We start from the raw sequence: 143,495 nt of genomic DNA, 5'->3' as shown, positions 1-143,495 counted from the left end.
TTGGGAAGGAATTCTTGTCTGTGATGGTGATGAGGCCCAGAGAAGCTGTGGCTGACCCATTTCTGGAAGTGTCCAAGGCCAGCTTGGATGAGGCTTGGAGCAGCCTGGGATAGTGGAAGGTGTCCCTGCCCATGGCAGGGGGATGGAAAGAGATGATCTTTAAGATCCCTTCCAATCCAAACCATTCTGTGACTCCATAATTCCCTGATCCCTGAAGTCAGGAGCATTTGCTTCTGACCGGCACCTGGGATTTTGGGAACGAAGCAGCTGCCCCTGTCCATGGTGCTGCTTCCTGCCCGAGAGCTGCCCGGCTCCACTCGGCACCTCGGGCTCCTCCTGTCAGAGTTCTGACAAAAAAGTCTCCAGCAGATTTCTGATTCTTCTGATTAACATCAGTGCCAAACCAAGTGATTATTGGTTGTGTTTTTCTTTGGCAAGTGCTCGGCTCTAAAGAGCTTTTAGACATCAACATCCCGGCCATCCCCAGTGTCTGAGAGAGTGAGAGTCATGGAAACCACCCCAGGGAGGAGCTTTTCTGACCTGGCCTGAAGGTCTGGCAAGTGATGGCTTTGCAGCCAGTAGAACGTCAGTCGGTAGAACACAGAACAGAATTAATTTGTTGCTAAACTGGATGTCTGAATAGGTCAGACAAATACTGTCTTCAACATAAATCTTTATTTTATTTATAGAATAAGCTGACTTGCAGCGGCCCAGATGTTTTAATAAAGTTATATGAAGGTAATAGCACTCCATTCAAAACCATCCCACACTGAAACAATCCAAATTACAATAATGTCTGTCCATCCAAATGGGATCCATCTTCTGCAATACTGAGAGCAGATACCTGCATTGTTCCAGCTCCTTCTGAGCTCAAGGCACAGAGATGAACTTCTTCAGAGGGTGATCCTAAAAGAGCTGCCTTAAACAGGTGAAGAGATCCATCTCCCACACTTACACCAAGGATGAGCTGAGCAATAAGGGCAGCAGCCTCTGGGAGTCTGGCAATTCCTGTCCAAATCTGCCTTCTCTGGATGACTCTGGATGATTTTGCCCGTGCAGGATATTTATGTGCCAGGCCTGGTCTTGCTTGTGTTTTCTTTTTAAATCTTTATTTGCTTAACTGTTTTTATCTTTGCAGGAGTGCCTCTTGTTGCTCTCTAACAACCCTGAAGCAATTTCCCAGATATTGTGTTGTCATATGCAAATCCCAAAATCATATTGCAACCAGGACTATTTTTAATTTTGTTGTTTTCCTCCTCTGACTCTTGCCAAAATAGACATTTTCCACTCTTACTCTTTCTTGTCCCACTAACACATACCTGACTGTGACAAATTCTAGCAAATTCCCCTTAAAAATAAACAGTTTAATTAAAGGCCTGCTGCATATGCCTCCCCTAAGCCTGTAGGCTGTTAATAAAGAGAGGAAAATCTTATTTCAATAAGCTCTCCTCTAATTAACATTCTTCTCTGCTTTTCCCTGGACGTCTTAGACAAGTAATGCCACACTGGCACTCAGCTGAATCTTCCTACAGACAGTGAGCAGCCCTCCACAATGATATGAAAAGCTGGATAAATAGTAATGTGCAATTTATTACAAAAATTCGCCTGGAAAGCTGATGTCAAAAATTCCTCACTCCCTTCCTTTCCTTTCCCTTTGACTCTGGTTGTATTTATGGTCCAGTTGTTTGATCTGATTATTCAGGTGCCTCAGTTCAGGTGCCATTGGTTGTACCAGAGCAGATCATTAGGACCAAATGAGCACAAAATGAGGTAAAATAGCCTCATCATTTCCCCTGCTATTTAATAAATGCAACACTGAGCTTATTCAAAACCAGTATTAAACACAACTCAAAGAAGTCTGTGCAAATGCTACATACTTCACAGATCTCACCGGCTGTAATGATGAAATTCCACTTTTTTCACAGACTTATGATGAAAGCAGTCCCAGGTTTCTGAAACTTCAGTAGGAAATAAATTTCTGCATGGTTATTTTAGCTTGTGCCTCTCTGAAAGCACCAAATAGCAGTTCCAGGAAAGGATCCACCTCAGTTCTTGCTGGGGGAGCTCATGTGGTCATCTCAGTCCTGGTGGGGATCTTTTGGTCCAAAATAATTAATTCTTATGGAAGAATTTATCCTGCTAAGTCTGGCAGGTGAGAGTCAGCTCCAAAATAACCAAGTGCATAAAGGATGAGGTGGGTTTGTGACAAATCTTGTAAAGATTGAGAGGTAAAACAGAAATCAAATTTCCCTCATTACAACATAATGATATTTTAGGGGAATCTGTTGATTTGCTTAACTTTTGTTAAGATATTTTGATTTGTACCTAAAAAGTGCTGTGCTAGCAATGGAATTACTACAATTCAAGATGACCACAGATGGTTTTTTATTTTATTTCATAGCCAACATCTCTCCTCACACACAAAAGGAAAAGCACAAGGGAAGAAAAATTAAGGAATATTTAAATAAATCCAATAGTGAGGGGAGCAATACTCTTTCTTCCACATGGTTCTTGGTCACTCCAAATTGTTTAGATCAAACCACAGTGAAACATTCTGTTTCATCTCACATTTATCTTTTATTGGGTGAAATTTAAGCTTCTTTTTTAAAATAAAAACCGCAGCTACTACTTAAATCAGCCACTGAAAAACCATTTTCAGACACTTCTCCCAGTTTAACTTCCTGGTTTTCCCTGCTGTTTCAAGCACTAGAATTTAATATGGTCAAAAAGTTCAAGCTGGAACATTGCCTGAGAGTGACAAGGCGTTGCCCCTGGTTATGGGATAGATGTGGATTTGTTAAAAGATTAAGGATTCTGAATTTTTTCCCCCTTTGATTTGATCTCTAGAAAAAAGAAACACAATTTCATGTCAAAATCATTGAAAGCTCCTCAGTAATAAATTTACTGGGCTTGTGTGTTACAGCACGTCAGTGCTCAACCCTTGAGGAAATAACCCCAATTATTAGGCTATTTTAGGACATCCCATTAAATTTGAGGGTACAAATGAAACTTCATTAGTCAAATTAATTCAGCTGGCTATGGAAAGATAATATTTTCAAGAGGAGTTCTGAGAAAAGGATTTGGTTTTGTTCCTTTGGAGATTTACAGCCATTTGTGTCGTGGTTTTCTGTGATCTCACGTTTCACCCCTGATGAACCTGGCTTTGGCTGGAATTATGCTTTATTTTTCTCCAAACTATTTTTATGCAACTGTTTATGCACAGTGTTTATTTATTGGACTAGAAGTTGAAACTGTATCCCAGAGATTGTCTTGTATCTCAAAATGCTATTTCAAACCTCATCAATCCTGATTTTTGCCCTGGACCTGGTGATGTTCTTACAATTCCTTTTTTTGTTTCCCCTGCCAAATTTCTGTTCATTTCTCATTAACCCTATGAGCCTCCACTCTGCAAATCACTCTGATAGTTTTAGAGTGGGAATGTTTTGTTTTCTATCTTTTGGAGTTCAATTAATTGCATTCTCCTCGTTATAGATCTGCTGTAATTCCTGAAAATGTTTCCATGTTATTTGTGGGTTTCCCAGCTTCAGTTGAGCACGGGCTCATACTCATGGCTCAATTTCCTTGTAGGTTTTTACATTCGCAAGGCTTCCAAAATCAGTAATCAACAGCAATGCTCATTCAGAATTTTAGGAATTATCATGGTTTCCTGAATGCACAATCTTTCTGAGAGAAAGCCTTGCAGTTTTTGGACGTCACAAATTCTTCCCTGTTCTGCTCCACCTTAGCAGTTGATAGATCCTGCTCAGATATTTCATATCTTCTGTCAATGGTGACAGCACTGCCTTTTCTTCTGTTAAAAAACCCCAAAACTATGCAGTAGATTTGCTCTCAATCCCATCATTTTTTCCTTATTTTTTATCCTTGAGTTATGTGTCAATAATACAGGTTATTTAATTTTTTACAGTTGATTTACACTCAAATGTTGTATATCTATCTGTTGTAAACTGTCATTAGCTTACCATATGAAAAAAAATTAAATTATAGAAATCAACTTCAAACAAAACAACAGAATGATGGTTGTTTTAAACCTCTTCTTCCTGTCATGCTAAGAAAAAATTCACCAAATTTACTCTCACAGCAATGAAAACCCTGAAAATCCCTTTTTCTTACTTGATACAGTCTTTACAAAGATTTATGGGTTCCAGAATAATGTAGCTGGGGCACTGTGGATATTCAGTAACCCTCAAAGCAGGGCTGACACTTTAACCTTGGCCTGAAAGATCATATGAGACCTGTGAATATAAGGTCTGGATAACCCCTCTTAAAGTCATCCCCAGTAAAATTCTCCAGATTGATAATGCTGATTTTTCTTCTCCATTTTTCTCTTCTTGTCAGTATGTCCTGGCATGGCAGAAGCTTTCACAGAGATTTTGATGCCACTGAAGGTTGGTGCCACTTCCCTCCAGTCACTGCCTCAGCCATGCAATGACCAGAGGGCTCCACTTGTTCCAGTGGTAGATTTGTGAGTTTTTACCTGTGAGAGTCACTGATTAGTCTGGAAACAGCTTAAGATAAATGACCCTGGCTTCACCAAATTTTTCCCCATGATTTTCTATGTTCACCCTTTCTGTGAATGTGTTTCCAGGTGAATTAGAGGTTTCCTGACAGAGCTGGACTTGCAGGTGAAGTGGGATTGTCTAAGTGGAGGTACTGAGGATGTCAAAAGAATCTAAATGATGCCTTAGGTTTTAACTTTTGTATTTTTCAAATCCTGCACTGCCTGGTGTGTAGCTCTGAAGTTTCTTGTAGCCTGGTAACTTCTGTTCTCATGCTGGTTAGACATAACAAACCTCTCTAGGCTTGCTCTTCAAGGAGACCAGACCCCAAAATGTGTAAACTAAAGCCTAGAGAGGGGGAAAACTTGGGATAATTACATCATTAACTGAGGTTATAGCTGGAGAATTAACCCTGATATGCAAATGGACCCAACTTATAAAAGGATGAAGAACCCCTGACCCAGGGTCCATCTTGGGTGCAGCCTTTTCACTGCCCAGGGTGTACCTTTGAAGGCCCTTCAAATAAATGCCTACCTTTATTCTCTTATTTTTGTCTAGCCTCTGTTTTTAGGTGGCCACCTCAAGGCATCATAAACACCTCCAGTGCTGTGCTCTGACACAGATTCCCCAAAACAGGAAGTTTGTTGTGAAATGAGAAACTGGAGGCAGGTTCCCCTCGTTGCAATCCCAGATTTGAGAAGCCAATCTTTTCCACTGGCCAGTTCCATTCATTTTCTGCAAAGTACCTGAAAAAACGTTGTTTTTCTCCCAGTCAGGCTGATGCCTCCTCAGAGAACATATTTGGGTGGGACTCAGTTCACAGAGGGATATCAACACTTTGGAGTGTATCTGTACATATTAAATCCCACTAATAATCCCCTGCAGCTTAATTTTCCATTAATCAGGAGCCATGAAGGGAGGGAACCTGCAACACTTGGCTGTGGATATTATCAGTGTGGTACAATTAACCCCCACAACAAAAATGTGATTATTAAATCTTCTTACTCCAGCTAATCCACCTGATTTAAGCTACAGTGGGTAATGTTTCTGACTTCCTTGAAACCTCAACACATATTTTTTTCCCTCTCTCATCTCTGAAGCTGGCAGACAAGTATTGCTGCTCAAAACTATTGATCTTGCTTCTCAAATCTCATTTATTCTATCTCAGACTCAACACTACAGCCACCAGTGGTGGAGAGATAAAGAGGGGTTATGGATACATTGGTAATGTCCTCACACTAAACTTATCAGATTAAAGGATGGATTTAATAACTGCAGTGTAATCTCAGATTTGATGGCATTGCTGGGATAAAGAAAGACTGTTGCTAACATCCTTGACATTGGATGAAATTGATCCTGGCATCATGAAAATCAATGCTTTGCCTCTTCTTCACCTGCCCTATTGACTGAGCCTTTGAAATCTCAGTCCTGCAATGTCTGTTCTGCCCTGGTTCCTGAACGAGACAGTGATTTCCCTGGAATTGTGAACTTCTGTCCCTCTTTTGCTCCATCACCAGGTGCCTGGCAGCTCTGCCAGTGTTCAGCCACCCTTAGCTAATCATTTTCCTCTCTTGTGTGAGCTGAAGTCTTTAGCACCGATTCCCTTTGACCTGATTAATGAATGAGGGAGGTGAAATCACCACTGCCCTGCAGGAGTCAAAGGCTGCACCACAGTGAGAGTCTCCATCACCATGGTCTGGGCTTCAGGTCATATTCCCTGTGACCTGCTGGAGGCTTTGAAGCCTGTCCATGAGGGCAACCTCCTAAAGCCCACAGATCACGGGACTATCCATCTGTTTAATAAAAACAAATGGACCTGGAAGGAAAAGTACCGAGACCAGGCCACGACTGGAAGTAATCAGCATTCCCCCATTGCCTTCGGTGATGATTTAAGGATATTAATGGACCATCAGCTCAGCAGTGCATTAAATCTCTGTTCCACAGGAGGAAAATAACTCCCCCTCCAACATTCCCACTGACCAGGCCCGTGGAGCACAGCGTGTGTGGTGCTCAGTTTGTACTGCAGCCCCAATTCTGGTTTAGGTTTGGGTTTTTCCACCCCACGAGCCTGTGTGTCCAACATTCCAGCCTCTTGCCAACATGCCCATGATTTGTTTTTGGCCTGGTGTTTACCACTGGGCCATGGATTATGGGATTTAGGGATGTAAACAACACTGATTGCGTCAGCAGAAATGTAACAACCGCATTGCACAAGGCACAGGATTGTATTTTTAGCATGTGCCAGGATTTTTTGGGTTCAGTTTGGTTTTGCAATTAGGATACGTGTTTAGTTTATGAAATTAAAAACATTGACTTTCCAGAATTTGGGATGAAACACACGACTCCTGGAGTTAAAATCTGAGCATTTACTGATGGGTTTCATAGTTTCAACCCTTCCATCTGCGTTGCTGCTCCACAGCTGTTTTTTGCAAATATGACTGAGCTAACCAGAAACTGGGACACTTCTGAGTCCTCATCCATCCCAGGAACTTGGTAAAAACTCTGGCACCCGGGACCATCAGTCCTCAGCCACCACCCTCAATATCTCCACACAGCTGTCCCTGATGAGATTGTCCCTCATGCCAAATCTGAGGTATCAGCAGGGAGGAAAAGGGGAAAAGGGGAAAAGGGGAAAAAAGGGAAAAGGGGAAAAGGGGAAAAGCAGGGAAAAGGGGAAGGGGAAGGGGAAAGAGAAGAGAGAAGAGAAGAGAAGAGAAGAGAAGAGAAGAGAAGAGAAGAGAAGAGAAGAGAAGAGAAGAGAAGAGAAGAGAAGAGAAGAGAAGAGAAGAGAAGAGAAGAGAAGAGAAGAGAAGAGAAGAGAAGAGAAGAGAAGAGAAGAGAAGAGAAGAGAAGAGAAGAGAAGAGAAGAGAAGAGAAGAAAAAGAAAGAAAGAAAAAGAAAGAAAAAGAAAGAAAAAGAAAGAAAAAGAAAGAAAAAGGAAAGAAAAGGAGATTTCCACTGAATGTGGAATACTTTTCCTCTCTCATTGCAAGAATTGAAATCCCAGGAAATCAGGGTATTTTATCAAAAGATATCCTCATTTTAATGAGCAAATCTATTTGAAATGCTAATGTTCTTCAGCCAACAGTGGATCAAACATAAGAAAAATTAACTTTTATTGACTCTACTGACTACTAGTTTTGTATTTTTTAAGGTGAGTGGGTGAGATGTATAATTTTTATGCTGAAGGTCTATGTATTTTTCTGTTAATTTAAATGATTATTTTTCCTTTTAAAACCCATGCCAGCCTTTTTCCACCCTCGCCTGATGTAAATTTGGGGGCTCCTGGGACCTGCATTCAAACAAATCCATTCACAGCATCCAGCTCTCCTATGAATATGAGGGTTTATTCATCCTGGAGAAGAGAAGGCTCCAAGGAGACCTGAGAGCCCCTTCCAGTGCCTAAAGGGGGTTCAAGAGAGCTGGAGAGGGATTGAACGATGACAGACTCTGGCACAGCTGCTATCATTGAAAAATGAGTTCTTGGGCCAGCAATTCTCTTGAGGAAATGTCAATTCAGCAGCAGTATCAGTCAAAAATGCAAATGAAATTTGAGATATTCTAGGGAAATAAAGGGGGAATTGGAAGGCATTTTTATGTCTCTATGGGTCATGTCCTCACTTCTTGAAAATTGTGTGTGGTTCTGGTCACGTTCTAATAATTCTGTAAAATCTTCGTGGAAGATCCATCACTGAAGGGATGATCCATCACTGAAGGGATGATCCATCACGGACTGATGGCGTTGGAATGAGGAGCAAATGAATAGGTTGCAATCCAGCCTGGCAGTGGGATGATTAAGGAAGGGATGATGGACACCTGTAGAATCCAGAGTGATGTGAGCAGTGGCTGAGATGAAGAAAAGGCAGCAAACGCTGTTCTTGTGTAATAATTGCTCCACAACACATCAAATTAGTGCGTGTCCAGCTCAAAACAAACAAAGGAGATGCCAGAAAAAGGGATGTGGAACTGCAGAACTCCCCAAAGCAGCTTGGAGAGAAAAATTGTACAAATTCAAAAAACAGTTGGAGATACGGAGAAAAGGAAAATCCATAAACCACACAAACACATCTCAGGGTGTTCTCCAAGCCTCCATTCACATCCAAGTCTCATCCTGGGAGAATCTGAGAGACGAAGGAAACCTCTCATATTCCTACATCTGTCCCTGGGAAGGTGCTCTAGATACATTGAGGACAGGATAACAATCTGGGGACAGATCCATAATGATGTTTTCATAGGTTTTACCCCCTCACTTAATATATTTTTAATTTATTGGGGAGGTTTTCTGCACAGGGCAGCACCAGAGAAGGAAGTGAATACATGAATATGTCTGGTAGGTGAAAGAAATGAGATGAAGTGTGGGGACAAACAACTTATCAATATTCCTTGGCTGAGGGTGTGCTGGCAGATCAGAAACAGTTTTTGAGGGCAGCACCTAAGAACTGTGTCGTTCCAAATAAATAATGACGAGGGAAAAAAACCCTAATAAATAGATTAATTGTATTAATTGAAAGATATCTGTTTTTCAAGCCACAGATTTAATTATTAGAGAGTGCAAGAGGTCTTAAGGAGAGAGGACAAGCCAGTGGATGGAACACAGGGCTGGAAACCAGTGGAATTCTGTCTTCTCCCTCAAGCTACTGGGAGTTTTCCTCTCAGGTCCCTTGCTGGTTCAATCTCTGTTGTTCACAACCTAATAACTAAATTTTGGTTTCTTTGTAGTGCCTTAAGAATCCCACCAGAAATATGGAGAAGAAATTATTTAGGTCACCCCGAAAACTTTAATTTCTTAATGAACTAAAAAAGGGAAAATGATTTTATGGTAACCAATTAATCCATCCTAATTAACCCTTTTATTTTAGCTTTTATGGAGAATAATGTTTTAACAACATCATGTTCAAAATTAATAGTGAAACATTTTAAGAGCAGACTATCCTAAAATATCAGCTTTTTATTTGTTTAAATCATGAACTGGACAGGAACATGCTCAGTCCTTTAATTGACATATTTTAAAAAATATTCTTTGTGAAACAGGGTTTGTGAAAAAGAAAAATTTTAGCTCTCTTGCAAACAACACAGGCCAGAATTATATCCCATAATGAGTTTGTGCTACACCAAGCATAATTATGTACTTGTAACCGGTGCTGATTTCAGAATAATAATAACCAAAATTTTACGTGTATTTCTGAATTTTACCTAAACCTTCTAATTACGTTGAGATTATCCACAGAATTGAGCTGCTAAATGAGAATCTGATTGAGCAGCTGTGGGGATAAAAATAACTCAAACCTGCCCATGTTGTCTGCTTGTCCCAACAGCTGGTGCCACCCTCAGAAAACACAGAAAATGTAAAAAATGAAGGTGGGTTGGACTAACACCAGCAGAGTATTTTGACCTCCTCCATGGGCTGGATTCTGACACGGGTTAAGGCTTTTGCAGCTGAGAGGAGCCAGTCTGAATAAGCTGAGATTGCACAGCTCACTTTCCAAACTCATTTATTTATATCAGACTTGAGAGCAATCCAAAAACCTGGATCTCGCACCGCAGATGTCGTTAAAAACACGATAAAACCTCCAGCATCTTAACCTCACCCTGCGATCTCTTCACAGAAGATAACCATTAACCAATGCTCCATTTTCCAGGTTTTCTGCCCTCAGAGCACTAAGCCATGTTTTTCCTGCTATCCCAGATTTGTGTTTACATGATTTCTCCATGCCCTGTATATTTTGGGATTGCAAACGTTCTTAAACAAGTAAAATGTGATGGGAAAAGCAGCTGGACTGCAGCAAAGCTTTCACAATGTTCCAATTTTCCCCTCATGGGGCTGATGCCCTCCTCAGATTTCTTTGCAGCAAATGCAGACTTTTCCTAGCTGGGCACGATAATCCAAAAATATCACTTCATAATTAAGGAGCATGTGTGTATTGCATGTTAATGACCATAGTTATGCTTGCTGGATGAAGATCACCAGTGTGAGCTGGAGACAGTTGACAAATCTTCTCCCACAGTGTCCAAATGCCCTTTGAGCTTCCTTGTCTTCTCAGCAGATGATTTCTTTCATCCAAGCAGTTTCAGGAGGCAAAAAAAAATTCCCTCTGCCTCTAAATTTGATTCCAGCCTTCTACAGACTGGCATTAAGGCCTGCTGTGGGTTATGACCAGTGTTCAGTAAAAAAATACATCATTGGCTCACGTCCAACATCACTATATTTGAAAATACTAACATTGAAGTGGTTAAAAAAATGTATAGCTTGAAGGACCATCTCAGCCAAAAAAGCTACAGCTCTAAAAAGAGACGACTGAGAGTGTAAACATGAAACTTCTTACTCCACGTACTCAACATCCTATTAGAGTTTCACAGAATTTAAGTGGGCCTTCTCTGGCTTCCTAAAACCCAAGAATCTCATCCCAGAAGTTAAACATTAATATTTTCAGCATTAAGTGATTCATTTTGATGGGAATGGTGTTTTTTACAGCCCTTTAGGACCGGCCTACACATCATCTTTAGATTTTATGAGTCAACCCAGTTGAATTCTTAAAGACCCCAAAAACATTCTCAAGAAAGATGCAGGGTTAGGTGGGATATTGGGAAGGAATTCCTCCCTATGAGCGTTCTGGGGCCCTGGCACAGGGTGCCCAGAGAAGCTGTGGCTGCCCCTGGATCTCTGGAAGTGTCCAAGGCCAGGCTGGACAGGGCTTGGAGCAGCCTGGGCTAGTGGAAGGTGTCCCTGCCCATGGCAGGGGGTGGAAATAGACTCTTTTCAACCCAAACCATTGTAGGATTCTATCCTATGGTTGAATGATGATGAATGATCTACCAGGGTGAACCTCAGGGGGTTTAGGTTTTACAGCAAATAGGAAAACAGTTCTCTCCTGTCATGCAGAACCTCTAACCCAGCAGTTCTCAGGCTTTTCTCACCTCTTCTCTGTTCCATTAACATAATATCCCTTCCATTTACGCCTCCAGGCTGGCCACTCTTCTTGGGCCTCTGGTTAGGTTAGAGCAGAATGAAATATTTGCTATTTTGGATAAGGATTACAATAATCCTGCCCATCTGCTAAATATCTTCAGCTCAGCCCTGTGCTTCCTCCTCCAGGGCAGCCCTTTCCATGACCAGCTTCCTTATTAAAGCCCATTAATGTTGTGTCCCTGCAATTATGTTGCCTGGGTTTTTTTGGAGGTGGTTCAATTCCCATTCCAGATGAGAAAACCCTGGAGCTAATAAAAAGCTCCCTGCTGGGTATCCTGGTTCTGTTTGCTGCTGTATTATCTACATTTCTCCAAATGTTTATTGTTTTCTCTTTCAACTGGTTGAGAATATGATTTTTTTCTGCTGGTAGTGCCTCCTTCCACCTGCTTTGGAGTCTTTTCTCTCTAAAGATGACACTGATGTGCGTTGTCCTCCTTCCCAAGAGGGCAGCTGGCACAGACTTCAAGCAGCATCTCTGACTGACATCAATGTGTGTCTGCAAAACACTCACCAGGTCATCAGCACCAGTAACTCCCACCTTGAGCTTTCCTCTGGAGGAGAGCACAGCATTCTTTTCAGATAAGAGGATTACCAGCACCATCCTGCAGATGGGAAAAGCTGAGTTGCCCGTTTGGCCAAGCTCTACCCCGAGGCTCAAGCAGTTGCCAGCCAGACTCCCAGCTCTGTCCCTCCTCTGGGGACTATCCTCCCAGCAGAGCTGGGGGAAATGAGTGTATGAGCTCTCATAAATCACTCCAGGGTGAAGTTCAGGAGCTGAGCTCTCATAAATCACTTCAGGGTGAAGTTCGGCAGCTGAGCCCTCATAAATCATTTTGGGGTGAAGGTCAGGAGCTGATCTTCAGCCTTTTCCTGAAAACCTTGGGCATGTGCACACAGACCCTTCTGTGCAGTCCGTAAGTGCCATCAAGGCATCAGGGACAGAGCTGGCTCTGGATGTGGAGTGGATGGGACAGATGGAAGGGCTGCTGCTGGTTCTTTTCACACCTGGAAAACCATAGGGACCCTACAAGGCAACATCCTGCAATTATTGCATCTACCCTGCAACTCTTGCATCGATTTTATCCTGGATCTGTCCTGCAGCTCCCAGTTCTCTACACCAGGAGCTCTCTGTGCAGACACAGCCCTGCACTGCCCACCTTCCAAAACAGCTCAAAACCCCACAGCTCCTTCCAAGGGAAACCCCTCACTCCTGAACTGTTTAACTACATCTCCCATTCGCTCCTCCCCTGAAAACACCACGGGGATAAATCCCTCCTGCCAGATGAGGGGTGATGCTACCAGAGTGTGACTCAGCTGGCATTTTTCAGGATTAATCCAACCACAGCCTAATGTGTCCTAAGGGAGGCCAAGTCAGACGTTGGTGTCTGGAGCTACGAATGAATCTCATCCTCATGCTGGCTGTTCCCAAATTTACCTTCACTGCTGGCACCACTGCTGCTGCACCACCCCTCCCATGAGAATTCCTGTTCACATCCAGTGAGTTCATGCATCCACGCACCAGTTCTGCAGGGGAGTCCCCTCCTGATGGTCTGGGAGTGTAACTCCCATATGCTTTGTGCTCCCAACACCTTTAATCCCATCTGGACATTTTTCCAAAACCATTAAAACCTCAGCTGTGGGGAGAGCGTGCCTAGAGCACATTCCAGGGAGATCATGGAACAGGGAAGAGAGAGATTCAGCTATGGGCATGGGAATTACCAGCTTCATACAAACACTGTCCAGGAAAAGTAGTAAAAAGGGGCATCTCAATAAAGATTTCACTTCTCTCCATAAATCTTTTAGCAATTCCCTTTGGGTAAATTCAGTCCAAAGTTTCTCACTGGAGCCATTGACGTTGGCTGCCAATTAAAACCATCTAAATGGGTACATTTAATTTACCTTTTTGTAGTTCTCAGTGCTAAAAGAGATCTAAGGCAGACAACATCAGAGAGGATTACTCATGTATCCCGAAGAAAATACACTCCTTAAAAAGGAATAAAAAAGTCTCTTTGTGACTACCTTTTGGAAAATTCATGGGGAGTTATTCAAGGGATCATAAGAGACCAAAACACTGTTACAAATAATCAGAATATGTTCTTTCTTATCTGAGTCAGAGCATGTGAGGAATGACACAAGGACATCTGCTGTACTTCTAGGGAAGGGACTGAAGAAGCCCTGTACCTTTTAACCCCTTTCCTCAGTGTCTGAGCCATCAATCCTTCTACTTTAGCGCTTCACTACACTTATTGAATTCACCTGGGTCAAACTGGCATCCCAGAATGATGAGGCAAGCGCTGAATTCCCAAGGAATCAGACAGCAGTGCCAGGGATCAATTTTCTGCTCATGTTGTTTCTTTTGTTGTCACTCCACAGGTGAATCCATGAATGAGAACAAGACACTAATGATGTTGTAGAGCATCATTTTGAAAACATATCGAGTCCAGAGGCGTAAATGGTCTCTCCTAATGAATCTTCATGTTTCAGTTGTAGTCACTTTAGCGTAATAAATCAATAGTGCATGCTGTGACAGCGGGAGCATCGCTGCTACACACCCAGGCTAAATCAAAATGCCAAGACAAGTGCTCAGGATGCAGCATCACACAAACAAGCCTGGAAGGAACCTCAAAAAGTGATTTAATCTATTCCTTCTCCATGCCCACCAAGTGCAGGCCTGAGAAATGTTCCTTCAACCTGGGCAGAGGTCATCATTCCACACTCTCGGGGTGCTGGATATGACTCAAGTAACTCAGCATAACCACACAACCACCAATTACTGATTTGGAATACAACGCCAACCTCTTGCTTTTTTGCTTTTTTTTTTTTATTCCCTGAGGGTGTGTCACTATGACAAAGTCCAAAGCTGTGCAGATGGCTGTGGGAAAATCCCATGGATCAGTACAAACTGGGAATTTCCTGGCTGGCAGCTGCCCTGCTGAGCAGGGCCAGGGTGCTGTGTCCCTCAGTTTATTTGCATGAGACACGTGCTCTATAGCCCTGATAATTTTGGTCACCCTTTTCCCAATGACTTTTATTTTCTTCTCTTAGAAGAAGAAGGATGGGGAGAGCAGGAATGTCTCCAGGGTGTCAGGAGTGACCCCAGCAGTGCTGAACAGGGGCAGGATATCAGCCTGGCTTATCTGCAGGCCACACTGACCCTCATGAATGCTGATTAGCTCTCATTCCATATCCAAAAATCAGTTTGGACTGGTGATTAGGCTGAGGGACCAGGATTTAACTACATGATCCTTTACAAACTACTTGGATTATTTCGGACGAATCCTTAAAGCATCTAAGCAGACCACCTTTTACAGGTAATCAACATCCAAGTTACAAATCCCATGGACTTTTTGATCAAGAGAAGCCCACGACTCAGAGTTTAGGGTTTCTCTTTCCATTTAACTGTGTAGTCAATGAAGAGGGTTAGAGGTGGTGTCTGAATTAATGTATATCAGGATATGCAGGTATATTCCTTACCTTTTCCATGGCTATTCCCCATTCATGTAATTATTTTCTAGCCCAAAAAAATGTCATAAAGACATCTTCATTGGCACTGTAATGTGGCAGAGAAGAACAGCAGTTTCACAGCAAGCCTGTCTCAAGCCCTGACCAACACTGCATTTTTTATAAGGTGCCAGTGAAAGTACAGATCCTTCTACCTTTTTGTTGGTTTGTACCCTGTCATTGTCGTTTGTTTTACTCTGAACAGGAGTTATTTGTTCTGTTAAACACTGCTGCAGATGTATCCTATTATCCACTGCTTTTCAGGGGAACATGGCCATCCCCAAATGCCACCTGCAGATAAGCACTATCCCTCCAAACCATACGTTTGGCTTTGAGTTTATCTCGTCAGAATTAATTATTCAGGTTATTTATTGGGTCTGTAATTAAACAAGCTTGCTTTCACTGATTTTAAATTAGTCGTCATTCACTTTTATCCGTCTTTCTGGTTTAGTACCAGAGTGTTTCTGTGTGTTGGGTTTGGGTGGCCCGGTTTTGGTAACAGGGGACTTCAGGGGTGGCTTCTGTGAGAAGCTTCCCCCATGTCCACAGGAGGCAATTCAAGCCAGCTCCAGAGAATTCAGGAGTGAGCTTGATCCCAGGAAGAAGGGAAGGTGTTTCATGATTTGGTTTTCATTTCTCATTATCCTGCTCTGATTTTATTGGTAATACATTAAATTATTCTTTTTTCCTAAGTCAAGCCTGCTTTGCCCGTGACAGCAACTGCTGAGTGATCTCTCCCTGTCCTTACATCAAGCCAAAAGCCTTCCCTTATATTTTCTCTCTCCTGTCCAGCTGCGGAGGGGAATGATGGAGTGGCTTTGGAGGGAACCTGGTGTCCAGCTGAGGTCAGCCCACCACAGCCTGATTTCTCTGAACAAACCTTTTCTGAACACTCATTTTCTCTTCATCTATCACATCCCTCCACGTCCATCTCCTCCCTCCCTCTGCCCCTTGCAGAAACCGTTCCCTGTCAGCAGTCATTGCTCTCACCTAATACTGGAGATCTTTGCTGTTTACTCAGTCTTTTGGGATGTGAGGCAGGCAGTAACAGGGAATGGAGATGGATTCATCACAGTGCAAGCTGTGCATCTTCCCTTGAGCTACTTACACAAGGTTCCCTTATAACCAATATCAACCCGTCCAGTCACACCTTTGGAGTTCGGTTTCTGATAACAAGGGTGATAAATCAGTAGCACATGAAAAAAAAGAAGTGGATTCTCTGGTTCTTGACACTTTCAGGCCCAAAATGCTGACATTCCAGGGAGCTGTGCCTCAGCCAAAGATTGGGTAATGAGCTCACTGTGAGAAGGCCACAGCCCCAGTAATTTATACATCCTAGACTCCAATCTGTCACAGGGGAGAATGAATTAGCCTGTGAAAGAAATTATCCTTCTCCATTGACTACAAAAGGAGCAGAGGGAAAACAGCTCATTTTAGCCTAGGTATTCTATCTCTAACTTCATTCCTTGAATTACTGTGAGGAGAATCCCATCCCACACGCTGTGTAAAAGAACAAGGTGAGTGAGCTAATGATCCCGTCTAGCCCTTAAATCCATGAAAATCACTGAAATACGAGCTGATTCCAGGAACTCCTTTCCCGCACAGCCTAGGTAACCAATCTCTGCAAAAAATTGAAGCCGGCCAAGATTTGAAAAGCACATGCAGAGTTAAATATTATGGTTTAAAAATACTGGAGGGTTTGGGGGGAAGGATTTACATTCTCTGGTCTAAAGATAAAACAACCAAGAAATGGGGATTGGGAAGAAAACACCCATGTGATTAAATTATCCCAGGACTGACAGCTTCAAGACTCCTGCTGACAACCAAACCAGACCTATCCCATTTTATGCTGGAATCATAGGACATAGTTTTAAAATTTCCTGTGACGTTGAAAATCTGACCTGAGACCACATCCATCACATGGCTCATGACATGAAGAACTGTCCCTGTCCATGGGACAGCCCAGTGTGCATCTTCCATCAGTCTTTCCCAACTGGAAAGGTCTGTCACAAGCTTGTCACTATCCCAGGCAGCCCAAGGGACCAGATAGACCATGATTTCATCCAGTACAGTAACATATTATTTCAGTTTTACTCAGACAGCTCTAATTGAAATGGAGTCTCTTCACAAGGCAAATTCCCATGTTGGATGTATTTTTCAAGTCCACCATCAGAGGAGAATGTTCAACATGATGACTACTAAATTACTCTGAAAAATGAATCCAGGGACGTAGTCTTACATTCCTCCTCTCAAATGAGCATGTGATTACAGATTCTTTTTGCATTTTAGTAATTTCAGTCAGCTTCGAGCCTTAGGGCTATATTCTGAAGTGGAAGATTGATTTTATAGGGGTTTTGATGAAAAAGTGGCTATGTTTTTGAAATTCATTCCATTTCTGGACTACGTCTGAGCAAGATCCATCCCCCTTATGATTCCAGTGGTTTCACTGGGGATTGATGTGAATTAAACATGATTAGTGGTGCCTCATAAATTTCCAGTTACCCGTGTAGTAAGTGGTTCTGCACAGTCACAGAACCCATGGCTTTGGAAATATCTGCATCCAGAGAGATTGCAGGCTGACGGTTCACTGTTAGAGGACACACCATGGCAGTGGGGGCTTGCAGATGGTAACACAACCCCAACCACAAGGCATTTATCAGAATGTATCGAGAGCAGCCCTGAAGAAATGCAACTGTGAGTGTTGATGGACATGGCTCAGATATCTGTGCTCACAGACTGAATTCTGGGCTGCAGCAAAAGAAGAGTGACCAGCAAGCTGATGGAGGACGTTGTCCCCTCTTCTCTACTGCATCCAGCACTGGGCATTAGGAAGAAATTCTTCCCTGTGAGGGTGGTTGAGGCCCTGGCACAAATTACCCCATCCCTGGAAGCGTCCAAGGCCAGGTTGGACAGGGCATGGAGCAGCCTGGGATAGTGGAAGGTGTCCCTGCCCATGGCAGGTTGGAATGAGATGATCTTTAAGGTCTCTTCCATCCCAAACCATTCCAGGATTCTACGCTCACAGCTGGTTTGAAATGGCAAAAAATACACCTCAAACCCAAAGAGAGATACCTAAATCACTGGCAGACAAGATATGGTGTAAGAAGAAAACGAATCACATCATCGTGGCAATGTGCCCAAGTTAATCTGGCAATTAGTTTATTAATTAATTAACTGCCAGCAGCTACATGTTTCCTTCATGTTTTCATGCCATTCCGGAGGCCTGTTCTACTCACAACCTCCCAAATTCTGGAGACTCTACACAACATTGCCCTTCCAAGGAGAGACACAACTTTGGGGGTGTTTGTCAGCCAAGGAGGACCATGGACTCACGTGCTCAAACCAAAACAGGCTCATTGTGTTAAAACACCTCCACTTCTGAGGATGCAAATCTGTGTTCCCTAAAGTCAGTCGATTTGGAGAAGATTTGGAGGCTGGGCTCTGCTTTGGATTCCTTTCTCGTGCTGCTGGTGTGAGGTTTCCCTGGTACCTCTACTGCAATCAACCCTTTTGTCTGCTGATGCAGCTCCTGATGTGACACCCTCGTGAATAATCGCCTGGGGATATAAATAGTGAGCTGATTAGAGCCAGCATTGGAATGCTGGCAGTGCCTTCACTATAGCTTAGCTTTCCCTTCAGCTCCAGACAGTGCCTTCCTCAAACCACCTTCTGTGCAAATCCAAAGGATTTGAAGCTTTCCTGCAGTGCTGGAGGCCAGCCTGGCAGGATTCCCTGGCCAGCACACTCCTGGTTTTCCCAGATGTGCCGTATGAACAATTTTTTTAGCCAGAAATCCAGCCCTGAGCAGATACTCCTTGTGACTATGTTGAACAAGAGACCTGGAAGTCACTCAGGGATATTCAAAATATTTTGCCACATAGAAGTCAGTAAAATACACACAGAGGACATGACTGAAAAGCTGCCTCAAGTTCTCCATAGCATATCCATGCAAATGTTATCACTGATATGAGATACATGTGAAAGGGGATCATGGGTAGAGAGCACGTAAAGCTTTTATGGCTTAGCCTCTATAAATATTCTTCAGTTTATCTCCATAATGTGATTGTTAATAGAACCTTGGCTAGGTAGGAAAATGATTTTTTTAATCCTTTTAATGAAACTTATGGTTTTTTCCCAAAGCTATCTGGCTTTGTTTTGCCCACTTTTTTAACAGTAGATGAATATACAAGTCTTGATAAGCTTTAGAGATGAATGGAGTGTAAAGGGTTAAACATTTAGGATAGTTTATCATTTTTAATTCTGTACCAAAATCAAAGCAGCATTGGATCTCACACTGATAACCATCCTTTGTCGGAGCCCACAGCTCACTCCTCCCCTTTCCAACTCAAAACAGAATTCAGTCCAAGCAAATAATTTCAGCTCAGGTTGTTATTGTTTGTATAACCATTGCACTTACAGGTTCTACAGATTGAACAAATAACCCAAAATCCAACCAAACAGAAGGGAAAACAGAAGTGTCAGCTGCTGAAAGAGCTGAAGAACTGCACCAGGTTTGAGTTCAGGGTCCTGGTTCTCAGGTTGTCTCTGAAATTCTCAACAGCACAATGTCTGGGAGCATTCCAGCATCAACATTTCCATTCATTCCATGATTTTAAAGCCTGGAGTGACCTGGAACCTGACCAAACCCAGAGCACAGGGCATGTCTGGGGAGACATCACCAGCCCTGACCGAGCACTCCCAGATCAGAGCATTTCCCAGGAGAAAGGGGCCAGGACAAGTGGGTCCCACATGCATTTTCTGCTGACCCATCACAGCTGGATACAAGAAACCCCTGAACCCCAGTGAAATCTGTCACCCAGATATTTACAGTCTCGTCTTCCACACCTGAACTTGTCAGCCCTGAGTTGTGTTGCTGCTGAAGGACAAAAATAAGTTGTTTCAGAAACATGTTTGTCTGACTTCTTTCCGATCTTTTCATCAGGATTATCTCCATCTTTAAAAGGCTGGAAGTGATTCAGCTCCCAATGACTGTAAAAAGTCTTAGGACACAAATTAACACCTGTAACATGAGGCTCCACAGCTCAAAACTACAACCACAGTTTGAAAGAACACTTTTGACACAGTACCCCCATCTTGCCCAGCCTCATCTTGCCACCCTGTAAAGCACAGATGTGTTGCAGATCTTGCAGATCCTGCCCTGTGTTTGCCACGCTCACAGGGCTGTGAGGGAGAATCTCAAACAACACTGTCTTTTGCCTGTGTTTAAGCAAACAACTCCCACCCAGAAAGCCCAACAAAAAGGTTGTATAAGGGAGCAGTGCTCTCGTTTTATGTGCAGAAGACACGACGGCTCCCGTGAAGTCAGAAGATTATCTGAAGATGCAAACTGGGTGCACTGTGATAACACTTCACTATTTACAGACTGGCTCCTGAGAGGGAGTGTGTTTGCTTTTGGGGCCACAGCTACAGAAACACATGTAAATACTGGATTTTATTACAGGGCTCTTTTGCTGTCCAGGAATAGAGCAAGCCTTGAACAGCACGAGAGGCATAGGTGGCGCATTGGGCAGTGCTGAGTTTTGTTATCTTCACCGCCCCAAAAGATCTCCACTGTGATTAATTTCCCTGGAAATCAATGTGGTGGGTGGCACTGAGATTGTCTTGCAGTGAAACTCATCCTGTTTATTCTTAGTGTGGTGGTTGACTCTGGGCCCAGCTGGTTGCTCTGATACACAATCCTAATTATCTGCTCTGGAACACTTCTGACCCAGCTCAGGAAAGCCCTGAATTAGTCCCCAGAGAGGAAATAGTTTCGAACTATAACCTCCCCAACTTCAACAGGATTTGACTAAAGTGAAATTTAGACACTTTAATGTCCCCAACTTCAACAGGATTTGAGTAAACTGAAATCTAGACCAAGTCTGTGATGATTTTCCCCTTGATTGTGGATAATTTCTTAAAGTGAAGCCTTAGCTGATTATAACTCCCAATTCAGAGACTACTTGTTAGCTTGGCACCATTTAAAATTATTGTTATTGTTTTCTCACTTGTAAGCAAACTGCAAGACTGAATTTCATCTTGGACTTGATTACGGTCTCATATTTTATAGTCATCCTTGATATTCCCAGTAACAGAGAGCCTTGGTTCAGCCTGGGCATGGATAAATGGTAAAACCACAACATCTCTAGTTTTGCAAATTGCATCTGTACATCTGATGCTGTGTCCTGCTGTCTCCATCCTTTCTTCTGGAAAACTTTGATGGGAAGTGTGGAGCCTTGCTGCAGTGAGACTCCAGAGCCACATCATCGATCAGATATGCCTGGGACACACAAATAAACAAATGAAAATTGGGGAAGCTGCAGTTAAAAAAGATGGGGATGACTCACTGCAGAGTCCAACCCACTCACCTCCCCAAACACAGGGACACGTGGCACAGCTGCCTTAAATTCCCCCTCAGAGAACTCTTCCCATTAAAGAGGGGGAAGACCCTCTCAGTTTTCTAGCCCAGCTGCTCTTGGCAATGTTTTACCATGAGAGCACCTCCATCACCCCCAGTTTCTCCTGGGAATCCTGCTGTGAGTGCCTGAAGGTGGCAGGACCTGGGGTCAGCAGAGGTGTTTGCTTTAAAATGTCTCACCTGCCACCAAAAAAAATTGGTTGCCTGAGAGCAAAAATCCCCATAAGGACATCCACAAGTGCTCGATGCTGTCCTCAGCGTTGGCACTGGAATATTTTTCCCTTTGCCAGATGCACACAGCCCAGTTTTCAGGTTATCTCTAACTGGAGATAAACCAGTCCACAGATGCCAGTCCCACCCTGCATGGAGCTGTGGAGCAGGAGTGGCTGCTCTTTGCCATCCCCAGCCAAAGTTCTTGTTTGCTGACCCAAAAGTGCATGAGGGCAGCAACACAAACAAGAGAAACTGCCCTGTTCTGAAGGGATTGTGAGCCAAGGGGTGAGCACAGGGGAGAAGACACTGTAAAAACACAGAGGGCCGAGTGTAAACAGAGAGATAAGGTAGCGTTCAGGGAGAAGATTAATGTTATAAATGCCAAGGGTCATATTTTCTGTTAAAACAAATAAAGCTTCACTGAGCCCTGGTGAACTTCATTGGGGCCGTGCCAAGCCTTTGATAGGCGAGAATCGAGTTCAAGGCAGCACCTTGGAGGCAAAATCCAGTCCCAAACTCTTGTGCCCTTCAGAAAGGTCACTCACCTCTCTGTGAAATCCCTTTCAGAGGCACCAGGTAACACAGGAGGCACCAGCACAGAGCCTGACAGGAAAGCTTCATAAATTCAATTATCTTCACTCAAAAGCACTGGAGCCTGATGCTTCACTTCCCTCAATTATTCCCTGTATTATGTCATGTCCTTGGATAACGTTTAGCTCTCCATGGGAAGCATATCTTTATATGCCTGTTTTTTTCAGGTGACTACAGCAGCACTCAAGGTTTAAAAATCCCTTTTTTCCCTTGAAAAATCCAGCACCAGACTTCCCAGAGAGGGTCACAATTCACAGGTATCAAAGGAATGCCACACACTTCAACTCCTTCACTCATTCACCTCTTGACACAGAAAAAGAGAATGGGGCTTTTTGGGATATCATTATGCCATTGCCATTTGCACTGTCACAAATAGATGGGAACCATGGAAAATGAGTTGTTGTCAATCCGGTTAAATCTAACGCGATTTAGTGTGGATTAGGAGAGGGTTTCCCTGTTCCATACAGTCAGTCTGGCAGATCGTGGGCATGAAACTGTCTTTTGCCTACAAAGGAAGAAGAGTTGTCAGGGGAAAAAAGAAAAAAAAAAACCCACACCAAAATTATCTGGAAAATTACATTTATGTGAGACAAATTCTCCCCAGCCAGCATTAATTCAGGAGAATGTACTGTCATTTCTTATTCCCCCCAAGAAATGGAGTTTTATTTTTCACGTGTGTTGAAAGGACTTAGAACATAACACTTCCCTCCATTAGTGGATGTAATGTTTTGCTGACATATAGTGAGGATGCTTAATTTGCTTGCACAAATATGTCCTGGAGGCAGCAGATATGGAAGGAATGCATCAGGCAAGGGAATCAAATGAGCAGCATAAACCCTGGGATATTCATCAGCTCAACCAGGAGAAATGAACTGCAGCAGCCAAAAAGGCTTCCTTTAAATCTGATTCACAGTAAGAAGGGCTGGAGGAAGAACTCCCAACCCTAATACCTGGTTGGCTTCTTTCCCTCCAAGAGATTAGAGCTGAGTGAAAAGTGAAAAGCAGGGCTGCTCTCATTTTCTTTGTGCAAGGAGGATTTTGAAGAGCAGGTTTGAGCTGGAAACAAAGGATATCCCGGCTAAACAAACAGGAGGAAAATCAATAATCTTACAAGGAGTGTTCACTGCCTGCCAAAAGCAAAAGCAGGCAGTGGCAGAAATTAATTCTTTCCAATGACACTGGTTTGTTTGGGGTGTGAGAGACTGAGCTCGCAGGGGAGCCCTCAGACAGGCAGATGCCTTCACACTAACCACACACAGAGTCTCTGAGTTAATTTTTTTCCTGTGGAAACAACCGGATTTCAGAGATGTGTGATAGAAAACCAGCAAGCTTCAGGCTCGGGTGGTTTCCTACCGAGCTCCAAAAAACCACCTCAATTTGGGGGGGGAAGAGGGCATTTTATTCCTTTCTCCCTGATCTCCATCACCGTGTCTGAGCCCTGGCCATGTGATTTTTGTGTTGTTTTCCTGACTGAAGCCTGCAGGAACCTCAGCACTGCTGGGATAATCTGGCATGGTCCAGGCATGGGGCTGGGCTGCCCAGCCCTATGTGAGAGCAACTGGCTTGGACAGAGCTGAACAGACCGAGGCTGTTGATGAAAGATCTCCTTCTTTCCCAGAGAGGAAAGGAGGCAGCCTGAGCTTGCTGTTCATTTGGGAAGAAGAGTGGAAAATAAAAGGGAAAAACTCACAGGAGCTCTTGTGACTGGTAAATCCCAAAGAGTGTCCTGGTGTACATCCAGTGCTTTGGATCTCAGCTGGACCTTTCATTGGGCTTCAAAAAGAGAAAGTAGTAAAAACGGGAAAAAAAAGTAGTGAAAAACGGGATCATGCTCCACAGTGTGGCCAACAATGCCCTGCTGGGCATTGTCTCCAGTACTCCACCCTCTTCCCAGTGTCTGAGTCTCCATAGATCAGAGCCCACTGTCCCCAAGGCTCTTCCCATCCCTCAGGACTCCAGTGTTGCTGTGACCCAGCCCACTGCGGGGCTGGGGCAGCGAGATGCCGATCAACCCCGAACCATCCCGTGGAAGACACAGACTCGGAGGGTGGGTCAAGGGGTGGCTCAGAAGCCTAAGCCACATCCCCCCTGGGCAGTGCCCGGGTCCAAGCCTCCCCCTGGTTGGGAAATTTCTCAGTTACTCGGTTGTTCATTGGTTCTCTGTTATAACTCCTGCCTCCCAGTTTCTCCCATTGGTTCCTGTTGAATTGTATCCTTCCCCTGGCGTGTAACCCATTGGTTGTTTTCCCCTTTCCCCGTGGCTTTCAAACCCCCTATAAAACTTGAGGGAAAGCCTCTTGGGGGATCCCAGATTAAGATCATTCCCATGTTCTGGTTGCAAAACTTCTGAACATAAACCTGTTGGAAGCCAGACCAGAACCCCCTCTCTGTTCCTGTTGGAAGCCAGACCAGAACCCCCTCTCTGTTCCTTTATCTCTGAACTAACGTGAGCCGATACCATCAGCTACCATTTCCTCTGCAAAGAAGCCAGCGAGCTCAGCCAGCAGCACTTTTCCTGATGCCAAAGTCACTTCTGCGACGCACAGGAGTAACACAGCTGGACTTTCTCTGACCGAGGGCACGCCAGAGCTCGTGCAACGAGCACTGAACTGCTCCAGCACTCACATAAACCAGCTGGATGGATCAGGCAGATCCTCGTTAGCAACATGAAGGCAATGGACATGCTGCCTTCTGAAATGCTGGCTTTCCTCTTCAGTCCTTCCTGAAGTGAATGTGGCAGTTCAGGCTTCTCAAAACTGGTTCCAGTAAACTCAGGCACAGGCAGTCTCAGGTTCTGGAGGTTTTGTCCATGGCTGGTGAAGCCAAAGGTGGGTAAAAGGATCTTGGAGACCATAGAATTATAGAATCATGGAATTTTTTAGCTTGGTAAAGACCTCTAAGATCGAGTCCAACCATTAACCCAGCACTACCAAGTCCACCAACAAGCCATGTCCCTGAGTGCCACCAGCAAGTCCAAGCAGACACCTTGGGAAGAGCCCTGAATTCCCTGTTCACTGATTCTTGCACTTGTCAGTTTATACCAAGCCTTACAACATTTATCACAAAAATTAGGGAGATTCTAGAAGTTCTTCTTTTCAGCTGGTGAAAACTGTCTTAAACACAGTTCATTATTTTAACACCAGAGATTCTCATCACCCAGCCGGAAGAAGCTGGGGCTTGTTCTGTGGGCACCAGCAGCAAACCCTCCCTGTGCAGAGCAGCTCTGGGCTGCATTTGGCCAGGCTGTGTAAAATGTTCCATTTCCTGTCTCCTCCACAAAAGCATCAGCTGTGTCACATCCTCTAATGATAAGGTGGAGGCTTTATCTCCCTCTCTAGAGCGTGTTTTAGCCCAAGCTTTTATTTAGCTTGTGTAATCTCTGGTGTCAATCACTGTGTTGGTTTCCCTGCTTCTTGTGCCTTCTGCTACCAAAGGACTCTCAGTGTGTGTTAGAGGAGATAAAAATCTCTCAGTAGGGAGGGTAAAGTGTTTTTTCGTGGTGGACACAACCTGGGACAGAACTTGCCACCCCTGGGCACTCTTATTTTAAGAAATGTGGCTGTAGCCATGCTGAGAACTGTGCTGAGCAGCTTTCTGCCCTCACAACACTGCCCTGACCGCCTCCTCTGTCCTCCTTGGCTCTGCAGAGCCCCAAGGAGAAGGGAGGGAGATGTCTCCTGTTTCCTCTGTGCCTTTGGCACGTCACGTTCCCTGGAGCAGTTTTACAGTGTTCCTAGTGTAAACAGCTCTGGTTTAATAATGCATGGTTTGCTCCTCACCTGAATTCATTCCATCCCTGCCGTCCTGAGTGTGGAGAAAGTTCTTGCTTGTTAGTTTGTTTGCATTGTTTTTTTAATTTGGTTTGTTCTTCCTGAGGACAAAGATTTTCTCTTTTTCTGCCCAAACACAAGCAAGATTATAATTTCTTTTAATTATTTCTAGTAATTAAATATTTCTAATATTTAATTATTTCGAATATTTCTAATTATTTTAATAATTTCTGCTTTCTATTATTTCTAAAAACTGGTTTATCCAAGCACTTTGTGAGTGGATAATCCCCTGTGGATATGTAATAGTAATTGCAAAGCTTATTTTTTCTGCTCCCAGTGGCTTTGATTGTGTGAAAATAAATGTTGAGTACTATGAAGTAATTAAACCTCAGCTCTCCTGGGAGCTGGATGGGTAATTATTGCTATCTTTAGCTTACAGAGTGAGGTGAGCATCAGGAACTGGATAATTTGCCCTTGCCCCAGAGATCAAGGGCAAGATTTTAGCCCGCTTGGATCAGGTAGATCCTTTTAATTGAAATATCCCACTCCTGCTCTTCAGATGTTTCCTGTTCTGCGCTGCCATATCCACCTCTGCTGCTCTCACAGCTTTAGTCATTAAGCAGGTGGAGATTTCCAGGAGAACTTCACTGGAAAACTTTTGGGAACAGCTGAGGACAGAAAGGGAAGAAAGTCTGAGCTTTCAGCCCTGCTGGGTTGTGGTCAGCTTGCTTTAGATTTTCCCTAGGTTTGCACACAAGGCCACCCCACGCTGAATAAGGGGCCTTAAACCACAGGAAAGCACCAATTGTTTATGCTTCGTTTTGCAAATGATGAAGTCCTGTAGGTGGATGGAATTGTCCTGTTTGCCAAACACCGCAGCCAGTGTTTGCCTGCCTCTAATCCCCAATGCAAATAATGCACAGAAATTTATTTCCCAGCTTGTTTATGGGATGTGATGCTATTACTGTATTCAAATAAAGTCTCCGAGTGGAAAGCAGAACAGATGCATTGTGTTGGCTTTGGAGAGGAAGCTAAATGGGGAACATAACCCCAAGAGCACAGAACAGCAAATCCAGCCTTCAGCAAACTGCTGCATGAATCAGCCCTCAAATATTGTCCTTCCAGACACCACTGCTGACAGTCTTTGTATTTCTGATTGCCAGGGGCACAGAGGAAAAAAAAACACGGGCAGGAAGCAACAGGGTTGCTTTTATTTACCTCTGCCATTAGCGTCCACCAAAGTTTCTTACGTTTTTATGACATTTCCCCAAGCAGCTCTCAGAGAGAGAAGGCATTTTGTGAAGGATGCCACGGCACAAGTGTTAATTACCTTTGAGGAAGAGGGTTAAACAATGGTAATGAGGAAAGGCAGGCACAGAGGTGGTGCTCCAGCCCAAGACGGTGATCACTGAGGTAACTGTGCTGCTAGTGTTGTGAGCAGGAATTAGATCAAGGCTTTCTCGAACTGTTCATGACTGAGATTAGGGAAAAATCGCCTTCTAGCCTGCAATATCAATTTATTAGCTGAGAGCCTGTTCAACACCAAGCAGCTGCCACCTTCCCGGCCTCCCATCACAGTCCTGAAGCTTAGAAAAGACTTTTGCTGGGAGGTGTTGGATGGAATCACAGTGGGGCAAGCACTGAGCTCTCACCAGCACTGCGAAATGGAAGCTGAACTGCAGCACAGGTTAGTGGAAAGTGAAACAAATTCACAAAATCTCCCACAGCACATCTCAGTGATTTGCACAGGGACAGGCTCAAAACAGAACCACACTTTGGGGGAAATACATCTTGGAATGGTAATACATGAGTAATTCAGCTTAATACCTGGGAATGCTCCTGTTCCCACCCACCCAAGGCCAAAATTAAGGTTTAAACCATGACCAGCACTAGGCCATGCCATAAAACCACAGTGCACCAACATTTTCAATTCCTCAGGCACCCATTTTTGTTTTAAAGAGGATACACAGGGATAAGAAGAGGGCAAAAAAAAGATGCCAAAGGCATGGCAGAGGCTCCAAGCACGGGGCTCCAGAGAATCTGGGGTTTTTCAGTCTGCTCTGACACAAAGCCTTTAGCCACATGGAAAAGGGAATGTTATTTCACTGATACTGGCAGTGTAAGATTCAGGGACATGGGAGGAAATGAGCAGGAGGTGGGTTCAAATCAAACAAGGTTTCTCCCAATGCTGTGGAGTTCACTTTCTGCCTTGTAAAAAATGATCAGATTTTTTAGAGAGTTGTCTGAATTTGGTGAAGAATTGATGAGGCTGGTTGGGAAAAACATGAGCTGGGCCCTCTCTTATCTTGCACCTGGGCTGAGCAAGGACTAACAACAGGATGGTGTCTGGAGGGAGGCAGAGGTCTCACCGCCTGATGTTGTTTCAGTGAGGCACAGAAGGGTGGAGGAGAACCCAAGTGGTCATTTTACCTGTTGTATCCACGATAAATTCTAACTGAAAGCAGCCAAGCCCCTCATTAATGCTCATTTGCATATTAACTTCCACACCCCTAAGGATGCAAATGAAGACAGAACATGCCTCACATGTAGACTGCAGACAAAGAAACCCCACCTGTAACACGTGGCTGTTCCACCTCTTTGACAAGGCCAAAAATCATTGTATAAAAGGAGTTTGGATAAAATAAAAGATGAAGAAAGATAAACAGAGAAGGGGAAAACAGCTCTGTTTGCTCAGGATCAGTCAGTGGGTTGTGTCTCTCCCCGTTCATTGAATGCAACCAGATTTACGGTGTTGAAAACAAACTGTTTCTGGATCTGTGGAAGTTCTCGGTGAACAGGACCAGGCTTGAGAGCTGAATTGGTTTTAATCAAGAATTAAGCCCAGCTGCACCCAGCCCCTCTGATCTCTGAGGACCAGCGGGATCACAAGGGACTTTATTTTCTGCCAAATTTCCGTACCCTCAACACAATGAATCCACGGGACACTCGATGAGCTGGACCTTGATCCAGCACAGTCCACAGGGTAAAATGTGGTTCAGACTTTTCCTGTAAAATCACCATTACCAGACACAAATCCTTCAGATTTGCTCTCTGTGAAGAACCCAAAAAAGCAGCAGCTGCCAGTACCTTGCTGCCCTTCTCCTTCCCCCCCCCAAAATCTGTCCTTAACAGGCTACTTGAAAGCATTAATAAATGAAATAGGGAAACCCAGAGTGGCTATAATCAGCAGGGAGATGCAGTGACCAGCTAATCAGCCCTGCCCCTCTCATTTTAGGATCCAAACTGAGCTTTATACAGCTTTGCTGGGTGTTCAAACCCTTGTACAACTAACTGAGATAATTAACATCTTGTCCTGTGGTGGTGCAATGTTTTATTGTATTTTTGTATGTTCTTTGTACCCCAGTGGTTCATCCCTATCTCCTCCACTTTGATTCCCAGCTGGTTTGCCCCAGATCCAAGCCACTCCCCCAGTTCTCCCAATATGGTTATCCCCTCCCTTTGTTCTGGCTCCTTCCCTGCCAATCACCCAAACCCCTCCCGGAGTTCTGGATTGTTCTGTGCCTGTCACCCAAGCCCTCCCTAATTACCCTTATGTGGTCCCCATCAATCCCCCAAGACCCTGCCCCCTCGGATACCTCCCCTCTTGGAAATCCCCTAAACCTCGAGGCCCCACATTGGGGCATGTGACCCCTCTCCCTCCTCCCACCAACACTATTGGACCAGGTGTAGGTCCTCCCCTCTGGTGCTCCTCCCTCCCTGACCCCTTCGATTGTCTTTCTACCCTTCCCCTCCTCCTTCCTGATTCTCCTGGACTCCATTCCTATCTCCCTATCCCTCCCCTAACCCTTTGATCTGCTCCCTCTCTGATCCACAAAATTGCCCCCAGAGGACACAAGATGGAGGAGACCCCATAGCTGGACCCCCTCCTTGTATTTCTCTTTCCCGAAATTCCCTTCATCCTGACTCCTCCCCTACCTCCACTTCCCCAGAACTTCCTCCATGCCCTTCACCACACCCCTTTTCCCAAGACCCTAAGCCCCTCCCTCCTCCCTCGTGGGAGGTCCTCCAGGACAGGTCTGCCTTTTCCGGAGCAGAAGCCAGCCCTGCCCCCATTCCCTCCCCCTTCTCTGTTGACCCCGCCTCTCTGCTTCCAACTTCCTGTTGCCACGCTCTGACATCCGGTTCCCACGCTCCTAGGACTAGATACGGTAGGCCTGGGGCCCGGAACCCGGAACCGGGAGTAGTCTGTCACGCTGCACCAGTTTCATTTGGTGGGGTAGGGGGAGACCTTTGAGAATGGAGGCCCTTCTCCTACCAAAAAATAAAGAGCTCTACAAGGCCCAGAAGGAGTTTGGGAGGAAAAATGAAAATTTTAAGGGCCTCCTTAAGGCCACCTTTTCCTCCAATGACCTAGTCCCTTGGGACATCAAGTACCTGTTTACATGCCTGCTCACCCCAACAGATTTCATGCTATGGGAGCAGGCATGGAAACGGTCCTTGCAGTCACTCCTCCTGGACCTTTGGAGAGCCCAAAATACAGTCGTTGACACTGACAAATTGGCACTTTCAATGGATCACCTGTGCGGCGAAGAGGACTACAAAGAACCTAGGGAACAGGCCTGAGTTCTACCCAAGGCTGCCCTAGAAAAAATTATGGCAGCAGCAGAGAAGGCTTTCCTTTCCCTTCCTGCACCTACCCCAGAAGCCCCCAAAAGTTATCTAAGTATTCAGCAAGCCCCCACCGAGTCATTTATAGAGTTTGTGGACAAGATCCAAGTGCAGGTGGAGAGACAAGTAGAAGACCAAGCCACGCACCCGATGATCATCCTCGAGGTGGCCAAAGAAAATGCCAACAAGTCATGCAAGAGAGTGATCGCCGGGCTACCAGTCTACCCTGAGCCAACACTCCCTGCGCTTGTGGAAGCCTGTATGAAGAAGGCCGCCACAATGGACGCCAGATGACCACCTTGACGGCCCATTCCACAAACAGCCATGGCGGTCCATCCACAAGCTCCCTCACAAACAACGACATCGCGAAAGTCAAGAGGGGAAATTATCTGTTTTTATTGTCAGGGACTGGGGCACATTGCCAAGTTCTGCCCCGTAAGGGCGACGGATGCAGCAAGGGAAAGGGGGGGAAGAGTGCCAATGCCATCGGTGCCTGGGGCTGCGCCAAAAAAAACGTAGGCACACAGCGTGGTCCTGCCTCACATGAAGATAAAAATGAGGCAGGACCTGCGGGGAATGGGGGGGAATCAAACAAAGTGACACTCACCGGATGTGACTCTTATACCAAATATGACTCTTGTACGGGGCTTCCTTCTACAGCAAAGGAGACCTGGCGCCCTCAACCACCACTGTCACTGAAGACCATGACAGACCACATTCTGCAATCGGATCAATGGACGGTAGCTGCAGTGGAACCACTGGAAGGAGGATTGGTGCCTTCAGGGGAAAGCTGTAAGTACATGGCCATCGGAGACACAAAGCACACACCTCAAGAGCTAGAAGTGTGCCCGGCCATTCTCACAAATGACTTGGCAAGACTTCTGCTGGTGGCACAATGTATCAACGCACCCTTCTACCTGGCCAAGGGACAAGTTATCGCCCAGGAGTCCCTGTAGACAGCAAGACACCAGATGTCTACTGGGCAGAAGTAGTGGGAGAAAGTAAGCCGATTATATATTGTAATGTCCAGCAAGGCAACGACACTATCTGTTTGGAAGGCCTGTGTCACGATCATTCCCCGTGGGGAATGGCTGTCGCATTGGGAATTGCAACCCGTGGCAGGAAGAATCCAGGGTATCGGAGGGACAAAATTGGCTCAAATTTCCAAGAGCATTGTACAAATTGAGGGTCCAGATGGGAAATTGGCCACTTTATGCCCATTCGTGACTGATTACCAGGCGCCCCTGCGGGGATGGGATGGCATGTCCCAATGGGGGGTAACACTTGAGATCCCGAAAACCCCTCGGGATTTTTAGTTGCAGCCACTGTGGAGCGCCCCACTCAAAAACTAGATTGGACAACTGATTCGCCTGTTTGGGTGGATCAGTGGCTGCTAGAAAAAAAGAAATTGAAGGCTCTCAGCGAACTCATTGAGGAGCTGTTAGCTCTAGGAAACATCGAGCCAACTTTCAGCCTTTGGAATTCTCCAGTTTTTGTCATCAAAAAGCCGGGGAAAGACAAGTGGCGACTCCTTCACAACCTTCGGGAAATCAATAACGTCATTGTGGACATGGGACCCTTCAACCAGGGATGCCTTCCCCAGCAATGCTCCCCCAAAATTGGAATCTGGTGGTTATTGACATCAAAGACTGTTTTTTCAAAATTCCTCTGGACCCTGCCGATGCTCCACGGTTTACCTTCTCGGTTCCCACCACCAACCAAGAAGCCCCAATGAAGCGCTACCACTGGTGAGTTCTTCCCCAGGGCATGAAGAACTCCCCTACCATCTGCCAGTGGTACATCGCCTCATTGCTGTCCCCGATCCGTGCCACCATGAGGGAAGCCATCATCCTACACTATATGGATGATGTGCTAGTGTGCGCACCCAATGACCATATACTTGACCAAGTCGTCAACATTTTGACATCCACTGGATTCACGCTCCAGGAGGACAAAGTTCAAAAGATGCCCCCTTGGAGATATCTGGTGTTGGAGATCACTAACAGGACCATTGTTCCTCAAAAATTGGCCATTAAAAGTGATCCCCAAACATTGGCGGACCTCTATTCACTGTGTGGCACTTTAAAATGGATTAGACCTTGGCTAGGGATTACCACTGAAGACCTAGCCCCCCTTTTCAATTTGTTGAAAGGGAAGGAGGAGCTGAGTTCTCCTAGGACCTTGACCCCAGAGGCAAGGGCTGCCTTGGAAAAGGTAGAGGTTAAGATGCATGAGAGGCAGGCGCATCGTTGCAAATTGGAACTGCCCTTCAAATTCATTGTGATGGGAAAATTGCCCCACCTCAATGGGCTCATATTCCAATGGGACCGGGGCCAGAAAGACCCTCTCCTAATCATCAAGTGGGTGTTTCTGAGCAACACGAGGTCCAAAACCATCTCTAAGGCCCAGGAACTCATGGCCCAGTTAATTCGGAAAGCTCAGGCGAGTCTTCGAGAACTGGCTGGGTGTGACTTTTCATGCATTCACTTGCCGGTCCATTTGGAGCAGGTCCAAACTGACCAGAGATGTTCGAGCGGCTATTAGCTGAGAATGAAACTCTTCAGATAGCTTTAGATAGCTACCCAGGACAGATTTCTGTCCACGCTCCTGCTCACAAATTATTCCAAGAACAGTTTGTTCTGTTCCCAAAAGACATCAGAAGCAGGCAACCTCTAGAAGCTGTGACAATTTTTACAGATGCGCCCATAGCTCAGTGATGACCTGGAAGGATCCTCAAACTCAGCAGTGGGAGACAGACATTGAGTACATTGAGGGTTCCCCTCAAATTGCTGAGTTGGCAGCTGTCGTCAGAGCCTTTGAGAGGTTCCCTGAGCCATTCAATCTGGTAACAGATTTGGCTTATGTTGCAGGAGTGGTAGCGAGAGCAGAGAAGGCTATTCTGAAAGAGGCTTCAAACGAACATCTCTTCCGGTTGCTCTCGAAGTTAGTATATCTCATCTCCCACCGAGAGCACCCATTTTTTGTAATGCATATGAGGTCACACATGGACCTGCCAGGCCCGATAACCAAGGGCAATGAGAGAGCGGATGCCCTCGCCACCCCCGCAGAGATGGCCAAGACGCCGAAAGTTTTCAAGCAGGTGAAACTGAGCCATCAAATGTTCCACCAGAACGTACCTGGGTGGGTCCGTTAGTTCCACCTGACGTGGAGTCAGGCGAAGGCCATCATGGATATGTGCCCACATTGCCAGCAGTCAGCCCTCCCCTCATTAGGCGCTGGGGTGGACCCCAGAGGGTTGGCTAGCTCTGAGCTGTGGCAGACAGATGTCACGCACTTTCCCAAATTTGGCCAACTAAAGTATGTCCATGTAATTTTAGATACCTTTTCCGGAGCAGTCTATGCCTCTGCCCATGCAGGAGAAAAGGCTGAACACACCAGAAAAACACCTTCTGCAGGCATTTGCAGTCTTGGGGGTCCCCAAGGAAATTGAAACTGATAATGGCCCCGCATATAGATCCGAGGCTTTCAAGGAGTTCCTGGGCGAGTGGGGAGTAAGACATAAGAAGGGCATCCCTTACTCCCCAACTGGTCAAGCGGTGATTGAGCAGGTCCACCAAATGCTCAAAATCACCTTGAGGCACCAATGGGCGAGCAGTAGAGAGCTTTCCCCTCAAGACCAGTTAAGCAAGGCTCTTTTTGTGATCAATTTTTTAAACTGCTTTTTCAACAACATGAACCTGCCAGTGGCGCGACACTTCAGACCACGCAGCAGCTACCCTCTGCGTGAACAGCCAGTCCTCATAAGAATTCGGAAAGTGGTAAGGTTGAGGGGCCATACAAATTGGTCACATGGGGTCCTGGAGTAAGGTGGATCCCACAAAAGTGGGTGAAGCCATAAACCCCAAAACATCCAGTGAGACCCCCAGACCCCCAGGTAGATGTATGCACTGGGAGGAGGAAGCGGCACCACTATCATTTCCCCAGATCCCTGTTTGTTCCTGAGTTCTCACGCTTATCTCTTGATTTCTTTGCAAATGATTTTTGATCTTGTTTCAGTTAAAGAGTTGCTACCTGGAAAACATGCAAGATGTCCTCCACCTCTTTGTCCTGCTCGCCCTCACCTTCCCAGCATCACCCTGGATCATCCCGCAACCAAAGACCAAAGTCTGGGTGCTCTTAGCAAAGACCCTCGGGCAAGATCACATCTGCCTGAGTATGGCAGCCGCGGATCACCCTATGTTGACCTGCCTGGTGGGGATCCTCCTAAATGTTTCTGAGTACCCTCCCCGTTTGCTTTCTACCCAAGAGGAGTGGAACCAGCAGGCCCATCGGGTAGCCTGGTCCTTCACCATCAGGACCATGAAAACCCCAGTGAGGAACCCCCTGGTCCTCTGGCGGGACTGGGTTGGGGATCTTCCGAAGCTACCCGAGGAGCCTGCTGGGTTTGACATCGTTAGCTCTTCATCTGCCCCATTTTGTGTTCAATTTATGTTTAACCCCCAGACTCAGAAAGAGTCTTATATTTCAGTTGTCCAGCATGATAAGAAATATCAAGCCGCCCAGTGGTGTAGAGGCATTGCCCATGTCAAAATGGCCTCCACCCTGGATGGAACACCCCGGCAGTTACCAAAGGGGGTGCTCCTTATCTGCGGTGATTGTGCTTGGGCAGGCATCCCCTCTCACCTTCTTGGAGTGCCATGCATATTTGGGCGGCTGTCGCTGCTTACTCCCAATTCCAAATTAAGAATTGGCAAAACAAAACTGGATTGGCTCACGAAAAGAGAAGCTTTGAAAATGTGGACGAAAGTTGCGACTCCAAAATTTTTCATTGGGCGCCATGTCCCTCTTTTTACCTTGTGTAGCCGCGGAGAAGGCTCTAGGGGAATTGGGCACCCTAGAGTGTTGGGTGGCTAAACAAGCCAATTTAACCTCAGCCACCATCAGTGACCTCCTCGAAGACGAGGAAATCACCAGAAAGGCAACACTGCAAAATCAGGCTGCCATTGACTATCTGTTGCTTCTACACCATCATGAATGCACAGAATTTGAGTGTCTTTGCTGCATGAACTTGTCATTGCGAGCCCCAGACGTGTGCGTGACGCTGAGGAAGATGCAGGATATGGTCCGACAAATCAAGCAGGAGTCCAAGGGATGGCTCGAGGCCTGGCTGGACCAGTGGGGACTTTCTGGTTGGGCTTCCTCAATTATCAAAGACTTTCTTTGGATTATTTTCATTATCCTATTAGTTTTGTTTCTGTTCAGTTTGTTGAAAAAATTCTGCCTTTCTGTTACCACTGCTGCACTCCCCCAAGTCAACCACACAGAACTAACTAAAGAAGCTGAGATGTCTCCACCAGACTGGCTATGTGAACAAGAAAATAATTTTTAAAATTTAAAAAAAAAAAAAGAGGGAGATGTGGGGGTGCAATGTTTTATTGTATTTTTGTACGTTCTTTGTACCCCAATAGTTCATCCCTGCCTCCCCCACTTGATTCCCAGCTGGTTTGCCCCAGATCCAAGCCACTCCCCTGGTGCTCCCAATATGGTTATCCCCTCCCTTTGTTCTGACTCCTTCCCTGCCAATCACCCAAACCCCTCCCGGAGTTCTGGATTGTTCTGTGTCTGTCACCCAAGCCCTCCCTAATTACCCTTACGTGGTCCCCATCAATCCCCCAAGACCCTGCCCCCTCGGATACCTCCCCTCTTGGAAATCCCCTAAACCTCGAGGCCCCATTGGGGCGTGTGACCCCTCTCCCTCCTCCCACCAACACCATTGGACCAGGTGTAGGTCCTCCCCTCTGGTGCCACTCCCTCCTAATCCTCCGATTGGTCCCTGGTGGAGTTCCTCCCCCTGTTCAACCCCCCTTTATAAGGTATGGTCACCCTGCAGCTGTTGCTTGTTCACCGTGGGTCCCTTTCAATGAATTTTGGATTGTATCCAGTGGCAAGCCTCCCTGCTACTTTTTCTCTTTATCGGGGGCTGCTGGCTGCTCCAGTGGCTGGAGCCTGCGCTCTGCAGGGTAGAGCAGAGGCTTCAGAGGAGCAGCTTCAAAGCTCTGCACCTCTGGCTGCTCCCCACTCCCGCCGCACACCGCTGAAGCTAGCCTACACCATGGGCATAGCGGTCCCTGCAACATTGTCCCTCTTTCTATGCTGGCAGTTAGAGGCCACCATCAGGCCTAGGATGAGGAACAAGGGATAGGATTGGGATTTTTCGTATCAAGTGCAAAAAAAAAAAAAAATGGGGAAAAAAAGTAGTTTCAATACCAACAAAATCTCAAGTCTTTCCATAAAAATGGCAGAAAAAGACATTAAACTTTTTTTCTCACTTTTTGCAGGTTGTCTTCAAAAAGTGGATTGTTTAGTGATTTGGTAACAAGAGCTAAAGATTGGATATAACTTTAGATTTTTAACCATTAAGCCCTTTCCCTAAAAATGGCAGATTTCTTGCTTGTGTGAGTAAATTGACCAACCTGCAATTAGGGAGCTGTCTCCAGGGCCTCTCAAATACGAGGATTTTGTTTTCTTTCCTTGAGGATTTTGTTTTCTTTCTTTGGCAGGTGGTTTATAAGACAACAAATCTGTCCATCTGTTGGAGCTTGAAAATCTAACGGGACTGGGGAGAAAAGAACAGCAAAGAGGGTATTGTTTTTCTTATTTTTACCTTTATCTATAGGGCTTGTTTGTCTTTCTACACTAAAGCAAGCTTAGACGTGGGGTTTGTCTGGAGTTGAAAGGAACATTGCCCTTAATAGTGAATTAAATGTTGCACATTGTGCTGGAAAGGGGAAAGATTTTCACATTTTTATTAAAAATGAAGGTCAGCCTGATCTTGAGCTGCTCTTTCAAACTGGGAAATCCAGAAATTCCAGGTCAGTGACCTACAGCATGGAGTTGTTCTGCCTTTTTCTGTGGAAGAGGGTAGAGAGAGGACATAGAGGTCACTGAATTGGGTTGGGATTTTTGGTCCATTTAACCACTTCTTACCAAGCAGTTGTTGCAGAGGAAGCCAAATGCCTAAATCAATCATTCCTTTCCTTTCCCAGTAGTGCTGGGTCACATTTCCAAAAGTGGAAAGGGGAGAAATTAAAAAAGGAAAAGAGGAAAAAGGAAAGGAAAGGAGAAAAGGAAAAAGAAAGGAAAATATAAATAGCGGGAAAGGGGTAAGTAGGGAAAATAGAGAACAAGGGGGAAATGGGGGGGAAAGAAAGAAAAAAGGGGACAGAAGGGGGGAAAGAAAAAGATGAAAAGGGAAATGAAGTAAAAAGATGAAAAAAGGGGGAAATCGTGAAAATGAAATGTAGGAAATAGGAGAGAAAGGGGAAAGAGAGGGGAAAGAGGGGAAAAAGAAAAAATAGATAAAAAGAAAGGAGAGAATGGAAAAAGATAAAGGGGAGAATGAAAAGGAGGGGAAGGGGGAATGAGAAAGGAAATAAAGGAGAAAGGAAGGGTAAAGAAGAGAAAACAGGAGAAAAAAAGAGAAGAGGAAAAAAAGGGGGAAAGGAAAATTAATAAAGGTCAAAAGAAGCCGAGGAAAAAAGGAAGGGGGAGGAAGGAAATGGTGCAGTACGGGAGAAGGAGGGGGAAGGAGCCGGGGCTCCCGGGCAGCGCTGCTCCCCGCGGGCCCGGCCGTACCTGGGGCGGGCGGGGGCGGTGCCGGGGCCGCCCCGCGCAGGAGGCGGCGGGGGCGGTGCGGGCGCTCGGCGGAGCGGAGCGGGCTTGGAGCTGCTGCCTCCTCCTCCTGCTGCTGCTGCCGCTGCCGTGCCCGCAGCCGCTGGATGCGCCGGGAGCCGAGCGCTGCCCGCGGCTCGGCGCGGCCGGAGCGGCGCGGGGGACGCGCCCGGGGAGGATGCGGGGCTCGGGCAGGATGCGGGGCTCGGTCCTGCGCGTCGCGGTGCCGCTGCTCGGCTGCCTCCTGGCCGCGGTGAGTGACCGCCGGGGACCGCGGGACGCGCTCCGCCTCGGGCAAACTTTGGGCAACTTTGGGAGCGCTGGCGGGTGAAGGCAGGTGGATCTGCTCGTTTCCCTGTCCCGTGATAATCTGGGAAGCAGCGATCGCTTGGTTTGCGTTTTGATTCAGGTGTGCGTTCCCTTCGCGAGTGAGAGGATCCCTTTGAGCTGGAGGAATTCCCTTCGGGATTTTAGCCTTTTATTTCACAACCGGCTCCGGGTTTCGGTGTCATTCACGTTTGCTGGCTTTCGGTTTGCTTTGGTTTCTGTTCAGGAGCTTGATGGGTCCTTGCAATGCTCCCCCCAAACCTGGGTACAACGGGATGAGGTTTCACTCAGCGGCTGGGCAGGGGGCTCTGGGATGGGGTCTCCCTGCAGCTGCCCACGAGAAGTTGGACGAAGCGCTGCTTTCCAACACTGCAGAGCAGGAGCCGGGAGCAGGGGACGTGTCTGGGTGCCGTGTCCCTCCCGGGTGTGATTTCCCCGCGGTCGGGTCCGCGATCGGGGCAGTGCCGCGTCCCCCCCGCCGCGGGTGGCTCGGGGCAGGTTGAGCGAAGGGGGTTTGTGTCTCCTGGCGCTGTGTCAGCCTGTGCACACACACACAGAGTCACACGTGCGAGCAGAGCTGATCCTCTGCCCACAGCGCAGGCACCGGGCAGGGCTTCTGCACGCTTATCTGAGCTCCCTGCTCCAGGGGAAGGTGTCCCTGCCCATGGCAGGGGTTGGAACTGGATGATCTTTAAGGTCCCTTCCAACCCAGACCATTCTGGGAGTCTGCGGTTCTCCGGTTTTGCTGAAGCTTTGTTCTTGCAGCTCGTTTCCTCGCAGTGTTTGATTTATAACGAGACTGGGTTTAATTTAGCAGGCTGGGACTGAGGCTGAGTTTCCCTCTCACTTGTAACCTCCTCCCCCAGCTGTTTTCTCTCTGGAAGGTGAGGCTGCCTCCCCAGCATCCTGTAAGGCTGGGTGAGGTTGCCCACCTGAACTGGGTTGTGCCATCGGTTCTTGGTTGCAAGTCACTTGTGTTTCCTCTGCTGGGCTGGTGAGGGTGGCTGTGGTCACAGAATCATCACAGAATTGTAGAACGATCAGAAAGGACCTTAAATATCATCTGATTCCAAAGCCCTATGGACAGGACAGCTTTCACTAGACCAGTTGCTCAGAGCATCATCCAGCCTGGTCTTAAACCAAAGTCCGAGCAACCAAGCTGAGCCTCAGAGAGTGGAAGTTAACCCAGATGTGTCACTGCTGTATTCTTCTCCCCTTTCTTTTTTCCTTGTCCCTCAAGAAATGAGACAAATGGATTTAATTGCATTTTTTTTGGCTGTCACCATGAGCCACCCACCCACCTGCATTGCCAAAGACTTTCTGTGAGGATGAACAGGTTGGGAAAATGGATTAAAATATTTTTTTTAAATTGCCGAGGCAATCTGTTCTTGGAATTCTACAGAGTTTGCTTTAGGGAAGATCCAAAATAGCCCATGTGTCCAGGGCTGGAGCTGAGGAAAGGAGAGGGGGACAGCGTTTTCATCAGCTGCTGGAGCTGTTCCAACTCTTGCTTCCACTGAAGCCCGTGGCAAAATTCCCATTTCTTTAAAGATTGTTGGCATGAAGAGCTCCTCTGGGGCCAGATCCTGCAGAGGGTGAGGTCACACAGCTGCCACCCTGTGAAGGGGTGCCAGGATCGGGCCGTGGGTGATGCTCTTGGGTTGCCATCAATAAGCACCAACCCCTAAAATTTTGGGGCAGCACAAGGCACAGACTGGGTGCAATCCTGTGACCGCTTCCTTTCCAACCCTTTTATTATTCTGTTGTTGTTCATGTTCCTGGGATCTGGATCACGCTGCTGGGTTAAAAAGATTCACATGCTCCTTATCAGCCCTGATCTGCAAGGTGACTAATACTGAAGTGCCTCTGAGCTGGAGAAAATCCCTGGTTTGTTTCTCAGCTCAAACCTGGGATTTGGTGCTGATTTTTGAAGCAAAAGTAGCTCTGCAACCATAACCTGGCTCTGGGACCTGTGATGGCTCAGCAGAGTTTGGTTAGTTTGGGTTTCTTTCATATAATTTATTGTGATAGTTTTTACAGGTACGTCCTTGGGAAAAAAATTCTGAACAAGTGGCTGATCAACAAGTTCAGTGCCATAAAACAGTTGCAGCCATGTGGTTTCTAATTGCTGTTATAAACTTTCACCTCTCATCATCCACGCTCTGGAGAAAAGGGAATTGGGCAGATCTCATTTGCTGCAGTTCGTCAGGCCACGCTCACCAAAGTCCTGCCCTCCTGCCAGGGGCAGCTCTGAAAAGCTGGAAGAGAAGTGTCGAAGTCGGTGCTGGGGACATGGTGTAAATGTACAATAATCCCTTTTAGGTTCTTCTGTGTTGGTTTTAGGGGTGTAATTAAGATAATTTGGCCTGAAGAGCTACAAATTAGACACTTTTTTTCCCCCCAGTGTGTGTCTAGAACATGAGATGCGGATAATTTGAAGCAGTTGGTGGATTCCACGTGCCTTCAGACTACAGGCTCCTTGAATTAGCCAGATCTGCCCAGCTGGTGTAATTTGTGCTTTTCTTCAGGGCTTTGCTCTATTCCAGCCTTGAAGTGAGTTTGTGATGGAAAAGAATAAAAACCCTCAGATCTGATTCTTCATCAGTCTGAGTGCAAATGCTGGAAATGTGATCAGTGTGGAAAATCAGTGAAATCTGAGCTCATGGGACAACTGCCTCAGCTGTGTCTGTACCTCTTTCCTACTGACATTGATTGAGAAGCTGTGAAGTGAGATAAATATATTTTAAACCAAACAATCACTGGTTTTGGCCAAAAGACAAGGTACTGGAATCCTCCAGCCTAGTTCCTGCATCCAGCACAAAGATCCTTCAGCAATAATAACCCGTGTTTAACAAAGGCCTTGCCACAAACCCTCAGTGTATCACTGGGTGTATGATTTATTCCATTTAAGCTGGTATAAATGCATGACTGATTTTATTCAGGAGAACCAGTTGCCCAACCCTGTGTCTGGGTAGCTCTGAAAGTCTCCCTGCCTCTCTCTAAAGCTGAAAGTTCTCAGAGGACACATAATCAGCAATAATAATATTGTGGAAGCTCTTATTTAGGGCATAAAAAGGCAGAGTTTAAAAATGGGGGGGGGGGGGGGGGGGAGGAGGGGAACAGTATCTGAGGGAGAAAAAAAACGTGTTAGGTGGAATATTTAAAGCTGTTTCGAGCTGGTTTTTACTCCAGCTCACCAGCATGTCAGCAGGAGCATTCACACCATCATTATCACATCCTCCCGCAGCCCAGAGGTTTGTCTCCAGCTGGGCATCTCCGGACAACCAGCCAGGATGGGAATTGTGATGGGCTGTGAGAGCAGACGAGTCCACCAAGGTGTTTTTAAAAAGGGGGATTTTTACCAGACGTTCAGCATCAGGAGGCAGGTGGGACCATGGACAGGGAAAGCCGCCTGGGTTGTGAATTTTGGGTGTGGAAGTGCATTTCACAGCCCTTTAGAAACATTCCGGTTCCAAGCCCCCGCTGTTGTGTCAGCAGTGAGAGGTGTGAGAGCCACGGGGCTGCTCCAGATAGAAACGCAAACTCAGGTGAGCTGCGTTTTGTGCTGGGTCTGTCCTGCGGTGCCTCGTGAGGCTGACAAAACGTTTTGTTGTCGTTCTCAGTGTTTCACAGTGACTTTGCTGAGGGGTTTTTGATCTCCTCACATTTGGCTTTCCAGGGAGGGATCGGGGTGGTCGGGGGATGCTCTGCACGTTTGGCAGATGAGCAACTGGAGCATGAGTGAGTGCTGGGACTGTGTCAGGAGAGAGGTGTTTCAGCTCCCCAGAGGCACTGGCTGCGAGGCTGCCTCGGAAATGGCAAACATGCAGAGTTTATATTTATTTTCAGGGGGGGGAAAGAAAAAAAAAAAAATAGAACGCTTTTTGCCTTTACCAGATGGTCTCCAGCAGAAACAACTGGAGAGACCGGTGACTTGTCAGAATCAATCTTCCACATGGTATGTTGATAGTCTGGGAGGACTGGGAATTTTCTGGTGTTTTTGTCTTCATTCTAGCCCAAATTTCTGTTGGAACAGAGGGAAGAGGGGCAGGAGGGAGATCTCCCTGTTCAGCATCAAGTGTCCCATTTATTGGCAGCCTGGGGAAGGGCACCAGACACTGTGGAGATCAATGAGACCCGAGATTTGATGACCTTCTTTAAAGTCAGACCTGAGTGCACTTGGGGGATGTTTGTCACGCCCTGTGTGGCTCAAATTCGGGAAAGGGGTCAGATTATCTGTGCAGGATAAAAACCGTAACTCAGGTTTTTGGGGAGCAGAACTCGGCTGGGTTTTAGGAACGCAGGAGATCACGCCCTGTGCTCAGACCAGGTCAGCACCAGCGTGGCAGTGTCACTTCACTGCTCAGATGGGGTCCCTGCTGCATCACCCTGCCTCAGGGGACATGGATATGTGGTTTTCCAATGCCTGGGAAAGGCTGTGGGATTAAATAATCCCTGTTCTCATCAAGTTTCTCTCTTCTGTGTTGGAAAGAAGAGGAAAGTCCTTTGCAAGAAAATCTAGGAAATTCAGCCAAGAAAAAATCCCAAGTCAGGGGCCAAAACCACGGACAAAATGGGCTGGAGATGACTGGAGAGCTCAGAGCAGGGGGGGCTGGAGTTCTGACCCAGCAGGATGGACAGACACACAGCCTCACCTGTGCCATGGCACGGATTTGTCCTCCTGTCCTGTTTCCCTCTGGGAATGCTGAGTGCAGCTATTCCACTGCTCCCTCCCTTCCAAGCTCCCAGACGTTTTCCAGAAGTCACAAGCTCCCACAGCTTCAGCTGGGTGGGACCTGAGCCAAGAGGGGAGACGCTTTTGCCTTCAAAAATGAGATCTCACAGGGCTGCACTGGAAGACAACCCAAACCTTTATGGTTAGGGTATGAGAGGACCGGGCATGTGATGCCAACCCACAGACGGGCATCCACCCCGAGCTCACACAGCTCCTGCCGTGGCAGGGAGGTCCTCTGCACGGCTGGAGAAGGCTGTTCACCAGCTGAGCAGCCTTTCTGGCCACCATCCCCTTTTGGAGCAACCCACAGCACGCTTGGCCTCGGTGCCTGAGCACCAGGGGATTCTCGGGGATGATTCACCTCTCTGGGCACAGCCTTCAGCTTTCCCGGGATGCGGGGAGAGCTCGTTCATTAGCGCTCAGGAAGTGCCTGGGGGAAGGTTTGGAGGAGGAGGGTTTGGAGGAGAGGATGAGCTCCCCGGAGCCATCGGATGTTCCCCGCGTCGTTATAAAACCCATTTATTTGTTAAAAGGGACAACACCAGGCTGACTTCCAGTTACTAATAGCGGTGCTACTTCAGCCCTGCTAGAAAACCTTAAATCTTCCGGACACGTAGAAAAAAAAAGGTGCAAACTTTCCTTCTCATGAGGGTGTGGTTAATACAACTCTGATATTTTCCATCCCAAAACTTCAGCTTTATCAGGAGAATCCCCTTGGCTGCAGCTTTGCCACAAATCACTTCGAACCAGCTCAGCCTCAGGCATAAACCCTAACGAGGGAAGAGTTATAATAGCCAAGCACTCATGTTTAATAATTGCCAATCTGCACAAACCTAAATAACCCCCGTGAACGAGGCCTGACCCGCTGGAAGCGAGCAGGTGAGGTGAAGAGGAGGGAGCAGATGTGAGATTTCCTTGCTCTTCCAGCCCTTGCCTCTGCAATTTTTTGCCCCCGGCGCTGTGAGTGCCAGGCAGACGCGGTGCCCTGAGGTCAGTGCAGCCCTGGCTGGAGGCTGGAGTGGGTGACATCAGCCCTCAGCTGGGTAATTTCGAGCTGGTTGGTTTGCGAAGTGAATTTAGGGACGTTTTTGTGCGCGGGGATGTGCGCTGTGGGCTGCTTAAGGCTGCAGAGCTCGCGTTAGTGCTGCTTTCCTGGCACTTTACTGGGGCAGATCTTATCTCCAGCACCGACTGTCGTATATGTGTAGGATTTTATAGAGCATTTCCAGGATGTAAAGGCTTGTCCCTGTACAGGAATTTTAGAGATCCTGATGTATTTTAAATTAACACTTTTTCAGTCAGCTACAACAGTGGATATTACCAGCCTTAAACTCCTCCTTTGGTCACATTAGGTGGATCTCCCCCCCCCCAGGGCAGTCCCTACCTCTCCATTTCACTGTTTGCATTGCTGGGAGGTGGAGATTTACACTTCTGTAAATCTGCTTGGCATTTAAATTCCAGTGTTAGCACGGAATTGTGATTATTTTCTAATTCAGAACCAAACTGGGATTATTTTCTGATACATTTCACAAACGAGCTGGACAGCCAGGGGGGGTGATGTGGTTTTGATAAACTCTGCTGGCTGGCGTGGCTTGGCTCCATTGATTTGCATCGATTTAAAGTGGAGAAGAGGCCAAAGGAATTGAATGCAGAGATCCCAACTCTGTTTGCTGAGTGACCACCCCCATGGTCCTGTTCTTTTTTTATCAGGGGTGTTCCTACTCCTGTATGAGCTCCACAGCTTTTTTTTCATCCTCATCCATGTCATCTCCTCAAGAGAGTTGGGGATAAAACCCCTATTTAAATACAATTCTTGTCTGGAGGGCAAAATATCAATACTTAATGTCTCCTTTTCAAAGCTGAAATCTACTGGGTGCCTTTTGAAAAGACGTTTCTTTGAGGCTCCAGCCTGGATTCTGTGTTTGACAGATGTTTCAATGAGTACCTGGTGATCTGGAGCATCCCAACCAACATCTGAGCAGTGTCTCCAGGGTCCCCACAAGTGTCACTGTCTGCCACAGGTGCTCAGCCTGGGAGCTCCTTGCAGGTGGGATTCTCCTGGCAGATCTCTGGCATTTCTCTCTGGGTGTCCGAGTGACCAGGACGGCCTGAGTTCCCGTGGGGTCAGCAGTGAAGGCAGGGTCAGTGCTGCTGACCACTCAGGCCACTGGAGGGGTAGGAGAATATCCCCACACAATCCCTTTGCAGAGAGCGAAGGCCCTGCAGGTGCTCTGTGGCAGAGGTGTTGGAAGGAGATGATCTTTAAGGTCCCTCAGAACCCAAACCATTGTAGGATTCTGGGACTCTGTGACGCTGTGGACACCAAAAGCAAAGTTCCCTCATTCTGCACCTTCCTGAGCCCTCACAGATACAGTGACACTTCAGCCCTTAGGCAGACACCTCTCTTTAGAGATCTCAAGCCTCAAACTGGTTTCTTGTGTAGTGTAAGAGTGAAATAAAATGAGGGAAATTTGCCACCTGCTGAGCTTTTCCCTGCAGCCTGCTTTATTCCTTACCCAAAGCAGGTTCTGTTTCATCTCTCCCAAGGGGCAGCTCAGACTTTGAGGAACACATCCCCTTGCCAGGCAGGAAGGAAACGAAATCAAATTACAAGTGCTGGTTGTGATGACCACCAGCCCCCCCCAAAAAAAAGAATCCATAAAAACTCTGCACATTTGCACCAAAGCAAAAAGCAGCCCCAAAGCCGACCCTCAGCAATTTTGTGCACTCAGCTTGGAAACAGCCAGGATCCAAATCCTTCTGGGAATTACACCTCTGCCACCTTTATTTTGCCATCACCACATCCACAGCTCACTTTAAGTTAATGTGGTGATTATTTTTATAACTTCTTTCCCATCCATTTGTCAGGGGACAGGGGAACTCGTTCATCCCGTTCATGGATATGCAGGACATGTTTACTTGCTTTCCTAAATTATTTTTTTTTTACTTTTTAATCACCTTTCAGAGCCCTCAGGAGTTTCCTGAGTGGAGATTAAACCTGGGCCTGGTTTAAAGTGGCTAAAGCTGCTTCATCCTCCTCACCCTCAGTGGCTGGGCCCAGTTCTGAGCTGTACCTGGTGTTTCTTGGCCACTTTTTTCCCATGTAATTTGGGAAAATTCAGCAAGGAATGATGTGGCTGCTTTGCTCCCCTTGCTGAGCCCTGCCATGTGCTGGGAGCTCCGTGGAGGGGTGGCTGAGCTTCCCTGAGAATTCATGGGGTTTTCCTGTTGCCCCAGGGTCATTCCAAAACAAGATAAAAGTGCAAAAGAGCAAACACTGAGTCAAGCCACTTGTTTCCTTCCATGTCTGCATCCATCCATATTTGGCTGTTTTCCACTTCCATCCTGGTTCTTGAGAATATTTAGGCTTTTCCAGCCCGTTTTCACAATAGGAACAGGTTGTCTTTTTGCTTGACATCCTCAGAAGCAGAGAAGAACACTGCTGCTGAGACAGTTCCCAGCTTTCCAGGGCACCAAGAGTAGGCCAAGCACTACGTGAGGAATTCCTGATGTGCTCAAGTGTCGACTGCAAGGCTGAGGGCATTTTTTGGGGGGGGATATGACATTAAACACAGCTGCAGAGCCATGTGGGTCTCAGCCACACACTCAATTCTAGTGATTCCTCTCAAGGAAATTTTCCACCCTTTCTGCTCTTCTCTACTCCCTTCTCCTTGTACAGTTTGGTTTTTTGCAGTTTCCCTGTGCAAAGGTTTTTTTTCACCTGCCAGAGGTGATGCTTTGTGGTTGGGGCGCAGGAATTGTTGTCCAGTTTCCATTTTCAGCCGCATCTCCAGCAAAATTAAACTTTTTTCCTCCTTGCCCCTCTCTCTCCTCCCTTTCCTGGGAATTCACACAGCACACGATGTATCAAAGGCTTATCTTTAGGCTGTTTGTGTACCATGCAGATGAGGAAAGGTTTTATCGAGAGAAATAAAGCTTATATCAGAAGGACTGAAATATGTATTTACATATATATAGAGATATATATTTATGCTTATAAAAATGTGTGCTTTCAGATATAGCAATACTTCCTGAGGGATAAAAGAGCTAAAAAAGCTGGGTAGCCTCTTTGATTTCATGTTATCCCTAACATTTTTTTCAAAGAGTGCTGGTTGTGGAGAGTGTCCTGTGGCAAAACCATCGCTCCCATCCTTCCATGCCACAGACCCACAGCGTGTCTGCACCAGCCGGGCTCCCAAATTAACATTCATGGCTCTTCTGGGCATTAAACCCCTCCAACTCCGTGGACACGTGGATTTTTATGCCATGCCACCGTTTCCTTCCCATCTGCTCGCTCCGTGCTGCTGCAGAGGTGATAACTCTTCACATCCCCGCAGCCCCACGAAGGGCTGATGGTCCCACCAGCTCCTCCCTGCCTGAGTGATTTATTCTCTCTGCAGGTGCTAATTGCTCTTTTTTTCTTTTTATTTCTGTAATTAACGAACTTGACAGAACTCAGAACAGTTTTTCAGACCCATGAAATGCGAAGCTGGAAGTGTCCTCGCTGTGTTCCAGGGGTAAAGAGCTTTAAAAGCTTTTTTTTCTGCCTCTAGCTCTGCTAGTCAGTCTAATAAAAAAATACCGTGTCTCACATATCAGCAGTCAATCATGGCTCTAAGGGCACTTAATAAAACCCTGGTTCGAGATGTTACTTTTGCAGATCTACCCACCTTGATCCCTCCTCCTTTTGGAGATGGTTCATTGGTGTCTGCCAGCGGCTGAAGGTGCTCTGGAAGTGTGTGATCTACATTATTTAAAGAATTAAATTTACACACCATGAGGAAGGGACTCCTGATGTTGGTGTGCGTATTTGTGCCTTCCACCGTGGCTGCTGTTTTCATTTGGATCTTACAAACTTGGGGATATAAGGCAGGAACAACTTTTCTGTCTCCTTGAGGTGTCTGCCAACACAGGGCTCCTATTGTCACCATACAGTTATTTACCTTCCTTTTCTTAAAATCCACCTCTTTGCTGTGCTGGTTTCACTGGAAAGCTGTTCCCAGAGCCAGACATCTCTGGTGGTTAAACTCTCTTAGCCAAGCCCTGATGGTTTTGTAGACAGAAAAGGAAATTAGGAGATGGAGCTCGCTGCCTTGGGTCTACTTGACCTGAGCCTCAGAAATGCCTTAAGGGACCAAGAAAATATCTGGAAATATTTTTAAACCCAGCTATAAAGCTGATGCTTTGGTTGTCTGTGCAAATTTGTTTGCTGTGTGTTGTTGTTACAGGGAGGTAAAACAAAGGCAGGATTTATTGAGGGGACATCTTCCAAAAACATTAAATTCAGTTGTGGAAGAAGAGGAAAGTAAAGGGCTGAGGAAAGGCTGTGTTTTTCTGAAGGGAAGACCCCTCATGCCCTCAACAGCACTGTCCATACTCTTAGGAAAGAGAGATGGCAAGGGAAAAGAATCCATGGGACTGCTGCAGGCTGTGATGGAGAGCTCAGGCTCTGGCCAGGACCTGTGATCCCAGCACGGGATTGCCTGGGGATACGGGGGTGAGGAACAGGATGGAGGCTGTGGTGAGCCATGGGCAGGAGCCCTGAACTCCAGGAGCAGAGGGGTTGGGAAGCACAGCCTTTGGGGAGATCCACTGCGGAATGACCACAAATCTGAGCTGAATCCCTCGTGCAGGATGACCCCTGGCTCTGCTGATCCCACTTGGATCACTGCTGTCCAGGATCCTCCCAGAGCTGTGGCACTCCCAGGGACATTCCCTGTGCTGGGAATGCTGAGGAGCCCAGGTGCACTTCCCTCTCCCCTGTAGTGCCTTTTTCCAGTGGAGATTTTTTCTTCTCTGCAAATTGCTGTAATCATGTATCCCCCTCCTGCCCCTCTCTGCTGCAGATCTGACAGGATTTGTTGCTGCACAATGAAGCCATCATCATCATCATCAATCATCATCATCCTCCTCCTCATCAAACAGCAACTGTGGCTTTGATTCCTGCTTTCTCCCCCACTATGGCACTGCTGAGGAGTCAAGTCTCCCTTTCCAGAAGGGGAGTTAAAATGCTTGGCAGCTTGATGCCCATCTCCTTTATAAAGATTTCTTGTGTGTGCCAGTTCACCACTCAAACTTCCTGGGCTGTCAGCTCTGAAAACAAGTATTAAATATATATTGCAGCCCTGGGAGGAGAGCCCAAGCAGTCAGAGAGCAATGGACCTAAAAATAAATGCTGATTTCCCTTGCAGAGTAGCCTGGGGAAAAGTACAGGCAAGGAACAGCATCCACTGGGGCAACCAGCAGGAGGAGGAGATGAACCAAAAAATTCAGCTACAGATGGAGAGTTCAGGATAAAGCTTGGAAGCTCAACTCACTTCCAGACTCTGAAAATGAACTTTCTGCTGGGGGTGGTCTTGTGGCTGAATGCATAAAACCCAACCTGGAAGTGTTTAAACTTAATTTTGCCTTGTTTCTTTTCGCTTTTTTTCTAATGATGTTGTAATTGGCGTTTGGCTAGATTAGCATTGCTAATTTATGTCATGGGGCTGATGTGGTTACCCCCTACACACGTGGAGTCGTGATAACATCAGGGAATGGAAACATCTTTTTCTTAATGGAAGTGTTAGGAAAAATTTCTTCTCTGAAAATGTTGTCAAGCTTTGGAACAGGCTGCTCAGGAAAGTGGTGGAATCACCCTGAACATGTTCATAAAATGTGTAAATGTGGTGCTTGGGGACATGGTTTAGTGGTGGACGTGGCAGTGTTGAGTTTGTGATTGGACTGGATGATCTCAGAGGTCTTTCCCAACTTTAAGGATTTTATGATTCTAAAATAAAGGGCCAGGACTGGTGCAGGAGTGTTGTGCACTGGATGGGATTGGATTTAGCTGGGTGTGGGAAGGTTTGTAGCAGTGAGGGAGGGAAATGTGATCCTGTTCCCAGTACTGTGCTCACCCTCCTCACCTTTCTGTCAGGAAAAGCTGCCTAAGGCAGAACCACCTTCAGCAGGAGCAAGATGTTAGTGCAGTTATGGATCTACCCAGCAGTGCAGGAATGGGGGCTGTGTAGGGCTCAGACCCATATCTGTGTTTGACTTCCAGCCAGGTGAGAGCAGGAGGTGGGAACAGGTCATCCCATAGAGAGGAACATTTCTTCTGGTTTAGAAATTAAAATCCAGTGTGGAAATCCAGTGTGGTTTGTTAAGAGATGGGCAGGATCTCTCCAGGGGTTTGTGTGGTTATCACAGAGCCATGGGAGGGCTTGGGTTGGAAGAGACCTTAAAATCATCTTGTTCCACCCCTTGCCATGGGCAGGGACACCTTCCACTAGCCCAGGCTGCTCCAGTCCCCATCCAGCCTGGCCTGGGACACTTCCAGGGATCCAGGAGCAGCCCCAGCTTCTCTGGGCAACCTGTGCCAGTGTTTCACCGTTCTCATGTTCTCCTGACATCTAAAAAAATCTCTAAAAAATCTCTCCTCTTAGTTTAGAACCATTCCCCCTTGTCCTGTCTTTATCTGTCCATGTGAAAAATTGCTCTCCCTCCTCCTTAAACATTGAGTGTCTGCAATGGGGTCTCCCTGGAGTCCAGTCCCTCCAGTGCTGTGGATTTTCCAGATCCCTGGTGGAAAGGTCCCACTGATGATTCCTCTTTCATCAGTCTTCCTCTTGGTTCTTTATTTTGGAGTTTGTGTGAGTGTGTGTGGACACGTTGGGGATGTGTTTGTGTGGCAGAAGCTCAAAGCCACGTGGAGAGCTTTGCTGAACACGTGACAGGGCTCACTGCCCTCTGCCAACATCACACCTTGAGGTGTTGAGGGATCCATCCACAGTGGCTTCAGGCCTTCCTGTGCCAGCCAAGTGTCCTGGGGATCATGGCCACGAAGGGAAAGGAGCGTTTTGTTAGGGAGAGGAGCCAGGGAATGGTTTCCATCGGGATGGCGCTGGCCGTGTGCTCAGTGCTCACACAGGGGTTGGGTGACAGACCCAGCACGGTGTTTCACCCAGCAGATGTGATCTGTGTCCTGTAAGAAAACTGGGAGGGAGAGGAGAATTAATATTTTTGATTGTCCTCATACCAGCAATAGGGATTCTCACCCAGGCTCTTCGCACTGTGCTAAAATAACAATACCAAAATTAAAAGTTGTGCTTCCCACCAGGAAAGATGCAGTGACCACCTCCAGCCCCACGGGCACAGGAACATGAGCTGCTTACAAGGGGCGAGAGGGAGAGAAATCTAAAATTGGGTTTGTACCCCGACAGTGAGGTCTGCAGTGGGGACACCATCAAACATCTCCAGAGCTCACCAGTGAGCTGTCCTTGGAGGCTGGGGCGTGTGGGTACTGGGAAATGAGATTTGATTGGTCTGAAGGCCAAGATGTAAAGGTTGCTGACTGGTGTCTTCACATTAGACCTTGCTGACCCCTTGCCTTCCAAATGCATTTTCCCTAACAAAAAACCTGACCTTTCCCTTGAGGAATAACCTCAGCAAGGTGGGTTATTTTGTAAAGTTGAGAAGGGGTGAAGGGATTTATTTATCCCCGGGGATTTTCATTCTTGGTTGATAGGGAAGAAAAACAGAGTAGCTTTCCCCCTTTTCTTCCCATCAAGGAGCTAGAAATGTTCAGAAGTCCTGAGTTATTTTTCTTAACAGAAGGGTGAATAAAGAAAGAAAAAATCTTTGGTTTTAAACTTTCTTTTCAGGCCAGAAAATGGCCAGAATGTGCCACGTCTTTAATTGATGGCAGAGCCATTTCTGGGAAGGAGGGAAATGCCACTTTCCTGATTCACAGGCTGTCAGTCTGACCCACTGAGAGAAGGGATCATGACCTGTGCCACAGATCAGACAGTGGAAGAGTTTCACTTTTGGAAGTTGTTCTATCACAGCTATCAGTTTCAATCATATTCTTGGAGTCTGAGGTTCTCTAACTCCCTTCACCAGCGGCGGATTAGAAATATAATATTGGACTAAGTCTGGAGTTTAAAAGTGTTTAAGAATCTAAGAGGTTCTGGCCACTGATACCATGCATCTCCTGGGGGGTTTGTCAGTGGGTTATGGTGGCATTTCAGTGGTGTGATGGAAAGCAGCACTCCTGGGTGTCAGGAGGGAGAGGGAAGGAGGAGAGTAAGGGAAAAGCTGCTTTTTCTTCATTATGTAGGAGACACATGGAGATCAACGTGTGTGGTTTTGGGTTTGACTGGGAGGTGGTTATTTCAGCCTAAATATGCACCTTGTGGCTGAAATAGTTTTACTGGAGCTCAAAATCATGTCTTTCCCGATGGAAGTAGCATCTGGTCTCCTTTCTGTCTGTAAGGAAAGTGCTGCTGAGTTCTTGTGGCAGTGCTATTCCTCTGGGAATTCCCAAAGGATCACTGCAAACAGCACAAGTTCGAGACCTCAGCTCCAGCATCTGCCTCAGCATCCCTTCCCCTTGCAGGAGCTGGCGCTGGACACAGAGAGAAAAAAGCCCTCAGGAATTCGGTCACATATTCATTGGGCCCTCGGAATTTAACTCATGGCTATGCTTGGGAAAATCCTGCCCTGCAGCCACCACCCTCCCCAGGATAAATCAGCTTAGCTCGGCTGACGTGAGCCACGGAGGGTCCCACTGCGGGATTAACGCTCCTGGAAGTTGGGACAGGAGCAGCGCCGGGAGGCTGAGACCCACATGTGGCACAGGCAGCACGTCCCAGTGACCCCAGGGATGTGGGGTGTTCCTCAGGGAACACCTCGGCAGGGGTGTTACCTTGTCCATATCCTGAGCTGGGGATTTTGTGGTGCCCATCTGGCAAAGGAAGAGGGCTCTGGCAGCAAGGGTGGGTGATGGTGCTTGGGAAGAAAGGGCTCCTTAACCATTGGAGTGGGGTGAATCTGCCAGGAATGGGCTCAGCCTTTGGTCTCAGGGCCCTTCCAGGACAGAGGGAAACCTTTCCATTGTCTACGAATATGAGTAACAACACAGCCAAGGAGATTAAATTAAATTTATGGAGTTTTTGCTTAGGAAATTCCCAGGATTCAGCAAATTGAACTCCAGCAGATTCAGGGAATGAGCTTTTCTCTGTACTTGTATAGAGACTCCGTGTGTCCTACATGACTTTTTCTGAGCCATAAAAGGGGTGAGGAGAGCTCAGATGGGGCAGTCTCCAAAGAGGTACCCAGGGTTTAGCACAGAGAGTTTGGGGCACAGCCTGGCTTGGGGAATGGGGAACGGGATGCCAGAGACTGCCACATTCCCTCTGTAATCAGTTAAGTGCTCTCACTCTGATAAGCAAAGTATGATTTTAATTAAAAAGCCATTCCAGCTGGATTTAGTTCTTACGCCATTGAAGAGGCAAATTGCTTTGTGTATGAGGAGAAAAAAAGTGTGATTGTCTTCTTGTTCCAAAGAGTTTTAATCCACAGTGGCTTGGGTCCCAGGTCAGGGATAATTTCCCTGCTTCTCGGAAGAAATGTGATTTTTTTTCTCTCCCATCTTTAAGCTATCCCTGCTCTGACTCCACGTGTTAAGGAGTTCTTTGTGCCATCCCAGGGGGATGCTGTGCTCTGGGGAGCCAACCTTGATTTTTTTTTGCTTTGAAATGAGGGCTTTTCAGAGAAGATCTGCACATTTTGATGTGCTCTGATGCTGAGGAAAGCACTTCCCTGTTTCCTATCCTGCATTTAATTTAGTGGAGCAAAGCCTGGAGCTGGTGCTGGGCTAAATCTGGGGGTTTTCTGGCCATTCTTGGTAGAAAACGTGTGCTCACCTAGGATGAAGATGTTATTTTGCCCTTTATATTGCTCAGTCTTACCTGGTCCAGGTTTAGCTGTGGCATGAGATGCTGCTGTCAAATACCTCCAGTATCAACTGCCTGATATCAACTCGTGTCACCGAGGAAACGAATGACACAAATCTCCCCCAAAGGCAGAAATACAGCAAGATGACGGCTATAAACTCCATCCAGAACCTTCGAAGGTCTCGCATATTTAATTTTTAAAATTTTTTTATTCACTTTTATTCCATTTATTCACCCACAAGAACATTTTCAGGCTGTATAATCACAATTATGGTCTGGAGTGTCGCTGCAAATCAGTGGGGTAGGATCACCGAGTCTGATTTTCCTCAAGCTCTTGGCCAGGCTCAGTTCTGGCTGTGCTGGGAGCAGTGGATGGATGGCTCCATGACTGGGTTGGGAACGCTGTGGAAGGAGGAGGTTCCTTGCCTGCCTGCAGCCCTGTGAGCATGGAAAGCACATCCATTACCAGTGACAGTAAGCACAGCTGTAATTACAGCAATAACAGGCTTTACATCAGCACACACGCCTCGTAAAAAGGTACTAATGATTTTAGGCTTTTGATTTTAGGCTTTGTTGCTTCTCTTTTCTCCCCCTGTGCCGCTGCTGCTGTGCCTTCTGTGTGATTCTTCGAGCCTGGGAATTTAGGAATGAAATTAAGAGGCAAAGCTGCGTTTGCACACTTGGAGAAGCCACTTTCTCCCAGAAATACTCACAGCCTGATAAACCTATGAGGGGTGCACAAGGCACAGCCGGATCCTGGTGCCAGTTTGGCTGTGATTTAAAAGTGCCACAAATTCTCATCCACAAAAACTGGTCCTCAGTAACGTGTGCTGGGCTGGGAATGGGATGTTCTGGGCAGGAAGCAACCCCTGGAGGCAGGAAACCCATTTAAGGGAAGTTAATGGCAGGAAGCAGATGATGGTGAACACGATGTTCACTGCAGTGGGCAAAGCACAGGCTGTGGAACAGAAAATCCTCATTTTTCACTGGGCTGGCTGGTGGGCTGTGGAGCTGGGGAGAATTTCTGAGGGACTCCTGACCTCACACAGGATTTTTCTGTTGTCGATAGCCTGAATTTCTTGTGTGGAAGATCTTCCCTTGCTGGAGCAACCTCTGCTATGGCAGCCTGAGCTTGTGCCCCTGAGAGGCATTTTCAGCCCTGAGGATCCTCAGGAAAAAGGTTGAACTCTCCCAGAAGAGTAAAACAACTGAGCTGTGAAATCCCAGCCCCGAAGATGCTTTTTAGGTCTCTGTTCCCAGGCTGAGACCCAGATGAGTCTGATACACCACGTGCAGTGGAATCCTCTTTTATGTGCTGGGGCACCCAAGACAGCAAGTGGGTTAGAGTGGGATCCCACAGCACACCTGCAGGCACAGGGATTGCACAATCCACTGGGTTTTGTAACGTCCAAATGTTCCTAAGGGGCAGATGCAACCAGAGTTCACCAAGTCCCCAGCCCCAGGCGGTGCTTGTGGGGTCCAGCAAGCCCAGAACTGATGGCATGGGTCTTCTTGCTTTGAAGACCAGCAGACAGCAAAATAAAAAAGAGTGGGAGTGGTGTATCTTCCCTGGAATTGCAGGACAGCTCCTGCACTCAAGATGGATTTCTTTCTCCCACACAGAGGGAGATGTTATGCAGGGGACAGGGAGACTCCAGGCATCCTTCATTTTTAGCAAGAATAGGATCAGGTCCTCCTTTTGTCCTGTAAAAACGTCCCCAGGGTGGGACTGGATTGCAGATTAAGATGTCAAGCTCTGCTTTTGTGGTCACTGGAGCTTTGAGGTTGCATTTGTCTGCCCCCAGGTAGGGCCTGCTGCCACTTCAGGAAGCTGAGGGCTGCAGAGGGCACAGGTGCCTCAGACACCTTTTCTTGTACCATGGGCTCTCCCAGCTCTCGAGAATTTCACCTGTGACTGGGCACCAAACTTCAGGCAAAGGAATTCTGCCTCAGGATGCAATATCTGTGTCTATTCCTGCATGCACAGGAACCAGCTTGATGTCACTGATCTGCACTGGTGAAATACCAATAGCAACCCCAAAAACCAGCAAAACCAGCAGCAAAAAATCATGAAATTATTCAGAAAAAAAAAAATTGAATTTCTCATTTATTTATTGGCTGGATTACAGATATGTGGCATCTTTCTTCTCTGTGCCACCAAGGCAACCTGAGGGCTGCTGCTCCTCTGTTGGCTGGGATCACAGAACCATGGAATGGCTTTGGTGGGAAGGAATCTTAAATTTCACCCCATTCCAACCCCCTGCTCTCAGCAGGGACACCTTCCACCAGACCAGGATGTGCTGACCATGGAAAAAAGGAAGATACTGCAAGTTCCTGATAAAACCTTGGGAACTGACAGCACCTGTGGCTCCAGCAGGATCAGTATGACTTTTCTTTGCCTCTTCTTGCCTAATGGCATGGATGTTTAGACCTTGACCGGGCTTTTTCCAACCCAAAGGTGTCAATCCAACAGAACTGCCCCTAAAGTGGAGTTGTCAAGGGCTTCTGTGCAGCATTTCCTCCTCTTGCAGTTGAGAATTTCATTGAAACGTCGTTATTTAAATGTGTTTTTTCCCAAACAAGAGCAAGTGGGCTTTCATGAGTAGAAGCCAGCAGCTACTTGGGAAAATCCAAGGAAAATGTAACATCTCAGTGCCTGGGCCAAAATCTGACATCAAAACCCAGGAAGTCTGTGCAGTTGGAGCTATATTAAGATTCGAGTAATCCCTGATGGGAAAGATGGATTATTTTATTTGGCAAGTTATTAAAAGCAGATGATTTTCACCAGTTACCTCCAGTAAGTCCAGTCCAACAACCTGCTCCTGACAAAATGTAACTCATGCTCTGCTGAACTCTCCTTTTTCAGGAGCTGAGATGGGCAGCCCAACACATTTCCCCTGGCCCTTGCTATTATTGGAGATAATCTGGAGAGGGTTATGGATTTTCATAGGGTTTCAGTTCATATCCCATTGTGCTTTACTCTGCTAGGTTGAATTTTCTGACAGCAAAGGGCCTCTGAGCACATTCAACACCTGCTTAAGTTGCCTGAACATGCACCCAGGGGCTACTGAGATAACCTGAGGGCATCCAGAAGGATGCAGAGCTCCTCTACTTCCTTTTGTGCTTCCTTTCCACACCCTCCTTCGGTTTTTATTGGCCTCTTAAAATTCTTGACGTGTTGTCACGGGACAGATCTTCCCGATGCTGTGAAAAAAAAGGAGTTTTTTCTTCTTGTCCTTCCTCTCTGCTCAGTTTATCCAGCAAACACTTGTGTTTGCCTTTTCCCAGCGGCGCTCACTGGGAGCTCGTGTGGATTTATTTACCTCTTTTAATCCCCACATTCTCTGCCACATCACTTCTTTTCCAAAATCCGGGCTGCCATACAGGAGGTCTGTGCTGAGTGTTCTTTCTCGAGTCCAGGCTTTGTGTTTGGCTGTGTTCAAACAGATCTTCTCAGCCAGCTTTCACAAATGCTCTTAGGTGCAAGTTATCCAGGCCTGCTAATTTTAAATGTTTATCTCTCCTGGATGCTGTTTAACATCTGCCTTTGTTACTAATGAGCTGGAAAAAAGCTTCTCCATCATCACCGGAGCCATGCATGTTGCCCTGCTGCTTTCCAAATACAGATCACAATTATTACATGTTGAACTTTCCTCTACTGGAGTGTACTGTCTGTAAAATTTTGTTTGTTGTAATGTTTTTGTTAAAAAAAAAAAATCTAAACCTAAAAATCTCTAAACTGAAAACTAATCAAATTAAAAAAAAAACCCCTACAAATATTAATTTCTCATTAATCTCTTATTTTTACCAGCTGTGGAGTTTTCCTGATGCTTTCAGGTTCTCATATAATGCTTCTAAGCTTCATGATACTTTATTTGTATTTCTTCATGTGTATTTGTCTTAGTTTAGTAAACAGTGGGTTGTCGGTTCACTTATTGATTTTCACTTCCGATTCCCCCCTTTTTAATTCATGGTTAAACTGGGAAGAAGCTTTTGCTCCAAGTTAAACATTTCCTTTGGGAAACCGTGCCTGGCTTGGATCACCATCGTGTCTTTGGTGGCCTGGCCCTTCCTTCCAGGAGAACCATGACCAGTGTGCAGAAAACAACCTGAGATCCAGGCAACCTTGTCTGGTGGAAGGTGTCCCTGCCCATGGCAGGGGCTGCAATGAGATGATTTTAAGGTCCCTTCCAACCATAACCATCCCATGATTCCATGATTTTATAAACAGGACAGCCAGGGGTGGGTGGTGAAGGAGGTCCCCCATGCTCAAGCTGGTGCTGGTCATCAGGAGGAGGAAGTTTTTTGGCAGGATGCAGAGATCACAGGAGGAAGATGGGTTTTATTACAGACGCATCATTTGAGGGACAATAGGGATATTTTAATAGTCTCCTATAACAAGCTGGTGGTGCTTTCTGGAAAACAGGGATGGCAATTTGGCAGTGGGAATAGCATAATGTCATCCTAATGGCATCGTTCTGGTCGTGTTCCCTGGAAAGGTGCAGAGCATCAGCAGAGCAGAGCATGGAAGAGCAGTGATCAATTCCCTACAACAGTTGTTTACTCAAAACCCAACTTTAATAAACACTCTAATCAGCACAGGGAAATTTCCCACAGTCCACAGAGAGGACCTGAGAGGGGAACCTCACTGATTTCACAGGGGCATGGTTTTAATGTTATTATGAACAATTTAAGTGCTGTTTGATTAACAGATTTACACTTGGTACAAGTGATAAAACCAGAGAGGAAAAAGGAAAGTGCTGTATATTAAACTCAGCTTTCAGTCAGTAGAACACAGGCAAAGGGGGATCTCCTGTTTGGTATCAGTGTTTGTGGAGATATCTCTGTGTTTATAGAACATATTCCTCTTCATGGGGTGTGGATGGCAGCTTAAGAACTTGGCTGGGTTTTGTCAGTTAATGTTTTTAAAGAATTCTTGGGCTATGTTTGTTGCGTGTCCGTGCTTGAAATGTTCCTGCAGTGGATGCTTTCTGTGGGAAATCTGGGATTTCCAGGAATGTGTGATGTGGCTGAGAAAACTCTGCTCAAGGTAAAACTCTGGAGGGAAGAGGGACTGGATTTTTTTAATTGTTATTATTTTTATTCTTTAATGAAGCACCTTAATCCTTTAGGATGGGTTTTGTGGTTATTTCCTCTAAGACATTTTGTAACTAGAAATTTGATGGCAGCTCAAGCTGTTGCAGAAGGAGTTTAAAAGCAGTCTTTAATCTGCTTGTGCAATTTCACCTCTACATCCACAGAATCATAGGAATGTTTAGATTGGAGAAGACCTCAAAGATCATGGAGTCCAACCCTTAACCCAGCACTGCCAAATCCACCCCTCAACCATGTCCCAGTCCAGAGCATCTTGAAGCCATGAGATTTATCCTTCTAGGATGGGTAAACTCAGCTGGACTCATTGTCAGTCATCCACTGTGTGGCTTAGCAGGTGTCATCTTATTTCCAGTTGCATCCTGAATTAAAACCCCAACAGCCACTGGCTGGGGATTGCAGGAGAAGATCTGACACTGGTTGCTCTTCAAGTACCATGGGGACATGGTTTAGTGGTGGATTTCACAGTGCTGGGTTAATGGTTGGACTCAGAGATCTCAGAGGTCTTTTCCAGGTCTTTTCCCTGATTTTAGGATTCAGTGATGTCAAGGTCTCTTGTTTGACTGGCCCTGTCAGCTGTAGAAACCCTGGGGAAAAAGTAAAGCCACAGTGGACAGGGAAGGATTTCCCTGCAGAAGAATTTCCCTGATTACCTCCATTCCTTCAATGCCCAGACTTCCTGATGTTTGAAGGCAATGCAATCCTTGTGATTAACAAGGGAATTCCCAGGAATGCTGTGAAAATGGGTGGTCCTCAGTGAGGTTCACCCATGTGCGTGTGAGCTGCTGGGCTGTGTGAAGGGAGAGGAAGTAAAAGGAGGAAATGTTGGGGGTTTTTTTAAGAATTCCTTTTTTTATCATTTGGTGTTGATTTTGCAGGGCAAGGCTGTATTTTCACCCTTGTTTCAACATGAATATATATGCAAAACTATTGGAATATGTGGTGTCGCTTCAGAGGATGGAGGAGATGGAGGGGGATGCCCTTTTCTGGGAGTTTTCCTGCTTTTCCTTGGGGATGATGTTCCTTGAAGTTCATCTTCCCTGTTCAGCTGTGACTCTGCAACACAAAGTTCATCTGGTGCACTGATATTTTAATTGCTGAAAGGTAATTATGTCACTAAGACTTAGATAAAGGACCTGGAAAATTACCCTGGATTTCTGCTCCTGACAGAACATTTTGTCCTCCCCAAATTTATGCACTTCTCCATCTGCAAAATCAGAATTTCTCAGAGGTTTTTTTGCCTGTTTCAGTTCATTTTCCACAGACGTTGGGCCAAGCTCATAGACAACCCCTTTACATTTGGCTGCTGACTGTGTTAAGCTGCAAGTAAGATAAACAATAAACTGGAACCAAACTTTTGTTTTGGTCAAAGGAAAAGAAGCAAATAATCCCTGGCAGACTTCTAACTGGAGCACGTGTTTCTGTTCTGGGCTAAAAACACTTGAAGAAGCTGGGATCCAGGCAGGACTAGAAAAATGATAAAAGGTCTGAAAAATGCTGTGGAAAAAAAATTTAAAAGAACTGGGGGTGTTTATTCTAGAAAATGAAACATTGAGGGACAAATCACAACTTGTCTTTGAGTATTTGATAAAACTTCCACAAATAAAAAGCAGGAGAAAAAAAAAATCTCCATAACCAGTCTGGGTAGAACCACAAATTTGGTAGGGTAGAACTACACATCTGAGCCTTAAGTTGCAGTCACTGTAATTTAGTGTTTCAAAACATAGATCAAATCTTTTTGATGGTCAGCACAGAGAAGCCCAGGAGTGGGTTAGGATCTATAAGGACACTGTGAAGCCTCATCACTGGGGATACTGATAAAGGATGGGACAAAAGGTTATAGAAACCATTTCTGGGACTTCTTGCTTATTAAACAGGGATAAGATGTCAGACTCATATGGACTGTTCTAATTTTTGTTGGGTTTTTTCTGATAGCTAAAAGAATAATCCCCAAAATTGCACCTTCTCCCTTTACACTTGACAAGCTCAACATCATTTTCATGCAGGATTGGGTCAGCTGAATTTGGAAAGTACCTCTGGAGCTCACCTGTTTGACTCCATGAAGTTTAATTTTACCATCTGCATAGCTCCAACCATCAGTTCCTTCCTTGGACCTGCAGTACAAACAAACCCAAATGATTGGGAAGAGATGCTCCTGAAAGGCTCTTCTGGCCAGTCCTGCCAGGCAGAGTTAAACCATCCCCAAGCAGAGCTTTGCTTCTAATCCTCATTTGTCTCGTCAGAGAGTTCAGTCTGTTGAATTTAGGCCTTTTTTCCCCAAATTAAATAGATATCCTTGGGAAGAAATCTTATCGTTTAGGCTCTTGCTGTTTGTGATTGATTACACATTTGCTTTCTCTATCCCTAAGTTTAGCTGGGATTTTTTTTAAATTGGCTTTTTTACTCTTATTTTTTATCCTAGTGGGTTATCCAGACCTTTAATCATCCCCACAATGCCATTCTCAGCGGTGAGGCAGGCTGTGCATTGTGCCAGCCACCTGGAAACGAGGTGCAATCCTGCCAATTTCCACTGGAAAGCCATTGGAAATCTCTGTGACTTAATTTTGTCTTACAATTTACCTTGCAAGAAGGCTGCCAATGCAAATCTTCACGGTTATTATTTGTGAAGGTGAAAAGGGGGACACCTGACCGTGTAGATGAACATTTGCTGTGTGAAAGGGGGAGATGTGGCTCCTCTTTGACCTCAAGGTTCTACACAAGGGTGTAGTCAGAAGGTGCTTGAAGAGCAGGTACAAATAATGCAGTTTTCTGCACTACAAGGGTTGTGAAACAAAACAAATCACCCAGAAAGATTGTACAATCTCCATGCTTGGAGGTTTTTTGGGTAGAGAAATCTGTGGCTGAGCAAAAGTAACGTTGGTGTGAGTCCAGCTTCGAGCTGAAGGCTGGACCAGCCTTCCAGAGACCCCTTCCAGCCAACTTTCCTGTAATTCAGTGATTAGATAGCCCCAGGTACTGCCTGTGCTGGGGTCACCACGATGCCTCTGTGGCATCCTTTCCTTGGGAGTAACGGGGATAATCCCTTGGCCAGATTTACTGCAGGACAGGTTGTTAAAACAATAATGAGAAGGGATAACTCACACCTGAGAGACTTTGCTGTTATGTTGGATGAACTTCCAGCCTCTCTCCAGTGGGGAGAATTGGTTATTCAGGCCATGGTTGTGTTTATGGAGGGACAATGGCAGTGGCACCAATACATTTTGAGCATTCTCTGAGCTCAGCCTCTTGTGTTCAGCTGCCCAGAGCACCTGGCTGTCTCAGAACTGTGTTGTCAGAGCCACAGATCAGTGCTCAAGGGCACTGAGAGAGTGTCAGGAGTTTCCTATCAGCAAAGATGACCACTCTTGTTATAGGTTTTGGGCAGGGCTGTGATTTTTTCATGCATGCAGAGGCACTGAGTGTCAGTGTGAAACCACCCCACCTCAGAAAGGCATTTGGGTGCTGAAATCCCAGAGATCTCACAGGGACACCTGGGAGCCTCCTCCTCTGTTATCCCATGTCACAGTCAGGGTTTGAAAGGCTCACAAGGAGAAGCATGAATAGGTAGGGCTGATTTCTCCCCAGCAGTTTTGCTTTCCTCCCCTCTCTCACCCTTCTGGAGGTGGCTGCTGTGGAAAGAGATGTTCCCTCTGCTCCTCACTGATATTCTTGCTGCTCAGCATGCTGCTCCCTGTCTCTCACCTAATTGATTTTGCACACTTGAAGGAGTTTTGGAGAGTCAGCAAAAATTTTTTGCCTAAGTTTCATGCTTTCTTCCCCAAAACCAAAGTTGAATTTAGTTGCTATTTTTTTTTTTTAAATTTTCTTTTTTTTTTTCCCCTTCTCTTTCCAGTCAGGAAATTGTAGCCATGTTACAGGACTGCAGTTTCTGGGGGAGCTCTCAAGTGTTATTTCTGTCTTGATTTGATGCGACCAAGGGATGCTGGGGTAGAGCCAGGAAAGATCCAACTCCTGATGGAAAGGTGCCAGGCAGGAGGGGGCTGTAAAGGGCTGGTTACTCAAAAGGCACCATCAGCATCCTTTAATTATCCCTCTCTGTCTCTTTTTAAGGCTGTTCGCCCCATCTTTAGTTGTGGGTAGATCTGGATTAGCCACTTTCAGGTGTCTGTTCACACAAGTGATTAAAAAAAAGCACGTTCCACCCCCTGCCATGGGCAGGGACACCTTCCACTATCCCAGATTGCTCCAAGCCCAGTCCAACCTGGCCTGGAACACTTCCAGGGATGGGGAATCCACAGCTTCTCTGGGCAATCTCCTTTAGTTTGCTTCCAGTTTTACTAATCCTTGTATCCATTGTTACAGAAGTCATTCCTTTCAGCATAGAACCAGATTATTTACTGAGGTTAGGAAAGTTTAGATCCACTGACTTTCATCTCTCCCCCCCTAAAAACCCCAAACCAACCAATTACCTTAAAAAAACCCCTATAGGTTACATAATTTATATATAGGTTACATAATGCCATGAGTTACTTTCAATAATCCACATTTCCTGTTTTGTCCCCACCTCCATTTGCTGCCACTTCCCATCACTCTTTCCTTCAAGTGGTGTTCAGAAGTCTTGAGTATTTAACTCAGATTAACCTGCTGAGAGCTGTCTGGATCTTTTTCCCCCCCTCCTTCCTACATATAAAAAAGATTTACTTTTGTTGACTTTCAGCCAGATGGTGCCAGTCCCACCATCCCATCTGAGCCCATTTTCCCCCTCTGAGTGGCTTCCACCTCCCATCACTTTCCATACCCCTGAGTGCCTTCACACCCAGTCCTGTTGTTGTTCTCAGTTATTCAAGCTAAATCATTTTCATGTGCAACTATTCCAGTTTGCATTAGTAAAATTATATTTTCACCTCCAGTGCTTTGGAGAAGCCAGTGAACAGAAGCTGGGGTGGGGCTACATGTGAGTTCTCCTTTTTTGGGTGCTATCTTTAGCTTTCTCTTGAATTTCAGCTCTTTGCATAGTAATCTCACTTGGTTTCTTTTCCTGTTGTTCTCTTTTTAGTCCTGTTGCTCAAAGGCATTTTCTGCTCAGCTGAGTCGATCCTGACAGCCAGGCTGAGACTTCTAGCAATGCTCAGAGATTTTCTGCTCCTTCTGCTGCTCTAAACATTGTTTTCTTTCCAAGATCCTCTTCCCAGGTGTCCTGATCAGTGATGTCCATCTCAGGCTTTACCTTCCTAATTGCCTAATCTGTTGTTTTCCTCATATCCAATATTCCTAAAGCGAGATTTGAAGTCCTTCTCTTGTTCCCATGGAACGAGAGCCAAACTCCTTTCTTTTCCACTCATTTTTCCACACAAATTCTCCCTTCCTCTGCTGGCTCTTTGCTGGCAGACCAGGGTATTTTGAGGAGAGCATTTCAATATTTCATATCTCTGACTGACGTGGACATCAGCGTACACTGGCACATGGAAAGGACTTTTAGAGACATTCAAATGCTGGCAGCAGAGAGTGTGAAGTATCTAGAGAGGGGGTTGTTACTATTTTGTCTATTTTTTTCTATAAGGAAGGAGTTTCTGGAGGCAAAGAGACCTACTTGACAGTTTTGTTGTGGATTTTTTGGTGGGGTTTTTGTGGGTTGGGCTTTTTTTAAGTTTTTTTGAGTTTGGGGGGTTTTTTTTGGTTTGTTTTATGCAGGGTTTTTCTTTATCTTGGGCTTTCTGCCTTCGTTTCTCCATCTGTCAAAAGACATTAGAGATACTACCTTTGTAAATCATTCTGAGATCTACAGCCAGTGGCATCACCTGAGAGAGGTCTGGTGATCCCATACCACTAAGATTTGGTTTTGCCATCAAAGAACTCAGTTCCTGTGTCATTTGTTCTCTTTTATATTTTCCCTTTTAGCCAGACAAAGCAGAAACATCTTCCCTCTAATCTTTTTCCCCCCATGTGTGCTGTTAGCAGGTAAGGAATGACAAAAGGAAATGCCTGGGGGAATAAAGTAGAATTAATTATCTGCCTGAGCATCTGGTTCACCACAAGCTGATGCCCAGTTTGAGGATGCTGGAAGCTGACTTTGTTCAGGGATGGATGGGAAGCAAAGCTCCCACCCAACAGGCAAGCTGGGGTGGTGAATCCCTGCAGGAAGCGAGAGGGTTTGATCCTTGCTTCCTTAAAGGCATTGGAAAACATTTCCCTGGTCAAGCCTCACTATGGCCCATCCCTGGAAGTGTCCAAGGCCAGGCTGGATGAGACATGGAGCAACCTGGAATAGTAGAAGGTGTTCCTGCCCCTGGCAGGGGGTTGGAATGAGATGGTCTTTAAGGTCCCTTGCAACCCAAACCGTTCCATGTGTTTGAAACATGGAAAATGGGTTGTTTGCATTTGGAACGTGGACTTTTCTATCATCTGACACCTCACTGGGATCATCAGTTCCACCTGGCACTCAGCTGCATGCTCAGAAGTGTCAATGGTTGGGATGCAGCCCTGTCACAGCATCCCTCCATGAGCATCATGATGAGGAGGGTGGTGGGAGCTGACACAAGAATTAGATGCAGCCCTCAGGCTCCTGGGGAGACGTCAGTGCTCTCCTCAGGTGGAAGTGCTGCGTGCATGCCTGGTTTAGACAGCGTGGGCGAGTGCATGTCATGTCCTATTTGTTACCTTTTCCTCTGTGTTTAAGGCTCTTAAGCTCACGTTACAGCTTGTTCAACCTGGGGCTTTAACTCCCTCTTCAGCCACCAGGAGTGGAGCCACGTTTTGAACTATTCCTGTGTCTTCACACTGACCCTTCTCGCAGGACCGTGCAGGGGGAATGCTGGTAGTTCTGTTTACTGAGTCCAGGAATGTTTGCTCCTCCAGGACTGTTAAATTCCTCCTAAAGTCAGGCTGTTAGGTCCTGATGAGAATGTCCCTCTTCAGCAGCTGCTCAGATGTACAATGTCCTCTATGTCCACTGGCCATTGGGCACAGGAGGGTTATCAAAAATGTCTTAACCCAGAGCTGGCAAACTTAAATGTCATGAGAAGCTTTCCTCTGGGAGATGCCTGGACAATCCGTGTTCTCCAGCACGTTCTGTTCCTCTAAACCAGCTTTATCCATGTGTCCATCCCGTGCTGCCTCAGGTCAGGATCTCTTCACCTGCTCTCTCTGTGGTTTTCCCCATTTTTGTGAATCCCTTTTCTCCATGGCAGCAATGCTCCCTGTGGTTGTCCTAACCTTGCTGCTTCACACATTTTATAAATGATTTGTCCTTTTGTTTCCTTCCTTCCTCAGCCAGAGGAGGAGAGGTGGCCCTGTCCTGATTTTCGTCAGAGAAGCTCTTGAGCTTGGAGTGGCTCCAAGCTACTGGGGCATTCTTGACTCCCTCATTTTTAGGAACAATGACTTTTTCCTTTGTCCCAAGGTTGGGAGCTCATCCCAGCATGTTCTTCTTCCTGGAAGGCACACCTGGATGCTTCAGACCATCTGTGAAGAACCATTCACTAGAGGGCTCTGATAAAAATGCTTTACAAGCCCATGAGTAATATACTCATCCAGAGCTTTGACTGAACCACTTCTGCTCCATTTGAGAGAGAAAACATCCGTTTTTTTCCCACTGTCTGAATGAACCAAACTCATCTTGTGCCAACATCTTTGTATTTTTTGTGCTCCCCTTTGCAGGAAAGCAGCCCTTGGAGAGTGAATTCTTTGAAATGAGACATGTTTATGGATTGTTCCAGGAACATACCTGGATTTTCACGGAAAGCTCTGAATAGTGGCACAAACAAGCCCTGTTAGGGCCACTTTCTTAGAATGGAAGTGATGTATGAATAGTAAAATTATCCTGGAGTTTCACTTAGGTTGGTTTGATAAAAGATGTGGAAGGAATTGATAGCCAAGAAGGTTAAAACTTTATCCCAAACTGTGTTATAGAAGGGCACTGTGGTGACTGCTGGAAAACATAAGCCCATAGGAAGGATTATTTTATGCATTCCTTTTTTCTTATTTTCTCTTTCTTGTTTCTTTATCTCCTCGTGGTTGCTCTTTGGGATGTGATACCAACACTAAACCTTCCATTATCCCAGGTTGCTCCAAGCCCTGTCCAACCTGGCCTGGAACACTTCCAGGGATCCAGGGGTAGCCACAAATTCCCTGGGCAACCTGTGCCAGGGCCTCACCAGTGAATAATTTCCTTCCTAATATCCAATCTGAACCTGCTCTCTTTCAGTTTAAAGCTGTTGTGTAATACTTCTCTTTGCTGTTCTTCCCTGAGCGTATGGAAAAAAGAGCAGTGAGAAGCTGTGGACAGGAACTGCCTCCTCTCCAAACAGCCCCAGAGCTCCAGGTGAAGCTGGTGCTTATTCCAGCTCTGAGGGTTTCCAGCAGGAATGCAGGGTGAGCCTGGTGTCTGTCACTCCAGCCCTTCCTCTCCTGGTAACCCTGGGCTCACACTGGATTTCTAGACACCCTCAGGCCTTTCAGTTCCCCTAAAAGTTAACAGGAGCTGCCCATGTTGGTAACCAAAACTGTTGTTCCTCAAACCAAAGCACCACAGCTTTTCTGAGAACTGGAGAACACCCAGTTTGCTCTATCCAGCTTCCTGGCTATAAATAACACCCAATATCCAGCCTTGCAGGAGGCCCGCGGGGTCCTGCTTTGAGAAGGTTTTGTGTTTGTGAGGTGTGTACACAAATCCCAGGCAGTGGGGGTCTGGCTCACTTAACTTTAGATATTGGCAGAGTAGGGATCCACCTCTCAGCCAGCTGCCTCAGGGTCCCTGGATGGAGCAGAAGAGGGCAAGTTTCCTTTTGCCTGTTTTAGACAGTTCCTTCAGTTTGGAGTGGCTCATGCCCTGAAAGTTCCTGCTTCTCTCTTCAGGTGCAATCAGTGTGAAGACAGATGTAGATGTTTACATTACAGACTCATAATTTTTGCCCATGGATCCCCAAATCCTGTTCCTGAGCCCTGGGGGTTGGGCAGGTCGGGATCTGCATTTCCTTTGTATTTCTGCTCATTGTTCCTGTCAATGTTCCTGTCATTGACTGAGCAGATGCTTTGCAGTTGAATTTCATTCAGAAGGTTTAAATAGTTAAGTAGGTAAATTTTGGAGCAGTCTTTATAAAAAAGAACAGACTTCCCTCGACCAGGCTTCTTAGACCCGAAGGGAAAAGGAAATTAAAAGCAGTCAATGATCAGCAGCTCAGGGAAAACTGCAAGGTACTTTGCTGCCCTCCAATTTCTAGAGAAGTCAGGTAGAGGGGTCCACTTCTTTCCCTCCTTTCCTGTCCCTGTCCCCATCCCTTTTGGGACAATCACCGTTGTTCCTCTCTTGTTTTCCCTCAGCCATATGAGGGATATTGTCGCACTTTGCTCTGTACCCTGTAATTGCAGCTCTAAGCACCGCTGATCTCAGTGTTGCAGCATCCCTCCATTCCTGCAACAGCCTGGATTCAGATCCTCGGCCTGAGCTTCCTGGAGAGGAAATTCACCCCTGGCTACTCCAGCTGATAATTTAGAGCAAGGAGCAGAACGTGCTTACCCAGCCATCAGAGCAGTCTCCTACTCACTTGTGAGAATTTACTTAGGTGCTGCCTCTTTTAATTGTTGTGTGTCATGACTCCAATTCCAGGATGTCACTTCTTCCTTAAAACCCTAATTCAGCTCGGTTTTGCAGCAGAGACGTTTTCAAGCTTGTCCCTAAGGAGTTAAGGAGCAGCTTAACAGCTGCTCAGCCTCCCTTTCCCTCTGGCTCTCTTTGCAAAATACTCTTTTTTCCTTGATCTCCCAACGGCTCCCACAGAAATGGGACAATCAGACTAAAAGAGGGCTCCGAGCCTCCAAGCTGCTGGATTGATTTGGCCAAGTTGCCTTTGTTTGACAGGGCCTGCTTGGATGAGCTGGGAAAAGACATCTGCTTTCCTCGTCGAATGATGGATCTGTCATTGGCAGGATTCTGTTTGGCAGGAGCAGAAAGTGGAGTGGTTGGAACAGCTAAGTGGGAGTCAGGAGAGTTGGGCATTTGCCTGGACCTCTTTTATTTGGAAAAGTCTCCCAGGGACACATGCTCCTACAAGTGATCCCAGAGTCCCTCACTGGTGGTTGGTCACAGAGAATTTATTCACATCATGAGAGAAGTCACTGGAGAATATAACTTTTCTCTGTTTAAAAATCACTGGGTTTGCAAATCCTCCTGTATTGATCCTACAAAGGGCACACAGGAGGTTTGGGGAGTTTTAAACTCAGATTTATCTTCCATTCTATGTCCATATTATTGGTATTTAAAATTTACATCCCCTCATTGTCACAACATCTGTAACATAGTTTTGGAATCTTACACAAAGGTCCTTCAGAAGAGCAAATAATTATAATACTTCATAAATACTCCCTTTTTTATTATTCCCCCCCCCAGATCACAAGAGCTTTTGCAGCTTTTGACAGCCTTATTGTTGGAAATTGCGTCACCCATCACAATAGATATAAAACCTGAGCTGGTGTCTTCTTTTGCTGATTCTTGTCTTTTTACACAGTATTTTTTGGCCCACTCAAGAAGGTTTTTAGGAAAAAAGTTGTATTTTCCTGAGGATGTTTAAAAGGAAGAAACAGAAAAGAATCTGAAAATCTAGTTTTAAGATAGAGCTGAATGAAGTTGTGGAAGAAATCAAAGCCAGGGTTGTTGTGTGAGAAGTTCCTTCAGTCCTGTGTTCCTACAAATAATAAATATTACTGAAAGCCAAAGGGAGGTCGTATTTCTGATGCTTGAAATAAGACCTGCCTGCTAAAACCTTTCATTTCCTCTGTTGTTCACGTGAGAAAGGGTTGAGAAACTTCACCTTGAGCAGTGGCTGAAGTCAAGTTACAGAAACTCTAGGAAGGCACCTTGCTCTTGTCTTATTGCATCCCTATTTTCACAGAAGCTGTGGGAAGGTGGGGATGGTGAGAAATGGTCACTCAGAAAACCACAAGTGAACCCATGTCCACTTCCACTGAGCTGACCAGAAATGGGTGAGGGATGGGATTTCATCATCTGAAGACTTTGCAGTTCTACTCCTCCTTTGACTCCAAATCCTGTTGTCACCGTGGTCAGCCCTGTCCCCACCTCTGGAGTCTCCATGCAGTGAGCTCCAGGTGAGCCCAGGAGCACTCTGGGATCAGGACAAAGGGACGTTTCGAGGCTCACATCCCTCCTTCTGTGCCCTGCTGTGAATCCCACCTGTCTCTGATGAGCTGCCACGTGTCCCGTGGATATTCTGGCCCTGCTGATGGCAGACAGCAGAGATGAGACTAAACATTTCTGCAGCTCCTTCAGTCCGTGACAACCCTTGGAATTGTATTTAATTAAAGAGTGTACACAAAGGCTTTATTTGCAGCAGCAGACTGCACAATAATCCCCTAACAATTTCTGGGATCTGTCAGGAAGGAAAAGTCTCGTTAACAAAGACTTTGGTTACAACTCCTTGTTATGTGAGAGTTGCTGCAGGACTCAGAGCTGCAAGAAATCCCATCCAGCAAAACATTCCCTTCATCTTTCTGCTCAGGGATCAGAGTGTGAGTGGGAAAACCCCTGACAAACTCACCACAACTCTACATGGTGTTTTGGGCATGCCAGGAGGGATTAGTGAGGGGTGGTTACCACGTTTCAGCTTCACCCATAATGGATATTCCCAAGAAACTGGATTATAGTTCGTTGTCTGATGTTACCATGAGCTAACCAGAGCTTGTCATGCTTTTTGCTTTATATTTACTTTTTGGATGGGAAATGGGAATTCAAGTGCTCCTCAGCCCTTTGTCTGCGTAGCCAGTTGCTCACTGCAGTGGAAGAGGCCAAAGCCCCAAATCTCTGCTTTTTCCATTGAAAAAAAAACCAACCAAAACAACAGAACATAGCAAAAAAACCCCCTAGAATGGAGAAGCAGTAAAGTGAGTTTGTACACAGATCTCTATAAAATCTCATTCAACTTTTCTAGCAGGAATAGACCAAGGAAAGATAATTATTTAGCCCCTCATCCAGGGAATCTCCCCTTTGACAGGCAGGACTTGTAGCTCTTGAGGGCTCTTTCCAGCCATGAACATTTTGTCACCTGGGAGGTGAATTAAGGCAGCTGAACTTGTTCCCTTGCTCACCAGATACCCTGTTGAGCCCCCAACAAAAGAAAGACACACTTTCTGTTTCCGGGTGATGCCCAAAACCGTGGTATTTTTGGATTATTTGTATTCCATCTGCCTTGTTTAACCTTTATCAGTGACAGCTGCGACATGTGAGGGTTATTGCTGTTATCACTGAGGAGGTTGAAGGAAGGCTGCTGTCATTGAGTTGTTTATTTATTTCTTTAGTTAATGTGCAAAATGAGCCACAAACTCAAAGTCCTCCAGTGTGAATCTGTTTGTTGACCTTGATTAAGTGAAAGGCCTGTGGATGTTAAATCCATACATCACTGACCTTCTCCAGCCAAATGCTGGACATTTAGGTTTGAACCCATCCAACTACGGGCAGTGAAGTGGGATGAAAACCTTCAGAGCTGGTGTTTGCTTGCTCCGTGTGGACTGGAAGGAATGGCAGAAAATCAGGTCAGACTAGACACAGAGCTCTGACTCAGCTAAAATTGAGGATGATGTGTCCCACTGACAGAGGAGCTGAGATACATCCCACTCCTTGTTTATGGAATCATAAAATCATTAAGGTTGGAAAAGATCTCCAAGGTCATCAAGAGGAGTCATTACCCCAGCCCTGCCAAGGCCACCACTAACCCATGTCCCCAAGTGCCACATCTACATGGCTGCTAAGTGCCTCCAGAGGACGGTGACTCAACCACTGCCCTGGGCAGCCTGTGCCAGTGTTAACCCTTTCAGTGAAGAAATTTTCCTTAATATCCAAACTAAACCTTCACTGGTGTAACTTGAGGCCTTTTCCTCTTGTCCTGTCCCTGTTCCCTGGGAGCAGAGCCCGACCCCCCCGGCTGCCCCCTCCTGTCAGGGACTTGTGCAGAGCCACAAGGTCCCCCCTGAGCCTCCTTTGCTCCAGGCTGAGCCCCTTTCCCAGCTCCCTCAGCCGCTCTTGGGGCTCCAGCCTCTTCCCAGCTCCATTCCCTTCCCTGGACACGCTCCAGCCCCTCAATGTCCTTCTTGTAGTGAGGACCCCAAAACTGACACCAGGATTCGAGGTGTTGCCTCACCAGTGCCCAGCACAGGGGACAATCCCCACCCTGGTCCTGCTGGACACCCTGTTCCTGGTCCAGTCCAGGTGCCATCGCCCTTCCTGCCCACCTGGGCATATCTGGGCTCATGTTCAGCTTCCCTCACCAGCACCCTCAGGTCCTTTTCCAACCTCTGTGCCCCCAGCCCTACTTGGGGTTGTTGTGAGCACCCACCTTCCCTAAAAGCTCACAAGAAGTCAGCACCAGCACTACAAAATCCAAGATCACCTGGATTTTGTTATTTTATCTACTGGACACTCTTCTTTCAGTGTTCTGCCTAACATAGATATATTTTCTCCTAGATTGTATGGGGAAAAAAAAAAAAGATGATATTTTTAAAAATTATATGTGTGATCAAGTTTACCTGAGCCTGTCACAAGCCCACTTTTCAAAACAGAGCCTCATTTGTTTTGTAAAGGTGAGAAAACCAGTTACTCAAAAGTAAATATTGGGCCATTGAGGTGAATATGCAATCAACCAATTGAGGCATGAGATTTTAGTGAAGGGAAGAAGTGGCAGTGAAGTACTTCCTAATGGGCTTGGTATAAAATCTGCTGCCTAAAAAAAAGTAAGATTAATAGTAAAAAAAAAAAAAAATTCATATTGTAGAATACAGAGTGCTTTGCCAGCCCTGATCAAAGTTAAAGTCATATGAATTAATTTATAAAGTGAAAACCAGGGGTATTTATAGATGTGAGATGAATTTGGCAATGGTTTAAGTCCAGAGAGTTAAAACTCCCCTTTGAAAAAGTCAGAATGTTTTGAAAACATTTCAGTCTTTATTTTTCCAGCAAGTGTTCTGCAAATCTCTCACGCTTCCCCTCATGCTTTTTTAAGGTTAACATAAAATGGCAAGAAGCACTGTAAATCAAAACAAAATGAATCTATGGTATTTCAGATGAGCCAAGATGAAATTTCCAAAGATCTGTTTCCCTTTGGGAAAAAGAAACATTTGAGAACGAAGACAACTCTAAATGAATCCCCTTCTTCTTGTGTTTGTTTTTTTATTTATTTTTAATTTGACTAGAAAACCACACAATTAATTGTTTATACACTGCTAGTCAAGACCCATTCCCAACCTAAAGGAAATTAAAATCTGAACCAGGCATGGCATGAAACAGGGAAGAGAGCAGGGTAGGTTAATAGGAAATGATGAGATAAATTTAGTGTGCTAAGTTATTTTATAATTTTAACCCAAATTTACATCAAACAATTGTTCCTTCAGAGGATTTCTGGATTTTTTGTCTTAAAACCTTGACTGGCAAATATGTGAACAGAGCAATAACACACACATTTTGAAACGAGACAGGAAATGATCTTTTTTTAAAAAAAATTATTTTCCCTGCCTATTTCTGATGAATATATATGATTATCCCAAAACTCAGGGGTGAACAGTGAATCAGTCCCTTCTTACAGGCAGAGGTTTCTCCTGTGTGCTCATGATCTGTTCCTGGAGTTCACCCTGCCAATGTTCTCTCCCTCATCACATTTGACAGTGACAGTATAAACTCAAGCCAAGACTTCTGCTCTCTTTCCCCTCTCTCCACCTCTTTGATGCTGGGTTTCTGAGAAGTTTTCTCCCTGTTGAATGCCCTTTCCAAACCCTTTAAAAGAGGTGGGGCTTGGAGCAGCCTCCGTTTCTGGTCATAGCAATGGTCAAGGTGTCACCTCCCAGCTGAGAGCGTGTTGGTGACAAGGGGACACTGAGATAACTGTGAGCTCCCAGTTCCTTTTTTTGGAGTAAAAATCACTGTTTCCACATGTTATGATTGATGCAATTCATGAATTCCACATTATGAGGAGTCCATGATTAATTACCTGAACATTTTGTGGCCACCGTTGTATTACAAACACAATTTGATTAGGGCTGACTGAGAAGAAGCCACTTGAGGAGAAAAAAGTCTTGTCACTGGGAATTTCCTGCTTTTTAGCTCCTTGATCTCCTAATCTTCATCAGAGATTCTGTTCTTATTTGATTTGGGGTTTTGTTGTGCTTTGAATTAGCATGAGAGCCAGGAGACGGGGAATAAACCATGAAGCACAGATCCCACAGCTCCTGGCATGAATATTAAAGCTGCCTTCTTCCTGCCCTACATAGCTGGTGCTGTTGGTTAGCTAGGCAGGGTTTCAGGAGCATAAAGCAGCAGAATTGCTCCTGATCATCAGAAAAAAAAAATAGGTTGTGGGGTTTTTTTCCTAAGGAAATGGAGGGAAATGCTGATTTTTCAGCAGGCTCTGGGTTTCTCTCCTTGCTCTCGAGGGAACATAAAATAAGGCTGAGTGCACATCTGTGCAGTGGTCCCGGAGAGCTCCATCTCGCTCCACGAGGCCATGAAGCCACAGGAATGCCCCTCTGAGGGTGGCCTTTGCTCACTGTCTCCTTCTGTGCCCTCCCTGCAGGCATCCAGCACCCGGCCGGAGTGCAGCATCATGCAGGAGATTGAGGAGGAGCGCAGCCAGTGCTTGGCAGAGCTGACCTGGGACAACCAGACCTCAGGTATGGCAACGCTCAGTCCCTCCCTGGCCAGCAAACCCACATCTCCCAGCCACATCTGCCTTGTCCTGGCCATTTCCCAGCCCTTCTGCTGCTGGCCAGGGCCTCCTCCAGCTGACGCTCTTCACAAGGGAGAGGAATAGGTGCCTCCAGAGTACACTTCAGTCAGCCAAGAGTTCCAGCAGCTCTCTGGGGTTCCCTTGCAGCCTCCCAGCTGGGACAGCCTAACTGAGGTGTCTCAGTGGGTTTAAACTCAGTTGTCCACCTCTCTGAAGTGGAATTTTTCCAATTTTTCCCTGGGAACTCAAAGCCTGAAGTTCTCCCGGGGCTTGGATAGCTCCAAGGGAAGTCATTGTGACCATCTCCTTTGATTGAACTGCCCTCCCTTCCCTATGCCAAAATTGCTCCTGTCCTGGTGGTGAAGCAGAGGGTGCTCCAAGGCTGTGAAGTATCTCTGGAGCTGGGACAGGCAGCTGAGATCCTCTCCTTGTTCATGGAGCGCTCCCCACACTGAGAAATCCCCCTGGAAGGGTCTCCAGTCTCCTTAAGCCACTCTTTCAATGATCAGGAAAGGAATAAGATTTTGGTGCTGCCCCATCCCATCCATCCCATCCCATCCCATCCCATCCCATCCCATCCCATCCCATCCCATCCCATCCCATCCCATCCCATCCCATCCCATCATCCCATCTCTCCCTGTCCTGCAGCAGAGCTGTCAAAACCCCAAGTAAAAGCATCCAGTTGGATCTCTCGCCCTCCAAATGCCTCTCTCCAGTCACCAGTCCCATCTCTGAAAGTAAAAGGTGTGTAGGGCCCCACGTTAGACTGCCAGGACCCAAAAAGAAGGGACCATTTTGCTGGGCAAAGGGATGGGAAAATGCATATCCTGCTTGAAATTTGCATCCCTCCTCCCGAAAGAGGGAGAAGTGGAAGAGAAAAGTCTCCATTGGCAATGTTGGAACAGAATCCTGGGACATGCTGATCCCAGGAGGAGCTTCACTGGATGCCAGGAAGGCTTTTGGCCCCTGCTTTTATCTACTAAGGGATGGTTTTCCTTCATTTGGATGCTGTTTCAAGTGCCCCTGTACAGTTAAATTGAGATGTTTGAAGAAATGTTCTTCTGCAATCCAGTAAGGGGAGAACTCAGGGTTGATAAAAACATTCATCTGAAAGCCAGCTAAATGCTTCATTTTGTTTTCATGGATATTTAAAGAAATTCAATTAAATACAGTACATTACAAGGAGAAGAAAAAATAGTTGAAGTGAAAATAGTTTTCCTGCTTTTCCAAAATTATTTTTTTCATTGGGAAGTTTAATTGAGAACAGCTTTTTCTTCTCTCTAACAGCAGAATTAAACCAATGAAAGTATTTTTCCCAATTCTGAAATAAAGACACGCAGCCATGCTGCAAGTCATTAACGCCCAAGCATTAGCAAGTATATAGAAATCCTTTGGAGGGTTTTTTCCCTGATGAATGCTGAAATGTTGGGCTGGGACAAATCTACATTTTCACCAGTCACTACTCACAAATTGAACTGATTCAGAAATTGCAGTTTTGAGAACAGGAAAATGGTTTTGTCTATGGAGACAGTAGTGGAACTGGAGTGACAGGACAAGGGGGAATGGCTTCAAACTGAAAGAGAGTGGTTTAGATTGGATATTAGGAAAAAATCCTTCCATGTGAGGGTGGGGAGGCCCTGGCACAGGGTGCCCAGAGAAGCTGTGGCTGCTCCTGGATCCCTGGAAGTGTCCAAGGCCAGGCTGGACGGGGCTTGGAACCACCTGGGATAGTGGAAGATGTCCCTGCCCATGGCAGGAGTTGGAAGGAGATGATTTTAAGGTCCCTTCCTTTGTGGAAAGCAGTTGGCATCCATTTACCCCAAAACATCAGCAGGTTTTTAGGAGCTCAATACCTGATTTTATTATCCAGACACTCACAGCTGCCCCGGAACCAACAGAAAAAACCTGAATCTCTGAATCTCTTAAATGGGTGGCTGTGTAGGGAGAACTCTGTTTTGAAATTGGTGTGGACAGGTAATTTCCAAGTGCCTACACAGAGTGTGCTTCCCCTTTAGGGGAGTGTTCACAGCACGTGAGCACGAGGAGGTCAAAGAAGATGTTTTTGTGGAGTGGGGCTCCGTAATTCAATAAATAAAGCTGAGCTGTAAAATCAAACTTTGAACTTTGACGGTTGGGGGTGAGGGGGAAGTTTGTGGAGAAATCTCATGAAGGTGATGATATGAAGGTGATGACTGTTTCATCTGAGTGTTGCTGGAAAGAAAAAGCCTAGTAAAACTCTCAGGATAAATGTAATCTTAACCCAGTTCCATCCCCCCCGAACAGGAGGGTGAAAAGAAATTGAGTCTCCTTGAGATCTGCAGTGTAAAACTTTGATTTATGGCCAGGTACTTGTGCTGCCTTCTGCACTTTCCACGCCTTTTCAGCAAAAAGAAAATCACTTGAGGTTTAAGGAGTGATTCATTATCCTTTCTTATTAAATGAGTGGAAATAAACAGAGTGTTTTGGTACATTCTGGAAAGAAAGCTTTGTTTGGGAGCCATTATCAATTGTATTGAACATAGGGGCTTCATCACAGCTGTAATTTGATGTGTCAGACAGATTAGTCACTTGTTAAGAGCACTTGATGGTGGTGCTGAGGTTGATCACTGGCTCGGGATAAGCCTGTAGATTTGCACTGATAAACAATGAAGTCCTTCTTAACCCTCTTTTGTCTTCAAACACCCCCCCCCCTTCCTCACAGGGGCTGTACATGCATGAAATCCAAGTTTTCTTTTCAGATCTTCCATCCCTGGAAGTGTCCAGGGCCAGGTTGGACGGGGCTTGGAGCAACCTGGGATAGTGGAAGGTGTCCCTGCCCATGGCAGGGGGTTGGAAGGAGATGATCCATGTGAATCCCTCTATTCCCTGTTAGGAGTGTGATTCAGTACCTGTGGAGTTACCCATATTTGAGGAAATTTGGCAATTTTAAAGGTCTCTTCCAACCCTGGTGATGCTGTGATTCTACAGCCAAGAGGTCACTAAATATTGCCCACCTCTGATGAGGAGAAGTTCATTTTCCAGCACAGGAAAGACTGCAGAGGATGCAGTGAGAGAGAAACCCACAAGGAAAGCCATTTAAGCTTTAGTGTGTACAGAGGAGAACCAAACGGCTGTGAGATCAAAGTCTGGGCTTTTCAGGAAGTTTGTAACCATCAGAGGACACCCAACAGCCTCTCTGCAGGTCTGCAGGAAGGGGAATTTTATGGACTTTGTGGCAGAGCTTGCCCAGTTTCTGGAAGGGTGTGTGGGATGCAGGTGTGTTGCAGCACAGGGCTGGATTTCATGAGCAGGACTGGCCTTGCACTCCTCTGCCCTGGTGTCTTTTAACTCCAAACTTGCAAAAACTTGTCTTTTAACTCTTTTAACTTGCAAAGACATTAAATGACACATGTGATTCAACACAGGAGTGGATTCTTTGCCATTAAAATCAAGGCTAGGTAGGCTGAGACCAGTTTTACATGAGCAAATAGCCATGGCATGGGAATGACTTTTGGTGAGGGATTTTCACTTGGTTTTGGGTATCTCTGGTGTGTTCTGGCCAGGTGTAGGCATCTCTTTCAGGATGTGATGAATCCTGTTCAGATTGTCTTACCTGTTGTCAAAATACTTAAAATTAGGGGAATCTTAGTGAGCAGCTCAGGTGTGTAGGAAAAAACCACATTTCACAGATGATCGCTGTCCTGGTGTTCACTAGCCAGAGGGGACTTGGCCAGATGAGGTGAAATCATGGCAGGGGAGTTGGACAAGATGATCATTAAAGGTCCCTTTCAACCAGACTATTCCATGATCCTGTATTTCAGAAGTGAGGAATGCAATCCCAGCCCCACTGAAAATCAGGATTTAACTCCAGATGCTTTTCCAGTCAGGACATCTGTATGCAACACAGTGGCTGCTCAGCTGATAACACACTGAGCAGCAGTAGGGAAGCTCCCCCAAGGGTTGGGATATGGGGGTTTTTCTTCCCAGACTCACAGACAGAGGCAAATCCCTCTCTGTGAAGTGTGGCTGAGCTCCTGAAGGCTGCAAGGCAGGAATCACCACTGCACTGCTTCCTGCTGATTTCCTCTTGCCTCTTTTATGTAATGGTCCCAGAGCACAGAGTATTTTTGGGTTTGTTTTCAGGAAAGCTTCTCTGCTCCATGGCTGTAATTTACAAACACTTCAGCTTAAACTGAAGCACAGAAATAAAATGATAATAAATTTAAAAAGTAGCCCTCTCTTTGTTTAAAAGGCAGGAAAATCAATCAGGTCTAGGTCGGCTGGATCAGCTCCTTATCTGTTTATACTATTATTGCTAATTAATTTGCTCTGCAATCAGATACTCTTTCAGAAGCAGGAGAGTCATTTAGGGATGGTAGCTGAGTAAGGAGCTGTGACTCGTGTCTGGGTGGGGTGAGCAGCTCTGGAGACCAAGAGCTGTGCAGGAAGCACGGCCTTCATGGAATCAGAGTCATGGAATGGTTTGAGTTGGAAGGGACCTTAAAGGTCATCTCATTCCAGCCCCTGCCATGACCTTTTACTATCCCAGGTTGCTTCAAGCCCTGTCCAGCCTGTCCTGATACATCCAGTCCTTCAGCACTGCACTTTTTATTTGCTCTCTAGCCCTGTTTGTCTTGGAAGAAGAATAAAACCCAATTACAAAGTCTGAAAAGTGGAAAACATGGAAAAAAAATAGTGCCATTCCCCCTCCCACTGCCTGTCCACATCTGCTCAACTTGCACATGCCTCACACTTGTTGTGGGCAATAGAGGCGAGTCTTACAACCTCATCATCACCATGGAAAAAAATCCAGGTGGGAAATGGCTCATGCTGTTTAAACTCTGAATATTTTGCTGTTCCACAGGCTTAGAGTGGAGGCTGGCTTGAAAAGCCAAATTTGGAGCCTGGGGGGGTCTCTATCAGTCCCCCCTGAAGAAGTCAAAACAAGTTTGATGGGAGGAGAAGCAGTGAACATATGGAAATTAAAAATCAAGCTGGAAAAAAACATTGATGAAGTTTAAATTAGGAGCCTGTTTATTCATCACCATCTGTTTATAGTGCAGCAAGATAAGAAATAATTAATAGTTCCTTGCTTGGGAAAGTTCAAGTGAATTCTCACCTCCCAGTTGCATAAGCCCTGCTGGTGCAGACGAGGTGTCAGTGGGATCTGTGGGACAATCCTGTTATCAGCAGCTCTCCAGGTGCTGGAGCAGACACCACATAGCTGATCCAGCTCGAACTCACAGAATCACAGAATCACCAGGTTGGAAGAGACCTCTAAGATCATCGAGTCCAACCCATGCCCTAACACCTCAACTAAACCATGGCACCGAGTGCCACCTCCAATCTTTTTTAAACACATCCAGGGATGGCGATTCCACCACCTTCCCGGGCAGACAATTCCAGTATTTCACCACTCTTTCCACAAAAAGCTTTTTCCTAATACCCAACCTATATTTCCCCTGCTGCAGTTTAGGACTGGGTCCTCTTGTTCTGTCAGTTGCTGCCTGGAGAAAGAGACCAAGCCCCGCCTGACTACAACCACCCTTCAGGGAGCTGTAGAGAGTGATAAGGTCAAGAGAGTGCCCAAAGTAGGGCAGGGAAAAGCTGTGGATATGGCACTCGAGGACGTGGATCAGTGGGGAACGTGGTGGTGTTGGGTTGGTGGTTGGATTTGGTGACTTTAGGGGTCGTTCCCAACCTCAAAGATTCTGTGATTCTGTTATTTCAGACTGGTGTAGAGCTCTCAGAGGTCTTCTACCATATTCATCAACCTCTTAAAAAATCCTGGGGCATCAAGAATGGCATTAAATGACAACTCCTGTCCAGCTAAATCAAACCCTGAGGATCCAGAAAACACACTCAAAGAAACCTGGAGAACAGTTTAGCTCAGTCGAAAATATGTTTGATCTCGATGGTCTCTCTAAAGGCAAAAGGACCTGCTGGACTTTTTGCCATATTCTCTTTTATTAATTTTTAATTTACGTTTTCCTATTACTCTGGCCCACCCAGGTGATACAAAGAGCCTCTTAATTTCATTCTTGCTCTGAGCAGCAGCACTGGGCAACTCCCACATATGACATCAGTCCCTGCCATTCCTTGACAGGGTGGTCTCCTACAACAGCAGAAGGTTCAGCCATGGGACATTAGGACCTTAAACCCCAGACTCTCTTTAAGGATCAGTACCAAAATCAAGCTTCCTTTTATTTAACAGTAATTTTTCTCCCAGTTCTTTGGCAATGGCCACGATACACAGTAGGACAGGTCCTTCCAAATGGTCTTCCTTCACCATTCCCTATCTCTCTGGGACTCTTCCCAAACACTTCCACACTGCAGCTCTTACAGAGGTGGAACCCACTCTCTGGAAGTTCAAAATGAAGAAATCTGCCGTGGATTTCTCAGAGGAGAACCTTTGTGGACTCTGCCACAAAATCTGGCCCCTGAAAGAGGAAGAGGGAACAGTCTTGTCACAGTGGTAAACCCAACCTGAACCCTGAGAACCAGCCCCAGGCTTTGGTGTTGGCTGCTTTGATCCATCCTGAAGCTGATGCTGTTCTTCCAGACCAGGAGTCTCTTTCTGAGGACTCAATAATCAGCAAAGTTTTCCCTAAAGATGGTTCTTTTTCTGTCCATCCTTGCCCTGTGCCCCACTGCCCACCTCTCCAGTGAGCACTCCTGATTCCCATTTGGGTTTCGGGGACACGGTTTAGTCAAGAACATGGTGATGCTGGGTTAACTCTTGGCCTCAATGGCTTTAAAATGTTTTTCCAACCTTACCAATTCCATGTTTCTAACAGTGGTCCCTCAGTTGCTTGTCTGAGCCCATCCAACCCCCTGAAGTGCAGACACCCACCAGCAACAGGATGAAATTCCAACACAGGCCCACACAGCACCTCAGCACTCCTCCCTGTGGAGCTGAGAGATGATTTGTGCCTTGACCTCACCTCTCCACCGACATTTAGACATTCCAACATCTGTTTTCTGCCCTAAAACACAACAGGGGTGGAGGCTTTGCTTTGGTTTTGCTTGTTGCTGACTTGTCCTGGCTGGAAGCTCTCTAACAAGCAGCAGTGTTTGTTTGACTCGGGAACAGCTGTCCTGGGGCTTGTTGGGATTAGCAGCCACTTAGTGGACACAAATTTGTGTTGGAAAAGGCATTTGAGTTTGGAGAGTGTGTCACACTTTTAAATGCCAGCAGGAGTTTTGGTTCCTTTTTTTTTTAATATGAGATAATAGATGAATGCACACAGCCTTAGATGTGCAAAGGTTATAGAAATAAGGGAAAAGTGACATTGATGCAGTCGAAAATAAATTCAAAGTATTTTGAAAGCTCTGGATAACGTCTCAGATTAAATCCATCTATGCAAAGGTTTTGCTTCTGACAGCAGCTTGTGTTTGTCCCTCTCACATCCCATGAAATTTCTGGTTAAAAAATCTCTCCTTCCTCATCTTTTCTTTTTGCTTTTCTGTTGTTATTGACTGTATCAGAGCACCCTCATGATGGTATCCACCCTTTTTACCTGGGATAAGTACTCTGGGGAATATTGCATACACTGTAAGTTATGTTGGGAAAAGCATTCCTAGAGGTCAAGCCACTATGAATTTCTTTCTGGAGATGCCAGTATGGGAAAAACGATCTAAGAAGGTACCTAAATTCAAAGTCTGATTCGCTGTAAATCCAGTTATCTACAGCTCCTGGAAGAGAGTTGATTTGAGTGAGGAAACCCTGGAATAATCCTTTAAGCATGCCCTGTGTCAGAGCACTGGAGATCTTGTTTAGAGGCTGCTCAGGAGATAAGTCATGTTTTTGGCAACGGCCTCTGTAAATCTTTGTCTTAAATCTTGGATCTTTCAGTTCACATGTCCTGTAGTTAGGCAGAAGGGCTCAGCTCACTGGTTTGATTTATGAAAAGGGTGTTCTGCAGGGAAGAAAAAAGTCAAGCGTTTGTTTAGTTTGTTGGTTAAAAAAGGCTGAAAGAGTACAAACTTTTGTTTTTAAAAAATTGTTTCCTAATAGATGTTGATGGTGGAAAATCTCGTAGGATTTTCATGCTTAAAAGTCATCCTCCAGCAGCAGTCACTGGTGATTTTTTTCACGCTGATTAGAATGACTCAGTTTGAGGGTTTTAAGGTGAGATTTCCTTCATACATCTTTGAGTCGAATTCCTGCAAATATTGAGGAAGACAGTTATTTTTTAATATATTCCCGTTGAGTGCTTGAACAGCTTCTACTGGCAGCCACTGCCGAAGTGCAAACCAGGTTTTATAGTAATTAATGGTGCTCTTGTGATAGAATCATGGAGCTGTTAAGGTTGAAAAAGACCTTTAAGATCATCAAGTCCAGCTTGGACTGAGTGGGAAAAATGAAATCACAGTCTCTCTCTTGCCACAAATATTGAGGCAAAGTCCAAAACAAACTCTTTTCACTTATCCTGAATTTAGGGATCCTTTTGGCCTTCTGTGATGGCCCAGGTCCCTTCTCTGCTGAACTGGAGCTGCAAGTCCCTCAGTGAGCGATGAGCAAAGGAGCATCAGAGCACCAGCAGAGCTCATCAGTGGTGGGAAGGAAATGCCACCGTGTCAGGGGTCACATGCCCTGGCAGGATTGTGGCTTTCCTTCAGCTGGCTGGTTCCTCTGTCACATCCTGCCTGCAGTGCTGCGGTGAGAGCAGGCAGCACAACGGGCAAAAAATATCCAAATTCAGCACAAAGCTGTGGGAAGCTGAAAGGGGAGCTCTGAGGGGATGGGTTTGCTGCAGAGCAGGCTGTCAGTGGTGATACAAATGGAGATGGAGAAGGAGAAGGAGAGATGCCCAAAGGATGCTGGAGTGTGAGTGGCAGTGAGGACAGGAGGGCACAGCAGTGACTCTTTCAGGGAAGAGAGGGAGGATGCATTTAGTGAAACCTCAGAGCCAAGCTAACATCAGCCAAACCCAATCTGTTATGGAAAAACAGGCACAAAATTAATTTCTGGGCATAGAGCAGCGAGAGGGGATACACATCCTAAAGTCACCCCAAGACAAACCCCTACTCTGCAAGCCCAGGGCAGGATGGGGTAGAATTAAACCCACCAAAGATACAAGGGAGAAATGATTGGGAGCTGTTTCCATCCTGGGAGCTACTAAATAGGCTGGGGCACTCAGCTTGAAAAAGAGATGCCCAAGAAGGGAAACTAGAGAGGATTTTATGGTTTTTCTCGCCAGGGAAAGAGATATTGTGGTTAGGTTGTGAATATTTCTGTCTTTGTAAAAGAACTGAGCAATTCCTAGTGAAACCAGCAATGAGCAGGTTCAAAGTGAGTTCAGAAAGGGATATAATTTTTCTGTCAGTGGACACTTAAACCGTGCAACGCCTTGGTGCAGGAGGTTGTGAGTTCTAAAAATTTTCCCTGGGTTCAGAAGCAAAATCGAATTGCATTTAAGAGATTTATGGGAGAAAAAGAATCTACCTATGGAATTTTTTATTATTTCATACAACTCTTAAATACAAAATTGACCCTCGTTTGGGAGGTCTCTTCTCACTGGAGTCTGTGCTGGCAGTAGTGACCCAAGGCTGAAATGGGTTTTCCTCCACTGTGATTAAATCCAAGCCACCTGGGTGGGACTGAGTTATGGAGAGTTGCAGGCACCAACTTTTGGAGTCTGTTTCCTTCAGTCAGGCCGGAGATCAGTGCTGCAATCGGGGAGATTGATGCAGTGATAATTGGCTGTAATGAGATGGTTGTAACGAGACCAAGCCGGGCAAGCCACGGGTGAGCACCAAGGCTGGGCTCCTCAGGGGGACAATAAATGTCACCCCATGGCTGTTTACAGTCCTGACTCCTGGGAGCTTGCAAACTGCCTGCTGATATGGAATGGGAGAGAAAATGAGATTTTATTGCAGCACACCAGGCTGCAATGCTGCCCTGGGATAGCTCAGCCTGGCTTAACTAAGCTGCGCCTTTGCCTCGCTGTTATCCCTGTGGGTACTGAGAGCTCCCGAGACACCCCAGGCATCAAATGGGCATCTCTGCATCTGAACAGGGATTCCAAGAGCAAAATGTGTGGGAATGTCATTCAGAAGAGACCTGGAGTGACCCCATGCATGAGGGAGAATTTGGTGCGAGGGTTTGGTGGGTGGTGTGCGGTCAAAGGTTGGACTTGATGTTCTTGGAGATCTTTTCCAACCTTAATAATTCCATGATTCAGTGAAAGACTGCTGTGCTGAAAGGGTTTTTTCCTGAAGTGGGAGTTCACCTGTGTTCAGAGAGTGCCTGACACCAGCCTGCTGCCATTCATTTCTTTCCTCAGCCAAACTGAGTCCCATCTCAGGGCTGTGCCAAAGCCCTGGAATTCATGTTTATTCATGAGAGAAAGTTATTCTCTGCTGCTTCCTAGATAAGCTTTGACCGTGATTTGCTGTAAGTGTAGATATGACTCCAATAAATGGGTTTTTACACTCCAGTCTGCCAGTTCTGCAAACCACTGTGCCTCGTGAGAATTGACCTGTTTTCTGTTTATTAACCTTTTAAAGGGAGAGGAAATGAGGGCCTGAGCTCTGATGAACTTCTAGCAGAGACAGTGGGAAAGGTGAACATCCTGCAGCTGTGCTGGGGCCTCCTAACTCCCTGCAGCCAGCACTGTGTCACTGGTCTTCAGCTTCTTCTGAGCCAGAACCTCTTAGAGGAGGGCTCTAAGTGAGGCTGATGCAGCCCTTGGCTTGTTTGTGGGGCATTTGGCTTGCAAAGAGGAAGGCTGAGCTGCTGGATATCGGGATCTGAGCTCCAGCTTCTTCAGAGGCGTGAAGGATTTCTCCCTGCAGCCCTCTGGAAGAAGATATTCAGCTCCAGAGAGCACTTCATGGTCTGGCAAGGAAGGGCAGGGCAAAGCTGAGTGCGTGGAAGTCACAGTTAAAATAACTCAAATGGATAAAAAAACCCCTCTCATTTTAAAAAAGAATCCTATTTATTTATTTATTTATATTTATAATGACCAGAGTTTAAAGACTGTATCTGGATACCCAAAGATGTGGTAAGTGCTGCTGGCTAGGAAAGGCCACACACTTACTTTTATACAGCTTCTCCAGATTCACCTGTGATCCTTGCCAAGGCAAAGCACCACCCCTGGCAGGGTGTATCCCGTGGCATTTTGGTGACAAGCACATGAGCAGAGCAGTTCTTTGGATGGAAACGAAGAGTAGGTGTATTTTTGACTCCTTTGCTGCACTGGGTGAGGGTTGATAAATACCTTTGCATCCTTCCTGCAGAGACTGAGGGCAAGGTAGAAGACAACATTTATAATTAATTAATGGAGAAGCACTTATCAATCCCCAAACATGACGTGATCAGGCCAAAATTGTCATCTTTGCTATATCCAAGTGACACCACAGGGAACAGAGCGATTTCCTTCTTCCAAGGCACATTGCAGCTGTTCCTGCCCTCAGATAGTTTTTTGCCTGCCAGCCCCCTGATCCCAGCAGTTTTCCAGGGTAAAGTCTATCAGCTTGGGAGAAAAAAAAAAGCATTTTCTGGAAGGTTCCTTGATAAAGATTGTCTGTGTGCTGGGTCAGATGAAAGGGCACAGATTTTTACCTGATGTTGTGATGGGATGACTGCAGCGTTGGACTGTGCATGTACAGCATCCTGCAGGTATCAATCTTCTGTTGTTCCAATTCTTTAAACTCCAGTTATTCTCTCTACTAAAATTATTCATTTTCCTGAACTGTAGATAATTAACACAAGAAAGACACAGACCTGTTAGAGGAGCTGTGGCTGCCCCATCCCTGGAATTGTCCAAGGCCAGGTTGGACATGGCTTGGAGCAACCTGGGATAGTGGCAGGGAGTTGGAATGAGAGGATCTTTAGGGACCATTCCAACCCAAACCATTCCAAGACTCTCTGATCCTGTGGTGACAGGCACTGCCATCCAGAGTTCTGCTTTGCATTGCCTTCTTTATTTATTGCAGAAATATTTTCAGCATGTCTGGGGCAGCAGTGAGGAAGATAGTTGTCATAAGAGCTAATGGGCAAGTACAAGGTGTGTTTACAGAGGCAATAATTTGTAAAAATACACTTTATGTGTCTTGCAAAGCCAGTTTCACTTTCTTTTAATCAGAAAAAAAAGCTTTTACTTTCAAAAGTGAACACCTAATAGCTTTCTATATGTATCACAGCTGGTGCTGAAAAATATCAACAAAGATACAGATCACCAAAACTCTCCAAGTGCATAATTCAGGGCATTTAAAAAGCCATCTGCTGCTATCACCTTGTATTTTAGTTTCCATTATAACCTATCCTGAGGTAGTGGGTGCACTCTAAATTATTGCAGTCGGTGGAGGAAATGATTGTAGGATGTGAAAAATCCCACCATGGAATCATTTTCCATGGAATCTTTAATATCCTGATACTTTTGGAGCTGCTGGCTGTTTGCTGGGAGATAAGTAAGAGGCTGTGGGAGCTGAGCTGGGCACCTGATATGAGGACCCTGAAACCTGAATGTTAATGAACTCTGCAGGAGAGGTGCACGAAGGAGATACCATCAGTTATTCCATTTTGCAGGCTCCAATAAACTCAGCTCAGGACTTCATTTGAAAAGTTCAGTTTGTTCATGAAAGAAGAGGGGGGGGGGGAAAGCCTGTACAATCACTTTGAAAGCGAGCTAAGGGTTCTTTTTCAGCTTCAAAGCCTTTCTGTGTGCTCTCTATTGATCTGAGACACATCTGCCTCGCTCTGCACGGGCTGGTGATGACACCAGCCCTCTCCTTAGCTCAAGTAGTAAAAGATGATTTAAAGGAGGAATTTCAGAGCAGGGTGTGATTACCAACAAGTGCAGCCTGACAGGGGTTTCACAGCTCCCTTTGCTGGCACGTGAGAAATATTTCCTCCACATTTCCTCCCTGCTCTGTTCTTCACATCCCAGTCTCTCTCGTGTGGGGCTGTCGACCTTAACAGCGCCTGAGTCACATTTGGGGGAGCGTTGCCATCTAATGGGGTGTGAAAAATCACGGAGAGCACAGGTGCTGGGAAAAGGGAGCTCAGCTGACAACCCATCCATCTCACCCAGGCAGCAACTGAAGTGCCTGTCTGTTGGAAATATAAAGCAGGGGGGGAAAGGTTGTCAAAATTCTGCTCAGAACTCTAAAATGGTAACACATCGATGTAGAAATGTGTTTGATTTCTTTTTTTTTTTAATTCAGATCCGCCAACTCCTTCTGGCTTCAGGGTTAATGTTACATGATCCAACAGTGCAGCATGCAGGGGTATTATTAATGCCTTTTGAGAAATAAAAGGGCAAAATCAGAACATTACAACTCTGTGGAAAGGACGTGCCACTTTTTCTTTCCAAGAAAGCCTCAATTCTACCCAGAAGAACTCCAGCAATGCCTCATTTTGACAAAACCTTGTGTTTTCTGCCTGTGTTGGTTATTCCTTCATTCCTAGCTTGGATAGCTGAGGATGTGCCACCTTCCCCCACCCTTCCATGGGGATCCTGGCCACAGCACTGTCCCTGCTCAGCCTCCAGCAGTGTTTTGTGCCTTCTCCCTTTTTAAGAAGCAAAGCCAGCTTCTGGTGAAGGGATTTGGGCCCTGATCCCTTGATTGTCATCCATGTCCTCTTCCTGCTGTGAGAGCTGCACAACCATTGCAATGGGAAGAAAAAGGTGATGACATTTGAGGGAAGCAGAGGAGGAAGGGGACAATGTCTCACAGGTTCAGATCTGGTGTTTTAGTGCAACAGGGAGTGACAAGGGCAAGCAAGAGAGATATTTAATTAGGCATTTCTGCCTTTTTAACCCAGGAGAAGGCACTGTTCTTTATCAAGCCTGATTTGCCTGGTTCTTGCACTTATCTGCCATTCCTTCCATACTGATTTCTGGAAAATTACAGTGCTGAATTTCAGGGACTGGTGGAACTGAAAACTGCATGTTTAAAGAGAATATTCCTGTGGGTTTCATTCCAAAACGTGCCTGAGCTGGGGTGAGGGGCTCCACAAACCTTTGCAGAGCTGCTCTGCTGCAGCTAGCAAGCCCCACTCATGAGTGTTCCACCATCTGCTTTTCTCTCTTCCCCAGGCTGCAGGAGGCAGTGGGACAACATCACGTGCTGGCCTGAAGCAGAGGTGGGAGAAGTCGTGGTACGGCCATGTCCCAAGTACTTCAGGTTCCTGACCTCCTTCCTGGGTAAGCAAATCCCAAAACAGCTCCATGGCTTCACTCCCAGGGGTTTCTCATCATTCCACAGGGGGAACATCTCAATAAAGAGGGAGAAACCAGCTCTTAGCCCAAGGTAAAGGAGGTTTCCAAGCCATCTATGAATTCCCAAACATTAAAACATCCTCCCTGCACTTGCAGCACCACTACTGTGGATCACAGGGATGCAAAAATGGCTCCTGGGGAAATCCAATAATATGGATGTTGTGCAGTGAAAATTGAATCAACCTGTGCAATAGTTGTGTTTGTTGTGCAAAACGAGCAGCTTAGCACAATCATTAATTAAGTCTCTGGCAGAAAAGAAACAAGCTGGAACTGTACGTAATAAAGTAATTTTTTTTTCTGCTGGAATGACAAATTTGGCCACAGGCTAAGGAATTAACCTGACAAATAATGGGCAGGAGAGGTTAATGGAGGAAGTAGCTTAACTCACTGGTTGGGGTGTTTTGAGAAGCTTTAGTTTAAAACTCAGGTCTCAAGGGGCCATGCAGCAACAGGGCTGATGGTGTCTCCTGGTAGTTTGTAGTTATTTTTCACCATTTTTATTATAGAAGCCCTGCAGGCCTTCACAGAGAATTAAGTTCTTTTGCACTGCAGATCTTGCATCGAGCTGATCCCCCATTTTTAGAGCCTTGCAGTGCAAACACACAGGACAGATTAGGAACGGGGGTAGGGACACAATATCATCCCTGTTCAACAGGCCAGAGCACTGCACTCATTAACCAGCACACGCTGATTACACGACTTGGCCAAGGCCACACCAAAATTCTTTGCAGACACAGAAGGGAAATTCAAAATCCCTGGAGTCCCATCCTAGCGCTGACTTCCCCATTTCCAAAATTCCCTGGCAGCTCATCACTCCTGTGTCAACAGCCAGGGAAAAGAGGCAGAAGCTGCTGTGATATCACATCTTGCAGGACAAGACCCCCGTGCATTGGATCAGCCATGTGGAATAATTGCCTGCTGTTCCTGCTCTGTGCCCTCTCCCCAGCACAGCATTCACTCACTGGGGTTTATATACCAGCAGAGTTAGTGAAACAGGAAGGAAAATCTCTCAAAAACTCGTTCTAATGCATCATCCCACCAGAGCTGAGCTCACAGCAAGGCACCCGCAGTGCAGACACTGAGAGCTCCATTCAGATTTTTAACCATAAACATCTGGTAGCATTTGATAAATTCTGGGCAATCTGAAATCCCTGAGGATTCCTCAGCTGGTGTTAAGATACCTGGTTTAAGAAACCAAATTTCCAACCTGAAATGGCATTTGTATCAACTGATTTTAGAGTTTTCCCTCAGTAAATCTATCTCTGCGTTGGTTTTACTGTCAGAGGTAAGAAGCAGGTTCCTTAGAGGTTCAGTTCAGCTGGTTTTTAGATTCCCACTCCAGGATGAGTTTAATACCATCTATAAATCACATATTTCTCCCCATTTGCAATCAAAAGATTGTGGAGTGGCACGGGCAGACAGGAATGTCTTCCAATAGAGGTGAATCCCACCCCAGCAGAGCACAAACAGAACAACCGATGCCATTCCCAAAGCAGAAGCTGCAGCTTTGATTTTCTCTGAGACAGCCACTTTGTACCACCATTACCAAGCAGGGAAAGCAGAGATGGTCTTAAATTAAGGCAGGGGAAGATTGCCTCCTGTTTTATAGGATTTGTTGCAAAATTAAGGTTGCGAAGCAGCTCCTCCTTTGTAGCAGTGAGTGTCATTGAACAGCTTTCAAGGAACTCAATCATCTGGTTAATGTTTGTGTCCTAATCTTTGATCCCTTTGCAGGAGCATGAAAGCTTTTATCAAGTTGTCAGCCAGAGAAAATCTTTTTGTGTGTTTACAGCAGGAAAAGGGTGAGGTACCAGGAAAAAAAGAGTTAATGTGATTTTATGCCTCCTGGAGAATAAGCTCTTCAAATGACTAATATCCCATCTCATGGTTAATAAAGGATAAAATATCTCATGGCATTTAAAAACCTTAAAATGCCTAACACCGTCCTGATGTCATTTGACATTAATTTTTTATGGCATTCACAGATCCAGAAAATTTTCATTATTTCATGACGTTCGTCAGTGCCATGTGAGGGAGATGGATGAAAATATTTTTGGCACCTTTCATTATGAAAGTGCATTGCTTTCCACCCCTTGACCAGAGTGTTCCAGCTCTCTTTCGATACGTGGAGGATGACATTTGTAGTAGGGATTTATGTCTCACCGTTTCTCTAAAAGCAAATTGTCCACCATACACAAGTTAAATTAGCACTGACAGTTTTTAAACTTCAGCTGTGAGATTAATTGACCTAAGGGGGTGGGCATAACCAAGCTCTGGAATCCCACTCAGTGATTTGAGATCCATGTGAGTTTTGGGCTTGCCAAACTCCTTTTTTTTCCTCAGCTGCTCTAAATTTATTTCCCCTCTCCTTTCCCCTCCTTGATGAACACTTTTTATTCTGCATTGCTTCTGAAACTGGAACAAAAATTGAATAAAATGAGGATAGGGATGAGCAGACAGCAGCAGATAAGGAGAAGGTATCACCACTTCTCTAAAGAACCCCAAAATGAACCATACCCATTGGTTTTTTCTACAATGGTCATTAAAAAATCCGAAGAAGTTGAGTGTGTTTTTTATGGAGGTCTCTTCACTGAGAGCCCTCGGGTGCTCTTCTGTCCAAATGTACCTTCACATCAAAAAGGCAGAATTACCTGGAAAAAAGGAGGCTCATAGAGGGCATCACCATCCCTGGAAGTGCTCAAAAACATGTGGATGTGTCCCTTGGGGTCATGGTTTGATGGTGGCCTTGGCAGTGCAGAGTTAATGGTTGAACTCAATGATCTTAGAGGGTTTTTCCAACCTAAACCGTTCTATGATTCCGTGATTTATTTGCACCTGAGGTGTCACAATGCTTGTGCCCCACTCCTCTGAAGGACTGGAGCTACACCTCCACCTCTACCCAGAAATGTGCATCTTTTTCTTGTAAATGTTGCCTGGAATCCTATGATTGCAGGATCAAAAGATCTAGTGAGAAATTTATCCTAAAGTTTGACAGCTCTGCTTTTAGGATGAGAAAACAAACGGTTTTAATCAGGTGCTTAATCAAGGGGAACATTGTAGTTGTTAAGAAGGGGGGGATTATCTGTATTTATTAGGGATCAGGATCTTCACACTTAGAAATGAAATGTGCAGGAAGGGGAAAGGAAAATAAGGGAAAATTGAGTATTGTCCCACAAACAGGGTGCAGGAAGTTTCAGGGCACTGGACACGTGGCAGTAATAACTGCAGGCCAAGTGATGTGAAAAACAAGAAAGGAAGAAAATTGTGTCTTGCTTGAGGTGCTGACCCAATGCCACAGGTTCTACTATGACACGAAGTTATGAGATACAAAACTGAAACAACACGAAACTCTGAGCAGAAGTTGCACTCCTGTGAGATCATGACTGAGGCAGAGAAAGCAAATTGGGAAAATATCTTGCCCACAAGTTTTTCCCAGGCCTAAGCACTTCAGCACCCAGCCTAGTGCAAGCTGTCTGCAAGTTTCAAGTGTTTCCCAGGAACAGTGGGGCAGATCAATAATAAAAATGAAAGTAGAGAGGTGCCAGTGGGCTCAGCATCATCTCAAGAAGGGTAAATAATAGAAGTGCTACTGTTTTAATAACTTCTGTTTGAAAAAATCGATTTATGTCTGTGGAATATGATGCTAGAGAAGCAGGACTGATTGCTGGGCAGAGCACACCTTCCCTCTGCTTTAGAAGCTATTGCAGAAAAGGGCAAGGGAAGCAAGAGGGGGCAAAAGCCAACACCCCTGGGCCATGATTGATCTCAAATCTCTTTGTATTAATTCAAACTCCCATTAAAAGCCAGGAAGAGGGTTTTTTCCAAGAAGATCAAAGATGTAAAACCGTACCTGTAACAGGAACTTTCAGACATGTCTCTGAGTTTGAAGGGTGTGTTTGAAACAGATGAGAGGCAGAAAGAAATTAAGAGAAAAAACCTGAAGAACAAGGCATAGACAACAGCTCTGTGCATTTATTCAGTTCATCTGTTCAGTGTTTAACTCCTACCCAGATGAAACACCTCTGATAAAGAAAATGTTCTGGTTTTATCTTTGTTCCACAAACTCCTCCCTCCTCTTCTGCTGTGTCATGAATAAATCATGTCAAAGGGAAGGAAATTCCTCTCAGTGACAACAAAGTCTCGTGGAAGGTTCCCTGCCCATGGCAGGGAGGTTAGAAGTGGAATTTAAAGTCCGTTCCAACCCAAACCATTCTATGATGATTCTGTGATTCTAAATTCTGAGACAAGTTTTGCTTGCTCAGTCTCCATCCTTGAAGGATCCCAAGAATACCCAAAAGGCATCTGGTCATGCTTCCATTTTAGGTGACCCTACCTGAGCAGGGGTTTTGGCCCAGATGACCTCCAGAGGCCCCTTCCAACCTGAACCATTCTGGGACTCTGTGAAAGCAGAACACTGAGCTCTTGCAAGACATTATCAGGTTATTGTTATAATAAATGAGAATTAGTTGTGGCTTTTTCAAGTGAAAATATTTGGGGGTTTTTTAATGAAAAACCTCATCTCGTTGCTTTTAGGAACAGGCACACCAGTTTGACAGTGGTAACATCGATCAAAATTAAATACAAACCCCACAAAAAAAAAAAAAAAACAGATTAATTCCTGGCTCTAACTAATACCATGTAAAGAAGGGCACTCTGTCCTCACCAGGGACTTGCCTCTGCTTCTTCCACAACATAGAGGAGAGCCTGGAGCACAAACCTACTGGCACTGGGATGCTTCCCACCTCTCAGTGAATCTCTCCACTCTACATTGCTAATTACGTGTAACTGAGTAATAAACCCCTGGTCTCCTTTCTCAGTAAATCTCCAGGAGTACAACTTGAAAAGTTTTAGCTCCAGTCTGATAGGAAATGGGAAAGTTTGGGAAACCCAGTGAACTTTGAAAGGCTGGAGACAATTTCCAAGTGCAGAAATTTTGTGTTTTCTGATACTGTCACTTAGATTTTCAATGTACTCCATTGGTGCTCATTTTAGGGAGAACTTGTGTTACACAAAATAGTGAGAAACAGCTCTGGGAAACGGCAAATGCAACTTCTGGTGCTTTGAAAAATTTGCCTTTCCATTGACAAATGATCAGACTTTATTACCAAAGTCTGTGGAAAAACTGAGAGCCAGGAAGACCACAAGAACTGGCTCATTTTCATAGGGGTTTGTGGCAGAGCTGGGATTTGACCTTGGAACATAAAAATCTGTGTAATGCTTCGGTTTAACCTGAGCCCGTAAACCTCAGAGGAAGAACTAAGCTTGTGGGGCACTTTCCCAAATTTTATGCTCATTTTTAGTATAGAAAGTAATATTTTAAATAGTAGAAAATAGAAATGTTATATGGTCTGAGGAGAGACATCATCCATCACTCGAGCCAAAATTGTGGTGTGATAAAATCTTTGTTGTCTAACCTTGAGCTTTTTGTACCTCTCAGACATCAGGTGAATATGTGAGTTGTTAGAAAAGTGTCTTGTATCCCACCATGTGTGTGAATTTGGACATGAGGAGCAAAGACTGGTAGAAAAACTTCTCTGGGAAGAGAGTTTCCCTAAAATCAGAGTCATTTTCATTATTATTTTTTAATCCCACTGAAGTTTTTTTTGTCATTGTTCTTCCCTCTACCTTGGTCTCCACATCTGCTAAAGCATTGGGAAAATTTTTGAAAGTATTGAGAGTGGTGAGAATTATAAAATAATCATAAAATTGTGAGGAAGTGCAATTAAAAAGAAGAAATAGGAGAAAATTAAGCTGCAAGAAGCACGCCTTAGCTCACTGAGAATAAGAAACAAAGAACCAAAACCACAATGAAATCTAAAGCCAGGCCCAAACAGAGAGGAGGAGTTTTGAGCAGGAAATGGGAAGCAATGAAGTCCAGATAATGGGATCCATTGTAACGAAGAAGAAATAACAGAAATTGCATAACACCTCCAAAAACCTGAAAGCTCTGAGCGGTCACGTCCTTGATTTGTTTGCACAAGATCCCTTATGATCCCAATGTGAACCCTGGTGACCAGAACTGCAAACAGTGGCCATGCAGGGAAAGCCTGGGAGCAGCAGCCCACGGAGCTGTGCTGAACAAAGGCACCTTCGAGAGCCCTCCTGGATTCAGATCTGTTGCAAAGACAGATTAAAGGGGCAAAGCTTTAGTGTCGAGAGCCATCTGTCACAGGGATTCAAGAAGTGACTTCAGGCAGGGGATTGTGTGCTGCTGACTCCAGTGCAGAGCAGGCCCGTGGCTGGGAAGGCGTTCAGGTGACTCAGGTGTCAGAAATTGCTGGAGGTGATACTCGAATCTTTTCGTGACTCACAGCTGCATAACTGATTTGCTCCGGTTTGCCAGAGTTTTTGTGCTCTTGTGTGCAAAGAACTCCATTGTTGGAAAGGTTTGAAGAGCTCTTTGAGTTTCACTGGTGTCATTTTTCCCCTTAAGAAGCGAGGTTTGGCTGCTGTTTGTTCATTCAGGTGTATTGAGCAGTTTTCCAGTTTTGTGCAATGAATGGCACCAGTGGAATGCCCCAATAATGGGATCTGTGTGAGGTGGGCATGGCAGGGATTTGTGGTCACAGAAGGTGCTGGGGGAATTCACAGTGTGCTGTTGGGTGTATTTCTGCTTTGTTATGCCTTGACAAACCCATAGCTTGGTCTTTTAGGCCACAAACCTCTTGGGGTAAGGCTTATCCTGAGTGCTGGTGTCTCCTCCTTTTGTTGGATTAAGCCAATGTGGGTTTGAGGTCCAGCTGGGACAGGAAGCAGAGGTGTTTTACCAAGTGAGAAGTGCTTTGCACTTACAATCCTGGATGGATCAGGCAGTTCTGAGTACCAAAGAGCCACATGAACTTCAGTTTTGACAGCTTTGGCTGAAGGAGGGAGATGTCCTTGGGTTAATTAAAGCTCTTTTTAGCTGGTCAGAGGCCCCAGGCACTCAGCGAGCTGGACAGTCCAGGAAATCTTCTTGCCCTGGAGTATACAAGTTAAAACAGGCAATACAGGTTGTCAGTGTGTGGTTTTTCTCCCTTCACAGCCAAATGTTGAAGTGCTTTATTCTCAAACAAGAGCAGTACATTTCCCAGGAATCACATCTGATCAGGGCTCAGTTGTAGGCAAGGTCTGGGTGTGGAGAACTGGATTTAGTTCCCAGACCTCCAACCTTATCTGCATACTGTGAAAGGAACATTTTATCTATCCCTGTCCTGGCTGCTCACAGGCAGAGTGAAAGGCATAAATACTTCACTGCTCTGGTCAGACAAAAATTTTCCAGAACCAAAGGCAATGTGGCAACAAAACACTCAAACAATACTGGTGCAGTGCTAGCAACCAAAAGTCTGCATGCAACTGGTGTTATGGTACCACTAGAAGAGATGTTTTGTGTGCACCTCTGTATTAAAATGTACTTTTTTATTGAAGCCTGGACTTTAAAACACAATGGGTGCCTCCCATTTATGAGTTGTGTGTAATATGAAAAATTAATAACGGGGGAAAAGTCTGAGAGTTTTACTCTAAGTGTTACAAGAATTGTGCTCTGGCATTTGTACCCCAAAAGGCACAAGTTGGTTTAACAGCAAGCTGCAGGTTTCTTTTTAAGTCATTGTTTTCTCTTTTCCTGCAGGGAATGTGACCAGGAATTGTACAAGCCAGGGCTGGTCGGATGTGTACCCTGCACCCTATGCCGTAGCTTGTGGATACGATTCCAACAGCACTCCAGGGGAGGAGGTTTGTAAACCTGGATGGGTGAACATCAAGATTTAACAGGGATCAACACCAGAATTGTATCATCTCCCCATGCCAAATTTTTCCCATTTCCACTCTGATTCCTCAAGAGGGAAAAGTCCTCCTGAGGATCCTTGGAAGCAGAGTTCAAATGTTTGGTCAAGGAAACAGATCATAGAATTAGGGAATGACTTGGGATGGAGGGGACCTTCAGGATCATCTCATTCCACCTCCTGCCATGGGCAGGGACACCTTCCACTAGACCAGGTTGTTCCAAACCTGGCCTTGAACACTTCCAGGGATGGGACATGCAAAATTTCCAGGATGTCAGGACCTGAGAAGATCAGACCATTGCCTGTGTGATGCCCACACATAACTTCAGGTGTTTGATTTTCCACAGTACACTTTGAAACAAGCCCTCCACATTTATATTTGTCCTTAAGTAGATATGATGATTCCAGTCTTTCTATGGCAACATAAGCATCAAAAGCTCTAAAGGCATAAAAATTATATGACCTACTAGCCATCAGTGCTGCTCTGCAGATCCCAACCAGCTAAATATCTAGACCACTGTAGGGTACACACATTTTCATGAAATTTTGCTGTATTTTGGGAGGAAATACGCAAGCTCTCTGGGATTTTGTTTGTGTATAAATTAGCAATCGCTGAGCAACGTATAATTAGCTAATTAGCTTTACAGAGTATTGTCATTACACAGGAAGGAATCTGTTACTGGTTTGCTGCATGCTGAGATATGAAGGGTAAAGTCTAAAGAGGATGACAAATGTTGGAAGCAAGATTCACCTCACCTAACTCAAAGTTCAGCATCTAATCTAAACTAATCACCTGCAGCAGTCCCACAGTCAACAAGAAAAAGCTTATGCTAGAAAAGAATTTTATTTCACTACAGTCACATGTTGCAGTGCTTATATTTTTATATAATTGGTTACAGTGTTTGTATTAAACCTCTGCCCCTGCTTTTTGTTGGTGTTGTTGTTTAAGACATACATCAGTGTTAGTGAAAGTTGGACATTGGAATCTAAATAATGAATCAGTATTTATTTCCAGTATTTAGAGGGGGCTTACAAAAAGGCTGGAGAGGGATTTTTCACAAGGGCATGGAGTGATGGGACAAGGGAATGGTGTTAAGCTGAAGAAGGGCAGGGTTAGATGGGATATTGGAAAGAAATTCCTCCTGGGAGGGTGGGCAGGCCCTGGCACAGGGTGCCCAGAGAAGCTGTGGCTGCCCCTGGATCCCTGGCAGTGTCCAGGCCAGGCTGGACGGGGCTTGGAGCAGCCTGGGACAGTGGGAGGTGTCCCTGCCCATGGCAGGGGTTGGAATGAGGTGATCTTTTGGGTCCCTTCCAACTCAATCCATTCTGGGATTCTATGACTTGATATGCTGAGAGGTCTCTGTGCATGGTCACGCACTGCCGAGGCACTCAAAGAGTTAACAGGGGATCAGAGCAGAACTGAGCCAGCTCTAAGTGTGAAAGAAAACAGAAAATAGCAAAGGGAGAGGTGCACAAAGAATTTCAGGGCTCTGCTGAAGAGAGCCTTAGTCTGCCTTCAAGGTTAGCCAGCACTTCACATCCTCAAGTGTCCATTCCTCAGGCTGAGCTGTGGGGTTGCAAAAGCCATTGTTCCAGCTCTGCTCTGGAAGGACCCCCATCCAGAGCTCTGGTTTGTGTTCCTGCTGCACAGGGGATTTGGGAATTCCTGGGACTTGCTCCGGCCACCCAATGGATTGCAGCGTTGCCAGAGTGCTGCGTTACCAGGAGAACCTGTATTGTGTTCTTTTAATTCTTTCTTAATTATTTTCCCTTGATTTCCACAGTTTTGTCCTGCTGTTGAAGTCCAATTTGTGTGAAAGGTGGCTGAGGGGGGTGAACATGCAGTAGTAGCCCGTGAAAAAGAAAAGATTTTTGGGTTTTTGTTGTTGAATTGGCTGGGAGTTTGGGGAGCAAGAAGTAAAGGGAATAGAAAAAAACCAGCAGGCTGTACAGGACACGAGGTCCAGGAAAGACTGATAAGCTTCCAGGAGTAAAACACAATATGGCACAATAAAGTGTCACTTCATGAACTTTTGGTCTCAAGCCAGGAACAAGAAGAAAAATATGAAACATAAATAAGGGCAGTGTGTAAGGCTTTAGCTGTGAATTCTGGCAGTCCCTAAGCAGCTGATGATGCAGGCACCAAAGTGCTGCTCTTGGGATCCATGCAGGGATGATGAGCCCTTCTCCAAGCTGACCTTTACAAGTGGTGCATCAGCAAATGGGGAGTGGGGTTATTTTGCTGATCCCCCATCAGATGTGATGCTCTTCTCCCTGGTGTGCTCCCACCTGCTCAGAGGAGCCACCCCAGTGTCTCTGTAGGTTCTGCCTGAAGTGGTGAAATAAAGAGACACCTCCAGAGGTCAGTTCAGCCCAGTCTTCTCTCCAAAGGGATCTCTTTTCATTTACTCTCAAGGGAACCCCAATGACTTTGGGCTGGATGACATGATCCCCAAACACATTTGGTTTCTGAAAGACTTTATATCAGTATTTCTCTTCTTTTTCTCTCAAAAATGTAAATGTTTCCCACTGTCAACCAAGACACCAAGGGACAAATGCTGAGGTTACTGAAGAGAAACCAGGGAAAATAAAACTCAGTTAATCTTGGTTTAGTACCTACCTCAAATAATTGTTATTATCACACTCCTGTGAAATTAAGCAGAAGCTTTAAGAAGTCAGAGAGACAATGATGAAGTTGCCTGATTTCATCCTGTAAATCAGTCAGGGTCTGTAGTTAGAATCCAGGCACGCTGGCATGCATTGCCTTCACTTATCTACACCCCTCTCTTTTCTAATAAGAATATTTTATAATCTGGACCCTGAGTGAAATTTCAATTCCATTTATGATCTTGGGTCAAATTCTCTGCTTTGATATCTCTAAAATAGGAACCAATTGTCATTAGCAAGTGCAATGAAGAGTGAGAAGTCATTATGTGCTGTTTCCAGAACAGAGGTGACCCCATATCCTGCATTAAAGCTGAATGCAGAACCCTCTCTGTCTACACAAGAAGGATTAGTCATCACAAAATATGGGGGGAAAACACAGGGAATTGGTTGTTGAATAACACCAGGAACTTTCTGTGCATAACTTGCTCCTGGGAATAACTCAAAGAAGCAGAAGACCTGCTTTTCTCTGCTCTCCTAAATAAAGTGTGGGACAACCTCTTCCTCCCACAGTCCCCTGTCACGAGCTCCCTCCTTCTGCTGGCCAGGTCTTTCCTGGAACATTCCTGCTCCGCTGCCATCAAAAATGCAGATAATAGAGAAAGATGAAATCAACATGAGGGAGGTTGACTGCTCTTGTTAGAAAAGTCAGAGCTGCCTTTGGGATCCCAAACTTCAGGAAAGCCGGAAAGAAGGCTTCATCTTGGGAGTGCTGGTGGATTAGAGGCTGGACATGCACTGACCATGTGCATGTGCAGCCCAGAAATCCAGTTGTATCTTGGGCTGATCCCATGGCCTGGGCAGCAGGGAAAGGGGGGATTCTGCCCCTCTGCACCCCTCAGGTGAGGCCCCACCTGCAGAGCTGCCCCAGCCCTGGGGCCCAGCATGGGAGGACCTGGAGCTGCTGGAGAGAGCCCAGAGGAGGCTCCAGGATGAGCAGAGGGATGGAGCAGCTCTGCTGGGAGGAAAGGCTGGGAGAGCTGGGATTGTTCAGCCTGGAGAGGAGAAGGCTCAGGGGTGACCTCATTGTGGCCTTCCAGGGCCTGAAGGGAGCTGACAGGGGAGACAGGGAGGGGCTTTTTACAAGGGTCTGGTGTTGACAGGACAAGGGGAAATAGCTTCAAACTGACAGAGAGCAGATTTAGATGGGATATTAAGGGGAAGTTTTTTGCTGTGAGGGTGGTGAGCCCTGGCACAGGATGCCCAGAGAAGCTGTGGCTGCCCCTGGATCCCTGGAAATGTCCAAGACCAAGTTGGATGGGGCTTGGAGCAGCCTGGGATAGTGGAAGGTGTCCCTGCCCATGGCAGAGGGTCCTTTTTAACCCAAACCCTTCTAGGATTCTATATTTGGTAGTTTTGGGTGGAACCTGCAAGCCGGTGGGGCGGAAAGGAGCAACCTCTCCTGTTCCCTACTGCAGTGCAAGTCCCTCCCTGCCGTGCAGGTGAGCAAAGCTCAGCTATGACCACACCAAACAGGGTGAGTTCATCACCACAGCAGCCTCCTGGCTTTATCTGGGCAAGACCAGGCAGATAAAATGTCCTGAAACCCTTGAATTATCTATTCAGAGTGACCCAAAGCTCTCAGTCATGTGGGCTCACTGAGTGGGGCTTTAAAGACACAGTGCTTTAAACACCTCTGAGATCTGTGGTTGAAGATATGATCAGTGTTATCTCTGAAAACTCTCTTGTTTTAACACCCCTCCAACCTGGCTTGTGCAAATGCTAAAGGATTGCAGCTCATCCCAGCCTCACTGGTTCTGTAAAGCACCAAATACTTGTCAAAGCTTGTGAAAATAGCACATTAAAATGTCAACTCTCAATGTTATGGAAAAGTATTTCTCCAAACAAGGTTTGGTTTAGATTTTCTGTCTAGCCTGCTCTTTGTGGTTTTGGTTGTTTGGGTTGTTTATAGAAGATGGTGACAAGGAGGGCAGAGGAGGGCCAATCAAGCGCTGGAAAACAAAAAAATTCCATAAACTGAGTTAGATTCTCATAAAAACTTAGGGGTTTTTTAATTGATTAGATAAATGTCTAAATACTTTTACCTTTTGGGTTTTTTGTCCTTTTTTTTTTAAAGCTGAAAATCAAAATCTATAGATTTAGAGTGTTGCTAGAGAGCCTTGGAGAGCTTCTTTGCCTGTTTTATTTAGACTAAGATTCCAAGTTGGATCCAAGCCCTGTGGTGCCCCGCGCTCAGATTCCCTCTGTGTGCTGTCAAAGAGAAAAACCATGAACCAATATCCAACTCAACACATATCTCTGAGTTAACAGTGAGAAAGTCTCAAGTTTTTACTCGCCTAAACACAGTGTAAACTCCACAAAAGCAAAACAATTTCCCAGACAGCTCTGCCCTCACACCTCCTCAATAAAACGAGTCTCACTGTATTCACCACGTCAGACGCAGTGTCGTGCCCTCTTAAGCTGAACATCAGTCACTCCTGTTCCACGAGGCTTTGGGCTGTAGCTGTCTCTGCAGGTGTCAAATCAGCCTCCTTCCAGCAGCACTCTTTCCCCTGAGTAGCTCTAACCTGGGTCTGGAGTGGTCCAAGCTCTGCTGCAGCCAGACGCCTTCTCCTCACTCACACCGGCGGTGTCTGAGTCACGTGCGCTACTGGGTGGGATTTTAAGGGGTGAAGGAGTTGGAGACATTCTAAGACAACGGAGAAGGATGATTTCCTTGTCCCAGCAGTCAGTGATGCTGCGTTTAGGAGAGCATTTTAGACCTCTTTGAAAGCCCTGTTTTCTTTCTTTCACACCAGCAAACGGCGTTCTACGGAACAGTCAAGACCGGCTACACCATTGGACACACCTTATCCCTCATTGCCCTCACGGCTGCCATGATCATTCTGTGTCTCTTCAGGTAAGACCACAAGCAGAAAAAGGCACAGGGAAGAGGATGACTCAAAGGCTGGTAACTTACAGCCTGTACAGGCCATGAGTGTTACAGGAGATGCCCAAGATTTCTGTCAATCTGCATTGGATAGGGGAGGAAAGTTCCTCCATCTTTCAGTGTCACTGTGCTTTGGTGTGTGATTTGTGGCCTTTGTGTGAGAGTTGTAGCCCAAATCCAAATATTTTGGTGTGTGATTTGTGGCCTTTGTGTGAGAGTTGTAGATTGTTGCATGATGGATCTCTGTTAAAGGCCATTACCCCATAAACCTGTTACAGTCCAGACCGTCCTAGTCAGAACGGTGTGTATGGATACCATGGAACTTCTACTTAAAGTAGGTATTCAAAATGGTACCCAAAATTGCATCCAAAAATATCCAGGATCACAAAATCCCAGAATGGTTTGGGTGGGAAGGGACCTTAAAGCCCATCCAGTTCCACCCCTTGCCATGGGCAGGGACACCTTCCGCTATCCCAGTGGTTCCAAATCCCATCCAGCCTGGATTTGGACACTTCCAGGGATGGGACATCCACAGTTTCTCTGGGCAACCTGTTTCCTCCCAAAGTCTTTTCCAAAAACACTTCCTGCTGCTGCTCTATGGCAAGACAGAGACACCCAGAGCCATTTTAGACTTGCTGGTGTCCATGAGATGAGGACGAGGGTGGCAGATATGATGCAGAGCCTTCAGGAGATCTAGGCCCTCATGGATGGGTGGGCAGACAGTCTACAGCTCATCAAATGGCATTAGAATCCCAGATTGCAGCAAATGGATTGATTTTTGCTCTCTATTGTTTGTAATAGATTCAGGCATCTAAATTTGGGTGCCTCCCATGAAGAAGTCTGCATATGTGTAATCTCATATTATAAATTCATATATGTAAAGGGAGAACAGCAAAAAGCAGACCTCTGTGAGATGGAAAAAATCCTTTGGATGTGGTTCCATCTCCTCACGTAGGACAGAGCACATTTTCTAGGATAACTCTCACACCAAGACTGGCCTCACCCTTCAGGAACTTTGCACTTCTCCTCCTACTTGCTCTCTCCACTCCTCTCACAAGGGAGGAATCAACCAGACACACGTGCAAATGCCGTCCACAAGGTACAAGGTACCAGCCAAGCTGGTGAAACCCTTGAGGATCCTGCTCTTCCTTCATGGAAAACAGCTTAACTTGAGTTGCCTTTGCCTGCAAGCACAGAGGACTCAGCTCAGCCCCATTATCTTGCCATCATCAGAGATTAGGAGCGCAACCTCTGCCAGTGCACACTGGCTCGTTAAGAGGTGGTAATTTGATTACGTTGCTGAGTGAGGTCTGGCGTGGTTCTGGTGTCTGTACAAAGTGCCCATTTCCAGACTATTAAGCCTTTCACTTTAGCTGATGTAAAGTTTCACTTGGAAAAAAAAGCTCCTACTTGATCAGAACTCGTCTTTAAAATATGAGCGGGCAAGGGATAGAAAAACCCTGGTGTAGTTCTCAGTATCGTTAACAACCAGTAATTTTTAAGTGAAAATATAGTTCATGTTGCTCCAGAAATCCTGTAATATGTGTTAATTCTGGCAACAGATGCTGATAATTTTTTTGCCTCCTTGAAGAGACGTTTCACTTTGAAAAGAATTATTGCAGCAGAAGCATTCTGTAGAAAACAGCCCTTTATCACGAGCACAGTCTGCTCAGTCAAAAACATTTCTTTTCCAGTGGAGAGCAGAGGGATGGACTTGTTTTCTGTCATTCTGTATTTTGCCCTGTTTTTCTGAGGATTGAAAAAGCAGCAGCACTGCTGCAGATATGTGGATTGCCACGTTATGTGGATTTAAAGAGGCTTAAGTGGATTTGTGGCGATGTTCACCAGACCAGAGCCTGCCTCAGGAGTTCTAATGTTTAATTGTGTGTCGTGGCAGAAGAAACACATAAATATAAAAATGCTTTTGAGAAGATTTTCTATTCAGAAGTGTTTCATTTCTTCCCAACAGAAAACTACACTGTACTCGAAATTACATTCACATGCATCTCTTCATGTCCTTCATCATGAGAGCCATCGCAGTCTTCATAAAGGATGTCATCCTGTTTGAAAGTGGGGAGTCTGAGCACTGCTTTGTGAGTTCAGTAAGTAGCCTTGCACATTGAAATTTCCACCTCACTTTGTGGCACCTCTTAAGCAATGCACCAAAAATTACCTTGCAAGTGCATGTGAGGCAGTACTTTGGGAAGATTTCCAATCCTTTTCTAGTTTGGAAGGAAAAAAAATCCATGATTGCTGCCATTTGATTTATATGGAGAAGGAATGATTTGATTAGCAGAGTCCAAAATGTGTATATTTATATTTATATTTATATTTATATTTATATTTATATTTATTATTTATTATTTATTATTTATTATTTCTATTCTATTTCTATTTCTATTTATTATTTATTATTTATATTTATATTTGTATTTATATTTATATTTATATTTATATTTTATATCTGGTCCCTTCTGGGGTTGGACTTGATGGTCATACAGGTCTTTTTGAACCTTAAGGGTTTTATCAGGTGAAACTCACAATTCTACATGATTTTGGGGTTCCTCTCAGTCCTGTGTCCATCTCCCAGCCATGTGCTAGTTTCTTGGATATCCTGGCCAAAGGAGACTTGTGTTTAGGGATTCAATAAAACCTTTTCCTTCAGTGAGGACGGGAGTCAGACCCAAATTCACATAACTAATTTTCATTATCTATGGGGTGAATACCCCCAAGAGTTACGTGTGTAAAGTGCGTCCATAGTCAGTGGGGCTCTAATTAATCTGTTCCCTGGAGTCTGGAGGGCTGTTCAATCCTTTGGGAGAAGACACCTGCATGTGGGTGACTCTCTGGGCTCCAGTGACCAGATCCCTGCAGGAGTTCAGGCAGCAAAGCCATGTGCAGACGTCGTCACCCATTTTTCATCTGAATCAGTATCCCACGCTCGCTGTCTGCAACTGTGAGATTTCCCTACTGGGATGGTAAATAAAGGGAATAAAGGAGTTGGGTTATTTTTTTCCCTTTCAAACTCAGTGTTATCAGCTAGAGCAAACATTAAGGAGGGAGAAGAGCTGTTTATCTAAAGGCCACATTGACGTAAGAGGACGCCAGTCATTAATAAATTTAGGCAGGAAATTGAAATCACCAAAATGAAGAGATGTGATCAGAAGTTATCCAGGGAAAAAAAAAAGAAAAACAGGAACCCTCCATAGTAAATTCAGAACATCAGATGAGCTGCTTGTTGATAATAGCAGGGGACTGGGCACAGCACTCCAGCAGATCCCTCTGGACCTGTTTTTTATGTCATATAGCACCAGAAAAAAGATTCCCTTTTCCATTCACCCAATTTCTTCCTTGCTTGCTGGCTTTCTTGTATCCTGAGTTCTGTCCCTGCTGTTAAAATGACCTTTCTGCTTGAGCATTTCCCAGTTGAAACACAGAGCAGCCTACTCTCAGCTTTTCCCAAGAACTGTGTGCAGCATGATCCGTTCCCTTTGGAATGTCCCTGTGTGCTTCTTCCTCTCCCTGATTTACCAGGATCGGTATTCTTGGAATGGGATTTTCTTGTGAAGCTCCATGAATGGGTAGAAAGCCATGGAAACTGGAATAAAAAAATTGCCAGAGATAATTGTCAATGCCAGTTGGCAGAGGAGCCAAGACAGGACAGGCCATGGAGTTTGAACCAGGGTCAGGACTGAGGCAGAGCTGCAGAGAGCTCAGTGAGAAGTGTTTGCTTCTCATCCATCCAGAAACACTTCTGAGTGTAAATACAGGAGTTTTCCTGCAGAAGCCACAGCTCCCAGAAGCCATCATGCTACATGGCTAAAACATTGAAAACAGTTTCTCCCCATCAGAAGATTTTTGAGTTAATTGCCAGCTGAGGGTGAATGGCTGGATGATACATAATGGCTATAAAATTATGTGGAACAAATCTGTCTCCAGCACATTAGGCTGAGCATACCCTTTGCAAAATCTGCACCAGTTTCAAGCCAGCATTTTGGACAACCTTTCAGGTCACAGTCTATAAATAATGACAGAAATGCCTCTCCTAACATTCATCTATTAGGAGAAATTGTTGTAAAATCCGTTGTGTTCCTGTGGCATTGATGGGGTTGGGTGAGCTTGGCTTAAGTTAAGTTTGTGCTTTGAACTTGCAGGATAAAGCTTGACTTGGGAGACCTGGTACTAATTCATATACTGAGGATTTTATACAGAATTCACTGAGGGTTCTGTGTGTAATGGCTGGATGTGGCCTTGAGCTCATTCGGTCTGAGGAGAGATTTGAACAAACAATTTGTTCAATGCTCTCACTGCTGTGCTGGTTTAGATCAGGGCAAACCCAAAGCAATAAAAGTGTTTCATTAGAAGAAAAAGTACCACACTTGGTTCCTTTAGGGAATGAAAGGATAAAGACACTCCCCTTTCCAGAACACATTTAGGGCTATAAAATCCAAATGAATAGAAACCTTTCCCAGCATTTCTGATGAAGGCACCAAACTCCCCAATTTGATATTACCTGCTGCAGTAAGAGGACTTTAAATTATGTTTTGTGTTCCAGCCACACAAAAATACGTCAAGCTCTCCACCAACAAATGTGTCAATGCTTCAATCAAGTAGGAACTCCAATACATGAAGATGTATATGTAATTTTAAAAACCCCACTTTTTAATAGGCTTTACTGCATTTTTACTTCATTTTACCTAGTTTGGGACAATTCAGGTGTGGTGTTAACTCTGCAGCATTTTAAACTCAGGTAGGATTGCCATTGAGTTCAACTTGAACAAACACCCAGAAAAATTAACTTATTGAGCATTTCTATGGGCCACAGTGCCTGAGAATGTGGCTGTAAGCATTTCAGGGCCAGTGCAGCTAAAGTATATGTGATCAGCCTCACTGAGTCATGGTGTGAGCCAGCACTGGGGATGTTTGCAGGGTGATGTGTAACATCCGTAGCCTCCTTGAGTTCCTTGGTCCTACTTTATGGATAAACTCATTCCTGGGGGAAAGAAAAGTCTTGCTGCTCAGGGGAAAACATCAGCCTGTTTTCATCGGGCAGAAACCCCAAGCTGACAAGCAGGGCTTGTTTTTATGACTAAATGCACCAGGTTTAAATGATCTTTAAACCCGGGACCTGCACAAGGCCCCTTGTCCCACACCAAGGAAACTCAGCACCAGTGGCTTTGCAAATATCCCTCACTCCTTCTCCTCTTCCCAGGTGTCCAAATCTATCAGACTGGTTTCTGGGCACAATGTGGGTCACTTGGCTCATGGACAATCCTTAGACTGACCTCTTCCAAAAGTGGATTTTTGTGGGATTTTCTAGTAAGAAACAAAACACTGCAGGGACCTTGAATTTTCTAGAGGGATACAAACAGCAGAGGGTGGGATGGCCACACACAGATGCAGCCTATTGCTCAAGGTTCCATGAGTAGACCAAATCCACTTTCTCCTTCTCTCTCATAAAGTAGTTATGTTGCTTTTTTATTGTAATTATGTGTAACTGAATCATCCTATTGGCTTATATTGATTAAAAACAGGCACCTGCTCGAGTGTGTTTGTCAGTCGGGGCTTTAAGCACTTGGGTGTTGAGATGATCAGGCTCAGAGGGCTCTGTGGAACCACCCACTCAGACCCCTTCAATATCTATTGGGTTTGACTCATTCAGGTTGTGCTCTGTCTCAGTAATCGATCACTTCTGACAGAAAACTCTCTGCACGTGCCTTTGTTACCTCTGCAAATTGTTCGTGGTGTGTGAAAAATCACACCATTTCCCAGCCTGGATTTGCCTTCATTTTTTCTGGTTTGTTTTTGGTTTTTTTTCACTTCCAGACTCAAGAGGTCTCCGTAGGAGTTTTAGTTTTTCACACTGATTTCCACAGATTTAGTGCCCTTCCCTCTTGGCATTCCCACAATTTTTCTTCCCCTTTCCTTCTCTCCCTGGGGAACACCCTGTAAAAAACAACAGTCAAAACAACAAATGTGGTAGAAGGATTGAACTGAACACTTCAGTTGTCATTTCATTTAATTTTTTTGTGGGTTTATGGATAGGTTTTGATATAGTTTCATTACTGCCATATCTGGATGGCATAATAATGATGAACCACTTACATTTCCAGCCTCGCTGAAGACAAAGCCAGCAGTTTGCTGTAAACAAAGATCAGGTTCTGCAGATTAAATTCAGGCTGGCTTTTTGTCTGAGCTCTGCAAATTTGCCCTTGCTGAAGATTCAGCCAAGGGAGATCACATTTATCTTTTTCCTTTTGTATTATTCCAGTAAGACAAAAAATTCCAACAAAAAAATTATTCTTTGCAAAGGAGAGTGGGAGTTCAGCAGTTGAGAATTTACACACATATCTCATATTTTCAGAGTGGAAAATTATGGTTTTTTTCACATTAATTCCCTCAGGACAAACTGATAACAGGCGACAGGCCCCTAAATGAACTTTATTTATGGAAGTTAATGACAGATACATTTTCATTTCCAGCAGTGAGGCTGCTCAGATCCATGTGGGAGCACCACAATACGCAGGCTGATGGAGAAATGAAAGAGTAGAAGCCTTTTTATGCACTTGTGTTAAAGCAAAACAAATATTAGAGAGTCAGTTGTTTCCTTGGGTGATATCTGATGATCACTGCTACAATCTAAGGTTTACAGCAAAACAGAAGGAAAGGGAAAAAAGCAAAGGAAAAAAAAAGGGAAAAAAAAGGGAAAAAAAAGGGAAAAAAACCCCCACAAAACAAGCCCTAGAGAAAGCTCCTGTAAATCACACAAAACAACAGGAAGAAAGCAGGGGGAAGGAATGGAGGCATCCTGGAAATAACCCAGGAATGAAGGCAGAAAGTCAGACTCTGGCAGAGCTCTGGAGCAGGAATTTTCTTTACTTGAGTGACTCTAGAATCCTGGACACAGCAGTGCCACCATCATGGGCTGGCACCTTAACACACAGCAGTTGCCAAAAAAGAGGGAAAATGGGAAAAGTGTGAGGATGGGCTTTATTAAAACTCCAATCACCTTCTCTTTTTAGTTTCTGCCTTGTGGTTGGCTTGGCTTATCACTGAAGATGTGCTCAGAAGTGCCATTATCCTGTGATTGATGAGCACAAAATAGGCACAGTTTAACCCATTTACCAAGATAATTCTATTTTTATGTCTAAACTCAACTCTGAGTCATCTGACACCCAGGTTAGACCAGCCAGAGCTAATCAGCATCTCAGAAATACTCACAAGACGGGTCCCAAAAGTCAAACAAGAATTCCTAAGAGACAAAATAGAAAGGCTGAGTCCTTCAGAGACAGACAGGTACATAACCCCTGTTAAAACCAGCAAAGAGAAATTCTTAAATAGCCTTGAGGATCACACTCATGAGGCTTAAAGTTGCTTCTCATGTGAGGGAAAGCAGACCTAAGAGTTTCTTCCTGAATCCAGCAGGACAGTGCCAGATTTGAGGAAGCCTGCAGGGGAAGTGGGCAAGGCATGAAGTGCAGTGATGTGCACCACATTTTTTGTTGGTGTAAATTGGTGCAGCTCCATTTATTTTAATGCAGAATTTAATGGTGCACCTCCATTTATTTTCACACAAAACTCACTGCTGCAACTCCGTTTATTTTAATCAGTGCAGGATCTGCCCCTGCCGTGCTTTGCACCTGAAATAGAGGCTGTCTCATATAACCTCCTTGCAAATCCTCACCTCATCCCTGGAAGGGTCCAAGGCCAGGTTGGATGGGGCTTGGAGCTACCTGGGACAGTGGAAGGTGTCCCTGTCCGTGGCAGGGGGTGGAACTGGGTGATCTCTAAGGTCCTTTCCAACCCAAACCATTCTGGGATTCTGTTTCATTAAGTGCCTTGTCATTTTCAGCTGGCTTTCAGCTGGCACTGAGGAGGTGAAAGCACAGAGAAAAGCCAAGTTTATCTCTTGGGACTTTGGATTTCATGTGGATTGAGATGTTTCTGCAGAAATAATTCTCTAACCAGGGAAATAATATTCCATCCAGGTTTGTTAATGGCCCAGCTTTGTTGCAGGTGGAAGAGGCACAGGAAAGAGATAGAAATTGATCCAAAAGCTTCTTCCTGATGTCTCCATTGTTCCACAGTATTGATGGGAGCAGGAAAGCCTTAGCTGGCTGAGGCACAGTGTGTGTACCTGAGTCAGGCTGCACAGCCCAGCTCATCCATCTGGGAATGGCATTTCTGTTCTATGAAGTGGTAACAAATCCATGAGCCCAGACACAAATCCAGGTTTAATGGCTTCATAAACTGCCCAGTGACAGCTGACATGGAGCAAGTATTCCAGGGCGTGCCCTTGGGGCAATGAGGGGTGCATGAAAATGTAATGGATTGGGACCTGGAGGAAAGCAGGTTAAGATAAATTGAATTAACTTGCCACTGCCAAGGCTTAAGAGTGCACTTGCATAATGTTTCTGGGGTGCTATTGGTGCAGAGCAGGAAGTTAACAGGGAAAATGTGGGTTTGGGACCTCTTCTCCCTGTGCCTGAGACAGACAGTGGCCATGAATCCAGTTAAATTGATCTGTCTGTACTTTTAAAAGTATATTCTTATACTTCGAGCTGAAGCCTCTGAAGGGTCCATCATTAAGACATAAAATTATTATTCCCATGAAGGTTTTATTTTTTCATAAGTCCTGATAGATGAGAAATTGTTTAAACAGAGACTTTCAAACTGAAGTCTACGTGCTTCCATCATGAGCCACTTTGCTTCTATCTGGATGGCCTTTTAAGAATTTCTTGAATATTCATAGATATTGTTAAGTCCTTAACATCCTAAATTTCTGTGCATCTTCCAGGAAAACCAGCAGAGCCACCCACTAGTGCAGCAATTTATTGTTTGAAATTTCCTGCTTGTCACACTCCACAATAGGGAGGGAGGGAGGAAAGGAGTCAAAGGCACCCAACTGATTTAGGAGGAGTTGTCTCATTTGAGTATTTGAAGACAATTCATTTTCATGATAGCACATAAACTTTGTGGGGCTTTTTTATTACCCACCTGTTTGAATCTGGTGTGCAACTGCAATTAAACTGAGGGAAGAAAGGAAAGCCATGGCTTTTTGCCAGGCAGTCTGGCTTGTTTGTTTTTAATTTGCTTTTTTGCTGTTGTTACAGAAAAGGTTGAATGTGCTAAGCCTAAAGTAGCACTTTTTCTTTTCTTTTTCCTTTTCTTTTTCTTTCTTTTTCTTTTTCTCTTTCTCTTTCTCTTTCTCTTTCTCTTTCTCTTTCTCTCTTTCTTTTTCTTTTTCTTTTTCCTTTTTCTTTTTTTTTCTTTTTTCCCTTTTCCCTCTCTGTCTTTTCTTCTTTTTCTTCCTTTTTTCCCTTCTTTTTTCTTTTTTTTCCCCTTTTTAATTATTTTTTTATTCTTTCCCTTCTTACTGTCTTTTCTCCTTTCTTTTTTTTTTTTCCTGGCTCAGCAAATTGGTTTGACCCAAGAGCTCATTTCAGGAGGAACAGAGTCACCCACTAGGGAATTCTTCTATTTCTGCCAACAATTTCCTTTGCTATCATGGCAAATTACTACAAATTCAGCCTCCAGCATGAAACTTGAAGTCAGCAGGGGCTTTGTCCTCGGCTTGTGTAGGGTGAAAGTTTGCTCAGGACAATAAAAATCCCTACTTGAGGGGACAAGAAGGACATTGAGGGGCTGGAGCGTGTCCAGGGAAGGGAACGGAGCTGGGAAGGGTCTGGAGCACCAGGAGCAGCTGAGGGAGCTGGGAAAGGGGCTCAGGCTGGAGCAAAGGAGGCTCAGGGGGGACCTTGTGGCTCTGCACAAGTCCCTGACAGGAGGGGGCAGCCGGGGGGGGGGGGTCGGGCTCTGCTCCCAGGGAACAGGGACAGGAGGAGAGGGAATGGCCTCAAGTTCCACCAGAAGAGGTTTAGATTGGACATAAGGAAAAAAGCTCTTCTCCAAAAGGGTTCTCAAGCATTGGAACAGCTGCCCAGAGAGATGGTGGAGTCCCCATCCCTGGAGGGATTTAAAAGAGGTGCAGACGTGGCACTTGGGGACGTGGTTTAGTGGTGGCCTTGACAGTGCTGGATTTACAGTTGGACTCAATGACAATAAAAGTCTTTTCCAAACCAAATGATTCTGTGATTCTGTGAAATAAAGGTTAAAAGCAGAGAGAAATACCCCGTGAAAACTGAAAACACCTGTTTAGAAACCGAGTCCATGCTGACATCTCCATGCCACATGCACAGAAATTAACGGGCCTTGTTTAGCCATGGCCAGAGCAGTTAGATTACAAAATTATTGGGAATTTGACACTTATATGAATTCCAATGCCATGATAGCGAGATGGGGAATTAATTATTTTGTGTAACCTTACAAGCAGAGAAATTATTAGGTTATTGGATCATCATTACAGATTTCATTATACTTTGGTTAAAGTGGATGTCTCAACAGAAGGGCTGAGGTGGGAACAGCTCAAAAATGATGGATTCCTGAATTTAATTATGATTATGAGTGTCTAAAGTGGAACTATAGTTATGGAGATGTAGGGTTGGGGCAGTCCCTGTGCTGGAAGTCCTTAATTTCAGCATCGCCACGGTAGGGGATGCCTGCCCAGTGCTATCCCATTCTCCAGGTCCTGAGTGGGATCTACAAAAATCTTTTAAATAAGATTGAGGAAGCCTCTTTGACCAGGCTTGGGAGAAGATCAGCTCTTGCTGTGGGCAAATGCAGCACGAGTCAGTCAGCAGCCCTTCCCACAGCTCGTGTCTTCTGGGCAACATAAAACAAAAGTGCTGGATAAATCTGTCACTGGGAAAATGAGTTTCCATCAGTCTTCTGTGGAAGAGGCCTGCAGGAATCTCGGTGTAAATCCATTCCTCCTGCAGTGCTGGTGGTAGCCCAGGTAACAGCACCACCTTAAAGGGGATTCTGAGGTCTCCAGGTTTCCTGACTGGTTGATGGAGGTAAATCTGAGCCCACATTTTTGCTGGAGGCACTGTCCCAACTTCATAAATAATGCCAGGAGCTGCATCACTGCCCAGGATTGCATGGGATGTCTTAAATATATCTTTAAGCTGACTTAAGTATGTCTTGGTGCCCTGCCCCAAACCTTCCACCCCAAAGGAAGCTGCAGAATTCATGGGTACAAGGGAGGAACACGGGGTCTGCACAGGGGATGTGTCCATGCACGGGACAGGTCATACAGGGGTAGGACCTTTAAAAGGTCCCTGACAGCTCAAACTATTCCATGATTCTATACAGGGGGAGGGATAGGCCAGGTCTTGGGATGGGGATTGTTGTGACTCCAGTAGTCCCAGTCCAGCTGTGACAGGTATATCAATCACTCAAGGGCCCCTTTGTACTTCTTTGGTCTAAATCCTTCCTGAACCCAAGTCCTAAACCTGTAACACACCAAATCCCTAATAAAGAAGGCAAGGGAGACTTGTGTTGGCATTTCTGTGGAGCTGACTGACTTTTTTTGTAGAGTTTTATTCCATTCATGGGAATAAATCATAGATTTATGTGTGTTGGGTGTGTGTAAACCTCAAAAACTCAGACCAATTCCTGTCCAGCTGAGCTGCTCATACTGAGCTCGAGAAATTCATCAGCTGGTCCAGACTGCCAAACTTTAGGAGTTATGAATGAGCAGAGTTCTTGCCACAGAGGAGAATGGTAAATGTATATTTAGTGCAGTTCAGCTCTGAGCTAATTACTGCCTCCAGCATCTGAACTGTGTTTTTTTAGGGGGGTTAAAAAATTGATGTAGTGACCAGCTGATCCACCTAAAAAATGAAGAGGAAGATGTTTTTCTCAGGGCTAACATTACTTGAAAGTACAAAGTGCTACTGGGCACAAGGAAAAAGCCTGGCAGGGTTGTTTCTCAGTCTTCTTGTTCCCACCCTTGTGTCCCTTCTCTTTGCCTCTTTCTCTTGAAAGCCCTCGAGCAGGTCTAAGGAATGCCTCATCCTCAAGCAAACTTCTCCAATAATCAAGATTAAATTTTCTTATTGACTATGAGGAATTCGAAGAGAAGCACAAATGTCTTGGGTCAAAGAGTTTGTCAAGAGGGGTCAAGAGTTCAATGCCTCGTTGGCTGGAGGCAGAGTCCTTCCCAGTGTTCAGCCACTGGAAGCACATGTGGAAAGGGAGGGGATGCTTGTGGGAAAAGCAAAAGGCCAATGTCTGATGCAGCTCCAAAGAGAGGAGCCCCTCGGGTAGGTGTGCCATCCACAAAGCCAAGGGAAAAACCATCCCATGCCACATCTCATGTGGACATGAGCAGGGCAAGATCACTGAGGGAAGACAGGGAAATAAGCTGTAACTGAGCATGTGGAAGAAGACAGAGTAGAAAAAGCAGTGATGTAATTCAGCTTTTCCTGGTTAAAATGTCTGTCCTAAAAATAGCCCGTGTTAGTCTTTCAACAGTGACACACCATGAGGTCTGCTCTTTATGAAAAAAATAAATTCCAGAGATGCAATGGCTCATCTCTGCCCCATGTCTGTCATCTAAAGGGTAAGATATCTTACATACATGAGGATTTTATTCCCCAGCATTGTAACAGCCACTCTGAGGCTGAATTTAATCAATCAGGAAGGTGGAGACCCATTACCAAGTCCTGCACGGAATAAGGTATCCCAAAAGGCAGGAAGGGCTGTTTTCCAAATGTGCCGCTGAGTTGGTCTTTGAAGAGGATTCAGTGGAATCCTCAACACTCAAACTGCACCTCTCATAGAAATATCTGCTTTAAACTTACCCACTTAGGCAATAGCACAAGCCCAGGCACTGGGAAAATGTCATTATTTAATTTTAAGGACAGGACAGTGCATCCAACTCTGTTCCAGTGCAGAACATCCCCGTGCCACAGGAGATCCCTGGCTGCAAGATGTTACTGCCACGTGCTCAAAATGGTGCAAAAAATGTCCTTTCTCCAGGTAAAACCGAAAATTCCAGGGGTGGGGAACTGCTCAAATAAGCAAATATCCCTCAGCAGGGAGAAAAGAATTGATCTGTTACAGGTCCCTCAGAGAGGAAGCTGCCAAATCCCAGCTGCTGCCCATGTGCATGGAATAATAAAACCATAGAATCATTAAGGTTGGAAAGACCTCAGAAATGATCGGATCCAACTGCTAACCTGATCCACCTCAGCTTTGTGACAAGCCACCACCACCTTAAGGGAGGAATCAGGGCCAGAGACTGCCACAAAAGCAATGTTTGCCAGCACTGGGAGAAGAAGGGATGGATCTGGATCTGCATCTGCAGTTTCTGCTGCCACAGCCTGGGTTCAGCACAGCTTTCTCTCTGTACAGCAACAGTCTGCAAAGAAAGTCAGGCTGGAAGTCCCTTCCTGAGAGTCTCTGCTGGGCAGAAAGCACGTGCCCTGTTTGTGAGCAGCCTTCCCTTGTCCTGTGAAGCCTTGCAGTCCCTTGTGCTGTGCTCCAGCCTCCTGCCTCTGCCCCAAGTTCAGTGCAGCCACCCAGAAGGGATCCCCTGATGTACAATCTCCAAAGGAAATCCTTGTTTTACAGGCAGGTGGTTGAGATGCATCAAATCTTCCCCCTTAAACCTCGTGTCTCACCTGGGAGCTGCTGAGTTAGGGCCAAGAGTGAAACCATAAAGGAATTCAGTAGCCCCAGTAGGGCTGAGGACACCCAGACAGACCCCAGCTGGCTGCAGACACACCAAGCAGGCACTCAGGCTTTGGGGGAAGGGAAGGAGCGCTGGCAATGTCACAGAGCCATGTGCACACAAAATCAGGGAGAGACCAAATGTGTGGTGATGCCATCGGGATGAGGCTGCTGCATCCCCAGCCTTTGCCAGCTCAGCCCCGTGCCACCTTCCCTCCCCAGCGGTCCCTGAAGCCACACACAGAATATTCTGAGTTGGAAGGGAGTTCACTGCCTGCTCTGCCTCCACCTTCTGCCATCACCACCCCTCAGCAAGTCTGTGTTTATGCTCTGCCTCACAGGAGGGAGCTGAGGGGCATGGAAATTGTTTGTCAGGAGTCCGTGAGCATCCCCAGTGTCACACACTGATGGGTTTAGGGGAGGGCTGAGGGTGGGGAAAGACACTCCCAAAACATGTGGCATGGAAAAAACACTTTCCACGCTTCTCCTTTTAACCAGTGTTTCATAGCAACTGTTTTCAGCAGGAGTATGGAGGGAAATGGGGTCTTGTCACTGGTGCAAATTATGGCTCTAAATTCAACGTTCTACATGGGCAGGACAACAGGGAAGGGCCACTAACCAGGGAGTGAGAGCAAACACTTGCCCCAGAACGTGCAGGGTATCAGCCAGGCAGACTCACTGAAGGCAACAGGGCAGTTTCTGAGTCAGCATCTCGAGGATGTGCAATGACTCACTGGGTGCAAAGTGCCAGAAATTTCCATTTTTTATTTATTTCTTTGCTAAGGGAACTGTTGCCATTACCTGTGCTGCAGTGAAATCTCCACGCAGCAAGTCACTGTGTTTAATTACTCATTCCCTGAAGGTAAACAATTCACCTTCCCTTTTCAAATCTCTGCCCTTCCAGTGCAATAAAAGCTGTTGCATGCTTTTGTGTGCTTACCCTGCTTCTCCTGCCTATCCTTTATTTGAAAAATACATATCCTAGTCCTTCTTTTCCTAAAGAGGAGCAACTTGTTTTTAGACTTGGCTTTTCACCATAGAGTTGATTCCATAAGGAGTTCAGATGCTGCACAAAGCAATCCCAAAGATACACCCAGAGCAAGGTTTCCTGGTAATTTGGTGTCTTTCCTGCACTTCACCACTGTTCATTTCTTCTCTTCCAGGTAGGCTGCAAGGCCATGATGGTTTTCTTCCAGTACTGTGTCATGGCCAACTTCTTCTGGCTGCTGGTGGAGGGGTTGTACCTTCACACCCTGCTGGTCATCTCTTTCTTCTCGGAGAGGAAGTACTTCTGGTGGTACATCTTAATCGGCTGGGGTACGCATCTCCTCCCCGACGGATGCCAGGAGGGGATCCTGAGTGGCATTTTTAGCAGGAATTTAGCACAGATACCTGAAGACTCAGGTGGGGCAGAGATGTAGAATACAGCACCCAGCCCCCCTAAATCCTGAGAAGGATTTGTGGGTTGCTGCTGGATGAGAGGTTGGGCATGAGGCCAAAACATACCCAGCAAACCAGCTGTGTCCTGGGCTGCATCAAAAGAAACGTGACCAGCAGGTTGAGGGAGGTGATTATGTCCCTCTGCTCTCCTCATCTGAGACCCCACCTGGAGAGATGCATCCAGCTCCGGGGTCCCCAAAATTGGAAGGATGTGGAGCTGTTGGAGCAACTCCAGAAGAGGTCATGGAGCTGCTCCAGGGGCTGGAGCCCCTCTGCTCTGGAGCCAGGCTGGGAGAACTGGGGGTGTCCACCTGGAGAAGAAAAGGCTCCAGGGGGCCTCAGAGACCCCTTCCAGGGCCTAAAGGGGCTCCAGGAGAGCTGGAGAGGGACTTAGGATGAGGGATGGAAGGACAGGACCCAGGGAATGGCTTCAAACTGAAAGCAAGTAGATTTAGATTAGATATTGGGGAGGAATTCTTTGATCCTGACTGGGATCCTGAAGTTGATATCATGTACTGACCTTAAACTGTAAGGATGGATCCCAGCAAGGCAGAACTCCTGGACTGAACCAGACACTGAATTCAGGCCAGCCAGCTGCCTTGGGATCCCATCACCTGTGTGCTAATGCTGATAACCTTCTGCTCACTGCATGATGATCTCTCCAGCTTTAACACAAATCTGGTCCCAAACACATCAAATAAAATAGAAACAAAATCAAAAATAAGATAAGATAAAATAAAATAAAATAAAATAAAATAAAATAAAATAAAATAAAATAAAATAAAATAAAATAAAATAAAATAAAATAAAATAAAATAAAATGTGCAGAACAAAATAAATTAAGAAAAATGGCAAGGAAGAAAGAATTAAGCTCTTCACAAAGTAACTCACAACTGAATTGCTGACTTATGCAAATCAATCCTACCAGATCAACTTCTTTTATTTCTCCAAAAAGGGAACAGAGATTTTTTCCCCCTTTTTGCCATTTAGTTGAAGATTTATATTTAACTAAGAAGATAATTTTCTACTGCCTGCTCCCAATAGCTGAAACTGAGAAATAATTAGAGTGGGGAAGAATCTTGAGAAGAAAAGATAAAATAAAATTGTGCCTTGTCCAGGGAGTAACTTCCATCAAAACTGACATGAGCTACACTTGGGTTCACACCACAAAGGAGAGCTGGTTCTCCGTGCTCTGAGCAGAAGGAGGGATGATGGGAGCAGGTCTTGTTCAGTTAATCAGGTCAGACCTTCGTTAAACTCACCTTGTGCTCTAGATATTCTTTATTTCAGCACTGGAGAGCTGGAAGGTTTTAAAGAAAAATGCCCGAAGGTAACAATTTAAATCACAGGAAATTTCTTGCACTCCTAATGTGTCCTGAGGTTGCTTGGGAGCAGAAGGGCAATTCCAGAACACGGCAGGTGCTTGAGGGAATTTTTGGCCTTCCAGTCATCCATCATTTGCAAGGGCACCAGGGATGGATCTGGAATGGATTATGCATGAATTAATAATTTGGATGTGCTAATTACAGTTCTTACTGACTTTAGTAGGGTTGCACCTGGAAATGACTGGTAATAAACTATAGACAATCTGTGAGTAACACAGAGCAAAGAGACGTGTCCTTCCTGGAGGATTTCCAACCTAAATCCAGTCAAAGACAAGAGACAGAAAAAAGAGCCAGCACAAGGATGGAGCAAGACCACCTTAGTCTGGCAGATCATGGAGTGAGGAGCAGAAGCAGCTTCACCTGGCCAACTACAGACAGCTGCGTGTGAACTTGGCACTCCAGGCTCCCTTACAGGGCAAAAGAGTCGAGGGATATTTCATATTTATTGTCCTAAATCAAACATTTAACGTAGCTGGATGACCTGTGTGTGAGAAGCACATAATTCTGCCCCTTGATGCTAAAGAGAGCCTGTGGTGACCTCCTCAGGTACGGGTGTCCACAGTGTAGGAGTCTCAAGTGATCCCTATTCCTTGCATTTCACCACTGGAAGTTTTTTCTGGGCACTGCAACAGGAATATCAACGTGCTGGGATCAGTTACAGGGAGCTGATCTTGCATGGCCAGAGGGAGGGAAAGGCCATGTTACCTGTTTGGGTTGAAAACGTGAAGCGTTTTCCCACTCCTGAGGGAAGGCATCCCCTCAGTCACTCAGGAGAGATGGAGAGCGAGGGAGAACAGCCCTGAGAAATTAGGCAGAATTTATATAATCTGGTAATGAAATCAGATAACCATTTGATCATGATTTCTGACAGCAACACCATCTCTTCTCTGCTCAGGTGCCCCCTCCGTTTTCATCACTGCCTGGACTATTGTCAGGATTTACTTTGTCGATGTTGGGTAAGCCTGTGCCCTCAATTATCTTTCCTTTATAATTCTGCTCGCCTTTATGGTCAAGGAAAGCCCTGCAGCCTTAGGAACCCACAACCCAGGAGCAGTGGAACCTCTCCCCTGTCACCAGGAACCAGGAAATGCTCCAAGATCTCCCTGAAATGTCACTTTAGGCCAGTGGCACTCTCCCTGTTTTCTTCCCAATGCCTTGGTCAGGATATTTGCAGGGAGTCTGTGAGCAGACCTTGATGGTGGCATTTGACCCCCTGATCAGAGCAGAGCTTTGCACCCTGCAGAATTGACACTAAACATGCTCATGCAGCAAGGAATTGATAAACACACCCAATTCTCTCTCACAGAAAAAGGCTAAAAATTCTGTGTAGTTTTTTTTCCTCAGGCAGATTTTAGTCTCTATTCTTCATCCTCTTTAACCTAGCAGCAGCCTTTGATATTTTGTATGAGAAGCAGACAGAATGCAGCTAAGAAATCAGGCAGATACCAAAGTTATCCAAGGATATGTGCAAGCAAAGAGGATTTGATCCTGAAATCCTCATTCTTGCTTTTATTCAAGCAGTCAGACTGCAGTAATTGGAATGGGTTTTAATAGAAAGCACCCCAAAGAGATGCAGAATCAAGTGTTTATTCTCTCCTCAGTGTGCATTCCCTCACTTCTTGCATTTGCATCCTGGAGTTAACTCCATTTTCTCCCGTGTGCTCTTCCCCTCCAAATGTGTCCTGAGTTGCCCTTTTTTCAGTACAAGAAGCATCTCAGATTTCTCATTGCATTTTTGATTTATAGTCACGCCAGCACATTTCCTGAGGGCTACTCACTTCCTTTATGGTTTCACTCTATCTGCATAAAACTGACCTTATTTACTCTGTTAATAAATAGCCTCTACAATGAGACAGAGACAGGAGGATTTAACCATTCTGGACACCAGTGTTCCTTACTATATATTCCCACTCAGCTCCAAAAATTCTTAATAAAAATACAGACTTCTTTGCATTTTCTGGGGGCTTTAAAGCCCTACATTTTTGTGCTGAGTAAAACAGAGCCTGAATTTACAGAATATATTAATACCTAACATAGATTTTTTTTTTTTATTACCTGCAGAGAAAAAAATAGCAGGAAATTAATCCAGATTAAATAAACCCTAATTATGGAAGATTGGTTAAACAACACTAAGCCTCTATTTAAACATTCTAACTCCAAATGAAAGTGACCTTCATTCAGACTGTCTCAATTTATTTCAAAAATGAAGTGCACTAGACATAATGAGGGCCACTTTAATTCTGAATGAAAGGGCTGCATACAACTAACTGGAAGCATCTGGATGTGAGCAATTTTCTCCATCTCCCTTTAGAGTAAGTGGAGATTTAGTCAGTGTAGTCCACAGAGTGTAATTTTTATCACCCTAAATCTGGTGCTTAAAACAGGTCTCAGGAACTGTGCTCTAAAAGTGCCTTTCTTCACCTCCTACTGCCTGCACTGCCAACACTTGGAATTAAGAGGAGCCGAATCCGTGTGAAATTGTCTACAGCAGGCTCCCCTAATCTATGCCTAACATGAAAGCAGCCCAATTTCCATGAATGTTTTCCTAAAAGTGCACCTTCTCTCACCTGACTCTGCAGATAAACATGTCCCGAGCAGTATCAGTCATTTCCACATCAGTCCTTTCCTCTCATTTCCTCGTTGGCTTTAAAATGCAGTCCCAGGGGAGTGGTGGTGTGTGCAGACAGTTCTGGCTTCAGGAGGAAATAAATCCCACCCTGGACCCTGTGGACTTTCCTAATTCAATCCATAGCTCAGGTGCAGCTCGCTGGATTTAGTGAGGCCAATCCCACCATGGGCTGTTATCTTTTTCAGAAGGACACGATGGGTTGTTTTTTTTCTGATGGTGCCAATTTCTCTGTGCTTACCAAACCTCCTCCACCCAGGATGGTGGAGAGTGCTGGAGCCCTGATGAATCTTTTCATAGATTTTGATTGATTTTCATGGTTTTGACAGAATTTCCCTGCAGCAGAGCTCAGTGTAGGAGAAATTAAGAAAATCACCACCTCGCCCACATTCACGCTGCCTAACATCCTCCAGCCCGTTCCATGGCCAAGGGGATAATCTTGGCATTATGTCTGGGATATCTGGTACCTACCAGCTCTCACAGCCACTGCAAAGCAAGTTTTGGCCATTCCCAGTCCATACACACAAGGTTTAGTCCTCTTTGCACAACTCAGCCTAGCAAAACTTAGCTTTTAGGGAAAGCTGAGAAGGTTACAGACCTGCTTGCTTGCTGTGCTTGATGTTTTAAGTCTGGCTTTGTTTCTTTTCAGGTGCTGGGAGGAAATAGTGGAATCCCCATTCTGGTGGATCATTAAAACTCCTATTTTGGTGTCTATTTTGGTAAAGTATCAGCACATTCTGCTGGCTGCAAAGCCACCTTTAGTCCTAAGTGGGGAGGGGTGAAGGGGTGTTGAGAAGTGTCCTGTAAATGTCCATGGAAAATGCACTGCCAGGTAAAATCCCACTGTACATTGGACCCTTGCCTTAGGATGAGGAAGTTCCTCCTCCAGAAAAACACCTTCACCTGTAGCACCATGGGAGTTTGAGTGACCAGGCCACCAAGGTGGAGCTCCCTTTGAGGTAGCTTTGGCCACCTCCATCTCTTTGGTGGAGTGGCCATGGGAGTGTGCAGCCAGATGAGGTTGAGGAATGTTCCTGAGAGTTCCAGGAAAGGCTTGTTTTGCCCAAGGAATCAGTGGATGTCTGAATTCCATCCAGTGACCTGTGCTAGGAGTGGTTTTGTTTCTCTGAGCTGACCAGGAAGACTTGTCCTGTTGTAGATGTCAATACTACAAAGTAACATGAGATGAGTCTACCACCAATTTCTGCTTAGATAAAAAGGGAGTGGATGAATTCCCTCAGGAATCTGCCTCTTGCATCCAGTACAGAGCTGCATTCCAGCTGTGTATTTTTAGTGTGAATTCTAGAGGAGCTTGGCTGATTTCCAGAAAAATCAACGTAAGTGTTTGATTTTAATTCTCTGGATATGATCAGTCCTGACCATAGAAACCAGGACACTTCTGAGGAACTCTGGGTCCTTCCATCCTTGTTGAACATTGCTCTGTTGGGCATGGATTCAAACCTTAAAACCAAATGAACTGGAGTTAAACTTAGCTTTGACTTTTCTTAAATGAAGGAAAGGATGTGGGAAGGGAAGCAAAAAAAAATGCAACAGAAATCAAATCAAATATATCTATTTTTAAAAGAAATCTTTCCTTAGACATTCTTCTTATTCCTTGTACAGTGTGACCTTTAAAAGAAGACTTTTTTTTTCTGTAGCATTTGTCATGCAGGGATTCCAAACTGAAAGTTTCAATAATGACATCTTGCTCTGTTTACCTCACTGAAAAGAAATTCAGTACTTAGATGACATATCTCCAAATATTTATGTCATCCTAGAAAGCTATAGATAGTACTTTCCCTTTCCTGAGATAAGCTTTCAGTCAAAAAATACACCCCATTATTCTCCTCGGATCAATGAGTGTATTTTCTTTTGGCCAATAAATCTTTTCCTCATTGCCCAACAGAATTTACCCAGCAGTTCCTGATTTTCCTTCAGCAGACACCCTATAAATCTGTCCTAAAGGAAGGGCATGATAACCACCAGCTGATGAACAGCAGGTTTCTCCGGGGGCTAATGCAGCATTTCCTCCAAATCTGTGGAGATACAGCTGATATCTCAGTGTAAGGAAGAAATACATCTACAAGATCTATAAGATCTTTAAGATACACAAGATATATTGTATATACAAGGTGTTAAGCACTGGGACACATCGAGTACCTTTGATTATACTCTGGGTTGAAAAAATAATCTGAACAGCTTCTCCAATATCCTGATTGCTGCATCTTCTACCATGGAATGCCAAGGATACACTAAGCCCATATGTCACATTCCACTCCATGTTTGCTCTTGACCACTCCAAGCCAACACAGTCAGTATTTAATTGCTCCATTCTTGCCTTCATTGCAGCAGCTTGTGTGTTATCAACGCTCATTAGTGTAATTGATCTAGATAATGCTGGTTTGAACTAATAAATTTCACTTGCCACCAAATCAGACACACAAACTTTTTTTATGAGGAAATAAGTGCAAACAGAAACTATGATAAATGGCTCAGGATAGGTAAAAAGTGATTAAGCAATGCATCACAATCAAGAAATGCAATTAATATCCAATCACTCATAGGCTTTGAAAAAAGAGTGTCTATTTGAGAGATGGGCTTCAGTCTGTTTTATTCACCTTTTGTTGAGATAAATGTAGGAATTGCTGGAAGAAATCTTAAATCTATTTTTTCAGGGAATCAGATTGGCTGGTTTAACACAATCCCTTCCAGCCACTGAGCCTCTAAAAATCAGAATCATTTGCACATTCACTGACCATGAAAGGATAAAGAAAGGGGTTGTGTGCAAACTAAAACTGAACTAAGTCCCCAGAAATGTCATTGCTTTTCTGCTGTCTGTGTTGCATGAGTAACAGGGTGACTCAATGGATAGGACCTTGAAAGAAGTAGATTTGCATTCAATTCATGCCACCAGGACATTCCCATTCCTAGCTCTACACCTTTGCTATTAAATTGCTTGAGTACTTTGGTGGAGCACTGTGAGATTTCGGGGGTGAAAAGAACCACCTAAAATCTGGGTATCAGCCAGACTGCTCCAGGAGGGAATGTTTCCCGCTGCCTTGGTGAGGTCTATCCCTTGCTGCACAAGGTCTCCAGACAGGACATGGCCAGTAGGATTGAGTAGAGGCCTGCTGGAGTGGATTCTTGTGCTAGTTTGAAAACAAACCGGGGGGAGGCACCAAGTCAGAATAACAATTTAATGGAAATGAAAGAAAAGGAAAAGAAAGTAGAAGAAAACACTGACAGAGTCAAGATACAGCCTGAGTCCCTGTTAGGCAGGGTGGTGGTAGCAGTCTGGTGGAATGGTGGCTGCAATCCTCTGAAGTGGTGATCCTGTAGTAGAAGGGGTCTGCTCTTCCTCAGAAAGTCCAGCGGTGGCTGTGTAGCTCCTGTCCTCTGGAAATCCAGTGGAAAGAGTGTCTCTGGTGTTCAGAGTCTCAGATTATATCCACGATGGGATGCCTGGTTCCTCCCCCTGGGAGGAGCATCTCACAATGGGGTAATGAGTCATGAGGCCAAGTGTTGATTAGGCTCATTAACAGAAGATAATCCAGAGGGAGTTATCTGGGAGTCATTAACAGAAGATGGTCCGGAGGGAGTTATCTCTGAGTCATGGGCAGGACAATGATGGGCCATTAACAGCAAGATAGTCTGGGGGGAGGAGGCAAGGAAACACTGCCCCACCTGATTTCCACAGCTCATGAGGATGGTAGTAGAATACACCTCAACCCAGGACAATTCTGCTTCGTGTTTTGGTTTGCTTTCCCTGGCTCAGCACCTCAGCGTTTGCCGCGCTCAGCAGCCGGTCCCATGTCCTGGGATATCCTACAAGTTTGCCTCCGCCGCCCCGCCGCGTCCCAAGGCTCTTTCCCCGCCCCGCCGTCGGCACTCCCGCGCGCAGCAGGACGTCGTGCGGAGCTGTGCTCTATGGGCTTGACATCATCATACTTGGGATGTATGACACGAAGTCCCAAGCAGGCTGATGTCAGGCCCAAGATGCCATCCTGTGTCGGTTTTCTATGTGCTCCCCCCCGAGCGGGGCTCTCTGCTCATGGCTTGTTAAACTGCAGCTCGTTCCATGGCAAAAACATTCCAGTGAAAGGAATTCCCCTCTAGTGACGGGCTCTTTTTCCTGGGGAAAAATGCTGATGGTTTACTCCTCTCTTCCCATCCTGACAGGTGAACTTCATCCTCTTCATCTGCATCATCCGTATCTTGGTCCAGAAGCTGCATTCCCCAGATGTTGGGCACAATGAAACCAGCCAATATTCGTAAGTCCCAGACTTTTGCAGCCCTATCCTGTGGTTTTTGAGAAACCTGCTTGGCTGCTTGATAGTTCGTTATTGCTTCTTAGTTCATGTCTGTCTGCACTGATCAGGATCAATTAATTTTAATTGCTTAAAACAGATTAGAGTTTAGGAAATGGAGCATTTGCTAGAACAGCTGGGCAGGTTTTATGTCAGTTTGTGGCAGGTGAGAAGGATTTCTCCTGGGATTAATGATGAAGAAATAAGACTAACGATAATGATCATGAAGCAAAATATACTTTTTTCTTTGAATATTTAATATTTATTGGGTTCTGAAGGCAGAGAGACCCTGATAGAAAACAAAAAGTTACTGTCCACAGGGTATGGGCTTTTTCTTTCATGACCCTCAGTTTTAAAGAAGAAGAGATCTAGAAAATTAGCACACTCAATAGAATCTATGACACGTTTTCCTTATCCTAAAGCAGATCTCTAAACTAGATTGGATTAATTCAATACATTTCTTTTCCTTGTTGAGAAGGATCGTTGTCTCAGAAGTTTTGCTTGACTTAATGCTTTTATTCCAGGGATATGAGGTTGACCTTAATGGGGCTTTAGATAATGAACAACATACAAGAGAGATCAACATCTCTCTCAGTGGCCAAGGCTGGTCTCAGCTGCAGTATTTTGAGAGTGAAAGAAATGTCTGTCTGTAAGGATTTATTCTGGCTCCAATGCAAATGGAATAAAAGTCCAGACCAGATTATTTTTGACTCTTCCCACTGTTCTGGCTCCGCTTTTCAGCTATCCTGGATAGTTATTAAATGTTTCCTAGAAAAGAATTAAGTGCAAAAGTCCGGTGTCTGCATGGTCACTGTTCACAAATCTTTGTCTTCGGAGGGAGCTGCGCTTTTGGGTATCCTGAAAAATCTGAGCTCAGTTCATCTTCCTGCAGGATGGAAAACAATAACAATATGTTCCTTAAGTCCTGCTCAGCCACAGCACTGAGCCTTTCTCTCTAGTGATGGTCAATTATTCATCTCATCTGCCTCAAGAGATTCTCAGATTTATGAAAGGAAATGCCAGTTTTTGTCCTTAATTTTCCTGGCAGGAGCCAAAGCAAATTTACCTCTTTTTTTGTCATCACAACACACCAACATTACCAGACCCTGTGCTTTCTGTCACCTCCCCTTCTGGATTTCCAGCTGGGAATTTTATCTTTGCACCCCAGGTTTGCAGCAGGTGCATAGATTAAATCAGCATATTTAGATATGTTCTAGTATTGGGCAGTGTCCTGGCACTGCTGGCTCCTGTTCCCCTCAGCAAAAGTGCTGCCAACATGCATCAGAAGAGTTATGCCCAGATTATCTTGGAGGTCATGCTGGGCTTTGGGTTCAGGACACATTATCCCGTGAGGTGGGAGCTGCCAGGAAAGCTCTTTTTGCCTTGTAAACAAATGTAGTGCAGCAGTTGGTAAAACACAGTTCCCCTCACTGACCTGCCCAACAGGGGGTTCTGCTGAAGGACAACTGATCCTCACATCTACAGCTCCTCACCTTCCTTCACCACCTGGAAAAGCAGCTCAGCTCCATTAGGGAATGAATCAGTTGCTCACTTCACAGAATCATGGAATCCCACAAGGTTTTGGGTTGGGAACGACCTTAAAGATCATCCAGTTCCAACCCCCTGCCATGGGCAGGGACACCTCCCACTATCCCAGGTTGCTCAGAGCTCCTTCCAAACTGACCTTAAAGTTTTAGGTTTCCAAGCCATATGAGGTGCTTTAGGGCACTTCCAATACTTGCTTGGACCTGGCACAGAGGACCCAGGACCTGTGGGAGATGGCCACCAGCCATATTCCCTGGGGCAGCTGGAAATCTCTGTTGACTGTGTTGACTGTAGTAGGTACAAGACACCACACTTTCCTGTGGAAACACATATCAATTGCCTGAAACTGAAGGCTGAATCCCACCAAGGTGAGTTCTCAGTGTGGTCCTAAGATTTTTACTTTTAGACAGCAATCTGTGGAGACTTCTGGAGTCCAGAGCCTGGGGTTTGCCAGCAGGACCCAACCATTCTCAGCAAAAAACTGCTGCTTATGAAATGTTGAGGGAGCAGGGGGTGTTTAGCCTGGAGAAGAGGAGGCTCAGGGTGACTCTATTGCTCTCCACAACTCCCTGAAAGGAGGTTGGAACCAGGTGGGGGTCAGGCTCTGCTCCCAGGCAATGAGTGACAGGATGAGAGGAAATGGCCTCAAGTTGTGATGGGAGAGGTTCAGGCTGGACATCGGGAGGAATTTCTTTACTAAAAGGATTGTGAAGCGTTGGAATGGGCTGTCCACAGGGATTGGGAGACTCCATCCATGGAGGTGTCCAAGGAAGGCCTGGAGGGGGCACTCAGTGCTCTGGGCTGGTGACAAGGTGGGGATTGGGCACAGCTTGGACTCAATGGTCTTTGAGGTCTTTCCCAACCCAAATGACTCTGTGATTCTGTGTGGATTCCACCTGCCAAATCTTAGTCAAAGCTGTTTTAAACTAACAGCATCCTGGATATCTCGCTTGCATTTCTCCCTGCTTCTCATGTGTATTTTAAACTGTTTATTTTCCACAAACATGGCCTGCTGACATGCTGACAGCGTTGTTCAGTTCCAAAAGGTTTGAGTTTAGCTGCAGGCTGGAAGTTCAGGTGTGCTGCCGACTCCCTCATTAATGCTGCACACAGGGAACTGGGCTTTCATGTACTGGAAACTGCAAAAATGAGTCTCCCAAAACAGTTTTCTGGAAATGACGGGGACATGTGCGAGAATAGGACACCAATATTCCAGGCAAATAGAATTTGTCTTCTGCAACAGAAAACTTGAGAAAAAGTCATCTCTCTCCATTCTGTTCCTGTCCGTGGATCATTATTGCCATCGAAGCTCTCTGAGTAATTTTCCCACTATGATTTCAAGGAGAGTGATGGAAATGTTGGTTCACTCTTGCCCCTTCCCAAGGACAGGAGCAGGTTCCATGCAGGTTACTGGACATGTGTTTTCCCTAAGTTACCTGTCACCACGTGCATCTGTCAGAGAGGGGAGGTCTAGGATGTGCTGGGAATGAGAGTAACGAGGGTTTTTGACAATCCATGGCTTCCAGCAGATTTAACCAGCTTTAGACAATCTCCCAGGCAGTTCTGCCTCCTGCATAGCCAGGGTTGAGCTTCCTGGAAGAAATTACGCTGTGACTGGGGAAATTGATTTTCCTTTAGGAGGATTGCAGTGGCGTGGAGTCCTTTAAATATCACAGAGCCCTTGCTTTGATGCTAAAATAAAATCTAAAACTCAACACCTGGTTAAGCTCAGTGTTGGGAGCTAAGGACTGGTGTGAGGAGCTGTGCAAATCAGAGAACAGGGCTCAAGGTTTGTAATTTTTGTCCTTTTCATTACCACAGTCCAGCCAGGAGGGGAAATATTGTAATTAAGGCCCCAATGTTGTCTGCAATGATAAGATAAAAATTTTCTAATCCATTGGAGGTTGCAAACAGCATTTCTGTGAACGTGGTACACAAAGGTGGCATCACATCTTCTCCTCTAGGCTGATGTTCCTCAGAGACTGGGGAGAGAGGAGAGATCTCAGCAAAGCCATTGCTGATATTCACTGAACTGCTTGGAAAATGAGTGACTTTCTCATATGTCAGGAGCTGGGGGAATTAGGGCTTGGTCACACCAGTGTGGCTCCCACTGGCCAGAGCTGCTTCTGAGAGGAACATGGATGATCACCAGAGATGGTGACAGTCCTGTGGCAGAGCAAGGCATTCAAGAGAACACAGATTTTGGATCCCCATGAGTAGGGATGTGCCTGCTAGTGAAGCATGTGGGAAAGGCAAATTCCTGTAAAGTCCCTCAGCTTCCTGCAGGCTCTCATTTTTCCTGGGATGAGCCACAGCTTCCAATCACAGCTTTAATGTCTACCTGCCTTTGGGCGAGGCCCAGGAAAAGCTGGAAGAGGTCTGCTGGGAGACACAGGGATGTGCCTCTGCACAGAGCTGCAACATCAGCCTCCCCCGTGGGCTTGTGCAGGTGGCAAATAAATGAAGATGGTCTGAGAGGACTGAGCCTGATGAGGCTTTGGAGGTGAAGGGATTGCAGGTGGAAGAATGAATATTTCCAATATCCCAGCCTTAGCTTAATTTCCTCCAGAAGCCTCTGAGAGAGGGGGAGATGCCACAGGATGTGAGTGACCAAGGGAGACAAAACCCCCACAAGCATCCTTAGACCCTTGATTTCATTTTCTTTCTGCCAGCTATTTTTTAATAATGATTGTATTTAATACATTATCATTTCTTCCTAATTAGACCCCTGATTACCCAGCGTGATGCCATTAAGCACTAATACCGTTCATCCCCCTCCTTTGGAGACATTCATTGTACAGTAGCCTGTCATTATTCTGAGCTAAACATACCATTTCTCTCCCAGAAGCTGTAATTTTCAGAAATCCCAGGCAAACAAAGACATTGCTAGATGATGATTTAGTTTGTGGAGATGAAAAAAAGATCTCTGGTGGGAGGGGAAGAAGAGAGGAGGGAGAGAGAAATACCTGCAGTGGAGCTACTGGGAATAAAGGTGTCACATTTTATGGTGCCACCACATCTGAAATCACCAGCTATCTGCAGTCTGTGGGACAAGGAGAAATAATAAATGTTTGGGGTTGCACAGGGCTCAGCTGCAAGATTCCTCAGCATCTTACCCTCTTCCATCTCCACTTGTGGCTCATGTTTGTCTTTCCCACAGGAGGCTGGCCAAGTCCACTCTGCTGCTGATCCCTCTCTTTGGCATTCACTACATCATGTTTGCTTTCTTCCCTGACAATTTCAAAGCAGAAGTGAAGCTGGTCTTTGAGCTTGTGGTTGGGTCGTTCCAGGTAAGCCACCCTTTGGGCCTCCAGGTCTGTCACCAGGTCTGTCAGGAGGGAGAAGCACAATGAGTTTGACATGACAATCAGCAAACATGGGAATGAGCTGGTTTTTCCTGGACATGCCTCATACCGCTCCTGTACCTTTGTGGAAAAGCCACTCACTGCAGCCTGGCCAGGATGGAAGATAAATTTATATTTTGCCCTCTGGAGTCCCAGAAGGAGATTCTCTCTCCTCATTCTAGGAAATGAAAAGAAAATGTTCCTCTGTACATTGGTCTCTCTGGTTTTTTCATACTTAAGAGAGAAAAATGAGCACCTCAGTTCAGTTTATATATTATTGGCATGTCCAAGGCCAGGGTGGATGGGGTTTTGAGCAGCAAGTTTCATTCAGTGGTGAATGATTAACATCCCTGCCTACATCATCATCACTGCACATCCGGCATCTGGAAGTGTTCAAAAAATGTGCAGATGTGGCACTTGGGGACATGGGTTAGGGGTGGGCTTGGCTGTGCTGGGGGAATGGTTGGGCTTGATGACCTTAGAGGTCTTTTCCAACCTGAACAATTCTGTGATTGTGTGATCTCTCCATTGAGAGCTGAATGGATCTACACTCTCTCCTTGTCTGTAGTGCTAAAAGCCTGTTCTCTCCTTTCCCCAGGGATTTGTGGTGGCTGTTCTGTACTGCTTTCTCAATGGAGAGGTAAGACCAGACCACCAGTATTGTTTGGGTCCTGTTTGCAGCTAGGACAAAATGAGTGTGTGTGGAGAGTGGATTGAGAAGTGTCCTGATCCTGTTGGTACAATACTGGGGGGAAGCGTCCAAATCAAATCTCTCACTCCAGGAAAACAATCCAACTGTTTACCTGACACTTTTCAGCACAGTTAATAAAAATAATTATTAAACATGTCAGGACTCGTGTGTGCACTGTAGCATTGCTGCTGATCCCATCCTTTCCTCACGAGACACCATCAGCAGAACTCCAGTGGGAGCTTGCACAAACCCTGATCCCAAAGGACCCCCTTCAGCAGGGCAGGATAAATCCCTTAGTTTCACACTTAGTACCTCCAGGAATCCTCCCCAGGATCACACCCACTGCCAAAACCAGCACAGGCACTGGTGTGACTTGTTAGGCACAGAGCAGCAGGTGAATGTGTTTCTGGAAGGCATTAATCTTGCCTTTCCCACATTTCTAGTCCTGGGATTCTCATCCTGGGATTGTGCCCTTCCTCATCCCAGAGCCCCTCAGACACAGCTATTTTATCTAATTCATGCTGTTATCTAAAAATTTGGACCAGAGGGCTGCAGGAGGGGACAAGGAGAGTTGGCCAGGTTTGTTCAGGATTTGAACTGGGACAGCGTAAACCAGGTTATTTCTGTAAACTCTTTCAGCAGGAACAGACAGTTTCTGTCAAAAAAAAAACAACTAAAAAAGCACAGCTGTATTGACAGCTTTACAAACAAGCTATAGGTAAATAATTTCTATTTGGACCAAAAACAGGGCAGTGAAAAAGAAGCGTCTTAATTATACTCACAAAGTGTTGTCATTGAAGTTAAGTAGTCTGGCACCTTGACTGTATCAATAAGAAATTCCTTTCTGATGAAGCTCAGGGATTTCTGCTCTAATAATTTACTGACTGAAGTGTCCTCTTTTTCCTATGTGGTTAAAAGTTCTGGCCAGGCTGAGTTTAGTGGCCTTTATAAAGTAATTCTTGGCCCCGTCCGTGGTGGGTGGGTTGCCCACAGCTGCTCACATCATCAGGTCAGAACGCCACCAAGTGATGCTCTGTGCTGCCTTTCCTGTCTTTCCCGTGCCCAGGTCCAGGCTGAGCTCAAGAGGAAGTGGCGGAGGTGGCACCTGGAGCGGTTCCTGGGCTCGGACATGAAGTACCACCACCCTTCCCTGGGCAGCAACGGCACCAACTTCAGCACTCAGATCTCCATGCTGACCAAGTGCTCGCCAAAGACGCGCCGCTGCTCCGGGTTCCAGGCCGAGTTCTCTCTGGTGTGATGGGGAGAGGCTCCCCAGGCACTGAGCGTCCAAAACTGAGACACAAGGATCCCCGGGAATCAGTGATCCCATGACAAATCCCTGTGAAATGACCTGCTCCACATGAGCCAACAGAGGACACACAACTGGAAAAGCCGCTGGCATCCAGAACGAGATCGGACAAGCCAAGAGGCAGAGGAACACTTTTGCTCTGCCTCTTTTCAGGCCTTTCACTCTTCAGTTTCAAGCCCTTGGGGGTTGATAACTCTGAGGAATGGTCCCAGTTCCTTGAGGACAGCCTGGGAGATGCTGACGTGTCATAAATAATGAAGTACAGGGGGTAAGGGAGGGAGAGCCTCAGTCCTCAGTGGCTTTACCAGAACTGGCATCTCTGAAAAAGATAAATTGCACTTTTTAAAAAAAAAAAAAAAAATGAGCCAGTAAAGGAGAGACAGGAAGCAGGGGAAAAAAAAGAGTCAAACATATGGATGTGCCAAAATTCCTGTGGATAAGAGGGGATGATACAGCACCAAAGACGGTGTTGGGGACACGGGGAGAAGGGACTGGAGGAACGTGAGCACAAAGGGAGAGGCCAGCGCACGGCCCCTGCATTTTACACAGGTGGAGATGAAGCTGCAGCACCAGGAAAGCCCCTCAGAGGATGCCCCGGTGTGTTCTGCTAATTCCCCTCCATCCTTGGGGGAGCAGAAGCTTTCCAGACACCCTTGGGGGCCCTCGGGAAGAGAAGATCCCTGAGAAGGACCGGCGTGAGGACGCCCTTCTCTGCACTGTGTTCGTGACATGGTGTTCTGCTTGGTTGTGTTCCATGAACAGGAAACTCGATTTGCATGTATAAAAACCAGGGCCAGATGCCAAAAGCGGAGCACGGCTGTGTTTTTTCATTCTCTCCCTAAGTTCTCCCTTAGATCTGGGTGCATGGATGCACCCAGGATCGTCAGGGACCAGGGGGAAATAACTGGGCTGTAATTCATTTGCACTTGCTTAGCGCACACTGCCAGGAAAGGGAGATATAGGGCCCTGTAATCCCTAATTGAATCAGAGCTGCCATAAGGAGCCACTCTCCAGATGAAAAAATTAGCGTCTCAGCAGCAGGTAAAATTGCTTTCATCAGAACAAGGTTGTCTCAGCACACAACTGGCACTCCAGGAGGGAGGAAGGAGTGAAGGAGCTATTAAATTGGTTTCTCCTTCAGGTTTTGTGGGGACCTTTCATCCTACATGAAGGCATTGTTAGATCTTTAGGATGTGTGTGCATTTTACCTCTTTTCTGAAGGCCTGTTAGTTTCCTTCTAGGAGCCTACTTGAAGAACGCACATGGATCCCATTAAAAACAAGGAAGTAGGTTTTTTTTTAATTCTTGTTTTCATGGTGGAGAGGCAAAGGAGAGATGTTAAGTCCAGTCCTGCTCATTAGAGGCAACCCCGCAGTCCCAAACTCAGTCAGAAGACAGAAAACACACAGATACAGACGCTCATGTTTGTGTCCCACCCAACTGCATCAAGTGGGGTTGAAAACATTTAATGCTGAGGGTGGGAAATCCCAGCCCAGCTCACACATACCCTCAGTAACTGGGCTGCTGCCATCCTACTAAAACAAGTCCTTGAGGAGGAGTGTCTGGGTCACCAGCACCAGCACCTGGAGAGGAAGGTGGGCTCCACTTTTAGAGTTCAGAGATCTCAACTTACCCACTTTTATTTCTCCACAATGAAATGCAGCTCACTGGAGGGGAGCATCTGCAGCCTGGTGGGTTTTGAGGGGTTGTTTTTCTCACTTCTTTGCTTGCTTTAAGCACCTGTGATGCCAACAAACCACACTGAGCCCAGGAGGAGACTTGCAGATCAGGACATCCAGTTCCTTTGAGTCCTGACAGGGCAGTATTCCATGCAATAGCCATTCCCAGAGCCTGTTAGCAGTTGATGGATACTTTGGATGCTTCCAAAGGATTTTTCTCTGGGTGTGGGACTGAGAACAGCGTGAGGGGCTGGAGTCAGAAAGGGGCATGAGAAACTGTGATTCACCAAGGGCAAACTTGCAGTTGTGAGTTTTCAGGGAGCTTGCTCAGGTCCTGTCACAGTGTAGCCGTGGCTCCCCAGCCTGTAGGTCCTAAGAGGATAGGAAGATGTGAAAATTCTTGGAATTACAGTGCTGGTGACCCCAGGCTGGCCAGGTGTGAGCCAGCTTTGTTATGGCTACTTTACACTGAGCCCATCACAGCAGTGAGGATCCAACTCTGACGTTCCATACGATCATCAAAATGCGGCCCCCTGATTCCCAAAATGCAGAGAAAGCAAGAGGGTGTTTGAAATTTCCCTACTTTTCTTGCATTGAATCCCTTATGCCTTGGCACCCCTGAAACAATATCCCACTGAAATCCATGAGGTTCTCAGAGGCAATAATCTTTTTTTTCAAGTGGTCATGGCCAGAGTTCCAAGAAGAGTTTGGACAATGCTCTCAGGCACTTGGTGTGATTTTTGGGGTTGTCCTGTGCTGGGCCAGGAGTTGGACTTGATGATCTTTGTGGGTCCCTTCTAACTCCAGATATTCTGTGATTCTCTTTGGTGCTTGTGTTGCTCTGCTGAGAATTTTCAGGCCTGGATTGGGATTCACCCAGGAAATACTGGAGAAATCCCACCAGTACCACCAGTTCTTCTCCTGTGCCTGGTTCAAAGCAAGGATTTGACCTGGATTTTTCCAGGTGAATGGCTGACTTCAAGGAAGCCCAGAAGCAGCAAGGGAAAACTCTGTCTCAGCTTCTAAGTTGTTCCACTTGGAGTAAAATGCTTTTTCTCACTGATTCAGAGTTTGAAGCAGAGTCAGTCTGGGAAAGATTGGATTCATCAGGCTGCAAAGCCATTCCCTCTCTTCATCTGGTAACTATTTATGCTCAGCAAAACCGATGGGCTGCAGAGGAGCCCTGCTCAGTCTTGGGAATGCATCCACTGAGGTGCCTCAGGTGTGAACTGGAATTTCAGGTCCCAGGCAAGCAGCAGAGGAGCTGGAGCACAGAGCTGTAGAGCAGAAGTGAAGCAGCACTGCCAGCAGCCTCCTTTGTGGGATGTGAGGGAATCCCTTCCCATCTGTTCCAGGCAGCCTTGCTGGGGGAAGGCCCTCGAGCCATCAGCACTGAGTCACACTGTGCATTTTCCCTCTGGTCTTCACCTTCCTTCCCCTCTCCCTGCACTCCCTTTTCCTCCCCATGTGCAGGACTCTCTGCTGTGTGTTTGCAGCTTCTCTCGTGTTCCAGCCCTGTGCTAACCCATGCCAGCACCAGCCATATGCCAAGGACAGCCAGGAAAGTTTTTTTTTTTGGAGACGTGACAGGGAAAACCCCAGCTGGTTATTTACCCTCACCACAGGCTCCTCTGCAGCCTGGCAGATTCACCACCAGGCTATTCTGCACGAGAGCCTGAAGATGGGATGTTTCCTAAGCTGAGGGGATCCTTCAAGAAGTGTGGAGTACATCAGCATGCCAGAACTGTGCCCCCAGGCATCCCACTCACAATTATTTCATTACTGAACATCCAACCACGTCCCCTTTCTGCTGTCAGGGGTGGTGGAGAGATTAAATGAGTGTGCTGGATATACCTGCTGTGACAGGCATGGCAGTGTCAGTGATGCAGAGCTGCCAGCCCAGCTGCCTTGGCCTCATGTTCCAGGAAAACAGAGGAGCTGGGGGGTGAAATCAGAGCTTTTCACTCTGGGGGCGTGAGCAACTGAGTGAATGATGACCCTGGGATAAGCCCTATTTAACTGGCTTAGTGCAGGAATTTGGCTCCATAACTTGGCCTTGTCTACTCTGTTTTTCATCCAACTCATCAATGAAATGGAGTTCAGTGACTTCACTGCAGGTGACAACGTGGAGCGAGCTGTCCTGGCCCCGTGGCCTGGCCCCATGTCCTGGCCCCACACAGAGCACACAACAGAGCTCAGCACTTTTGCTGCTCCCCCAGCACCAGCCTGAGCCCCCTGACCCCAGCATAACACAAGACTGACTCCAGTAGGGCAACTGCATCCATTTGCTGCAAAATAAGATACGAGGTGTACCTCTTAGGAGGTATTAAAACTTCTTCTGCCTCTATTAAAAGGCACAGATGTGTTTGAGGATCACGAATCTGGGCTCTGCATAGAAATAGAGCCAAGTTCTGATCCTGCTTGCACCAATCAGTTCACTGCAGTGACTCCTGAATTACACCAGCATTAATTTGGGATATGCCTTCAAAATAATTCCTTTTCCTTCATTCTGGAGCTGTTTACTCCCTTTTTCTATCAGTGAGAGAGCAAGCCCCTCCTGTTCAATGCTTCAGTAATTTTATTATTAAAAATTATTAATAAATATGGAACAACTACATTGTAAACAACAAATTATTGTCTCAAGGTCTAAGAAACAAGGTTCAATGGTAACATTAGACTGTAGATATTTCTGTTCAGCTGGGACCTGTATTGCTTGGTGACCTTCTCACAAGAAGCAAGAAATGAGAATATGACATGGTTTAGGGTTTAGAAAAGAAATTCAGTTGCAGAATTTTAGGGGCACTAAAATGAGCCAAGTTTTTAAAATCAGAGTTGTGTGTGCAGCAGCAGCAGCATTGCTGCAATTGTGGAATGAAAAAGGGAAAAACCCAGGAGATGAAACACCTGAGCATTTTGGTTTATTTTTGGTTTGTTTGGGGTTTTTTGCTAGGAAACAAGTTATATTTTTCTCAAGGAAGGTGTTACTGGAGAAAAGATGCTTTATACATGAACTAATCATCAGATTTCCTTCTTCCTCAATATCCCCCTGGGTTCCCACTCCTCTCAAAAGCAGTGAGGGTCATGTCTGTGCCACAGGGCTGAGGGATTAAACCCAATTCTCTGCTCCAATCTGATGGAAATGCTTTCAGAGAGAGATGCACCTGCTGATTAATGAAGGATTGTCAGTAATTTTTCAAAAGCAAAATGAAGTTCCAAAGAAAGCTCAGGAGTGAATGAGCATCACTTGGCTCCACGTCAGGGATTAAAGGGGTTTGGTGGGATTGTCTCTGCTCCTTCCAGGTTCACCCCAGGGTTTAAACAAGGGGAAAGGAAATATGGGGAAAGGAAATATGAAATCTTTTCAGACTAAAAGGGAATCTCTCAAACTGGGAAGTGCCATTGTGTGTTTTCATGAGGCTTATTTTATTCTGACCACACTGGTACATCTTAATTTGATAAACAGCCCGTGGAAATACAGGTGGAGCAGAAGCAATGTCCCTTCCCTGGAAGGTGAATCCAGCTGTAAGAGGAAAACATAAAAACATTCCTGCTGTGTCCCAGCTCCTGCTTTTGGGTTGGGTGTTTGTCTGAGGTGTTGGCACAGCCTAGGTTCCCTCCCAGCCTTGTTCTTCCCTCCCAGCCTTGTTCTTCCCTCCATGGCATCTCTGCACCCATGAATGTGCCAGACTCTTGGGGACAGGGATTGCAATCCTGAATTCCTTGGCTCACAATGCAACTTTGCACTTTTCCCACCCCAATGCTGAAGGAGCCAGCACCAAAAAGCTGCTTCATTGGAGATGAGCCTCAAAGAGCAGAGGGTCACACATACCCACATCCATCCAGAATGACTCTGCTGGCATCACTCAGGCACTAAACTGCTGTAATAAGGGAAAGAATCAAGTCCCAGATTGGCACATGGAGTCAGATGTCCCAAAATGTGGATTTCAACTCATTTCCTTTCAGTCAGTCAACTTTTCACCCTCTCTCCAAACCCAGTATTTGCATAGCAGTCTGATGAGGTATCATTGCAGTGACTGACCTTCTGATTGCCCCTGGAGTCTTGTGCAGCCATAAACCATGGCTTTTAATCAGGAGTTTTTTGGGACCACAGACAATCTTTTCCACCTCTTCCTGAGTGTCCTAACTTGCATGATGTTGTGCTACATCCTGAAGAGCGCTGGGTTTGAAACTCTGGTTATTTCCAGAATACTGTGAAATCCCAAGGGAGAAAACAAACATTGGGACTGGAGATGACAGGTCTGTAAGGAAAGGAATGCCCACTTGTGTTCTGAGGGCCAGACCCTGAGGACACGCATGTCAGCAGCACCAGAGCACCAGTGTTTTATACCCAAGTTTTGTGGATATTGTACATTTGTACACAGAGGAAATCTGAAGAGCACATTAAAACTAAAAATTACAAAAAACCACTAAACCCCCCCCCGCATTTTTGATACGGTGATGATGATGATGACAAATCAAGTTCGAAATTGCATTTTTGAACTCAAAAGTGCATTTTTCAGAGCGTGTTTCAAACACCTCAAGCTGTGGGTCAGCAGCTGGTGCCAACTGACCCTTCGCACTCAAGCTGTAAACGCCTCTGCTCTGCCCTCCTGTAAATAGGCTTTGACAGCAGAGGGTGATGGACACTGGCTGTGAGCAGAGAATCTCTGTCTCTGTGGACTTCTCTGCACCAGGTGCTTGTGATGTCTCCTTCATGCCAGCGAGAACGGGCCTGCTTGCTCAGCACAGGTGAAATCTCTGCCTTGTTCCATGGCCTTTTGCCTGATGTTATTTATTTTTGGTCTGACTCTGTACATATGCAATGAAATGGCTATTTTTCTTTTTTTTTTCCTTTGTATTTGGTTCACCTCCTTGCTTCAGAGGGGGTTCTTCTCTATGGTTGACACTGCTGAAAACAAGCAATAAAACCATCGTGAAGACATTGTGTCTGAGGTGTTCCACCTGATAATTTATTCCTCACAGTCCTGGAGAAGACACAGAGAAGGAAAACTAAGAAGGAAGTTGTGAGCTGGGGAGGTTCTTGCTTAGAGTTCAACATAATGACCTCATACTTTGAAAGGTTAACCAAATAGACCAAATCACTCTTAAAGTCAGAGAATCACAGAAATATTTGGCTTGGAAGTGACCTTTAAAGGCCATTTAATCCTTGCAGTGAGCAGGGACATCTTCAAGCAGATGGGGGTTCTGAGGAGACCTTCTTTGAGAACATCTGTGCCAGCTGAAGAACCAGTACCAAGTCCAACATGAATGACCCCAAAAACCTCCACCACTGCACGAGCTGGGTGCATGGATGGTCCTTTGGGGGCAGGACTGTGCATGGAGGTGATAACCATGAAATTACAAACGATTCCAAATTACAAAAAATTCCATTGTCTTGGCACAATCAACAGGTCTGAAATGATTCCTGCATTTATAGGAAGGTACAACCCCCCACACAAATACAGTTGTGTTGCAAGTGGAGGATTGGGTGCTGGAATATCCTCCAGCAGAGGTCTTTACTGCTCAGAACAAAGCACGAGCCTTCCTCTGTGCTGGAGAAAAGCCTGGCAGGCAATCACAAGTGAACAATAATTGTTCATATAAAAGACTCATTATTTGATGCACACGAATATCGGGCAGTGAAAATAGATCTTGACAAGAGGTCAGTTATTACTGAGTCCTCCGTGGCTCCGTGGCTCTCGTGCCTGAGCACACAGACACAGGATGGCTTCAGTAATAGCTAGCCAATGGCAAGGAGTTGAGAAGGGTCCTTGCATAGAGTTCCACAGAAAGCTGTTTATTGCTACAACTTGTGAAGGTTTCCAGAGGCAAAGGACCCCGAACAGTGACAGCTCAGGCTTAAGTACAGGGGTGTGGCCAACACCAGGAGCCAACTGGGGAGTCAGAGCTGGGGTACATTGCCATAAATGAACACGGCAGCCTGGGAGAGGCTCCTTTCCCTCACCATAACCAATAGGCCTTTGGCACCAGAGACTGTCTTACCAAGAGCCCTCTCTGTCTCTTGTTCCACTGGTCAATCAGCCACCACAGACAGCCAGCTTTTCCATGTCCATAGGGCCAGTTTGGCCACTCACCCCCTCCTTAAACTGATTTACACCCAGTGTTCACTCTGCTGATAAAGGCCACATCTACAACTTGAAATGACGAGTCTTGGCTATATTTGTCCCTCTTTCTGCATGGATTACCTGTTTTCATTTAAAGGCAAAGGGTCTGATGCTCTGGGCCGCTCTGAGAAGCAAAGCTGTTTGTACTGACTTCACTGGATCTCTCTGTGGGTTAAACCAGAAATCAGAAAAACAGGTTGTGAGGGCTGGGGAAAGGGAGAAGCAGCCAATTACATTTGTTCTGTGTCTGTAGAGGCAAGGATAATCCCTCCCCGCCAAAAAACGCCTTCCACATGAGGAACTCCAATCACTGCCCAGAAATGAATGCAAGTGGGTTTGATGAGGATCGCCTGAGAGGTCTGGAAGAAAAATCAGCCCAACCCTCTTTGATCCCAGCTGTGTGTCCTTCCTGATTGGCACACGCCACTATTCTGAATTTGATGGAACATGCCATCACATATCTCTGGAAGGTTTTGAGCTTGGCTTTTAGGACTTCTCTGTATAAGTGCAGTTTTCATGACTGCAAAAGCATCTTCCTCTATTAGAAAAATCGTGCTCAAAGATGGCAAATAACATCCCCTTCCTTTGGTCCCCTGTGGTTTCCATGGCAAAATTCCAGGATGAGGAATTTTGTGATCTCCATGACATTAAAGCAATTTCCCATGTAATGAATCAATCCTAGTGGTTAAACTATCTTCACTCCACAAGAAACCATTTGCATATACACCCTCACACTGGGGATATCAAGTCTGTGACTCAGTACAATCCACAGAGGGAATGTGGGGGTCCTCAGCTCAGAAAGATGCTGGATTGTCCAAGGATCCCGAGGAAGTGCGGCACAAAGAGCCTAGGCATGGTGTCACAGCTGTAACACCGTACTTTCTGAAAGCCTAAAAACCTCTTCTGACACTGACAGTGCTCACAGAGAAATCATTCCTACTGTAGAACTCCTGATGCATTTACTCCTTTGTTGGATCATAAGAACAAAGGCAGGTGAGTGGCAACATCATCTCAAAGTAGCCATTTCCCAGCTCACAGAGCCACAGAATCCCTGAGGTTGGGAAAGCCCTCCAAGACCATCGAGCCCAATCTGTGATTGATCCCCACCTTGCCACCAGCCCAGAGCACTGAGTGCCACACCCAGCCCTTCCTTGGACACCTCCAGGGGTGTGGACTCCACCACCTCCACGGTAATATTCCTGTCAGGCACTGGTACAGGTGTGGAAAGCTCAGAACTAAACTGGCCTTGCATCCAAAGACCAGAGGTACAAAAGTTTCATGTACATGGCAGTAGATCCTTTTTCATGGTGCTCAGTGAGGAACTTTCTCTGAGAGTCCATCCCCACCCATCACCGCTGATCAAACCTCTCTCCTTGGAAACCTCTCCTCTCCTCCCAGTCTAGATCAATACCTCGAATCCTTCCCACACACAGCCTAAGGGTACCAGAAGTAACCTGGAATGTTGAAACCAGCCAACATCACCCCTGCCCTTGGTTTTCAGAGCAAATCTACATAATTATTGGACCATGACTAGGACAGAGGGAGGAAAAGAAAGGAAAACACCTGACTTGTAAGCCTGTGATTTGATGTGCTTGTTCGGGAAGACAGGACACTCTAAAGCACATTTTGTTGCCCAAGCACTAAGAGGAATCATAAAATCACAGAACAGTTTGAGTTGGAAGAGACCCCAAAGTTCATTTTGTTCCACCCCCTGCAATGGGCAGGGACACCTTCCATAGACCAAGTTGCTCCAAGCCCCATCCAACCTGGTCTTGAACATTTACAGGGACAGGACAATTAATTCAACTCAGAACTTCAATACACTGACAATTAAGTGTCCTGGGTGGCAAACAGGAGTCCTGTCCCTTAATATCAGCTCCAAATCAAGGAAATGGCTTTTAAAGCACAGGGGTGCCAATATTTGATGTGGAATAAAGTAGGGTTGAACCAGCACCCACATATTTGTCTTTCTCTTGCGAAAAATGGCTGCACCCTATCGCCACTTTTTACCTGAATCCACTTGTGAAACTTATTTTACAAAGGAAGTAAAATACCAGCAGCAACACCCCAACACTGAGTTGAGCACTGCTGCCAAGAATCTGCCTCCCCCAGCTCTTACAGATTTACTGCTCTGGGGTACCTTATCAATGTCTGTTTCTTATCAGCCACTCAACTCTGAGCTCTTTGGCATAAATCCGTTAGAATCCATAATATTTCATTATGTCCTATCTGCTCCCAGCTAAAAAAATATGGGGATGTGCTAGAAATATGACCTCAGTTGACAGCGATGAATGAATTTATTACATGCAATAAATTTATGCGTGTAATATGATTTTTGGGTCAGAATGCGTGCAGGTTTTCACTCCAACCCATCAAGTATTTCCCATCAAGTGGAATCTAGTTTGCCACTAAATTCCAGCCCTCTTTGAGTCCTGTTTAGTTCACAGATATGAGTCTAAACAGAGGGTTCCAGGAAGTCTCTGGCTTTTGAGAGAATTCCAAACATGTTGGTCCACAATGGGAGAGGGTCCTTCTTTGCTGAGTCTGAACTCAACCCTTTCCCAGTTTCTGATGGTCACATTTCCATGGATTTCTTTGCAAATTACCTGACCTGGAAAAGAAGACTGGATGGTTTTATCCACCCCTGCTTCCATTACTGGCCAGGAACCAGCAGTTTCTGAGACAATTACTGTAATTTTGGCCAGAACTGGGCAAGGATAAAGCTTGAAATCAAAATTATAGAGTACAACTCAGTTCTGGGCTCTCACCAGCTCCCCCATCTCTGAGGAAAGCTTTGGAATTTGTCAGCTGGATCAGTATTTAGGGTTTGTGTGAACAACTGAATGTATTTGTTTGGCTGCTGGGAAGGGGAAGGGGAAGGGGAAGGGGAAGGGGAAGGGGAAGGGGAAGGGGAAGGGGAAGGGAAAGGGGAAGGGAAAAGGGAAAAAGGAGAAAAGAGGAGAAAAAAGGAGAAAAAAAAGGAGAAAAAAGGAGAAAAAGGGAGAAAAAAGGGAGAAAAGAGGAGAAAAAAGGAGAAAAAAGGAGAAAAATGGAGAAAAAAAGGAGAAAAAAGGAGAAAAAAGGAGAAAAAAGGAGAAAAAAGGAGAAAAAAGGAAAAAGGGAGGGAAAAAG

The 143,495-nt window shown here is 45.6% G+C and overlaps 1 protein-coding gene and 1 long non-coding RNA gene across 4 annotated transcripts; one reads left to right on the top strand and one right to left on the bottom strand.

Moving 5' to 3' along the window:
* The first annotated feature begins 38,288 nt into the window (after positions 1-38,288).
* Positions 38,289-139,152, top strand: VIPR1 (vasoactive intestinal peptide receptor 1). The gene is made up of 13 exons (XM_069006287.1): positions 38,289-38,491; positions 74,655-74,751; positions 88,835-88,942; positions 96,627-96,730; positions 102,204-102,304; positions 104,304-104,436; positions 117,076-117,229; positions 119,633-119,693; positions 122,013-122,082; positions 125,543-125,634; positions 130,376-130,505; positions 131,158-131,199; positions 132,317-139,152. The coding sequence occupies exons 1-13, from the start codon at positions 38,417-38,419 to the stop codon at positions 132,506-132,508; spliced, it is 1,359 nt and encodes a 452-aa protein (XP_068862388.1). The 5' UTR covers positions 38,289-38,416; the 3' UTR covers positions 132,509-139,152.
* LOC138106161 (uncharacterized) lies at positions 117,241-121,419 on the bottom strand. 3 transcript variants are annotated; one of them, XR_011148918.1, is made up of 4 exons: positions 121,305-121,419; positions 119,443-119,536; positions 118,615-119,360; positions 117,241-118,030 (listed from the first exon to the last, which is right to left on the bottom strand). It is a non-coding gene; the product is annotated as an uncharacterized lncRNA (long non-coding RNA). The 3 variants fall into 3 exon arrangements; XR_011148917.1 differs by having other exon boundaries at positions 118,615-118,833; XR_011148916.1 differs by having other exon boundaries at positions 118,615-119,536.
* Positions 139,153-143,495: the final 4,343 nt, after the last annotated feature.

Source organism: Aphelocoma coerulescens, chromosome 2 (genome assembly GCF_041296385.1).
Source record: "Aphelocoma coerulescens isolate FSJ_1873_10779 chromosome 2, UR_Acoe_1.0, whole genome shotgun sequence".
Classification (NCBI taxonomy): domain Eukaryota; kingdom Metazoa; phylum Chordata; class Aves; order Passeriformes; family Corvidae; genus Aphelocoma; species Aphelocoma coerulescens.
This window is presented reverse-complemented; position numbering and strand designations above follow the sequence as displayed.

Coding starts and splice junctions, on each gene's coding strand:
- VIPR1 (XM_069006287.1), top strand. CDS start 38,417: ATGCGGGGCTCGGGCAGGATGCGGGGCTCGGTCCTGCGCGTCGCGGTG. Junction 38,492..74,654: donor TCGGCTGCCTCCTGGCCGCG/GTGAGTGACCGC, acceptor CCCTCCCTGCAG/GCATCCAGCACCCGGCCGGA. Junction 125,635..130,375: donor AATGAAACCAGCCAATATTC/GTAAGTCCCAGA, acceptor TCTTTCCCACAG/GAGGCTGGCCAAGTCCACTC.